Source organism: Bubalus kerabau, chromosome 5 (assembly GCF_029407905.1).
Source record: "Bubalus kerabau isolate K-KA32 ecotype Philippines breed swamp buffalo chromosome 5, PCC_UOA_SB_1v2, whole genome shotgun sequence".
Lineage (NCBI taxonomy): Eukaryota > Metazoa > Chordata > Mammalia > Artiodactyla > Bovidae > Bubalus > Bubalus kerabau.
In genome coordinates, this window is record NC_073628.1 from 42,677,501 (window position 1) to 42,799,759 (window position 122,259).

The 122,259-nt window shown below is 42.2% G+C and overlaps 1 protein-coding gene and 1 long non-coding RNA gene across 2 annotated transcripts; one reads left to right on the plus strand and one right to left on the minus strand.

The window, feature by feature from the left end:
- Nucleotides 1-17,463: 17,463 nt before the first annotated feature.
- LOC129652669 (uncharacterized) lies at nucleotides 17,464-41,251 on the minus strand. Its single transcript, XR_008714673.1, has 3 exons — nucleotides 40,743-41,251; nucleotides 39,247-39,366; nucleotides 17,464-17,841 (listed from the first exon to the last, which is right to left on the minus strand). It is a non-coding gene; the product is annotated as an uncharacterized LOC129652669 (long non-coding RNA).
- A 1,146-nt stretch (nucleotides 41,252-42,397) lies between these two features.
- On the plus strand, nucleotides 42,398-98,184 carry CCDC83 (coiled-coil domain containing 83). Its single transcript, XM_055583504.1, has 13 exons — nucleotides 42,398-42,515; nucleotides 42,794-42,869; nucleotides 48,418-48,492; nucleotides 48,908-49,030; nucleotides 54,444-54,528; nucleotides 60,431-60,593; nucleotides 63,946-64,113; nucleotides 77,530-77,621; nucleotides 83,850-83,918; nucleotides 89,112-89,233; nucleotides 93,192-93,268; nucleotides 93,807-94,015; nucleotides 98,023-98,184. Exons 4-13 carry the CDS (start codon nucleotides 48,936-48,938, stop codon nucleotides 98,182-98,184), a joined length of 1,242 nt encoding a protein of 413 aa, XP_055439479.1. The 5' UTR covers nucleotides 42,398-42,515; nucleotides 42,794-42,869; nucleotides 48,418-48,492; nucleotides 48,908-48,935.
- The last annotated feature ends 24,075 nt before the right edge of the window (nucleotides 98,185-122,259 follow it).

Consider the following 122,259-nt stretch of genomic DNA (forward strand, 5'->3'; position numbering starts at 1 on the left):
CCCGTGAAAATTAAAATGAGAAAGTGCATGGGTGCATAGCAGGGTGCCTTGCACACAGAGTGTGTTGAATAAATCTTAGTTAACATGATCCTAGCAAGTCCGGGGTGGTTTGTTCCTCTTAACCTATGGATTGCCATGCTTCAAAATGGTTTGCTTATAAGTGACAGAGATTTCACAGAATTCTCTGTTGACGAGAAAGAGAAGGGGGGGTAGGGATAATGCAATGCAGTGGTGACAAGAACCATGTCCTGACTCCACTGGACCCCACCACTGAACCAGCCAGGTGACTCTGGACAAATCACATAACCTCTTTAAGCCTTGGTTCCTCTTCTGTGAAATAGAAATAGTAAGATTACCTATCTCATGTAAGGGAGACGCTGTAATACACATAGCACACTGCCTGGCCCAGGTAAGATCTCAATAGCTAATAGTAAGATAGGGCTTCCCAGGTGGCACTTGTGATAAGAACCTGCCTGCTAATGCAGGAGACATAAGAGACGTGAGTTCAATCCCTGGGTTGGGAAGATCCCCTGGAGGAGAAAATGGCAACTCACTCCAGTATTCTTGCCTGGAGAATCCCATAGACAGAGGAGCCTTAAAGAGCTACAGTCTAGGTTCACAAATACAATTGAAGCAGCTTAGTGCACACACGATAATGATAATGGTTAGAAGAGAGGTCTTATACTTTGGAAAGAGGGAAAAGTAATCAGACAGTAAAGCATTGGAAGCTTGATCATAAAGGATGGAGCTGGGTCTGTGAAAAAAATCTGATTGGAATGGGGCAGAAGTTAGCTTAGAAACCCAAAGGTGGAGCTCAAGCCTGGAGAGTTTCCCAGCTGGGCGTGGTTACTTAAATCTGGGGCCTCAGTTCGAACAAAGATAAAATTCTTGCAACTCTACAAACTAAAATAGAATGAAGTGTTGTTTGCAGAGTTGTGTATGACTGCCCTCTGAGCTGGCCTCTTGGGATGGTAGAAAGCCAAAGATCTTGTTTTCAAATAGGAATCTGGGATTTAACCCCTCACACCACCCAGCCGTGACTTTGTAGAGTCACAGGCTCTTTGCCAAACTTAGTTTTATCAGCCAGTTAGTAGGTAACTATTTGTGGGATAGGTTAGGTGTGGTTCCTGCAGGCTTGGAACATCCTCACCTCTATTTCTGTTCCAAGGAATCCTTCTCAGCCATAAGGACCAGGGACAAATGTCACAAGAGTCTACCCTCCTAGGTTGAATGAATCAACCCTTAGAATCTCTCTAACCCCCATGATGTATGATTTAAGCCTTTTCTTGGCATTGATTTCATTGTGTATTTATAGTTAGGGGTCACAGGATATGCCACTCCTCACCAGCTTTAAAGCTGCTCCAATTCAGGGGCTTCCCTGATAGCTCAGTTGGGAAAGAATCTACCTGCAATGCAGGAGACCCCAGTTCGATTCCTGAGTCTGGAAGATCCCTTGAGAAGGGATAGGCTACCCACTCCAGTATTCTGGGGCTTCCCTTGTGGCTCAGCTGGTAAAGAATTTGCCTATAATGCTGGAGACCTGGGTTCGATCCCTGGGTTGGGAAGATCCCCTGGAGAAGAGAAAGGCTACCCACACCAGTATTCTGGCCTGGGGAATTCCATGGACTGTATAGTTCATGGGGTCACAAAGAGTGGGACACGGCGGAATGACTGTCACTTTTCCAATTCAGGGACCCCTTTGCTCTCCTTGTGCTTCTTCACGCTTCTTCACGACCTCCACCCTTCCGCCACCCCCACCTCTACCCCAGATGACTGTACACCATAGGAACTCAATGCTTGTTAAACTGCGTCTCATAGTAAACACGTTACAGAGAACAGCACTGTTGCCACCGTGGAAAAGTGAAACAAAACAGAACAAAATCTTCCAGGGAAGAGATGCGTTTATCTTTAAGCTATGCGGATTTATAACTTCTTACCCACAAAAAATGGAAGATATTGCAAAATGCTGTACAATTACATCTAGTATGGTAATGTGGTTAGGCAACATAGCAAGCAGTAGGGATCAAATGTACAACATTTAGAATATAATTCAGTCATAGTACTGGGTTTTGGAATTTGGTTTCCTAAGCAAATTGCAAATACTGACTATCATTTTAACTTTTGGAAGTACAAACTCTGGCCTTAAATTGTGGTAGCAGTCTCTCCACAGTCTTTAATAATGCCTTGCATTTCTAACAAGGCTTTGTATTTTTCAAAGCTCTTTCACTTTGATTCTCTGGTTTGATCTTCACATCAATGCCACGATGTATGAAGGGCTGCTATTAGTATCTGCATTTTACGGATGAAGTTAGGAGGGATTTGAAAGGATCAGGTCCTAGGCTTAGGCCAAATGGCACACTAGTGACACGGCCAGGGATCTGTAAACCAGAGATTTCTGATATTCATGAACATTTTGGCATCATTAGTTATAAGCTTTATGAGCAACAGTCTTATGCAGACATGTCTTAATTTACATTCACATGTATACTTTTTCACACAGAGTTCCTTTTAAAAAGTAAAGAAAGGGACTTCCCTGGTGGTCCAGTGGTTAAAAAGCTGCATTTCCACTGCGGGGGGTGTGGGTTTGATCTCTGGTCAGGGAACTAAGATACCACATGCCACAAAAAAAAAAAAAAAAAAAAATTAGGAAAAAAAAAGTAAAGAAAAACCTTCATGGTGATCGTCTCTCTCTGATATGTAATAATCATAGCTTGTTACTTCAGTGCTTTTCATCTGTGGGTATCAACATGCATTCTAACATTAATTATTCTTTAAAAACATTTCTAGGTTTACTCTATCAGTGTTTCAGAACAAATTTTCTCAACCTTAATATTCAAAGAAATAACGTTACTTCAAAAATAAAGACCTCCATTTATATCAAATACCTAGAATAGTCAAACACAAAGAGACAGAAAGTAGAAGAGTGTTCCCAGGGACTGGGGAATGGGGGCGAAGGGGGTGGAATGGGAAGTTACTGGACACAGAGTTTAATTGTGGAATGTTGAAAAAGTTCTGGAGATGGATGATGAGGACGCTTGCAGAACAGTATGGATGCACTCAGTGCCACAGAACTGCACAGTTAAAAATGGTTAAAGTGGTAGATCCATTACCTAACACAAGCTTGTGTGCCCAAAACACAGAGGGGTCAAACAAACCAAAATGAGTACACAGCAGAGAAAGGGTCACTGCAGAGCTCACACCCAAAACATCTCCAAACTCCCTGAAGGGCTTCAGCAAAGCATCTTTAAAGGCCGGGTGAGAGCTGGGCATCCTGGACGGCATGTCATCAGCCTGTGCGCAATTCTCTGATTGGTTGACGGAGAACAACCCTCAGTCACCAGCAGGCCTGGGGGCTAGGTGCTGATGAGCATCAGGTAGTTAATTTCTTCCATTTGGTAGTAGTTTTCAGCAAATGAGAAGCTCAGGAGATATGCATTAGATACTATTAACCAGGCACTACAGAGAGGAACTACAGCAGAGGATGGGGAGTGGGGTGGAGGGCTGTCCTGGGAAAGCCCCATAGGGTGCTTCCCAGTTACAGAGTTTTTTGTTATGTATATTTTACCACAATTTTTTAAAAGTAGAAAACCACCTCACTTTATTAATATGATCCCCTCTAATAGAAGAAGTCTAATTATAATGTAACTCCTAATCTTTTTTGTTTACTTTTGTAAAAATTCACCTTGCCTAAAAGCCCCTTTACACTTGATGTGGATGAGAAGATAATAATCTGTAGAGAGCCCTGGGCTTCATGGGTGGCTCAGATGGTAAAGAATCTGCCTGCAGTGTGGGAGCCCCAGCTTTGATCCTTGGGTCAGGAAGATCCCCTGGAGAAGGGAATGGCTACCCACTCTAGTATTCTTACTAAGCTTTTTATAAACTCTAAGATGAGTTTGAGGTTTGTATGAAGAGCTGGGATCCTAGTAGATTTTTTTATTGGGGTACAGTTGCTTTGAGCATTCTCTGGCATTGCCTTTCTTTGGGATTGGAATGAAAACTGACCTTTTCCAGTCCTGTGGCCACTGCTGAGTTTTTCAAATTTTCTGGCATATTGAATGCAGCACTTTCACAGCATCATCTTTTAGAATTTGAAATAGCTCAACTGGAATTCCATCATCTCCACTAGCTTTGTTCATATCGATGCTTCCTAAGGCCCACTTGACTTCACACTCCAGGATGTCTGGCTCTAGGTGAGTGATCATACCACTGTGGTTATCTGGGTCATGAAGATCTTTTATGTTCTGTGTATTCTTGCCACCTCTTCTTAATATCTTCAGCTTCTGTTAGGTCCATACTATTTCTGTCCCTTATTGTGCCCATCTTTGCATGAAATGTTCCCTTGGTAGCTCTAACTTTCTTGAAGAGATCTCTAGTCTTTCCCATTCTATTGTTTTCCTCTATTTCTCTGCATTGATTCTGCTTTATTGACTATGCCAAAGCCTTTGACTATGTCGATCACAACAAATTGTGGAAAATTCTTAAAGATGGGAATACTAAACCACATTAACTGCCTCCTGAGAGATTGTATGCAGGTCAGGAAGCAACAGTTAGAACCGGACATGGAACAACAGACAGGTTCCAAATCGGGAAAGGAGTACGTCAAGGCTGTATATTGTCACCCTGCTTGTTTAACTTCTATGCAGAGTACATCATGCAAAATGCTGGGCTGGATGAAGCACAAACTTGAATCAAGATTGCCGGGAGAAATATCAATAACCTCAGATACGCAGATGACACCACCCTTATGGCAGAAAGTGAAGAACTAAAGAGCCTCTAGATGAAAGTGAAAGAGGAGAGTCAAAAAACTGGCTTAAAACTCAACATTCAAAAAACTAAGATCATGGCATCCAGTCCCATCACTTTATGGCAAATAGATGGAGAAACAATGGAAACAGTGAAAGACTTTCTTTTCTTGGGCTCTAAAATCACTGCAGATGGTGACCGCAGCCATGAAATTAAAAGACACTTGCTCCTTGGAAGAAAAGCTATGACCAACCTAGACAGCATATTAAAAAGCAGGGACATTACTTTGCCAACAAAGGTCCGTCTAGTCAAGGCTATGGTTTTTCCAGTAGTCATGTATGGACGTGAGAGTTGAACTATAAAGAAAACTGAGCACCAAAGAATGGATGCTTTTGAACTGTGGTGTTGGAGAAGACTCTTGAGAGTCCCTTGGACTACAAGGAGATCCAACCAGTCCATCATAAAAGAGATCAGTCCTGGGTGTTCACTGAAAGGACTGATGTTGAAGCTGAAACTCCAATATTTTGGCCACCTGATGCGAAGAGCTGACTCATTTGAAAGACCCTGATGCTGGGGAAAATTGAGGGTAGGAGGAGACGGGGACGACAGAGGATGAGATGATTGGATGGCATCACTGACTCGATGGACATGAGTTTGAGCAACCTCCAGGAGTTGGTGATGCACAGGGAGGCCTGGCGTGCTGCACTCCGTGGGGTCACAAAGAGTCAGACACAACTGAGCAACTGAACTGAACTAACAGTTGCTTAACAATATTTTGTTTTTTCTGCTGTACAATGAAGTGAATCAGCTGTATGTTTACATACATCCCCTCCCTCTTGGACCTCCCTCCTGCCTCCATCCCACCCAATCCAGGTCCCCACAGAGCACTGAGTTGAGCTCCTTGTGCTATACAGCTTCCCACTAGCTAGCTATTTTACACATGGTAGTGTATCCTACTAGATTTTTATAGCTACTACTAATCAAGTGCTTACTATCCGTCAGGTACTGACTAAAGGATTTTACCTTATTATTTTGTGTAATCATCTAAGTAGCTCCAAGTGAAAACAGATGAGAAACTGAGTTATAAGATTAAGTTACTTGCTCAAGCCTAAATAGCCAAACGTCTTTCTGGACTTCTATCAAAACTCTGAGACTGACTCCCCACGAGGCCATAGAATCTCCCTTCAAGAAGGAATGGTCTAAGCATTTGTCACTGGTTTCAAAAGAATTTGCAACAACAAATGCCTGAATTTTGCAAAAATTACACAGTCAACATTGTAGGCAAAAGAATGATGGGGTTTGACCACAAGTTTTTTCAGAATTGGGTGGAGTCCCAAAAGGAAAAGATTGATGTGAAGCTTGGAAATTTTACTTTGGATTACTTCTTAGATCAAATAAGACTCAAAAGTTTTTAAGACCCACGTAAAGTCTACATAAGCCCAAATCATCTACATGCAAACTGCAGGATGCTGTGGTTAGTCAGGTTACAGCTCTGATAACCACCATCATGTTCAGAGTAAACATATAGCGATTCTGGGGCTTGCAGAGAAGCCATGGAAAACCCTGAGAGGGGCTTTAACTTTGAATTAAAGGCAACCATAAGCCACCAAACTGCTGACTATCAACATGTTTACATTTTGTGTGATGGGGGGTGGGGTGAATGCAAAAGAGTTTGAGTGACTCTCAAAGCTGCTGCCTGTGGTGTGGTCAAAGCAGCCTAACAGCGTCCAGGGAAAGCATACTGGGGGAAATGCAATGAAAGGATCCAGCTACACACAGTGAGAGGCTCAGACGGTCCAAGGAGAACTTGAACTTGGGTTGGGCAGGTATTACCATCTGTTGGGCACGTGAGTGGAAGGAAGGGACACTTAAGTCAATAACAGGTCTCACTCAGAGCAACATAGGGTGTACAGAAGATTGCCAAAAGTCTGGTTTATGATCATCAAAATTGTCTGTCTAAATATGGGGAATGGATGACAGAATTCTGTTGAAGATTTCTCACTAAATGTCACACTGAGTGTCTTGGGGTAGAATGGATTGCATTGAGTAACAGAGAAAATGTTATAACCATCAGAGAGAACTTGGAATGATACACTTCAATACCTAACACTTGCTAAATTCTACCATTCTAAGTAAGATAGAGTGTTGAGATAAGCAAATATCCCCTCTCCCCCAGGACTGGGTAATTCAATGGGAGTAAATGAACCAATAGGAAGTAAGCTCCCTGCTTCCTGGGAAGCAGGCTAAGAGGAGCAGGGGGAAGAGAGAGTGAGGAAGACTATAAGAATTCAAAGCTATGCCCACAGACCAGGGCTCCGGTGATTTATGTGACATCCATCCTGGGCACATGACTCCCCTGGAGTTTATCCCACTCTTTCTACACTTCCCAGAGCCTTGACAGAAACTGGAAGAGCTGAGATGAGATCTAGGAGGACAAGTCACATCATAATCACTGCCATCTGCTACATCCATTCATAGGGAAAAGATGCTGGGACCATTAGGTATACTGCCCGGGGTTAAGAGGTCAAAGAAAAAAGTTTTCATAATGAGTGCCATTTCTTTCTTTGTTCACTTTGCCTATTACATAGTTTATTTACTTTTTGAAGTGTCTGATGCTGAGTATGAAACTCAAAAGAACCATGATCGTGAGTTATAGAGGAAAGGTAACATTCCTCTGGCTAGTTCCTAGAAGCTATTTTGCAACATGATGCAATACTTTGTGTTTCCAGTTAATTGGACTGTCTACAGTAGAACCCAAACTGAGAGATGGGTGGGTATGGAGGAAAGAACTGGGTGCATGATTTCTACCCAAATATTCTGGGGTTTGGAGCAAGGATCACCTGAAGCCAGAGCTAAAATATTAGGCAAGAAAACTGAGGCAGGAGTCCAACTGTATGGATTTTGGCAACACAAGAAGATTAAGGAAACAGTGCTCACAGTCAGAGAGCTGAGGATTGAAATTCAGGCTGTCACTTCCATTAGTGTAACCCTTGACAAGTGCCTTAATTTCTCTAAGGCTCTGTGTCTTCATGTGTAAAATGGGCACAATAATAATGTCATAGGTATATGTGAGAATTAAGCTATATAAAGTACATTGTTGTTATTTAGTCGATAAGTCACCTCTGACTCTCTTGCAACCTCATGCACTGTAGTCCACCAGGCTCCTCCATCCATGGGATTTTCCAGGCAAGAATACTGGAGTGGGTTGCCATTTCCTTCTCCAGGGATCTTCCCAACTCAGGGATCAGACCCACAACACCTTTATTGGTTAGCGGATTCTTTACCACTGAGCCACCTGGAAGCCCATAAAGTATATAGGTTGAAAATAAACACTTCTTTCCTTTTATAAGCTCCCTGACAAACCTAAAGTCAACAGAGAGAAGGAAATAATAAAGATCACAGAGGAAATAAATTAAATAGAGATTTTAAAAAAAGAGAAAAAAATCAATAAAACCAAGAGTTGATTTTTTGTAAGGGTACACGAAATTGACAAACCTCTGATCGGGATCACCAAGAATAAAAGAAAGAGGACCCAAATAAACAAAATAAGAAATTAAAGAGGGGAAATAATAACCAATACCACAAAATAAATAAATAAATAAGAGAATACTATGAACAATTATCCAACGAATTGGACAACCTAGAAAAAAAATAAACAAGTTTCTGGAAACAGCCCACCAAAACTGAATCAAGAGGAAACATTTAAGTTAAACAGACCAATTACTACAAGTAAAATAAAATATGTAAAAAAGGGGGAAAGAAAGAAAACAAAAAACAAACAAACAAAAAAATCTCCTTGCAGACAAATGTCTAGGACCAGATGGCTTCACTGGGGAATTCTACCAAATATACAAACAAGAACTTATACTGATCCTTCTCAAACTCCTCCAAGAGACTGAAGTGGAGATAACACTACCAAGGTCATCCTATGAAGCTACTATCAGCCTGATACCAAAACTTGACAGAGACGCTACCAAAGAAGAAAATTACAGGCCAGTTTCTTTGATGAATATATATGCAAAACTTCTCAAAAAATGACTGAATCTAACAACACATGAAAAAGATCATATACCACAATGAAGTTGGATTCATTCACCCCTTGGACCCAGGGTCTTAAGGATGGTTCAATATATATACAAGTCAATCCATGTGCTACATACACCACATCAACAAAAGAAAAAAAAAAAAACACATAATCATTTCAATAAATGCAGAAAAGGTATTTGATAAAATTCAACATCCATTCCAGAGAAGGCAATGGCAACCCACTCCAGTACTCTTGCGTGGGAAATCCCATGGATGGAGGAGCTTGGTAGGCTGCAGTCCATGGGGTTGCTGAGAGTCGGGTATGACTGAGCAACCTCACTTTCACTTTTCACTTTCATGCCTTGGAGAAGGAAATGGCAACCCACTCCAGTGTTCTTGCCTGGAGAATCCCAGGGACGGGGGGAGCCTGGTGGGCTGCCGTCTATGAGGTCGCACAGAGTCGGACACAACTGAAACTGCAGCAGCAGCAACATCCATTCATGATGAAAACTTCTACCATAGTGGCTATAGAAGGGACATATCTCAACATAATAAAAGCTATTTATGACAAACCCACAGCCAACGTAATACTCAATGGTGAAAAGCTGAAAGCCTTCTCATTAAAATCTGGAACAAGACAAGGATGCCCACTCTCATCACTTTTATTCAGCATAGTCTTGGAAGTCCTAGCCAGAACAATTAGAAAATAAACAGAAATAAAAAGTATCCAAATTGGAAAGGATAGATAAAACTGTCATTATATGCAGATGACACGATACTATATATAGAAAACCCTAAAGATACCATGCAAAAGCTATGAGAACTGATAAACGCAGAAAGGTAGCAGCATACAAGATTAACATACAGAAATCAGTTGCATTTCTTTACGCTAACAATGAACTATCAGAAAGGGAAAGTCAAAGAACAATCCTTTTTAAAATTGCATCAAAAAAATAAAATACTTAGGTATAAATCTGACCAAGGAGGTGAAAGGCTTATAGGCTATAACTATAAAACATGATAAAGGAAACTGAAGGTGACTCAAAGAAATGGAAAGATATCCCATGCTCTTATATTGGAAGAGTTAAAATTGTTAAGATGGCCATACTGCCCAAAGCAATCTATAAATTTAATGATACCCCTATCAAATTACCCATCCTAAAATTTATATAAGCCCATTTAAGACTCAGAATTACAAAAGCAATCCTGAGGAAAAAGAACAAAGTTAGAGGCACAGCCTCCCAGACTTCAGACAATACTACAAAGCTACACTAATTTAAACAGTGTGGAATTGGCACAAAAACAGATATATGGATCAACGAACTGAATAAAGAGCCCCAAAATAAGTCCACACACCTACGGTCAATTAATCTTTGACAAAGGAGGCAAGAATATACAATGGAGCAAAGACAGTCTCTTCAGCAAGTGGTGTTGGGAAAGCTGGACAGTTGTATGTAAACGAATGAAGTTAGAACACTCCCTTGCACAATACACAAAAATAAACTCAAAATGGCTTAAAGGTGTAAGTATAAGACGTGATACCATAAAACTCCTAGAAGAGAACATAGGCAAAACATTCTCTGACATAAATTGCACCTATGTTTTCTTAGGTCAGTCTCTCAAGGCAAGAGGAATAAAAGCAAAATAAACAAATGGGACCTAATCAAACTTACAAACTTTTGCACAGCAAGGGAAACCATAAATAAATGAAAAGGCAGTCTATGGACTGGGAGAAAATATTTGCAAACTATGCAACCAACAAGGACGTAACTTCCAAAATATATAAACAGCTCTTACAACTCAATAACAATTAAAAAAAAAAACCCACCCAATCAAAAAATGGGCAGGAGAGCAGAATAGACATTTCTCCAAAGAAGAAATGTCATACAGATGGCCAATAGATACATGAAAGATGCTCAATATTACTAATTATTAGAGAAATGCAAATCAAAACAACAACTGAGATATCATCCCACATCAGTCAGAATGGCCATCCCCAAAAAGTCTACAAATAAGAAATGCTGGAGAGGGTGTGGAGCTAAGAGAACTCTTGCACTATTGATGGGAACATAAATTCTCTCTACAGAGAACAGTATAGAGATTCCTTAAAAAACGAAAATAGAGTTATCATATAATCCAGCAATCCCATTCCTGGACATATATCCAGAGAACAGTCTTAATTTAAAAACATACATGCATCCCAATGTTCATAGCAGGACAATTTACAATAGCCAAGATGTGGAAGCAACCTAAATGTCCATCAACAGGTGAATGGATAAAGAAGATGTGGTACATATATAAAATGGAATACTACTCAGCTATAAAAAATGAGAGTCCCTTGGACTGCAAGGAGATCCAACCAGTTCATCCTAAAGGAGATCAGTCCTGAATGTTCATTGGAAAGACTGATGTTGAAGCTGAAACTCCAATACTTTGGCCACCTGATGTGAAGAGCTGACTCATTTGAAAAGACCCTGATGCTGGGAGGGATTGGGGGCAGGAGGAGAAGGGGATGACAGAGGATGAGATGGCTGGATGGCATCAGCGACTCAATGGACATGAGTATGGGTGAACTCCAAGAGTTGGTGATGGACAGGGAGGCCTGGCATGCTGCGGTTCATGGGGTCGCAAAGAGTGGGACATGACTGAGCAACTGAACTGAACTGAACTGAACTGAAAAAAAAATGAAGGAAAAAAAAAGAGTGAAATAAGGCCATTTGCAGCAACATGAATGGGCCTAGAGATTATCATACTAAGTGAAATAAGTCAGAGAAAGACAAATATCACTTATATGTGGAATCTAAAATATGATACAAATGAACTTATTTACCAAAGAGAAACAGACTCACAGACATGGAAAACAAATTTATGGTTACCAAAGGGGGAAGGTGTGGGGGAGAGATAAGTTAGAAGTTTGAGATTAGCAGATACAAACTACTATATTTAAAATAAACAGCAAGGTCCTACTGTATAGCAAAGGGAACCACATTCAATATCTTGCAATAAACTATAATGGAAGAATCTACACATACACACACACATACACATATATGAATCACTTTGTTGTACACCAGAAACTAACAAAACATTGTAAATTAACTACTTTCATAAGAAAAGAAAAGGACTTAAAAGATTATAAGCTCCTTGAAAGCAAAGAATGAATCTTAGCAGCACAGCAATGGCTGAATAAAAAGAGTGTTAAGTAAATGATTACTAATAAACGAAAGAAGAAAAACCAAATCCAATGTATCCCAAGACCCTTCCCCCAGGTAAGACTAAGGTTGCTAGTCTATACCCATTCTCATTCTTACCACTCAAACTGAAGTTACGAACCCTTGACATCATCTGGGAACTTCTTAGCAACACAGGTTATCTAACCCCAGTCGAGGACTAATGAATCAGAAGATCCACTGTGGCCTGATCCCCAGGAGATTTGTTTACAGGTGACACTTTGAGAAGCACTGCTTAGCCAGGAGTAATGGGAGGAATGAGCAGGCCTGAGTCTCCTGGAAGAGGGCGCCTGTGGCTCCAGCCGGGAGGGAGCGGGAAGACAGACTATGTCAGGTAGTGTCCAGAGTGATTTCTCAAATTGTGACCACTGTCCATCAGGGCCTGGGCTGATGGCAAGATGGCTCTGCATCAGAGGAGCTAGGACCTTGGGCTGGCTGGCTGCAGACTGCAGGAAAGTGTGAGCAGAGGTCGGGGCGGAGGGCGGGGTACTTCCCAGATGGCGCTAGTGGTAAAGAACCTGCCTGCCAATGAAGGGGACACAGGTGATGCAGGTTTGATCCGTGCATCAGAAAGATCCCCTGGAGAAGAAAATGGCAACCCACTCCAGTATTCTTGCTTGGAAAATTCCATGGACAGAGGAGCTTGGGGGTTACAGTCCACGGGGTCACAAAGAGTCAGACACAACTGGGTGACTGAGCATGCATGCCCATGGGCAGAGGTGGAGTTACAGAGCCTCAGCCCGGGCTCCAAGGCAATGTCCAGAGGTCAAGGAAGTAAGAAGTCAAGTCCAGGGGTATCAGGTGAGAGAATCTAAAACCGGTTATGCTGGTGCACAGAGCCAGAGTCTAGAGAACAGAAACAGACACTTCTACTAATACTCAGGGCTTTCCCGGTGGCGCTCATGGTAAAGAACCTGCCTGCCAATGCAGGAGACGTAAGACACACAGGTTTGATTCCTGGGTTGGGAAGATCCCTTGGAGGAGAAAATGGCAACCCACTCCAGTATTCTTGCCCGGAGAGTCCCATGGACAGAGGGGCCTGGCAGGGTACTGTCCATGGGGTCTCAAAGAATCGGACACGACTGAAGTGACTTGGCACGCATGCACTAATACTCACTGAGCAGCTGACGGGTAAGACAGTGAGCTCTCCTTTCAGGAAAGCCTGCTCCTTGTTCTGGGTCTCCCCACTTCAGTGTGTAGGTGGGCGTGCCTTTGCAGCTCTGTTTCTGTAGTCCACGTGACGGGGCTCAACATTACAGTGAGGGCCGGCGGGACACCTGCTAGCAGGTTCCTGTTCTGCTGATTGAGAGACAACAGTGTGGGAAATTGAACATTTCAGAGACTAGCTTTGAAATTTTTGCGAAAAGCTGGGTAGATATTCCCAGGGCCTTTTGCTCACACCCTGCTGCTGCTGCTGCTAAGGCGCTTCAGTCGTGTCCGACTCTGGGTGACCCTATAGACGGCAGCCCACCAGGCTCCTCTGACCCTGGGATTCTCCAGGCAAGAACACTGGAGTGGGTTGCCATTTCCTTCTCCAATGCGGGAAAGTGAAAAGTGAAAGTGAAGTCGCTCAGTCGTGCCCGACTGTTGCTCACACCCTAGCCCTGTGTGTTTTCAGTCAGGAGTGGGCTGCGCTTCAGGAGATAATAACCAACGCCCCCTAGTCACCCAGATACACTGACTGGTATACGACAGTGGAAGTTAAAGATCCAGGTAATGGGGGAAATGTGTTTAGGAAATGCAAAATGAGACACACTTAAAAAATGTTGGTAGGTCCATGGGCTAGCTGCCTACGCAGGGGTCACAGGGATTGGCAGATGTTTCTTATGATGACAGTTTTTTCAGACCTCATCCTGACCTTCTGCCACACTCAGTTCAGTTTAGTTCAGTTCAGTCGCTCAGTTGTGTCCGACTCTTTGCGACCCCATGAATCGCAGCATGCAAGGCCTCCCTGTCCATCACCAACTCCCGGAGTTTACCCAAACTCATGTCCATCTAAGAGTTTAGAAAACATATGGCCACTATGGAGGATAATAGGAAGATCCTTAAAAAACTAAAAATAGAACTACCATTCCGCTCAGTTTAGTCACTCAATCATGTTCGACCCTTGGTAACCACATGGACTGCAGCACGCCAGGCCTCCCTGTCCATCACCAATTGCTGGAGCTTGCTCAAACTCATGTCCATCGAGTTGGTGATGCCATCCAACCATCTCATCCTCTGTCGTCCCCTTCTCCTCCTGCCTTCAATCTTTCCCAGCATCAGGGTCTTTTCCAATGAGTCAGTTCTTCACATCAGGTAGCCAAAGTATTGGAGCTTCAGCTTCAGCATCAGTCCTTCCAATGAATATTCAGGACTGAATTCCTTTAGGACTGAATGGTTTGATCTCCTTGAAATCCAGGGGACTCTCAAGAGTTCTCCACAGTTCAAAAGCACCAATTCTTCAATGTTCAACTTTCTTTATAGTCCAACTCTCACATCCATACATGACTCCTGGCAAAACCATAGCTTTGACTAGATGGACCTTTGTTGACAAAGTAATGTCTTTGTTTTTTAATATGCTGTCTAGGTTGGTCATAGCTTTTCTTCCAAGGAGCAAGTGTCTTTTAATTTCATGGCTGCAGTCAAAATCTGCAGTGATTTTGGAGCCCAAGAAAAGTAAGTCTGTCACTGTTTTCATTGTTTCCCCATCTATTTGCCATGAAGTGATAGGACTGGATGCCATGATCTTAGTTTTTTGAATGTTGAGTTTTAAGCCAGCTTTTTCACTCTCCTCTTTCACTTTCACCAAGAGGCTCCAGTTCTTCACTTTCTGCCATAAGGGTGGTGTCATCTGCATATCTGAGGTTACTGATATTTCTCCCTGCAATCTTGATTCAAGCTAGTGCTTCATCCAGCCTGGCATTTCACATGATGTACTCTGCATAGATGTTAAATAAACAGGGTGACAATATACAGCCTTGACGTACTCCTTTCCAGATTTGAAACCAGTCTGTTGTTCCATGTCCGGTTCTAACTGTTGCTTCTTGACCTGCATACAGATTTCTCAGGAGGCAGGTAAAGTGGTCTGGTATTCCCATCTCTTGAAGAATTTTCCCCAGTTTGTTGTGATGGACACAGTCAAAGGCTTTGGCATAGTCAATGAAGCAGAAGTAGATGTTTTTCTGGAACTCTCTTGCTTTTCCTATGATCCGACAGATGTTGGCAATTTGATCTCTGGTTCCTCTGCCTTTTCCAAGTCCAACATAGAAAAGGAACTTAGATCTGGAAATTCATGGTTCACGTACTATTGAAGCCTGACTTGGAAAATTTTGAGAATTACTTTACTAGTGTGTGAGATGAGTGCAGTTGTGTGGTAGTTTGAACATTCTTTGGCATTGCCCTTCTTTGGGATTGGAATGAAAACTGTCTTTTTCCAGTCCTGTGGCCACTGCTGAGTTTTCCAAATTTTCTGGCATATTGAGTGCAGCACTTTCACAGCATCATCTTTCAGGATTTGAAATAGCTCAACTGGAATTCTATCACCTCCACTAGCTTTGTTGATAGTAATGTTTCCTAAAGCCCATTTGACTTCACATTCCAGGATGTCTGGCTCTAAGTGAGTGATCACACCATCGTGGTTATCTGGGTCATGAAGATCTTTTTTCACATAGTGCTTCTGTGTATTCTTGCCACCTCTTGTTAATATCTTCTGCTTCTGTTAAGTCCATACCATTTATGTTCTTTATTGAGCCCATCTTTGCGTGAAATATTCCCTTGGTATCTCTAGTTACCATCAGAACTATCATAAGACCCAGCAATCCCACTACTGGGCATATGCCCTGAGGAAACCATAACTCAAAAAGACACATGCACCCCAGTGTTCATTGCAGCACTATTAACATTATCCAGGACAACGGAAGTAATTTAACGTTCATGGACAGATGAATGGATAAAGATGGGTTACATATATACAATGGAATGCCACTCGGCCCTTAAAAGAAACAAAATTGGGTCATTTGTAGAGACAAGGACCTAGAGTCTGTCATACAGAGTAAAGTAAGTCAGAAAAACAAATGTCGTATATTAATGCATACATGCAAAATCTAGAAATATGGTACAGATGAACCTATTTGCAAGGCAGGAATAGAGACGCAGAAGTAGAGAACAAACAGATGGACACAGGGTAGGGGGCAAAAGGAGGGTGGGATGAACTGGGAGATTGGGATTGACATACATTCACTACCATGTGTAAAACAGATAGCTAGAGGGAAACTGCTGGATCCAACCGGGAGCTCAGTGGTGCTCTGTGATGGCCTAGGGGGAGGGTGGGGGAGGTGGGAGGAAGGTCCAAGAAGGAGGGACTATATGTGTACGTATACTGTATACAGATACAGCTGATTTGCTTCACCGAACAGCAGAAACCAACACAGCACTGCAGAGCTACTGTACTCCAATAAGAAAGGAAGAGCTCTTAACCCCAGTAACCATGTTTGACATTAACATTAGGCAATCTTCTGACAATGTAACAGGGAATTATTCACAACTTACCTGATGACAAAATACAGCCGTAAAACATAGTGTTTGGTATTTCTAAGGCATCTCTGTGGTGGACGAATAAATCTCTCCCAAAAGACCCATCTAACAGGGGAAAAAAAACACCAAATAAATATGAATTAACATTGTGCTAAAATTTTTCTGAATATGCAAGAATTTAAGTAGACAAGTTCCAAAACTGGCTCTCCTTCTTAGTATGTAGGTAGTAAATTACTAAGGAAAACTCATTATGTCTTGAGATAGTATTACCCCCAAAATTACTTTTACAAGCATTGTAGAATGATTCAGCAGGTTAACTCGACACTCTGCTTAAGTATCATTTTATTTCAAGTAACACTTCCTGGTAAATAGGTTTTTAATTAAAAAGGAAAATTATATTTCCATCCCTGAAAGATAAGAGACTACAGGCTATTTAACTATCTACAGTTTCTGTCTTTACTTATCTTTGGCACCAGTTACAAAGGAAAACTACCTGCAAAGGATAATTTCTCCCACAATAATCCCTTCCAGGACTTAACAATTTATAGTGTTCACACATATGATTTCATTTGATCCTCTCAACAGTCCTGTAGGGCAGGTATAACAAGAATTAGCATTAACTTCATTTTATACGTGAGGATGCTGAGGAAGCTACATGACTTGCTCATGGTCATCCTGCAAGTGGGGTTCATCCAGATCTTGAACCCCAAGTTGCTGACCCCAGGTCTATCTCAGTGTTATTAGCATCAGGTAAGCCATGGCTAAGTCTACCTGATGTCTTAGGTCACACTGCAGAGGGACCTTGAGAGTCTTCTAGAGCAGTGATTCTCAAACTTTATTTCTTAGAAACTTAAAGGTCCACAGTGATACTTGGGAAGCCACTCTAGGAAAGTGAGAAGTCTGGGTCCTGGGCTACTATTCCAAACGAGCTCTGTGTTTATGTCTCCTATACTGGTGTCTCAGGTAAAATTTCTTTGGAAGGAAATATTCCACCGCTTTCAAAAGATGTTTGAAACTCCAGAATACTAATCTAAACTACTCATTTTATAGATTGGAAAAGACCCATAAAGATCACATAATTTATCTTTGTTCACACTCAACTAAGACTAGAAACCAGTCTTTTTGATTGGGATAAAAGTTAATCCTCTCAGTATGGTGCTTTGTCCGCCTCTGAAGTTCTCTGACTTTAGTTTGTAATCAGGAACACCTGCAGGGCTGGTCACAGCATTCTGAGTCCTCTCCCCCGCCTTCCTCCACTGACAGAGCTTCTATTCAATAGGGCTGGGGTCGGGTCTGAGAACTTGCATTCCCGGTGACTCTGATGCTGCTGAACCAGAGAACACATTTTGAGAACGACTTGTCTACAGGATATAAAACAACAGAAAAGTCAACTGCATTGGCCAGCTAATTGTTACATTTCATCCATTTTATTTCAATCTGCTGCTAAGTCACTTCAGTCGTGTCCAACTCTGTGCGACCCCAGAGATGGCAGCCCACCAGGCTCCCCCGTCCCTGGGATTCTCCAGGCAAGAACACTGGAGTGGGTTGCCATTTCCTTCTCCAATGCATGAAAGTGAAAAGTGAAAGTGAAGTCGCTCAGTTGTGTCCGACTCTTCTCAACCCCATGGACTGCAGCCTACCAGGCTCCTCTGTCCATGGGATTTTCCAGGCAAGAACACTTAATGGTAAAAAGGAAGTTCCTCCTTCAGAATTTATAAACCCATTGCTTTCACCATATTACTACACATTCCTCAACAGTTAGCATTGATATTCTATCACATCAAAGATCCTAAATGATCCATGTAGCAGATGGCATTGGTGTTCCAGCCCACAGCCCCTTACCCAGCTTCTGAGTTCATCTGCAATTGCTCTGGGTAGTTTGCATGCTCACTGCCAGCTTCCCACCTCAATGGCTAACATTTCTTTATGTCTCTGCCTGGGGACTTTCTTTAGTCAACAAGACCATGCTCAGTCCACAAGCACTGTGTGTGTGTGTGTGTGTGTGTGTGTGTGTGTGTAATTAATATCCCCACTTTCCAGGGTGACCTTCAAACAACGAGGCCATGACGCTGCAGAAAAATCCTCCAGAGTCACCATCCCTCTGGGAGACAACTGTGAAGCTTGTTCAAATGACTCCTCAGAGGGCCCCTAGTGAGACTGAGTCCCAGTCTCCCACAGCATCAACTTGCTCATTAATGCACCCTTTCTTGGCATTTCTCCCTTTCCATCCACTCCTCCCCCTTCCTTACTTGTGTTTCCAGGGATCACTTCCTACATAAACTATCTGGATCACAAGCTCTTATCTCAGAATCTGCTTTCGGAGAAATACAAGCAAAGACACTCTAAGTTCTTCACGAAATTCATGGAAGCATCACCTGCTGTCAGACCCATATCTGCTTTTTTTCACCTCTCCATTCTATGCCCTAAGGCTTTATTTGCAGGTTTTGGGGCTGGCTAACCCAAGTTCGCAAAGAGTTGGACATGACTGAGCATCTGAACTGACTGAACTGAACCCAAGTTCAACAGTGTGTTGCAAAGCAGAAACATTACTCTGCCTACAAAGGTTCATATAGTCAATGCTATGGTCTTTCCAGTAGTCATGTATGGTTGTAACAGCTGGACTGTAAAGAAGGCAGAAGGCCAAAGAATTGATGCCTTAGAACTATGGTGCTGGAGAAGACTCCTAAAAGTCCCCTGGACACTAAGGAGATCAAACCAGTCAATCGTAAGGAAGATCAACCCTGAATATTCATTGAAAGGACTGATGCTGAAGCTGAAGCTCCAGTATTTGGGTCATCTCATGCAGACAGACAACTCATTGGAAAAGTCCCTGATGCTGGGAAAGACTGAGGACAGAAGGAGAAGAGGGCAGCAGAGGATGAGATTGGATGGCATCACCGATGCAAGGAGCATGAACTCTGGGTGATGGTGAGGGACAGGGAGGCCTGGCAAGCTGCAGTCCATGGGGTCGCAAAGAGTCGGATACGACTGGGAAACTGAAGAACAACAACAACAAACCGAAGTTCAGTGCACTCAATGGGTGTTAAATAATACAACAGTTGTTGCTGCCATAACAGTAGCAAAAATACAGACTGTTGAATCACATGCAGATACTCATGGCTCATTAATTGTACACTTAAGTAGTCACTCTTTAGAAAGAGGCCCAAGTTCATGTAGTACCAGATCTGTGAAGGATGACAGCTGAAAAAACCTGGCATTATGAATATTTTTCAGGCGTGACTATAAAAAGCAACCATCAATTCTGAAATGGAGATAAGTTTCCTTTTGTGCTGTTAAAGCAAGATTAACCTTCAGCAAATATTTACATTTAAGGAGTGGAGTTTCAGCAGTGATGACATCAACATTTGTCAAACTGCAGTTTGAATCTCAATTTAAAAAAAGAACTATCTCAGAAACAATTAAACTGTCCTCAAATTGGACCCAAATAGTGGAGACAGATCCCTTTGGTTTAAAACATAATTAAATTAATCAAATATTATCCTAAATAATAAAGCTATTTCATCTATTTAATTCCACTTATTGTTGGTGGCTTAATTTTTTAAAGAAAACAGCCTCATTGTGGCATAACTGACATATAATAACAGTACAAATTTTGACATATGCATGCACCCAAGAAACCAATGTACCGGCTTGGTTTTGAAAGCAAGTCTACCTAATTTTAAGTGTATATCATTTTAAAACCCAATTTCTGGAATAATCTATTAATTATACTTATATAGTGACCATTATGAACTAAAGCTCTTTACATTACTCCCTATTTTAAATGGCTATGTGAGTATGCTCCAAAGTACATAGGTGTAAAACAATAAATAAATTCTAATCCCCAGAATTTAGAGGCATATTTCACAAATAGTATTAATTATAAGAGCTACCACTTACTTGAGTTAGACAAGGCTGTGGTCCTTGTGATCAGATTGGCTAGTTTTCTGTGATTATGGTTTCAGTGTGTCTGCCCTCTGATGCCCTCTTGCAACACCTACCATCTTACTCAGGTTTCTCTTACCTGCGACGTTGGATATTTTTTCATAGCTGCTCCAGCAAAGTGCAGCTGCTGCTCCTTACCTTGGACGAGGTTGCCCCTCCTGACCTTGAACGTGGAGTAGCTCCTCTCGGCCCTCCTGCGCCCATGTAGCCACCGCTCCTTTGACATGGGGTAGCTCCTCTTGGCCACCGCCCCTGACCTCAGACCTGGGATAGCTCCTGCGCCATTGCACCCTGGTGCTCTCAGTCGCCTGCCCTGACTTTGGGCGTGGGGTAGCTCCTCTCAGCCGCGCTTCTGTGTGGTCCGTTGCAGCCGCGCGCTTCAGAAAACTAGCCAATCTGATCACACAGACCACAGCCTTGTCTAACTCAATGAAACTAAGCCATGCTGTGTAGGGTCACCCAAGATAGAAGGGTCATGGTGGAGAGGTCTGACAGAATGTGGTCCATTGGAGAAGGGAATGAAAAACTACTTCAGTATTCCTGCCTTGAGAACCCCATGAACAGTATGAAAAGACAAAATGATAGGATACTGAAAGAGGAACTCCCCAGGTCAGTAGATGCCCAATACACTACTGGAGATCAGTGGAGAAATAACGCCAGAAAGAATGAAGGGATGGAGCCAAAGCAAAAACAATACCAAGCTGTTGTTGTGACTGGTGATAGAAGCAAGGTCCGATGCTGTAAAGAGCAATATTGCATAGGAACCTGGAGTGTTAGGTCCATGAATCAAGGCAAATTGTAAGTGGAGTGAATGTCGACATTCTAGGAATCAGCGAACTGAAATGGACTGGAATGAGTGAATTTAACTCAGATGACCATTATATCTACTATTGCAGGCAGGAATCCCTCAGAAGAAATGGAGTAGGTATCATGGTCAACAAAAGAGTCCAAAATGCAGTACCTGGATGCAATCTTAAAAACGACAGAATGATCTCTGTTCGTTTCCAAGGCAAACCATTCAATATCACAGTAATCCAAGCCTATGCCCCAACCAGTAACACTGAAGAAGCTGAATTTGAACGGATCTATGAAGACCTATAAGACCTTTTAGAACTAACACCCAAAAAAGATGTCCTCTTCATTATAGGGAACAGAATGCAAAAGCAGGAAGTCAAGAAACACCTGGAGTAACAGGCAAATTTGGCCTTGGAGTACAGAATGAAGCAGGGCAAAGGCTAATAGAGTTTTGCCAAGAGAACACACTGGTCATAGCAAACACCCTCTTCCAACAACACAAGAGAAGACTCTACACATGGACATCACCAGATGGTCAACACTGAAATCAGATTGATTATATTCATTGCAGCCAAAGATGGAGAGGCTCTATACACTCAGCAAAAACAAGACCGGGAGCTGACTGTAGCTCAGATCATGAACTTCTTATTGCCAAATTCAGACTTAAATTGAAGAAAATTTAAGGGAAAACCACTAGATCATTCAGTTCAGTTCAGTCGCTCAGTTGTGTCTGACTCTTTGTGACCCCATGAATCACAGCACGTCAGGCTTCTCTGTCCATCACCAACTCCTGGAGTGCACTCAAACTCACGCCCATTGAGTCGGTGATACCATCCAACCATCTCATCCTCTGTCATCCCCTTCTCCTCCTGCCCCAAATCCCTCCCAGCATCAGGGTCTTTTCCAATGAGTCAACTCTTCACATGAGGTGGCCAAAGTATTGGAGTTTCAGCTTCAGCATCAGTCCTTCCAATGACTTCCAGGACTGATCTCCTTTAGGATGGACTGGTTGAATCTCCCTGCAGTCCAAGGGACTCTCAAGAGTCTTCTCCAACACCATAGTTCAAAAGCATCAATTCTTCAGCGCTCAGCTTTCTTCACAGTCCAACTCTCACATCCATACATGACCACTGGAAAAACCATAGCCCTAAATCAAATCCCTTATGGTTATACAGTGGAAGTGAGAAATAGACTTAAGGGACTACATCTGATAGACAAAGTGCCTGATGAACTATGGATGGAGGTTCATGACATTGTACAGGAGACAGGCTCAAGACCATCCCCATGGAAAGAAATGCAAAAAGCAAAATGGCTGTCTGGGGAGGCCTTACAAATATCTGCAAAAAGAAGAGAAGCGAAAAGCAAAGGAGAAAAGGAAAGATATAAGCATCTGAATGCAGAGTTCCAAAGAACACCAAGGAGAGATAAGAAACCCTTCCTCAGCAATCAATGCAAAGAAATAGAGGAAAACAACAGAATGGGAAAGACTAGGGATCTCTTCAAGAAAATTAGAGATACCAAGGGAACATTTCATGCAAAGATGGGCTCGATAAAGGACAGAAATGGTATGGACCTAACAGAAGCAGAAGATATTAAGAAGAGGTGGCAAGAATACGCAGAAGAACTGTACAAAAAAGATCCTCATGACCAAGATAATCACAACGGTGTGATCACTGACCTAGAGCCAGACATCCTGGAATGTGAAGTCAAGTGGGCCTTAGAAAGCATCACTATGAACAAAGCTAGTGGAGGTGATGGAATTCCAGTTGAGCTATTCCAAATCCTGAAAGATGATGCTGTGAAAGTGCTGCACTCAATATGCCAGAAAATCTGGAAAATTCAGCAGTGGCCACAGGACTGGAAAAGGTCAGTTTTCATTCCAATCCCAAAGAAAGGCAATGCCAAAGAATGCTCAAACTACCGCACAATTGCACTCATCTCACACGCTAGTAAAGTAATGCTCAAAATTCTCCAAGCCAGGCTTCAGCAATATGTGAACCGTGAACTTCCAGATGTTCAAGCTGGTTTTAGAAAAGGCAGAGGAACCAGAGATCAAATTGCCAACATCTGCTGGATCATCGAAAAAGCAAGAAAGTTCCAGAAAAACATCTATTTCTGCTTTATTGACTATGCCAAAGCCTTTAACTGTGTGGATCACAATAAACTGTGGAAAATTCTGAAAGAGATGGGAATACCAGACCACCTGACCTGCCTCTTGAGAAACCTATATGCAGGTCAGGAAGCAACAGTTAGAACTGGGCATGGAACAACAGACTGGTTCCAAATAGGGAAAGGAGTACATCAAGGCTGTATATTGTCACCCTGCTTATTTAACTTACATGCAGAGTACATCATGAGAAACGCTGGACTGGAAGAAACACCAGCTGGAATCAAGATTGCCGGGAGAAATATCAATAACCTCAGATATGCAGATGACACCACCCTTATGGCAGAAAGTGAAGAGGAACTCAAAAGCCTCTTGATGAAAGTGAAAGTGGAGAGTGAAAAAGTTGGCTTAAAGCTCAATATTCAGAAAATGAAGATGATGGCATCTGGTCCCATCACTTCATGAGAAATAGATGGGGAAACAGTGGAAACAGTGTCAGACTTTATTTTTTTGGGCTCCAAAATCACTGCAGATGGTGATTGCAGCCATGAAATTAAAAGATGCTTACTCTTGGAAGAAAAGTTATGACCAACCTAGATAGCATATTCAAAAGCAGAGACATTACTTTGCCAACAAAGATCTGTCTAGTCAAGGCTATGGTTTTTCCAGTGGTCACGTATGGATGTGGGAGTTGGACTATGAAGAAAGCTGAGTGCCGAAGAATTGATGCTTTTGAACTGTGGTGTTGGAGAAGACTCTTGAGAGTCCCTTGGACTGCAAGACATCCAACCAGTCCATTCTAAAGGAGATCAGCCCTGGGATTTCTTTGGAAGGAATGATGCTAAAGCTGAAACTCCAGTACTTTGGCCACCTCATGCGAAGAGTTGACTCATTGGAAAAGACTCTGATGCTGGGAGGGATTGGGGGCAGGAGGAGAAGGGGACGACAGAGGATGAGATGGCTGGATGGCATCACTGACTCGATGGACGTGAGTTTCAGTGAACCTTGGGCGTTGGTGATAGACAGGGAGGCCTGGTGTGCTGCAGTTCATGGGGTCACAAAGAGTTGGACATGACTGAGCAACTAAAGTGAACTTGCCTCCTTTTTAAACCTCCACCATTTTGGGAACTTGCATTCTTTTTGTTTGTGGGAAACCTTTGTTACTGCAATTCCCAGGTGGTGCCAGTGGTAAAGAAACCACCTCTCAATGTAAGGGATGCAAGAGATGCAGGTTCAATCCCTGGGTCAGAAAGATCCCCTGGAGTAGGAAATGGCAACCCACTCCAGTATTCTTGCCTGGAAAATTCCATGGACAGAGGAGCTCGGTGGGCTACAGTCCATGTGGTCGCAAAGAGTTGGACACGACTGAGCGACTGAACACATGCACACATCTTACTCTTCTTTGAAACACCCCTTCGGTGCTTTAGGAAACAACTTCAAAGAGAACGTAACAGGAAGGGGCAGACTTTGATTCATTCACCGCAGTGATTTCTCAGTCGCCAGCCAGCCCAGTCAACTGCAGTGGAAAGCTTCACACGGCCCCAGCGTCCATCAGTCACACCATCTCAGTCTCTTTCCTCTCTCTCTGTTCCCCAGCCTCCAGCCTCTTCCCACGCCATTCCGTCTAAACATCAGCGTTCCACGTCTCTCTCTGCAATCGGGCTTTCAGCTTGCTGGGAAGTCTCTCCTCATGGCTCGACAGTGGCCGCAGGAGAAAGTCCACGCTCCGGGAGGCCGCCTTCGTAGGCTCCACCTGCTCGTCCTGCTGCTGAGGAGCAGCTGGGAGCCATCTTCCAGGGCAGAGCCCAGCTCTGCCCGCGTGGACTTTGGGCATTTCAGGTTCCCTGGCCCGGGCACAATGTGTGGAGTGACTGGGGACTAGATGAAAGACATTGGGACCATATTGGTCGCAAAGGGATAAAAATGCACACCCTAAGCTTTGTCTGTTGCTGTTGTTTAGTCACTCAGTCGTGTTTGACTCTTTTGCACCCCCACGGACTATAGCCCACCAGGCTCCTCTGTCCATGGAATTTTCCAGGCCAGAGTACTGGAGTGGGTTGCTGTTTCTTTACTCTAGGGGATCTTTCTGACCCAGGGATCAAACCTGCATCTCCTGTTTGGCAGGCAGATTTCTTACCACCTGGGAAGTTTTACTTAGGAAGTCTAATTAGGCCTTTTGTTGGCATTATTAAGAAATGTCAGTGATTTATGTGAGTGTGGGGATTCAAACTTAACAATAGTTAGAGCTTTTGTTGCTGGCTGTGTTAATTTTTTTTTTTTTTTTTTTTTTTTTTTTGTCAAATACAAAGCATGACGTGACTGGGTTCCTTTCTGAAAGGATCACATTTCATTTATCCAAACATTCACTAAATATCTCTTGAGCACCTATCATATATCTGGCTCTGTGCTAAGCCCTGGTGGTACCCTGGGGAAGCAGAGCGGTGCCACCCTTACAGAGCTAACAGATGAGTCGATGACTCAGGCCAGGGCAAGGAGAGCCACGAGGAGATGAGACGCCTTCCGGGAGCCGTGGGGACACGGCTAGCCCGCCCGCGTCCGCTCAGCACCCACCAGGCAGACGGAAGGCTCCTTCCCCGCAGGAGCGCCTCTGACCACAGTGAACAGGAGCTCGGCCCTCGCCTGGCGCAGGCTTAACCGCGGGGGAGTCAGGACCCCCTGGGGCCGCCCTGAACCAACGGCAAAAGAGGACTGAGAACTAATCACCCCGCTCCCCCCGGGGGCGCCCTCCGACAACTCTGAGGCTCTTCTCTGCCGCCTTAGCTGGAGCTGCCAGTAACAAAATGCCAAAAACAGCAGCATTTTTTCTCTCAGTTCTGAGAGGCTGGGTGGCTGAGATTAGGCTGCCAGCATGGCTGGTTTCCGGTGAAGCCTCTCTTCCTGACTTGTGGGCAGCCACCAGATCTCTGTGTGCACACGTGGTCTCTTGTGCGACCCCAGAGGAGACAGAGAGAGAGGTCTCCAGCGTCTTCCTTGTATTTTTTAAGTATAGTTGCTTTACAATGTTGTATTACTTTCTTCTGTAAAGTGAATTGGCCACATGTATATATATATATATATATATATATATATATATATATATAAAACTTCCCCAGTGGCTCAGACGGTAAAAGCGTCTGCCTACAATGGAGGAGGACCCAGGTTCGATCCCTGGGTAGGGAAGATCCCCTGGAGAAGGAAATGGCTTCCCTGGTGGCTCAGCTGGTATCCGCCTGCAATGTGGGAGACCTGGGTTCAATTCCTGGGTTGGGAAGATCCCCTGGAGAAGGGAAAGGCTACTCAGTATTCTGGCCTGGAGAATTTCATGGACTGTATATAGTCCATGGGGTCATAAAGAGTCATACACGACTGAGCAACTTTCACCTCATATATATATAAAATATTTATTTAAATATAAAATATATTTATTATATTGATTTTTTATATATTTATATACATATATCGCCTCTTCCTTGGAATTTCCTTCCCATTTAGTCACCACAGAGCAATGAGTGGAGTTAGGTTCTCATTAGTTATCTATTTTATGCATAGCAGTGTGTATATGTCAGGGGCTTCCCTGGTGGCTCCGTGGTAAGGAATCTGCCTGCAAAGAAGGAGACCTAGGTTCGATCTTTGGGTCGAGAAGATGCCCTGGAGGAGGGCACAGCAGCCCACTCCAGTACGCTTGCCTGGAGAATCCCATGGACAAAGGCGCTGCAGTCCATAGGGTCGCACAGAGTCAGACACAACTGAGTGACTAAGCAGCAGCAGCAGCAGTTAGTAAAGGTCAATCCCAATCTCCCAGCTCACCCAGCTCTCCCTTCCCGCCTTGATAACTAGCCATACGTTTGTTCTCTACCTCTGTCTCTATTTATGCTTTGCAAATAAGTTCATCTATACTATTTTTATAAATTCCACACATTCTATTTATGCTTTGCAAATAAGTTCATCTATACTATTTTTATAAATTCCACACATATGCATTAATAGATGATATTTGGTTTTCTCTGACTTACTTCACTCTCAATGACATCTCTAGGTCCATCCACATCTCTGCAAATATGGTGCTTCTTTTCATAAAGACACTAATCCTACTATATCTAGGCCCCACCTTTACCATCCCACTGTAGGACCTTCTTGATTTTTAATTACCTCCTTATATGCCCTATCTCGGAGAAGGACCAACAACAACCCACTCCAGTATTCTTGCCTGGAGAATCCCATGCACAGAGAAGCCTGGCAGGCTACAATCCATGGGGTCGAAATAGTCAGACACAACTTAGCGACTAAACCACAACCACCACCACGCCCTATCTCCAGACACAGTCACAGTTGAGGTCAGGGCTCCAACATACACATTCTAGGGGAACACAATTCAGCCCATAGCATATACCATCTTCCAGAGTTCTCCAGTGAGCCTGAGCCCCAGTTACCCATCTCCCAGTAACCTGCTCACTAATGCACGCTGAATTGGTTTCTTTTCCTTCTCTCTTCATTTTCCTGTCTTCCCACCAGAGTGTCCTGAGACTACCTCCCAAATGGGCAGTTTGCACTCAAATTTCAATCTCAAGGTATCCTTCTAGGAGAACCCAACCAATGACACAATGGTGGACCTGCCCTAGACCTGATGGGATTTTAGAAAGCCTTACCAACTGTGTCAGGAATTCTTTCCTAAGGGCTCTGTAGGAAGCCACTTAAGGTCTTAAGCAAAGGACTGAATCTCTGGAAGGATGTAGAGAAAGGATTAGAGGAGGTGAAAAGTCAATTCAGGCAAATAGTTGGGAATCTATTTCTTCAGTCAAATTAGGACTAAATTGTGAGCCATATTAGAAAGGAGGCAGTGAAGACAGAGACTGGCTTGGTGCCTGGTCCATAGTGAGCCACTCAACAAATATTTTTGGATGAAAATTAATGAATGGGCTCAATCTACCCAATCTCAGGGTAGACTGACAGAAGTAAAAGACTGATTAGATCTGGGGCTGGGGGGAAAGGAAGGAATTGAAAATGCTCCCCGTCTGCAGAATTAAACAGCTAAGTGGATTCTGGTTCTATTTGCTGAATATGGATATAGCCTCGAGGAGCAGGGGCAGACTACAGGGGGTAGGAGATGAGTTTGATGCATGATATACATGTGAGATATCTAACTGATGTTGAGTAGGCAGTTGACTATACAGGTTTGGAGCTGGGTAGGAAATCAACCTGAATATTCATTGAAGGACTGTTGCCGAAGCTGACGTTCCAATACTTAATACCACCCAATGCGAAGAGCTGACTCGTTGGAAAAGACCCTGATGCTGGGAAAGACTAAAGGCAAAATGAGAAGGAGGTGGCAGAGGATGAGATGGTTGGATAGCATCATGGACTCAATGGACGTGAATCTGAGCAAACTCCAGGAGATAGTGAAGGACAGAGAAGCCTGGCATGCTGCAGACCATGGGGTTGCAAAGAGTCAGACATGACTCAGCGATAACATCAGAGATGCCTATTTGGGTCCCACCAGATCAGCCAAATATGACCCAGAAGATCTCCACTTCCCTGACTTTCTGGAATTCTCTTTAAAGTAGTATTTTAGAAGGACTATGATGGAGTGTGAAGGAGTATTCCTGGGTTGGGAAGATCCTCTGGAGAAGGAAATGGCAACCCACTCCAGTATTCTTGCCTGGGAAATCCCACGGACAGAGGAGCCTGCACTCAATGAGTCGGACACAACTTAGTGACTAAACCACCACCATGATGGAGAAGCTACTATGTGCCAGGAATTGTACCAGGTGTCTATTTAATCATCAGAAGAGTATGAAACATTATCTCCACTTATAGATGGGGAATTGAGGTGCAGAAAAATGAAGTAACTTACTCAAGGTCACACAGCTGGTAAGCAGCTTCAGAAAAATCCTGGACTATCTTACTTCAAATTTCATGGTCTTAAAGAAAATAAGCATCAACAAAGAGTGGTTCTGTATCCTACGTCTCTCAGCCTCACTGCACCCAACAATGAGCAATTTCCAAAGTCAGGTGCATTCACTAGAAGGATCTTTCCATTTCAGGGCCCAAAGGCTCTCTGCAGTGCCCTGTTGAGCGACTCAGCAGTCATCTGGACAGTTCTCTCTCCAAGTGGTCCCCCTGCTGGTGACCCTACTGTGTACAATTCAAACTGAGGCCTCAATGTCTGTCTGTATGTAGATTTGCTTTTTCTGGACATAGCATCTAAAAGAAATCACATCATGTGGTTTTTTGCAAGGTTTTCTTAGTGCGCTGTATAAAAGGTAAAATATTTAGTATTTCTTCAACACCCTATGAAATGTAGGGAATAATCCAAAGCCTCATTGTTTCACTTTACTTAAAAATAGAGCACACTACCTTGGATTTGCTAATATTAATATATAGTCCTGAAAATGCCCCAACTATTTTCTCTTCTGCAAATAAATGTTTTTTTGTAGATCTGCATTAAACTTAAACATTTATTTGGAAAGGACTGACATTGACATTCTTCAATGTTATATATTTTCTCTTTAGGTACATAGTATTTCCTTTCCAATGAAGTATGCTAAGTCAAAAGTTTTAAGAGCTTTAATATATATATATATTATTTAGGTTTTGAATATATATTATCAGTATTATAAACTCTGTGATATTTTTATATGGCATATTTTCCCATAGTCTGTTCTAAATCATTGTTTCTGATAGGAAAGCTATTGAATTGTGAATTAAAATTTTGGAAAACAGTATAGAGGTTCTTCAAAAAATTCAAAATAGAACTACCATATGATCCAGCAATCCCATTTCTGAGTATTTATCCAAAAGAACTGAAATTAGGATCTCAAAGAGACATCCGCACTTGTAAGTTCACTGGAGTATTACTCACAATAACCAAAATATGGAAACAGCGTCAATGTCCATTGATAGATGAATGGATAAACAAAACATGGTATATTCATTCAATGGACTGTTCAGATCAGATCAGATCAGTTGCTCAGTCGTGTCCGACTCTTTGCAACCCCATGAATCACAGCACACCAGGCCTCCCTGTCCATCACCAACTCCCGGAGTTCACTCAGACTCACGTCCATCAAGTCAGTGATGCCATCCAGCCATCTCATCCTCTGTCGTCCCCTTCTCCTCCTGCCCCCAATCCCTCCCAGCATCACAGTCTTTTCCAATGAGTCAACTCTTCGCATGAGGTGGCCAAAGTACTGGAGTTTCAGCTTTAGCATCATTCCTTCCAAAGAAATCCCAGGGCTGATCTCCTTCAGAATGGACTGGTTGGATCTCCTTGCAGTCCAAGGGACTCTCAAGAGTCTTCTCCAACACCACAGTTCAAAAGCATCAATTCTTCGGCGCTCAGCCTTCTTCACAGTCCAACTCTCACATCTATACATGACCACAGGAAAAACCATAGCCTTGACTAGGCGGACCTTTGTTGGCAAAGTAATGTCTCTGCTTTTGAATATGCTATCTAGGTTTGTTATAACTCTCCTTCCAAGGAGTAAGCATCTTTTAATTGCATGGCTGCAGTCACCATCTGTAGTGATCTTGGAGCCCAGAAAAATAAAGTCTGACACTGTTTCCACTGTTTCCCCATCTATTTCCCATGAAGTGGTGGGACTGGATGCCATGATCTTTGTTTTCTGAATGTTGAGCTTTAAGCCAACTTTTTCACTCTCCACTTTCACTTTCATCAAGAGGCTTTTGAGTTCCTCTTCACTTTCTGCCATAAGGGTGGTGTCATCTGCATATCTGAGGTTATTGATATTTCTCCCGGCAATCTTGATTCCAGCTTTTGCTTCTTCCAGCCCAGCTTTTCTCATGATGTACTTTGCATAGAAGTTAAATAAACAGGGTGACAATATACAGCCTTGACGAACTCCTTTTCCTATTTGGAACCAGTCTGTTGTTCCATGTCCAGTTCTAACTGTTGCTTCCTGACCTGCATACAGGTTTCTCAAGAGGCAGGTCAGGTGGTCTGGTGTTCCCATCTCTTTCAGAATTTTCCACAGTTTCTTGTGATCCACACAGTCAAAGGCTTTGGCATAGTCAATAAAGCAGAAATAGATGCTTTTCTGGAACTCTCTTGCTTTTTCGATGATCCAGCAGATGTTGGCAATTTGATCTCTGGTTCCTCTGCCTTTTCTAAAACCAGCTTGCACATCAGGAAGTTCACGGTTCACGTATTGCTGAAGCCTGGCTTGGAGAATTTTGAGCATTACTTTACTAGCGTGTGAGATGAGTGCAATAATGGACTGTTATGTACCTTTAATAGAAGGAGGAAATACTACTGCTTGCAACAACATGAATGAACCAGAAGGACATTATGCTAAGTGAAATAAGCCAGTCACAGACGGACAAATACTCTATGATTCCACTTATAGGAAATACCTAAAATACTCAGACTCATAGGAAGGGAAAATAGGGAGCTGCTGTTCAACAGGAATGAAGTTTCAGTTATGCAGCTGCATAAATGTTAGAGATCTGCTGTTAAACAGAGTGCCTATTGTTAACAATATTGTTATTATACACCTGAGATTTTAAAAGGGCATATCTCACGTGTTCTTACCTCAGTAAGAAAACCAAGTGAAAACCAATTATACAAATACAGCTTCTAAAAGATGGAAGCTATTATCTGTAAGGCCCCATTCTCCATATGGAGGCAGTGTCACTCCACATGTTCTGATTCCTTTAATATGTTTGTTAGAGGCAGAGTTTCATAGATGACTTTCTGGTGCGGGGGTGGGCATCCCACCTGAGGCTCAGAGAAGGCTCCAGAGATTGGACAAGCTGATAACTTGAGCCCAGGAGATGAGCTCATTCTTTCTGCCAGTCACTGCCCTCTGGCAAAAGGCAGAGCCTGAGAAACTAGACCTTAGGTGAGAGGCGCTGAGGCAGAAAAAGACGTGGTCAGTGGAGTTCATCCTGGAAACTGTCTCCATCTGACTTCCCCCACCCTCCTCCACACTGGAGCCAGCGTGAACGCTTCTGATCGTACAAGGGTGTCTCTGCTGGCTCACCCAGCCTCCCCTCTCGCTCCGTTCCTCTCTCTGAGACCCTAACCATTTCTCTCAGCTCCATAAGGAGCTGACTCATCATGCTCATTTCCACCTCTAGGCCCTGGGACACGCCCGTGTCTCTGTCCCAGCCCCTCTCACGCCCTAGCCTCCAAAACGACTCATTCCTGCTCACTGTCAAGTCTGGGTTTAGACCTCACTTCCTCTGGGAATTTTTTCCCTGAGTCTCAAGACTGGGCTGGGTTTTCCCTTAACTCTCTGCTTTCACCCCTGTTCCAGGGGTTACCCAACCCTGCTTCTATTGCCCCTTCCTCTCTCTAGACTGAAACCTCCTCCAGGCAAGAGTCAGAATCTGTCCAACATCTGACCTCATGAGATACCCCAAGTTAGAACTGCCCAGTCAACTTGCTCCTAAATTCCTGAGCCATAAAAAAACTGTGAGATAGTAAGTGATTATTGTTGTCTGAATCATTAAATGTGGGGTAATCTGTTATGTAGTGGACCATTAATGCACTATCAAAACTCGATGGTTTTAAACAACCATATCCCAGACTCTGTAGGTTAGTAACTGATGATCCCCTTGTGGCATCAACTGAAATCAACTCAGCAATACTCAGCTGATAGATGGGCTGGTTGGGAAGATCCAAGTTGGTTTCACTCACATGCCTGGCACTTTTCGGGCTGGAAGGCAGAACTCAGCTTGTTGACCACAGAGCATACACTTGGTCTATCTAGTATGGTCATCTCAGAGTGGACTTTCTACAGGTAGCTGACCTCCCCCACAGCAAGTATCCCGAAAGAACCTGGAAGAAGCTGCCAGCGTGTTTATGATCCAGCTTTGGAAGCAACATAGAGTCATTTTTGCCATATTCTGTTGGTTGAAGCAGGCATAAGACCACCCAGATTCAAGGAGAGGAAACAGATCCCATTTCTTGATGAGAGGAGTCATGAAATAACGTGTAGCCATTTTTAAATTAACTTTAAACACGTAATCTATATACGATAGAACGCACCCATTTAAAGATAATTTGATGAGTTTTAACAAATACATACACCCTTGTAACCACCACCACAATCGAGCTCTAGAACATTTCCTTCCTCCTGAAAAGTTCCCTCCTGTCCTGTTATAGTCAATCCCTTCATCCCCCCCCCCGCCCCCACCCCCATCAGCATTCAGTAACCAGTGATCTGCTTTCAGAATTTTCTAGAATTTTCTGTGATATGGTATATAACTTTTCACGTTTGACTTTTTCACTTAGCTAAATGCTTTTGTGACCATCATGCTGTTGGATGTATGGATAATTAATTTCTTTGTTTATTACTAAGTAGATTCTATTGTATGAATGTAAACTTTTTGCTTATGCAATTACTTACTGATGGACATCTGAGTTGTTTCCAGATTTACATTATCATGATAAAGCTGCTTGGACATTCATTTTCATTTCTTCTGGATAAATATCTACAGGTATGGTGGTGGTTTAGTTGCTAAATTGTGTCCAGCTCTTGAGAGCTCATGGACTATAGTCCACCAGGCTCCTCTGTCCATGGGATTTCCCACGCAGCACTGGAGTGGGTTGCCATTTCCTTCTCCAGCAGATCTTCTGGACCCAGAAATCAAGCCTGGGTTTCCTGCATTGCAGGCAGATTCCTGCACTGCAGGTGGATTCTTTACCGACTGAGCTACGAGGGAAAACAAGGGTGTGGTAGCTGGGTCATACAGTAGATATGCTTAACTTTATAAGAGATTGCCAAATTGTTTTCCAAAATGGTTGTGTCATCTTCCTCTTCCACCAGTAATACAAGAAAGTTCTAACCGCTCCACATCCTTGTCAACACATAGTATTATCAGTCTTTTTAAGTTTAGCCATTCTAATGGGTAAATAGTGATATCTCATTGGGGTTTATTTTGTATTTCCCTTATGACTAATGATGTTGAGCATGTTTTTATATACCAGTTGGCCAATGATATATTTTCTTTTGCAGAGTATCTGTTCAGATCGTTTGGCATTTATATCCAACTATTCTATTTTCTCATTACTGAGCTTTAGAAGTTATTTATAAATTATGGATACCAGCCTTTAGTCAAGTATATAAATTGAAAATATTTTTCCAGATTGTGGTTTGCCTTTTCATCTTCTTAAAACTAATTAAAGACTAAATACCTGGGAATTTTACTGCTAAACATAAAGTCGCTCATATTTGGTAACAGAACAATTTTGCAAAATCCAGTAAATAAGTATGTCGTCCCTAAACTAAGGTTCCTAAAGTCTTTCTCAGTCTGGGCAGCAGTGATCATACAGTCTTCAGGCATGCAGATCCATCTCCAAATGAAACCTCGAGCAGGAAGGAGCCTGACACCTAAAACTGAGCTTGTGTGATTGACAATGGGCTGCAGCAACGTAGGTGAAAGAGGGAGCTCGTCTGAACTCTTCCCAGAATAATGCACTGAGCGCTGAAAACCCCTCCGCTCTCACTTCCCCTTCATCCCTAAGGACTGTGCTCAAAGTTCTTTTCTTCCCTAGTCCCCTTCTCTCAAATTTATATTCCTCTTCTGCCATAAAATTTATTCTTTTTCAATGTATGGGGGCCCCAAGATACTTCTGGACACAAACATCGGGGATTTTTTTACAGTGCCAATGAAATGTTCCACGATCGCCTAGAACATTCTTGAATTTGACTTGACTTTAAGGAACCAGAAGACAAAATACTGTGCATGATGACTCTTTGTTTTGAAACTCATGTAACTATTTCTTAAGAATTCCTGCCTGTTGACCTTAAAAACATACCACGTGAGTGATTAAAATTCCATTTTCTTTTTAAAGAAACTATCTAAAGAGCAGAAATATTTAATTTTGATTAAGTCCAAACTATTATTCTATTTTTTTAATTTAATTTTATTTTATAAACTTTATATAATTGTATTAGTTTTGCCAAATATCAAAATGAATCTGCCACAGGTATACATGTGTTCCCCATCCTGAACCCTCCTCCCTCCTCCCTCCCCATTCCATCCCTCTGGGTCGTCCCAGTACACCAGCCCCAAGCATCCAGTATCATGCATCGAACCTGGACTGGCAACTCGTTTCATACATGATATTTTACATGTTTCAATGCCATTCTCCCAAATCTTCCCACCCTCTCCCTCTCTTTCAGAGTCCATAAGACTGTTCTATACATCAGTGTCTCTTTTGCTGTCTCGTACACAGGGTTATTGTTACCATCTTTCTAAATTCCATATATATGTGTTAGTATACTGTACTGGTGTTTTTCTTTCTGGCTTACTTCACTCTGTATAATAGGCTCCAGTTTCATCCACCTCAATAGAACTGATTCAAATGTATTCTTCTTAATGGCTGAGTAATACTCCATTGTGTATATGTACCACTGCTTTCTTATCCATTCATCTGCTGATGGACATCTAGGTTGCTTCCATGTCCTGGCTATTATAAACAGTGCTGCGATGAACATTGGGGTACACGTGTCTCTTTCCCTTCTGGTTTCCTCAGTGTGTATGCCCAGCAGTGGGATTGCTGGATCATAAGGCAGGTCTATTTCCAGTTTTTTAAGGAATCTCCACACTGTTCTCCATAGTGGCTGTACTAGTTTGCATTCCCACCAACAGTGTAAGAGGGTTCCCTTTTCTCCACACCCTCTCCAGCATTTATTACTTGTAGACTTTTGGATCACAGCCATTCTGACTGGTGTGAAATGGTACCTCATAGTGGTTTTGATTTGCATTTCTCTGATAATGAGTGATGTTGAGCATCTTTTCATGTGTTTGTTAGCCATCTGTATGTCTTCTTTGGAGAAATGTCTATTTAGTTCTTTGGCCCATTTTTTGATTGGGTCATTTATTTTTCTGGAGTTGAGCTGTAGGAGTTGCTTGTATATTCTCGAGATTAGTTGTTTGTCAGTTGCTTCATTTGCTATTATCTTCTCCCATTCTGAAGGCTGTCTTTTTACCTTGCTAATAGTTTCCTTTGATGTGCAGAAGCTTTTAAGGTTAATTAGGTCCCATTTGTTTATTTTTGCTTTTATTTCCAATATTCTGGGAGGTGGGTCATAGAGGATCCTGCTGTGATGTATGTCAGAGAGTGTTTTGCCTATGTTCTCCTCTAGGAGTTTTATAGTTTCTGGTCTTACGTTTAGATCTTTAATCCATTTTGAGTTTATTTTTGTGTATGGTGTTAGAAAATGTTCTAGTTTCATTCTTTTACAAGTGGTTGACCAGTTTTCCCAGCACCACTTGTTAAAGAGATTGTCTTTAATCCATTGTATATTCTTGACTCCTTTGTCAAAGATAAGATGTCCATATGTGCGTGGATTAATCTCTGGGCTTTCTATTTTGTTCCATTGATCTATATTTCTGTCTTTGTGCCAGTACCATACTCTCTTGATAACTGTGGCTTTGTAGTAGAGCCTGAAGTCAGGCAGGTTGATTCCTCCAGTTCCATTCTTCTTTCTCAAGATCGCTTTGGCTATTTGAGGTTTTTTGTATTTCCATACAAATTGTGAAATTATTTGTTCTAGCTCTGTGAAGAATACTGTTGGTAGCTTGATAGGGATTGCATTGAATCTATAGATTGCTTTGGGTAGTATACTCATTTTCACTATATTGATTCTTCCAATCCATGAACATGGTATATTTCTCCATCTGTTAGTGTCCTCTTTGATTTCTTTCACCAGTGTTTTATAGTTTTCTATATATAGGTCTTTAGTTTCTTTAGGTAGATATATTCCTAAGTATTTTATTCTTTCCATTGCAATGGTGAATGGAATTGTTTCCTTAATTTCTCTTTCTGTTTTCTCATTATTAGTGTATAGGAATGCAAGGGATTTCTGGGTGTTGATTTTATATCCTGCAACTTTACTATAGTCATTGATTAGTTCTAGTAATTTTCTGGTGGAGTCTTTAGGGTTTTCTATGTAGAGGATCATGTCATCTGCAAACAGTGAGAGCTTTACTTCTTCTTTTCCAATTTGGATTCCTTTTCTTTCTTTTTCTGCTCTGATTGCTGTGGCCAAAACTTCCAAAACTATGTTGAATAGTAATGGTGAAAGTGGGCACCCTTGTCTTGTTCCTGACTTTAGAGGAAATGCTTTCAATTTTTCACCATTGAGGATAATGTTTGCTGTGGGTTTGTCATATATAGCTTTTATGATGTTGAGGTATGTTCCTTCTATTCCTGCTTTCTGGAGAGTTTTGATCATAAATGGATGTTGAATTTTGTCAAAGGCTTTCTCTGCATCTATTGAGATAATCATATGGTTTTTATTTTTCAATTTGTTAATGTGGTGTATTACATTGATTGATTTGCGGATATTGAAGAATCCTTGCATCCCTGGGATAAAGCCCACTTGGGCATGGTGTATGATCTTTTTAATGTGTTGTTGGATTCTGATTGCTAGAATTTTGTTAAGGATGTTTGCATCTATGTTCATCAGTGATATTGGCCTGTAGTTTTCTTTTTTTGTGGGATCTTTGTCAGGTTTTGGTATTAGGGTGATGGTGGCCTCATAGAATGAGTTTGGAAGTTTACCATCCTCTGCAATTTTCTGGAAGAGTTTGAGCAGGATAGGTGTTAGCTCTTCTCTAAATTTTTGGTAGAATTCAGCTGTGAAACCGTCTGGACCTGGGCTTTTGTTTGCTGGAAGATTTTTGATTACAGTTTCAATTTCCATGCTTGTGATGGGTCTGTTAAGATTTTCTATTTCTTCTTGATCGAGTTTTGGAAAGTTGTACTTTTCTAAGAATTTGTCCATTTCTTCCACGTTGTCCATTTTATTGGCATATAATTGTTGATAGTACTCTCTTATGATCCTTTGTATTTCTGTGTTGTCTGTTGTTATCTCTCCATTTTCATTTCTAATTTTATTGATTTGATTTTTCTCCCTTTGTTTCTTGATGAGTCTGGCTAATGGTTTGTCAATTTTATTTATCCTTTCAAAAAACCAGCTTTTGGTTTTGTTGATTTTTGCTATGATCTTTTTTGTTTCTTTTGCATTTATTTCTGCTCTAAGTTTTAAGATTTCTTTCCTTCTACTAACCCTGGGGTTCTTCATTTCTTCCTTTTCTAGTTGCTTTAGGTGTAGAGTTAGGTTATTTATTTGACTTTTTTCTTGTTTCTTGAGGTGTGCCTGTATTGCTATGAACTTTCTCTCTCTCTTTAGATTCAAGCTCTTTGCCTACCTAAGGTCACAAAGATTTTCTTCTATGATTTACTCTAAAAGTTCTATAGCTTCAGCTTTTATGTTCAGATCTATGATTCATTTTAATTTTCTTGTGTATGGTCAAGGTAAGTCTAATTTTTTTCTCCCCAGATATGTAATTGCTACAGTAGCATTTGTTGAAAATAGTATCCTTTTGTTAATTACCTTGGCATTTTTGTCTGAAGCAACTGGCTATATGTATTTCCAGATTTTTTTGTCATGTTCTATTTACTTGAATGGTGTTTCCCAGGCAGCACTAGTGTTAAAGGACCCACTTGCTAATACAGGAGACACAAGAAACAAGGGTGTGATCCCTGGGTAGGGAAGATCCCCTGGAGGAAGGCATGGCAACCCACTCCAGTATTCTTGCCTGGAGAAAATCCCATGGACAAAAGAGCCTGACCAGCTATGGTTTACAGGGCTGCAAAGAGTCGGACATGACTGAAGTGACTTAGCACGCATGCATACATTTACTTGAATGTTTATCTTATGTGGTCATGTTTGAAAATGGCCTGAAAGCTAAAATGCTCTCGTGTCACCACACACTGAAGCCTTCAAGCACCATGCGCAGCACCTGGTTCAAGCTCCTGGGACATGACCTTCTGTCTCCAACTTTTAGCATCTTGGGCTCCTCTTCCCCAGAGAGAACAGAGATCACACAATTCATTTCCAAACTTACCCAGAGGAGATCAGTGGGAGAGAAGAGAAGTGACTTCTTTTTTGCCAGAGCACTCTTCATTCAACTTAAACTTGGTTTGAAGAGATGAAGAGACATAGGCTGAAGAGCCATACCTCCAGCCTGAAGGGAAAAAAAAAAAATATGGAACTTTTATCCCCTGGAGGAGGAAATGGCAACCCCCTCCAGTATTCGTGTCTGAAAAATCCCATGGACAGAGGTGCCTGGCGGACTACAGTCCAAAGGGTAGCAAAGAATCAGACATGACTGAGCAGCTAAGCATGCATAAATAAAGTGGAAACAACCCCATTTTATAATCATACCAGTGGATGACAGGTCAAAACATTATCCCTTCAATGAGCTTGTCACCATGACTGCTTAAAGGTGATGTAAACTTTTCCTCAAGAGAGCATTTTACTTCATGACTTTTTTGCAAAACACCAATTTAACTGCTTCCAATTTTTGGAGAACCAAGTTTTTGGATAAGAAGTTACACCAGGGCTTTTCCAGTGCTTAAAAGTAATTTTGTTGTCAGTTAAAACTCTGATTTACCAGAAGTCTGAACTGTTTTACAAAATCAGTGGGTTAATCACTAGCTCATATTTCTAAAAATTATTGTGAGACTTAATACATTTCGTTGACTGCCTTATGGTTTATTTGCAGAGGTAATGAAAATAAGTTTAAAAGTATAAAATGTTTAGCCACCGAAATACCAAACAAATTCTTTGTGTTTCTGCCAAAATCAGACAACATTTGGCTTTTTCTACCACAGACACTCTCCTACCTCTATTTCTGCACCATTCAACATGGGGAGGCTAACAGAAAATCAAGGCCAAATGAAGAAACTCAGCAAATGGTTTTTATCTGGCTTCACTGTTTGACCACCAACTGGCAAACACCATAAGAAAAACTGCACAGGAGATAAATGATAGGGTAAAAATACATTTTGACCATAGGCCCAGACTCTAGCAAAAGAAGCTGGCCTAGGATTTGGGAAGGAATTCAAAGTCCTGAAGAATCACAAAATTGTTTTTCCGTTTAACAACAACAACAAAAAATCCCCATGCTTTAAAAATTGGGATGGTGGTAACTTTTTTCCTCTTATACCTGTACTCTATTCAATCATTTTACTCCCCAACTTCTTGCTGCTCTTCTAGAGAAGACCAAGGAACTAAAAACACTTTATCAGATGTGTAGAACACAGCAAATTAACACTGAACAAATATAAAACCCTAGAAGAATAAATAAAGGGCAGTTTGAACAAGGTAGAAGACATAAATGACCTCAAAGAAGCTAGGTTTCAGGTGACTTTTTACTTAGAAAAATTACCTTAACCAAAGGTAATTAATATTTGTATTTGCTGCTTCAGTTCTCCTCCATAAGCTCTTAATATGTATTCATGTAACAGCATTAATCATGAAATACATGAAAATGTATTTTTAAAAAATCAAATTCAAGGATGCCAAATGTTAGACTTACAAGACAAAAAGGATACCTACTTGACTCAAATGTAACTAAGTGCTCTCAGAATATAAGAAATTGTCTTCAGGCAGGAAATGAGAATGAACCCAGGTGAGGAAACAGGGAAATTCACGAGTTGTAGGTGTATATTTTTCCCCCTTGAAATTAGGAGTTCAGTTCAGTCGCTCAGTTGTCAGAATCAGGTTCTTTTCCAGTGAGTCGGTTCTTCACATCAGGTGGACAAAGTATTGGAGTTTCAGCTTCAGCATCAGTCCTTCCAATGAATATTCAGGACTGATCTCCTTTAGGATGGACTGGTTGGATCTCCTTGCAGTCCAAGGGGCTCTCAAGACTCTTCTCCAAAACCAGAGCTGCCAAAAGTGGAAAGAGAGGGAAAGACGAAATCTATACGGGTTTTCTTGAGGTTTTGGAGCCAAAAAAAAAAAAAAGATACAACGAGAAGGAACATAAGCAGGATCAAGGGCTTTTAGAGCTGTGCTGCTGCTAAGTGGCTTCAGTTGTGTCCGACTCTGTGCGACCCCATAGATGGAAGCCCACCAGGCCCCTCCGTCCCTGGGATTCTCCAGGCAAGAATACTGGAGTGGGTTGCCATTTACAGTTAACTTAAAAGCATTTAGTCCAGGGGTCTGCAGTTCTTCTTGGAGTTAAACCCGAGAAAATGCTTACACAAAACGAAAGCAGGCAGGAGAGAGGCCTCCGTGGAGGAAGGGGCGGGGTGCGGAGAGGCGGGCAGAACGCACATCCCTTTCCCATCCTACAAGCTGTCGGAAAACCACGGTCCAATCCTGATGTCTAACTTTACAACGGAAGAAACAGGGAGTAGCTTGCAGTCACAACACAGAGCCTAGATCTCAAGCCTCTGCACCACTTGCGGCCTCCCAGTTCGCCTCGCGAGGGAGTTAAAAGTGGGCGAGTGAGTCTTGGAAGAAAAGTTATGACCAACCTAGACCTAGACCAACCTAGGTTAGTTATGACCAACCTAATATGCTAGACAGCATATTAAAAAGCAGAGACATTACTTTGCCAACAAAGTTACGTCTAGTCAAGGCTATGGTTTTTCCAGTGGTCATGTATGGATGTGAGAGTTGGACTGTGAAGAAAGATGAGCGCCAAACAACTGATGCTTTTGAACTGTGGTGTTGGGAGAAGACTGTGGAGAGTCCCCTGAACTGCAAGGAGATCCAACAGTCCATCCTAAAGGAGAGATCAGTCCTGGGTGTTCATTGGAAGGACTGATATTGAAGCTGAAACTCCAATACTTTGGCCACCTGATGCGAAGAGCTGACTCATTGGAAAATAGCCTGATGCTGGGAAAGATTGAAGGCAGGAGGAGAAGGGGACGACAGAGGATGCGACGGCTGGATGGCATCACCGACTCAATGGACATGAGCTTGAGTAAACTCCAGGAGTTGGTGATGGACAGGGAAGCCTGGCGTGCTGCATCCCATGGGGTTGCAAAGAGTTGGACACGATTGAGCGACTGAACTGAACTGAACTGAGGGAGTCTCGGTGCAGCTTCGCGAGTTGAGACGGTGAGAACCGGATAGGGAGACAACTGGAGCGCGGACCCTCGACCTGACTGTTCCCCGCTGCGGCCACCAGGGGGCGGGCCTGGCCCGCCGCTCGCGGCTTGCGGTGGTGGAAGGGGGAGGCCCGCGCGCGCCGGTCGCCTTGGAAACGGAGGGCGCGGCGGCTGCCCTGGAGTGAACTGGCCGGGTCCGCCCGCCGGCCGTGCGCGCTGCCTTCGGGTCCACTGCTGTGTATCCGCACCCGGAAGCCGTCCAGGGGAGGTCAGTACACTGCCTAGCCTCCTTGCTCGGCCCCGGCTCCTTCCAGTCTGACTCTGAAGACTTTTTTGAGCATCTCCGCCCGGTACCCACTGGCCCTGCAGCTGGCTCCGCACAAAACGGGCCTGCGGTTCCGACTTTCCGGGGGTCCAACATCGAGTGAAGTGCTGGGCGGTTAGGAGCCGCTAACCTCCTAACCTTTTCACTCAAAAGACACAAAGGGAGGAAGAACTTTTTGGATCCGATCAGAATACTAACGCATCTCTCTTTCCGCCTCACAGTAGAACCCCTGGATACGTTGCTCATTTGCCTTTCTGAGATCTCAGTTCCGGAGAGCAGGATCTGACTTTGACTCAGGTTTGTAACCTTCGTGATGCCCTCAGCCTCTGGCACACAACGGATGCTCAGTAGATTAATCATGCCTTCTGTTCGTATGGGGCTTTATCGCTTGGCAGTTTTCCCAAAGCATTTGAGCCTCATTAATAATCATGACAGGTAGGAAAGATGGAAGAGAAAGCGAGGGTCAGAGAGGTCTAGAGACCTGTCCGAGGTTATAAAACTCCTTCATGGAGGAGCTAGGTCTAGACTCCAATCTCCTTAATGCTCTTCTCGCTGAATCCGCAGTCTGGTGAAAGGCTTTAGATAACAGACGCCGCAAATCTTTGCGCCCTTAGTACCAGCATGGAGCCCTCCCGCTGCAGGAGCTTTATAAGCTCTGGGTGTGGCGTTGATGCCTCTTCACCCTCAGCTTCTTGCCCTGGCTGCTGGCAGCATCCTTCTAAATAGGACGCTTGGCTTCTTTCTTTTATTAATCTGTTAGATTTGTATCGCAGCTTGTTTGTCTCCTCATTCCCCTTCTTACCCCATAATTCTCTGCTGGGTGGAGAGAGTTGAGAAAGCAGTTGGGAGGTGAGAGAACATGTCACATCTGATGACAAAAAAAGAGAGAAAGCTTCCTGTGAAGGCAGAGAAGGAAAAGAATAAGACTAGGTATTTATCAACATGTGTAATAATTGCTCATTGTTTTCTTTCCACCACCCCCAAGACCCAGCCCCAGTTGGCACGCTTTATTCACTGTTAAAGGAGAGAGGTCTTTTCATTCTCCTTCACCATCAGAGTGTGGAAAGTCCTGCATGTATATATGTCCATTATTCTCACCATATTCTCTTCATGGTTATGTTTCTTTTCCAAATTGGCTGTATCTTACATTTTAAAGTTGTTTGAGGCTATATGTATATGATCTATACAAATGAGGTGGGTCTGAAATTTTGTGAGACTAAATTTAGGTGATATTATCACTACTAAGAGCCTTTAAATGCATTCAGGTGTTTTGTTTTTTTTTTTTTTTAAATATATGCTGGAGAGCATTTCCACAACATTTTAGATTGTATTAAAAATAGTATCCTAGCCTAACTGAGAATTTGAATTTAAAAGTCATTTTACTTTCCAATCAGGGTATATACAATATTATGAGCAAATAAATAGGACCATCAGGAAAGAAAGTGACTGTGCATATTATTTGCCAGTCAGGCATTTGAATCAGATCTGAACACCCAGTTTGTGCCTATGGGAGATGGTGACCTATATGTTAATATCTGTTTTTGAATTCCCAAAATGAGTTGCTGAAGTAGTTACCTTTCAGTATTTGGGGAGTTATACTTTGTTGAAGATGAGTGCCTTAATGGTTAGATGTCAGATTGTTCGTTAACAAAGGCTTTTGGAAGTACTGCATTATTACAGCTGTTGTTAGACTGACATTTTATAGCTTGTTAATGGCAAAGCCATGTCTAGACTTCAAGACTTCCAATACTCATAGAGGGATCTTTTCTTAACTAAATCATGTTCTCAACCCCTGATGGAATCTTATTCAGAACTTTTATCATTACTGATGCTATTAAGTAAATATCCACTATTTCAATCTATATATGAAACATTAGCTAGCAAACATCAGGATCCACTTCAAATGTCTAGAAAGGCATTAGGGCAGAACTGCCACTCCCAGCCTCCATAGAACTAAGAAAGGAGTCATTAGGAAGCTTCTGGATATTCATGGCTCCACAAAGTCATGAGGAACTTTCTAGGTATTGAGCCAGGACCCTGAGACCGTGCAGGAAAGGACAGACTCCTTGTTTGGGGGATAATGCAGAAGGTAAAGAATCCTTGCAGTGCAGGAGACCTGGGTTTGATCCCTGGGTCAGGAAGATTCCCTGGAGAAGAGAATGGCTGCCAGCTCCAGTAGTTCTGCCTGGGAAATCCCATGCACAGAGGAGCCTGGTGGGCTACAGCCCATGGGGCCGCAAAGAGTTGGACGCAACTGAATGACTAACACACTTTACAGAGTCAAAGCATTATGGGATAAGAGGATATTTGAAGAAGATGGCTTATTATATACTAAATAGACTTCTTACTTTTCACTGAGAAGCATTTGGGGAATACTTTTTGAAACATTTCCTGATAGAAAATGATTATGGAATAGTCTCTGAAAATGCTGGATACCCAAGTCCTTCAAACCCAGCCTCTTCACCTGCCCTCACTGGGTGTGTGTATTTGTGTGTGGGTGTGCACGTGCATGCACTCAGTACTGTCCAACTCTTTGTGACCCCATAGACTGTGGCCCACAAGGCTCCTGTTTCCATGGAAATTTCCAGGCAAGAATACTGCAGTAGGTTCCCATTTCCTCCTCCTGATCCACTGATAGAACTGGTGTCTCTTACATCTCCTGAACTGGCAGGTGGGTTCTTTCCACTAGTGCCACCCATAATGTGTTATTGATGCCCCAACAGAGTTGGGAGAGGAAAAACAAGCACAAAAGATCATGCCCTGGGGAAGTAGCTCTCTAGCATTTATTACTTGTATGGTTTTCTAAAGCCTTTTAGAGTTGCTCTCTCTCTCTCTCTTTTCTTTTTTTAAGTTCTATTGGAGTATGCTTCTTTCTTCCTATCAGCCTAAGTAGAAGTCTCACCCCTTTTATATTTTATAACTACAGGCCAGAAAAATTGCCACAGACGAACAGGCCCTTAATAGATGTTTGAAGTTACTGACTAATCCGGGCAAGTATTCGTTTGTCAGGAATTATTTTAAGTGAAATCTTCTTGGAGGATAGTTATTTTATAGCTGTTTTTTCTAGAATTCTCACCTTTTCCCGAGGAATCCTCTAGGTGGTCAGGAACTGTAAATCCTTGTCAATGTTTATTAAAATCCCCATTGTTTGTAGGACATTATCTAATGCAAAAGTACATTTTGATGGAATGTCATTAGGTCACTGCAAAAAAGCAACTGTTAAGCAGGTGACCCAAATGGCTTTCTAATTTTCTGTAAAGTATGTGAAACAATGAATCTTAATATAGTTTATGCACAAACCACTTATGCTTAATGGATCCACATTTTCACTCATATTTTATTAAAATCTTTTGCCTTGAGCTGCAGTTAAGTAAGTAACTGTACATTGGTCAGAGAGTCATAAACATAAGAGCCAGGTAACTGAAGAAATTGAGCAAAATGAGGTCATTTTTCCTCCAGCACCAGATGGGTACCACAGGTGGGAACTATAACACTTGATCTCTTCCATATGACTCAGAAAAAAAATTAGAGATTAATGTTATTTGTTTCAGCTTTTAAATAAAATATTTTATAGTAAAAGTTTTTGTTAAACACTAAGTTCTTATAAAAAGCAACCCTTGACAGCATGCTATGGTTTTGTGTAGCTGTTAAGTTAAAAATCCTAAAATAGAAAGTAATATAAAAATACAGTTTTCCTGAAACAAAAGATAGCAATTTTGTTTTCCTAGTGCTGTTTCTGTGAACTGTGCCAGTATGCGGCCTATGGAATCATTCTCAATACTTCCACATCTGAGACGATAACACAATATATTAACCTGTCTTAATGAATTTAATCTTTTTGATATGTCACCTTTGTGGTTTTCAGTTAAAAAGTATTGTAGTATATTTGCATTCACAAACCCTAGAATCTATTAGGATACAGAGATGAACACACTTGGCTAGAAAAGTCTTAGGCACCAAGACTGAACCTCGCTAGAGGTCTGGTTATGCAAACAGCAAGTCTGTAGGGGAAAAGTGTGTTTTTATTTCAGAGAGTGTTTCACATTGTGGATCTGAATGATTTGTGTAGATTGCGTATTCGGTGATCCAAATCAGTGATGAAGGCTGATGGTCAAAAACCACATGGATTCGTCTTTACACCTCACCTCATACTTGGCAGCAGGCAGACATTCTTCTGCTTTAGTTACCTGAAATTTACCAGATTATGCTTCTGGAGCCATAACTAAAGGGGCAGAAATACTTACTAAGTTCTTTCTATATGGCAGACACTATGCCAGGTGCTTTAAATATTAACCTGTTTCATCCTTACCAGTGTTTAAAATAAGAATTTTGTTCTCACTTTACAGATGATGGAACTGAAGCTCAAAAAGATTAAGTAGCCTACTCAAGGTCACCTAGATAGTAGGTGGTAGATCTAGGATTAAAATATGTCTACCTGATTCATCCATCTAATTGTTCACTTGACAAGAACCACATCTACTGTGCTAGGTGGGGAAATACAGTAATGTACAAGAATTACATCACTCCCACTCTCATGGAGTTTCCAGCCATTTAAACAAATAACTACAAAGGTTATGTTTTTCCTACCACACCCACCTAGTAATACATTGAATGCAGGTTAGGTACTTACCTTCTTGAGATCTGTTGTTGTTGTTCAGCTGCCAAGTCGTGTCCAGCTCTCTGCAACCCCATGAATTGCAGCACGCCAGGCTTCCCTGTCCTTCATTATCTCCTTACATTTGCTCAAATTCATGTCCATTGAGTCAGTGATGCCATCCAACCATCTCATCCTCTGTCATCCCCTTCTTCTCTTGCCCTCAGTCTTGCCCAGCATCAGGGTCTTTTTCAATGAGTCAGAACTTCGCATCAGGTGGCCAAAGTATTGGAGCTTCAGCTTCAGCATCAGACCTTCCAATGAACACCCAGGATTGATCTCCTTTAGGATGGACTGGTTTGATCTCGTTGCAGTCCAAGGGACTCTCAAGAGTTCAGCACCACAGTTGAAAAGCATCAATTCTTCAATCAGCCTTCTTTATAGTCCAAATCTCCCATCCATACATGACTACTGGAAAAACCATAGCTTTGACTATATGGACCTTTTTTGTAAAGTGATGTCTCTGCTTTTATAATACACTGTCTAGGTCTGTCGTAGCTTTTCTTCCAAGGAGCAAGCATCTTTTAATTCTATGGCCGCAGTCACCATCCACAGTGATTTTGGAGCCCAGGAAAATAAAGTCTGTCACTGTTTCCATTGTTTCCCCATCTATTTGCCATGAAGTGCTAGGACCAGATGCCTTGATCTTAGTTTTTTCAATGTTGAGTTTTAAGCCAACTTTTTCACTCTCCTCTTTCACTTTCATCAAGAGGCTCTTTAGTTCCTCTTCACTTTCTGCCATTAAAGGGGTATCATTTTCATATCTGAGGTTGCTGTTATTTCTCCCAGGATTTTGATTCCAGCTTGTGAGTCATCCAGCCCAATATTTCACATGATATACTCTGCATATAAGTTAATAAGCAGAGTGACAATATACATTAATAAAAATCCAAAGATAAAAATCTGTCAAGAAAAACTATGATCTTAAAAGATGTGCATTAGTACTTATACCAAATTCTCCAAGTGTTCCTCTTTACCATAAAAACTAAAAACAGTGGGTCTGATTTTCCCTTTTAAAAAATATTATTTTTGATGTTTCTTATTATAACATACAAAAGCAATTAATAGCTGATAAACAGTCACTGGTAATGAGAATACATTATTTTTATCACCCTTATTATTTTGCATTTATAAACCTCTTAACCATTTAAAAAACATTTTTATTAAAGTCCTTATATTTGCTCTTTATAGCAACCCTGGCCAAACCTAGTTTCTTTGGATCCCTGTTCTGACTCTCGAATCCAAGTTTCCTGGTCCTCATAAAAGGTTGTGCTTTTGTTTCATCTTAATTTTTAATAACTAAAAGACATTTATTGAGCTGCTGTTATAGGCAGGGCACTCTGCCAAACACTGTGGAGACATGAAATGATTGAAAAAGTTAAGTTCTTGCTCTTAAAGAAGCTCAATGGGGGCAACAGTTGTTGATGGATCGTTGAAGAGAGTGAATCTCAGAAAGTTTGGGGTCCTGGTCTGGACCTGCTCTAAGCATGGAACTCAGACTCAAGAATCCAGTTGATTCCTGATGACTCAGCATTATGGATGATGTCAGCTCTGGGGATACGGGAGCAATCTGGATGGAAGAGCCAGTTTAAAGTTAAGTCCCAGTAGTGCTTTATATGATAAACACAAGTAAAGGAACAAAGGATTTATTTATTTTTCCTGTGTCTCTTTTTTCAAACAGGTGTTCTTCTTACTAGCTAAGCAACACAATGGAAACCACGGCGAAAACAAATAAAAGGGATATTCAAGATGGGCCGCCAAAAGAAGTCAAATTGCCTATCAGTGAAGCACTTTTAGACTATCAGTAAGTTTAGATTATGGAATCCAAAAGTTCTCATACATAAGTGGCAAGCACTGCTAACACTCACATAACTCCAGCGGAACATGAAGCACTCCAAAGCTGTCACGGAAGCTGGATTAGAGGCATAATTTCACTCTCGTGCTACGTGCATTTTTTTTTTTTAGGTTTTGGCACGTTGGCAGTAACACAAGCCAAGCTATGAAACAGCATTCGTGAATGGGTCTTGGCTCCCTCGCCCCCTCCATTGAATTATTGGTCACCCTCCCTCAAATACACAGCAACTTGCTGGCTTACCTCTTCAAATAGAGCACACCTCAGTTAGTGTCCATTTACAAAAGAGTGAATGTACACACACTTCTCTTCTTCATTTAACTTTTTATTTCTAGACATTCCAATTTGCATTGTCCTCAAATGCCTACAAATGAAAACCAAATGATTTATAATTATTTTTAATAAAAACAGGCTTCCCTGGTGACTCAGCTGGTAAAGAATCTGCCTGCAATGCAGGAGACCTGGATTCCATCCCTGGGTTGGGAAGATCCCCTGGAGAAGGGAAAGGCTACCCACTCCAGTATTCTGGCCTGGAGAATTCCATGGACTGGATAGTCCATGAGGTCGCAAAGAGTCGGACATGATTGAGCGACTTTCACTTTCACCTTAATAAGAATATCTTAATCTTTCTATCCCAGGAGCTGGAGACGAGACTAGAGGTGATACCTGTTGTTTGTGTGTGTTTTATCTAACTGATGGAGAGTAAGCCCTTTGATAGCTTTTGAACTTCAACTTTGGGTCCCGGGTAGGTGTTTTAATGTGTAACACTTAGGAAGTGAATGAATGCATGTCAGGTTTTTTTGTTTTGTTTTTTTTTCCTAATAAGAAGGCACTTCATGCCTATTGAGCAAGTATTTGAATGTTAACCAAATACATGCAGGCAAGTCCTGATCACTAGAGGGCAACAGTGAACAGGCCCACACGGTCCATTCCTAAGGAAGCACGGGAGATGGACGTTAAACACACAGTCCGGTCTTTCCTGAAAAATTGCATACCTCGAAAGAAGATGCTACGGAAGAACAGTGTAGGGTGCTCCGCAACAGCATAACTGAAGGACTGAACAGACTCAGTGCGTGCATGCCCGGTCATTTCAGTCGCAGGGATCAGGAAGAGCTCGTCTGAGGGGGCGATGTGGGAGCTGATCTCGGAAAGAGGAGGAACAGATGCATGTTACAGAGCCAGAGAGTGAGGGCGGGAAAGGCTCATGGAAAAGAGGGCGGGTGAGGAAGGGCGTGTCGCAGTCCAGGAACAGAGAGAAGGCAGAGGGAGTGAGAGAGGGCAAGGGCAGGGTCAGATTAGCAGATCCCCATGGACACATGGGTCTTGGGAGTAGGAGGCCATCTATTGGAGGGGGACAAGGTTGAAACTGGGGAGCAATGCTGGAGACCAGGTCTCAACGACATTCAGGGAAAATCCAATGTCCTTCTTGTGAGACTCCGAGTCTGTATGTTCTTTTTAGAAGATGGTGAGCAAGAGGGTCAGAACACTGACAGCACCCACGGGAAGGGACTTTTCACCAAGTGCCCTTTTATTTAACACTGGAGGTAATATTAAGCGATGGCCAGATTCTCCCTGCGCTCGTTTCGCAGCGTAACTGAAGACTTGGCGCACTTGGCTTCTGAGAGGTGGGCAGAAAGTCCAGCTCCGTGACTGCAGTCTGGTCTCTCACCTTTTCCCCACGGCCCACAAGGATGGCATCCAGCTACAGCTCCTTCTCTCTCCTCTGGGTCAACCAGAGGCCAGTCTTTCTCCTCTTCAACAGAGGTTTCCAAACAGGCAAACATTTAAAAATTCTCATGATCTAGTACAAGGCCTAAGTTGAGCATTCCCAATAAACAGCCTCATGGACTGAACAGCCTGGGCCTTCCCGTGCCCTTCTGGCGACACTTCAGCTGTTCCCTGAGGTCCCAGGTGACGGGACTTTTGTCACATGATGAATAGTCCAGATGCCCCCCTCACCATCTGAGGAAGGATCATCCAAGGGTGCCCGGCAGCATCTTACATTTCTCTTATACAACCTCAGCCCCTAACAAAGAGCTCAGGGCCCAGAGTAGGTTGTCGATGACTTCAGAACAACTGAACTTTTCTTAATCTCTCTCAAGAAAATAAGGCCATAGACCTCTGTGGTTGTTGGCGAAGAACTGAGACTGCCATTGTTGAATCTGCAGAGTGATCACGTCTTAGTCACCCTTTTTCCTCAGGGAATTTGTTCCAAGACTCCCAAGGGATGCCTGAAATTATGGATAGTACCGAACCCTTTATATACTATGTCTTTTCTTCACATATATACCTATGATAGAGTTTAATTTCTAAATTAGGCACAGTAACAGATTAACAATAAATAATAATAAAATAGAACAGTTCTAACAATATACTATATTAAAGTTATGTGAATGTGGTCTTCCTCTCTCTTTCCCTTTAGCAAAATATCTTATTGCATAATACTAAATCTCTAGGTGACGGTGGTTTTTATTTTTTGCTTTATATTTATTCCCCGCTCCCAACCCAGTTTTCTACAAGTATGGACATAGGTATAGCAATAGGTACAGATATAGTTACGGGTTTTAAAAGTATAATAAGTAAGAGTATAGATTCTTTTTTGGAACCCACATTTGTGTTCCTTCTCAGAATTTTTAACAAAATTGCATGGAGGAAGGAAGTTGACACATTACTATGTTAATACTCAATAAACAACCTATAATAAAAATAGGAAAGAGTTTTATTCAAGCCAAACTGAGGGCTGTAGCCCAGGAGACACAGATGGAAGAAGCAGTTGAACTGTGTTCCACTGACTGCAGAATGGGGAGGCTTATGTAGGCAAAAGGGCTTCCTTGGTGCCTCGGTGGTAAAGAATCCACCTGCCAATGCAGGAGATGCAGATTCGATTCCTGGGTTGGGAAGATCCTCTGGAGAAGGAAATGGCAACCCAGTCCAGGGTTCTTGCCTGGAAAATCCCAGGGACAGAGGAGTCTGGTGAGACACAGTCCATGGGCCCAAGAGTAGGACACGAATTAGTGACTTAACAACGACAGCAACATACAGGCCCAAACCACAGTTACGTGTTTGTCAAGAATTAGGGTTGGAATCGGTGAGAAGTAAGGGCTCAAAGTAAGGACTTTGAGGCCATAAAATTGCAGCTGGCTGCCCCTGGCAAAAATATTATTTTGAAAATGGCCAGTGGCATCTTTGAGTTTGATCCAGTTCAAAACAGAGTTCTCAGTGATACAGAAGTGTGTCTGAAACCACATCCAGTGTGGCCACCCAGCTCCTTTTTGAATGCCTGAACCACGGTCACTCCATTTTCATGTTTAAATGCATTCTTTTCTGTCACGGTTAAAGCAGATGAACAATAGATGTTTGACAGGCCACAGGTTGTTCTAGTCAGCATAAAGTTCAAGCCAAATCAGGAGTAAGCCAGGATGACTTCCTCATACCTCAATATGTGAAAATTCCTTCCATCAACTAACATTTTAATAAGGAGGGAAGGGACAAGGTGCCAGACGCACTGCATTAGTGTTAATTCCGTATCACTGTGCTTCAAAACAGCACAATACTCTTTTCAAAGCACTTCAGTGTATATTAAGTGCTCAGTATAAACCTTATTGGTTTATTTTCCCACTTGCTTCAGCATTTAGTGTAACATGTGGGTTACTAGGGCACTGAGTAGATAAGGGACATGGGAAAAGGAAGAAGTGTTCAGAGAACAGGGAGGCTTGAATTCCCACAGTGGCTAATGGTGGGGCGCCCTGAGGCTTAGCTTCCTCTGAAAGCATTAGTCATTCAGTCCTACTCTGTGACCCCATGGACGGTAGCCCACACCAGGCTCCTCTGTCCGTGGAATTCTCCAGGCCAGAACACTGGAGCGGGTAGCCTTTCCCTTTTCCAGGGGATCTTCCCGACCCAGGGATCAAACCCAGGTCTCCTGCATTACAGGCGGATTCTTTACCGTCTGAGCCACCAAGGAAGCCCTGCTTCCTGATAAATTCATCATCTCTGAGGCCCGCGGAGGCTGAAGTGAATTCCCAGGAGAGGCTAGGTGACGTTAAGCCTGCAACTACTGAACGCTCCACAAGGGGGCCGTTGAAGCAGCCAAACATTCAGGGCTCTTAGAATCCACCCCGCCCCCAGGCTTGCTGATGCCTCTCAGACCTCTCCCAACTGCCCTCTGCAGAAGCAACTCAAGGCAAAGCCTAAAGGATTTGCTCATTTTAAAAATGCTTTTTCTCTTCATTTGGAAAGAAAGAGCTTTATTTTTCTCTCTACTTAGTTTCAATTCAGTTCAGTTCAGTCGCTCAGTCGTGTCCGACTCTTTGCGACCCCATGAATCACAGCACGCCAGGCCTCCCTGTCCATCACCAACTCCCGGAGTTCACCCAGACTCACGTCCATCAAGTCGGTGATGCCATCCAGCCATCTCATCCTCTGTCCCCTTCTCCTCCTGCCCCCAATCCGTCCCAGCATCAGAGACTTTTCCAATGAGTCAACTCTTCAAATACATAGAGCTGGGTGGGTGTTGTTATCTCTCTCTTGACAGCTTGGAAACTGAAGTTCAGAGAATTGACTTGTTGAGGTCATGTAGGTAAGAAGTGGAAGAGACAAGATTGAAAAGCAGAGTTTCTCATTCTGTAAATACTCCTCTGTTCACTACACCACAAAGATGCTATATATATATATATATATTTAATAGAGGCAAGGGATTTACATGGGGCTAGTTCTGTTCCTTTATTTTGGTCTCAGATTTAAAGTGGTAAGATTTATGAGGTAATAGAGATACCCTTAACTCTTCAAATAGATATCAAATTGCCTATACCAGAGTCTTTCCATGCTTTCTATATTTTATACCTAACAGACATTCAACAAATACTTGTTTGGTATTTAAAAAATATACTTGTGTCAAGAAAGAAACCTTTTACAGTCTATAGACAAGATGGTATCCTAATGAACTTGACCAATAGGTCAGCCTGGCTTACCCTACTGTTTCAAGAAGCTGTGCTTGCCCCTGTAAAGTCTTTGTCTTGTCATTTTTGTCTGAATGTTTTTGGATTTCCAGGAAGCATGTTTTCTGTATGCCCTTTCCTGGGTTCTTTTTATGCTGAATTATTTATAGATAATGAGAAAGTACAAAAGTTATGACTATGAAATAAAAATGGGGATTGATATTTTTTAAAACTTAAAGTTATCTCTCTAATACATATTTTAGTAAGTAAAATATACTCTTTACAACATCAGTAAAGATTATTATCCCTAAACAGGGTTTTATAGTATATTTAATACTTTATTTCAATTCAAATAGTATAATTTAAAAATTTTCTTTCATTAATTTTTCCTAAAGGAAATAATTGTAACACATTATTTCTGTTATTAGCTGTCAAATAAAGGAAAACGCACTGGAACGATTTATGGCTCAAATAAAGAAACTTAGAGAAAAGAATCAAAAGTATCATGAAAGAGTGAGTATAAAATATAAAGCCAATATCTAATCATTAAACATTTATGCAAATGCTTAAAAATTTTTTGAGTTATAATGAAATGAACTCTAGGAAATTATCTTCTTTAGTGCTTAGACCTGATTAATTTACAATATATTTAAATGTATTTTTGTACATGGGAGGCAAGAGGGAACTGCTGTTTCTATTTATTAATTATAATGTCAAAGGAAGTCACCTTGAATTGTGTTATTTAGATCATGAGGACACTGAATCTTATGTTTAAAAATGTAAAGCTCTGCAACCCCATTTATCTTTTAATTTCTTATTTAACCAAACTATAATCCTGAAAGATGATGCTGTGAAAGTGCTGCACTCAATATGCCAGCAAATTTGGAAGACTCAGCAGTGGCCACAGGACTGGAAAAGGTCAGTTTTCATTCCAATCCCAAAGAAAGGCAATGCCAAAGAATGCTCAAACTATCACACAATTGCACTCATCTCACACGCTAGTGTAGTAATGCTCAAAATTCTCCAAGCCAGGCTTCAGCAGTACGTGAACTGTGAACTTCCAGATGTTCAAGCTGGTTTTAGGAAAGGCAGAGGAACCAGAGATCACATTGCCAACATCCACTGGATCATGGAAAAAGGAAGAGAGTTCCAAAAAAACATCTACTTCTGCTTTATTGACTATGCCAAAGCCTTTGACTGTGTGGATCACAAGAAACTGTGGAAAATTCTTCAAGAGATGGGAACACCAGACCACCTGACCTGCCTCTTGAGAAACCTGTATGCAGGTCAGGAAGCAACAGTTAGAACTGGACATGGAACAACAGACTGGTTCCAAATAGGAAAAGGAGTTTGTCTCTTTCTTGAATTTCCTTCTACTTCTCTGATCATTTCTTCTTTTTCTTTTTTTTTCATTGTTTTTTTTCCCTGGAATAGGAAAAGAAACTACCCTTAATTGAGAGTCCACTCACCAACAAGCAATTCTCAGGCTCTAGCGGGGTGTCTGAGAGTTCACCTCAATTCTGACACTTACCTACCTGGAGATAGAATCACATTCCACAGGTAAAGGGCTCAGTCCCACAAGACCACCCTGCACTTCGGACGCCAGTTACCAGTCCAGGGTGTTACTTGTACATCTGGTTGACTGGCTATAAATCAGGGGCTCGCACAACCCCATCCTCCTCAGGTTCAATTAACTTGCTAGAATGGCTCACAGAACCAAGAAAACCCATTTACTCACTAGATCATTAAAAAGGTATTAAAGGCTATGAATCGACAGTCAGATGAAGAGATACAGAGACCAGAGTGAAAGTGAAAGTTGCTCAGTTGTGTGTGACTCTTTGCAACTCTGTGGAGTTCTCCAGGCCAGAATACTGGAGTGGGTAGCTATTCCTTTCTCCAGGGGAAATTCCCAACCCAGGAATCAAACCCAGGTCTCTGACATTGCAGGCAGATTCTTTACCGGCTGAGCCATCAGGAAGCCCCTAGAGAGCAAAGTACCAAACAAAGGAGCTTCTGCCCTTGTGGAGCTTGGGGCCTGGCACAGCAGCACATGGAAGCTGTCTGGGAAAGGACCAAAAGATGCTCCTTTTCCAGGTTTTAATGGAGGCTTCATCACATAATCGTGATTGACTAAATCCTTGGCCAGTAGCAGTTGATTCCACCTCAAGTCCCTCTCCTGTCCCTAGAAATCAACATGAGGGACTGCAATCCTCTAATAACTTGATCAGTTCTCCTGGCAATCAGGCCCCCTCCCTTTCTCTCTCCCAGATTCAAATGTCACTTTCATTAACATAAACCCAATTATGATGGCAGAAAATTCCATGGGTTTTGGTTACTGTGGGCCAGGAACTATGGTTGAAAATCATTTAAAAAAAATACCATAAGAATATATCTAAGAAATACAGATATATATTTATCTATATATATATATTTATATCATAAACTTATCATATCTATTTATGGTCTTTGGAAGGGAAGCTATGACAAACCTAGACAGTGTATTAAAAAGCAGAGACATCACTTTGCAACAAAGGTCTGTCTAGTCAAAGCTATGGTTTTTCCAGTAGTCATGTACAGATGTGAGAGCTGGACCATAAAGAAGGCTGAGTGCCAAGAAATTGATGCTTTCAAATTGTGGTGCTGGAGAAGACTCTTGAGAGTCCCTTGGACAGCAAGGAGATAAAACCAGTCAATCGTAAAGTAAACCAACCCTGAATGTTCATTGGAAGGACTGATGCTGAAGCTCCAATACTTTGACCACCTGATGCAAACATCTGACTCACTGGGAAAGACACCGATGCTGGGAAAGATTGAGGGCAGGAGGAGAAAGTGGACAACAGAGGATGAGATGGTTGGGTGGCATCACTGACTCAATGGACACGAGTTTGACTATCAGGAGACAGTGAAAGACAGAGGAGCCTGGCGTGCTGCAGTCCTTGGAGCCGCAAAGAGTTGGACCCAACTTAGTGACTGAACAACAAAGAAATACATTTTGGTCACCTGAGTGACCAAAGATATACATACATATATTTCTTATAAATGACAGTATCACAACCACACACTAAAAAGAAAAAAATGTAAAAACTGGTGAAATAGAAATAAAATCTCTAGTTCAATTAATGACATTGTACCAATGTCAACTTCCTGGTTTTGATGCTGTGCTCTCATTAGATAAGATGTTACCATTTGGGAAAGCTGGGTGGACAGTAGACGGGAACTGTGTGTCCTATTTTGGCAGCTTCTATTCTTGTGAGTCTAAAAAAGTTTTTAAAAGGCCATGAGATGGCCTTATAACAAAAATAATCCTTCCTTTGTAGCTCAGATACTAAATCTCCTTTCTTCTATTTATAATATGATAATTAGTCTTACCTCAAATAATAAATTTACTTCACAAGGTAAATGTCTTTTTTTAAGCATATTGGTGGATATATTTAAATTTATTTTTCAGTATATCACTCAAAATAATTTTTCAGATATAGTGAACTTTGTAACACTGTCAGACACATTTCTTTTCTATTTGAAATTCATACAGGATTTGAAAGTTTAACATAGATGTTATTAAATGCATATGGCCTTTTAGATTCTTAGGAATACATAAGAGCTGTCAAAACTCCCTATGGACATCTCATCTCCAGTTTTCTTCTGAAGTTTTTTGTTTTGTTTTTTTTTTTTTTGGTCAGCTTGTTGTTTACCTCAACTTTTATTAACACCTCAGGGAGCTGTGGGCTTCCCAGGTGGCAGAGTGGTAAAGAATCCCCCTGCCAATGCAGGAGACACAAGAGATGCGGGTTCAATCCCTGGGTCAGGAAGATCCTCTGGAGGAGGAAATGGCTAGCTACTCCAGTATTCATGTCTAGAAAAGTCCATGGACAGAGGAGCCTGGCAGGCTACAGTCCATAGGGCTTCAAAGAGCTGGACACAACTGAGTGCACACACATACACATACACACATGCACACACACACACACACACACACACACACACACGGAGCTGTAATGTTCAACAACTGTTGATTGTTTTTGACAAGCCAATCTGGAAAAAGGCTGTTAAGATACTGGGTAAGCTCTGAGTCAGGGCAAATAAAGACAAGGCTTGCCAATGGGATTTTCCAGGGAATTACCAGATAAGTCAACTAATGGCCCTTATTTAGGAACTTGGCTTTGCAAGAGTTCTGCCTCTCTTACTTCTCTCCCCAACCCTCAGCCACAGGCTGCTAGATTGCTGGATTTTGCCATAATTGTGGGGCTACTGGTTTTTAGGGTAAGTTTGAAATGCCACAAAACTCACTGTTCTTACTAAGATTCAACCATTTTTCTTGCGTAAACACTCCCTGGAAGTTACTGCAAAGCCTTTAATTTCCAGAGTTCTGAAAAGTTGATTTTGCCAATTTTTGCCAATTTTTTCTCATTGCCTTTATGAAGAAGCGGATTTTCAGCAGTCTTACTCCACCACTTCTGTTTATGTCATTCTCTACAAGATTTTACAAAATTAGAAGGAAAGAAATTCAGTTTTCAGATATATATCATATCATGAATTCTTTGGTACTAAAAATTCTTCAGAGACAGAATTCAGATACTTTAGAATATTGCAAACAAAAGATCAGAGACGTTAAACTGTGGGATTTTGAATATCATATTTTTTTCATGTTTATTTCTATTTTTTTAAATCACTCAAAGCCTGTCCAGTCTGTCTTTTTGTTTTTTGGCTGTATTTATCATTACTGAGCATCATAAAGTTAATTGTTTGTTGCTTTTGTTCAGTTTATCAAAGTTTTACATTAAAATTCTAAAGCACTGATATGACAATCATGTCATACAGCCTGTGGAATGACTTAAAGAGCATTAAGTTTACATTAAAATCCTCTCAGGAGTTTATTAAACTAGTGTCTATTTTGCTAAACAATTTTAAGAAATCAAATTTTTCAGCCATCAGCTTTAAAGTTTGTTGATTCAATATTAAAGACCTGAGTTTTAGTAGGCTGCAGCACTATCAATAAATCACAAATATTTAGATTATCAGAAAAAATTTGGCTACCCAAAGTGTGGGTTGTGGGCCAGCAGGTTCGGCATCACCTGGAATATATGAGAAATGCAGAATTATAGGCATCGTACCAAACTTAATCAGAATCTGCATTTTTAACAAGGTTCCCAAGTGCTAGGTATACACATTGAAGTTTCAGAAGTATTGGCTTAGAGAATCAATTTTGAGAAAGAAAATATTATTACAGTAGAGTATCTATGAAGGTTGCTGCTGCTGCTGCTAAGTCACTTCAGTCGTGTCCAACTCTGTGCGACCCTATAGACGGCAGCCCACGAGGCTCCCCCCATCCCTGGGATTCTCCAGGCAAGAACACTGGAGTGAGGTGCCATTTCCTTCTCCAATGCATGAAAGTGAAAAGTGAAAGGGAAGTCGCTCAGTTGTGTCCGACTCTTAGCAACCCCATAGACTGTAGCCCACCAGGCTCCTCTGTCCATGGGATTTTCCAGGCAAGAGTACTGGAGTGGATTGCCATAGCCTATGAAGGTTAAGAGAATAAAAACATGAATATCAGAAATAAAATACAATATTGAAAAACTTATAGTAAAGAGAATGTTAAATTATAGGAAAATAAGTAATTTTTTAAAGTAGTATTAGAATATTTTAAGTATATACATTTTGTTAGGTTTAAGAAATTGAAGGAAAGACCCCAGGGAAGTGGGTATTAAAACTTAAAGGGAGAAAAAAAAAAGGAAGGCTAAGAAAAGTACAAGAAATATGTATTAAGTTCACACACAATAAAATATTTCTACATATACATAATAAACTAGCAAGGGCAAAAATAAACTCTAAGTTGATTAAATAAGAAACATGGAAACATGGACGGGATATTCACAAGAAGAACACAGTTCATGTTTCAAGTGTGGAGTATTGGAATGGTGAGTGATCATCACCCCAGAAGAGAATTAGGGTCACTTGTGAGAAAAGCAAAAAATAATGTAAATCCCACAAGAGCAGTACTTTTGTCTGTTTTGTTCATGGATATATGCCTAGTGTCTAGATGACTCCTGGCATATGGTAGATAACTCCATAAATATTGAATAAATGAATGATGTTTCCTAGAAAAGAAAGATATTGGTGGGAGTTGAAGAAAGTGACCTCTGAAGTCTAATTTTAATGTTCATTGATCCTATGATAGGGCGATAGGCTGGCAGATTATTAACACAGGTTTTAAAATGGACTGTCTCTTCAGTGATTACTGCATTGATGGATTTAATTTTGAGTCTTCCATCTTCTACATGCTCTTTGGAGATACTATTGAATAAATTATTTCATTAACTATTTATTTTTCAAGCCTCAGTGTGTGATCCTGTTTTGAGGGAAAACAATGGAGATACTTCAGCAGAGGTAATTAACAACTCTTTGATATTCACGACAGAATAAACGCTTAAAGGATGAACAGATTTGGCACATACGGAACCTACTAAAGGAACTCAGTGAAGAGAAGTCAGAGGGATCCGTAGTTGTAACAAGAGAGGAGGTTGAAAACGCAATGAAGGAAAAATGGAAGTTTGACAGAGACCAGGAACAAAACTTGAAAGGTGATTTAGGAACTTAGAAAATTATCATAAAGCCATATCAAGTTATTTCTTGAATGTATCAATACTTTTGTCTCCTAATATGTTCAAAATGCCATGGACATACTTCAAAGGGCATCATTACTGCCACAACCACAAACCCACAAATGTAGGTAAGTGGGCGAGAGAAGGAAATAGCAAAGTGGGTGGAGATAATGAAGCCAAGTGAGGAGGAGGACGAGCAGTGGTCAGAAACACAGACCAAAGCCCTCTGGCCTTTAACACCAGCCCGCATCCTGTGAGGCGCCACCCCGAACTCCAGGCAGTGGTGATCTGCTCTTTTGCGGGGAAATTGTCTTGTTTGGTGTCTTCAATGGCTTCAGCCTCCGTTCAGGCTTGGGAATGGTAAGGGGAGTATAACACTTCCTCCCCAGCCCCAGTATCTCTAAGGAAGCTAAGCCCCCTATTTAGATGGGGAAAGAGGGATTGGATTTGGAAAAGGGGACGTTTACAGGACGTGGATAGAAATGATGCTGGTACAGAAGGTGAAAGACGCAGGACATAGTCTTGCCACGGGCTCAGGAGGTTCCAGGGTCCTGAGAGCTGGACCCTCAGTGTTGACACACGCACTGAAAAAAAATTCCTATTCCTTCATCTTGAGCTTGCTGTTCAGATTTCTAGATTTTTTTTTTTTTTTTTTTCGCCAGAACCTCTATAAATACCATCCCTGCCAGGAACCTGGAAAACAGGGGAGAGACTGGAGTGCTACCAGAAAGCAGTGTGAGAACCTGAGAGGCAAAAACGAGGGGCTAGATATTCTTGGATTTCCCCAAGCACTCTAGAGAGCCTACGTACTCAAGCACTTGGCCGGGGGCAAGCGCTCCATTCATAGCAAGTTGTCGTTTTGGGTGAAATAGTTACCAAGGCCCCAGGTCAATCAGCAAGCTTCATTTTTAGGGGCTCTCCACCACTGCTCCATAAGCCTGCTCCGGCTGAGCCCCTGCAGAAACAGCAGTGACGTGGCGGCACGAGGTGGTGGATGCGTTTCCTGGCCAGGCCCGTCTCCAGGAGAATCCTGCTTCTGTGTGCAAGGGATGCTTTACAAACTCTCTTGAGATGGGTGTGAGACCTCAGCCGATGCTCAGACGTGCTCACTAAGCTGCCTTTGCAGGGAATGGTCCGGTTACTGGAGGCGTGCCTGTCTGCGGTCTGGGCTGGGGCTGGGGTGTGTGTCACCCAAGACCGGGGACGTGCTGGGTGACTAAGAACGGGAGGGCTGGGCGTGTGCAGTGGTCCAAGGGAGAAAGAAGCCCATGGATGCTGATGAAGAGAGGGAGAGGGAGGGAACAGACGTGTCTACAAGGGGTCTCTGAGGCTGTCACGGTCGGCACCAGGCAGTCACCTGCAACTCAGTTGAGTTCATGGAACAGCGGCCGCAGCTCCGCCAGCAGCCTGGGACAGTGCAGAGCCTCTGAGCCGCGTCTGGACCTGCTGAGTCAGAGTCTGCATTTGGACAAGGTCACAGGGGGTTTCTGTGCACAGTCAAGTTTGAGAAGTGCTGACGAAACTCCCCTCTTCCAACGTTTACCTGGGATGCTTTCAGTTGCAAGGACAAAAATCCAACCCAGACTAGTCCAAGCATAAAGAAGATCAAGTAACCAGACAGAAAAGGCAGGGCGCTACTGAGCTGAATCCAGAGCCTCACATGCTGTCAGAGCTCAGCTTCCTTTTATTCGTCTCCCTCTCTTGCTCCTCCCCCCCATCACCCCCTCTTTCTAGCCCACCCTCTCCTTCCACACATGCCTCTCTCATCCCTCTTCTCTCTCTGTCTTCCCCTGGAAAGCTGGCTCCTTTTCCTGAGAACGTTCTCCCTGTGAGTCTAGAACTCTGACCACAGACACCTCTGAACGTACATCCTTATAACCTCAAAGTGGAGTGGAGACCAAAAAAGATATGTTTTCTACCAGTTTCAGTGAAAGCATTTCTAGGGAAGGACTCTGAGCCGAGGCCTAGCTTGGGGTGCACCCTCAGCCTTGGACCAATCTCTCTGGCCAGGAAAAGGGGCATCTGTAGTCAGTGTATTTACATGACGAGGGATAGGAGACATGTGTTACTAGATGAGAAGGGAGAGAGGGGTGCTAAGAAAGCAGAACAGCAGCTGCTACCCCCATCTGTCTTTCAAAAGCTTCAGTGACATCAACCAACCCTCCCCGCAAAGACTGAATGTGGTGCAGGGCTGAGTCTGGGGCAGTCTGCTCACAGAGGACAGCTGATCACTGGCGTCTAGTGTTCTTAATTGTTTAATAACAAGGACCACTTGTTAAGGGAATTAAAAAATGTATAATCTTATATTTTGAATATTAATATGTTAAGTATGTATTAAAAATGTATTATTATCATGGCTTCGACAAAGACATGTCTGGAGTCCTTCTGGATGTTTGAGCTGAAGAGCATCTCTCTGGCCTGAAAGAATGCTTTATTCATTTTGTAAATACTTACTGAGCCTCAACTAATGGCCAGATTCTCTGCCAAGTGCTGGGTTGACCGAGATGAATAAAATGTGGTCTTGTCCTCAGGAGCTCTCAAACAAGATGGAGCAGGGCAGTGAGTCAAACAGCCATTAAGTTCATTGTACCTGGTTTTGGTGATGCTTCCTTTTCCAGAATATTCAGCAGCTTGATACTCAGCCTAAAGACTGATACTCAGCCTGAAGCCTAAGTACACTGGGGCAGATTGGAAGTTTATATGATGAGACAGCTCCAAATTTGTACACATTTAACTGAGGAACTTAGCTTTCACTCTGAAGTCTTAACTCGGTGGCGACTGGGAAGAGCGGTGATTATGACTATCATATGCTATCATTTCACACAAGGAAAGCTCAAAGAGTTGATCTGTAAATGATGGAATCAAACAGTGTACTTAACAAAAAAAGGTCACCAAGGACAGAAGAAGGATGTAAGTTGGAATTACTTTGCCCAGAGACATAATGACCAGAAAAATGACAATTTACAATAAAAAGTCTATGTGAAATAATACATTGTACAAAACAGGATGCTTATCAAGCTATCACAGGCATAATTTAAACTTGTGGGTCCCTAGGCATATAGGTTGATTGCATATTGTCATTCTCGGTCACAGCCCCAAACCACACCATCTACTTTAAAATTGGAAGTTTATTTTCACCGAGATTTTGAATCATGAGGGACAGATAAACAATAGTTTGAATAGTTTAGATTTCCCTAAATTGTAGATATAAAATTGTATTTAAGAGTTGATATTTTCATATCAGACTTTAACTTCACTAAATCAGAGTGCCACATAATGACGGTTGCAAGGACAACAGAAATGACCCCAGATCTTGATGTTCTTTCAACAGATATGCGCATCCAAATAAGTAATGCTGAGAAGCTATTTCTTGAGAAACTCAGTGAGAAAGAATATTGGGAGGAATACAAGAATGTAGGGAGTGAACAGCATGGTAAACTCATTACCTCCTTACAGAACGACATCAACAGAGTTAAGGAGAATGCCGAGAAAATGTCAGGTCAGTTGCAAGAAAACTGGTTCAGATTCAATTAAAAAACAATCTTTAGGGGGCAGACATTTGGTGAAAGGAGGAAAGAGGTGCTCTGGGGTCACCCATCATGCTGTGCTGTCAGCATGAGCACATGAGTAAGGACACAGTGGAGCAAGTAAAGAGGCTGTCCCAGAACTACCTGTTGAACTGAGGAGGGGAAGTGAAGGCATGGGTGTGTGGGCAGAAACCCTGCCACTGACTTTGAGAAAGAAGCTGCATTCAGTGGGTGGGGTCTGCATGCTCTCATACCTGGCTCTGGGTCAACTCCACTGCGGAAGGAGGGTCCGGAAAGGGGTCATATTAGAGAAGAAATTCACCTGAGGCCAGCTAGGGCAACCTACCCAGGCTGGACAACCAGAATCATCATAGAAACATGGCCAAGTAAATGCTAAGTTGTAGTCGGGAGAAAACCGGAGCACAAACATGGGACAGGAAAGGAAGAGGCTGGAGCAGGAAGGCATCAGGGATGACAGACCTTACTGGAGGCCACCCGTCTGTCCCTGAGGCCAAGCAGAGTGCCTTCAAAGAACACCAGAGACCCAGAGACACAGAGGTCATAGGGTAGGACAAACGGGAGAAATCTGGCCTCAAAGAGCAGTGTGGGTGGATGGCAGTTCTAAACCCAGCTGGTCCTGGAGGCTTGTTCTGTGGGAGGAGGGTTTATGTGGGTATCCCAAAATGCCCTCTGAGGCTCTGCCTGGTCACCCCGCTTCTGGACCAATTTTCAACTGTGTTTCTCAATTCAGGGCCTCTGCACCACATCGGTGGTATAAATTTGGCCCTAAATCAGTCTGCGATTGGAGTTAAAATGTTTCAAAAGGTTCTTCTCCCCCAAAAGAAGAGACACCCTCCAACGCTTGTCTGTTCCCCCAGCCACTGAGATCCCCTTTCTAGATAGAAACGCCATTGCTAGTTCCTTATGTAACCTTTCAGAAAGATCCTGTTCATGTCTCAGAATATACATGTATATTACAAAACAGCATGCTACAGATGCAGTTTTTCACTTATTCATTCAAGGAACAATATGGACATCCTTACAGACCGGTACATGTTAATACTGCCTCATCCTCCCAATGTCTCCTTTGTTTTATTGTACTATAATTTTTTTAACTACTCCCCTACTCATAAGCATTTAGGTTATTTCCTGTCTTACTGTTACAAAGAATTCTGCCATGACTGTCCTTACACAATCTCATTTTACTGCGACAAATATCCTTGTATATATGTAATTTCATTTATGTGTATCTCTAAAGGGAAATGGCTGGCCCAAACAGCCCATTCATTTTTATTTTGATAGGCATGGCCCCCTGTAGATGCTGTCCCAAGTGTATTCCTGCTGGTGTGGTGAGGGTGTCTGTTTTCCTGCTTCAACAACAAGAGACGTGATCCGCCTTTCTGTTCTTTGACAGTCTTATAGGTAGAAAGTGGTAACTCAGTGGAGCTTTAATTTCCATTTCTTTTCCTATAAGCGACAGCGAATATCTTTTCATAAATTCAAGAACCATATGGATTTCCTTTCTGTTCTCATCCTTTGTTCATTTTTCTATTGTGTGTGGAGCTCTTTACTTTTCAAGGAAATTAGCTCTTTAACTGTGATTTAAGGTGAAAATATTTTCCCCTTTCATTATTAGTCTTCTGTCTGTGTGGTGTTTGTATGAGGAAAATTTGCAGCTTTATAGTGCCCAATTTATCAGTCTTTGATTTTATGATTTGTGATTACAAATACATTCTCTAATATTTTCTTCTAGAATTTATTATGTCTTCATCTTTATATTTAAATCTCTGATTTTTTTGTGTGAAGTAGGACACCGACTTTCTTTTTCGCCAGATGGCTTTCCAGTTGTCTCAACATCATCTATTAAATGAGCCATTTTTACCCTATGATCCACAATGATGACTTTATCACACTTTCATTTCCCATGTGTGTTTGGCTCTCTTTCTACATTTTCTATTCTGTTCCATGGATGTATGTATTTGTACAACAGTGCCATAGAGGGAAGTCCCTGCCAGTCCAGTGGTTAAGACTTGGTGCTTTCACTGCGTGGGCCCAGGTTCAATCCCCAGTTGGGGAACTAAGATCCCACAAGCCTTGCAGCATGGCCAAAAGAAAATGTTCCTGTTCTGTATTTTTAGAAATTTTAATAGTTTTCCAGCAGTCATTTAATAATTTCCTAGCATTCCTCATATAAACTTAATCCATTATCCTTATCAAAAATTTGGATGATTTCTTTGAGCTGAAAATCTTCATGCTGTTGTATCTAATTGGGGGTGGTGGTAATAAAATTTTTATGCTGCTGGTTGGACCTTGGTGTATAGCCAATTTTAGGTATCATGAGAAAATGGCTGTTATAGGCTGACCTTATTTAGGCACTTCTGAGAGACCTCTTAAGAAATCTATATGCAGGTCAGGAAGCAACAGTTAGAACTGGACATTGAACAACAGACTGGTTCCAAATAGGAAAAGGAGTTCGTCAAGGCTGTATATTGTCACCCTGCTTATTTAACTTCTATGCAGAGTACATCATGAGAAACACTGGGTTAGAAGAAGCACAAGCTGGAATCAAGATTGCTGGAAGAACTATCAATAACCTCAGATATGCAGATGATACCACCCTTATGGCAGAAAGTGAAGAGGAACTCAAAAGCCTCTTGATGAAAGTGAAAGTGGAGAGTGAAAAAGTTGGCTTAAAGCTCAACATTCAGAAAACGAAGATCATGGCATCCGGTCCCATCACTTCATGGGAAATAGATAGGGAAACAGTGGAAACAGTGTCAGACTTTATTTTTTGGGGGGCTCCAAAATCACTGCAGATGGTGACTGCAGCCATGAAATTAAAAGATGCTTACTCCTTGGAAGGAAAGTTATGATCACCCTAGATAGCATATTAAAGAGCAGAGACATTACTTTGCCAACAAAGGTTCATCTAGTCAGATCAGATCAGATCAGATCAGTCGCTCAGTTGTGTCCGACTCTTTGCGACCCCATGAATCGCAGCACACCAGGCCTGCCTGTCCATCACCAACTCCCAGAATTCACTGAGACTCACGTCCATCGAGTCAGTGATGCCATCCAGCCATCTCATCCTCTGTCGTCCCCTTCTCCTCCTGCCCCCAATCCCTCCCAGCATCAGAGTCTTTTCCAATGAGTCAACACTGCATGAGGTGGCCAAAGTACTGGAGTTTCAGCTTCAGCATCATTCCTTCCAAAGAAATTCAGAATGGACTGGTTGGATCTCCTTGCAGTCCAAGGGACTCTCAAGAGTCTTCTCCAACACCACAGTTCAAAAACATCAATTCTTCGGGGCTCAGCCTTCTTCACAGTCCAACTCTCACATCCATACACGACCACAGGAAAAACCATAGCCTTGACTAGACGAACCTTTGTTGGCAAAGTAATGTCTCTGCTTTTGAATATGCTATCTAGGTTGGTCATAACTCTCCTTCTAAGAAGTAAGCATCTTTTAATTTCATGGCTGCAGTCACCATCTGCAGTGATTTTTGAGCCCAGAAAAATAAAGTCAGACACTGTTTCCACTGTTTTCCCATCTATTTGCCATGAAGTGATGGGACCAGATGCCATGATCTTCGTTTTCTGAATGTTGAGCTTTAAGCCAACTTTTTCACTCTCCACTTTCACTTTCATCAAGAGGCTTTTGAGTTCCTCTTCACTTTCTGCCATAAGGGTGGTGTCATCTGCATATCTGAGGTTATTGATATTTCTCCCAGCAATCTTGATTCCAGCTTGTGTTTCTTCCAGTCCAGCGTTTCTCATGATGTACTCTGCATAGAAGTTAAATAAGCAGGGTGACAATATACAGCCTTGACGAACTCCTTTTCCTATTTGGAACCAGTCTGTTGTTCCATGTCCAGTTCTAACTGTTGCTTCCTGACCTGCATACAAATTTCTCAAGAGGCAGATCAGGTGGTCTGATATTCCCATCTCTTGAAGAATTTTCCACAGTTTCTTGTGATCCACACAGTCAAAGGCTTTGGCATAGTCAATAAAGCAGAAATAGATGTTTTTCTGGAACTCTCTTGCCTTTTCAATGATCCAGCGGATGTTGGCAATTTGATCTCTGGTTCCTCTGACCTTTCTAAAGCCAGCTTGCACATCAGGAAGTTCATGGTTCACATATTGCTGAAGCCTGGCTTGGAGAATTTTGAGCATTACTTTACTAGCGTGTGAGATGAGTGCAATTGTGCGGTAGTTTGAGCATTCTTTGGCATTGCCTTTCTTTGGGATTGGAATGAAAACTGACCTCTTCCAGTCCTGTGGCCACTGCTGAGTTTTCCAAATTTGCTGGCATATTGAGTGCAGCACTTTCACAGCATCATCTTTCAGGATTTGAAATAGCTCAACTGGAATTCCATAACCTCCACTAGCTGTGTTCATAGTGATGCTTTCTAAGGCCCACTTGACTCCACATTCCAGGATGTCTGGCTCTAGGTCAGTGATCACATCATCATGGTTATCTGGGTTGTGAAGATCTTTTTTGTACAGTCCTTCAGTGTATTCTTGCCACCTCTTCTTAATATCTTCTGATTCTGTTAGGTCCATACCATTTCTGTCCTTTATCAAGCCCATCTTTGCACTAAATATCTCTGATTTTCTTGAAGAGATTCCTAGTCTTTCCCATTCTGTTGTTTTCCTCTATTTCTTTGCATTGATCGCTGAAGAAGGCTTTCTTATCTCTTCTTGCTATTCTTTGGAACTCTGCATTCAGATGCTTATATCTTTCCTTTTCTCCTTTGCTTTTTGCTTTTCTTGTTTTCACAGCTATTTGTAAGGCCTCCCCAGATAGCCATTTTGCTGTTTTGCATTTCTTTTCTATGGGAATGGTCTTGATCCCTGTCTCCTGTACAATGTCACGAACCTCATTCCATAGTTCACAGGCACTCTATCTATCAGATCTAGGCCCTTAAATCTATTTCTCACTTCCACTGTATAATCATAAGGGATTTGATTTAGGTCATACCTGAATGGTCTAGTGGTTTTCCCTACTTTCTTCAATTTAAGTCTGAATTTGGCAATAAGGAGTTCATGGTCTGAGCCACAGTCAGCTCCTGGTCTTGTTTTTGCTGACTGTATAGAGCTTCTCCATCTTTGGCTGCAAAGAATATAATCAATCTGATTTCGGTGTTGACCATCTGGTGATGTCCATGTGTAGAGTCTTCTCTTGTGTTGTTGGAAGAGGGTGTTTGTTATGACCAGTGCATTTTCTTGGCAACACTCTATTAGTCTTTGCCCTGCTTCATTCCGTATTCCAAGGCCAAATTTGCCTGTTACACCAGGTGTTTCTTGACTTCCTACTTTTGCATTCCAGTCCCCTATAATGAAAAGGAGATCTTTTTTGGGTGTTAGTTCTAAAAGGTCTTGTAGGTCTTCATAGAACCGTTCAACTTCAGCTTCTTCAGCGTTACTGGTTGGGACATAGACTTGGATTACTGTGATACTGAATGGTTTGCCTTGGAAATGAACAGAGATCATTCTGTCTTTTTTGAGATTGCATCCAAGTACTGCATCGGACTCTTGTTGACCATGATGGCCACTCCATTTCTTCTGAGAGATTCCTGCCTGCAGTAGTAGATATAATGGTCATCTGAGTTAAATTCACCCACTCCAGTCCATTTCAGTTTGCTGATTCCTAGAATGTCTACGTTCACTCTTGCCATCTCCTGTTTGACCACTTCCAATTTGCCTTGATTCATGGACCTGACATTCCAGGTTCCTATGCAATATTGCTCTTTACAGCATTGGACCTTGCTTCTATCACCAGTCACATCCACAAATGGGTATTGTTTTTGCTTTGGCTCCATCCCTTCATTCTTTCTGGAGTTATTTCTCTACTGATCTCAAGTAGCATATTGGGCCCCTACTGACCTGGGGAGTTCCTCTTTCAGTATCCTATCATTTTGCCTTTTCATACTGTTCATGGGATTCTCAAGGCAAAAATACTGAAGTGGTTTGCCATTCCCTTCTCCAGTGGACCACATTCTTTCAGATCTCTCCATCATGACCCGCCCATCTTGGGTTGCCCCATGGACATGGCTTAGTTTCATTGAGTTAGACAAGGCTGTGGTTCTAGTGTGAATAGATTGACTAGATTTCTGTGAGTATGGTTTCAGTGTGTTTGCCCTCTGATGCCCTCTTGCAACACCTACCGTCTTACTTGGGTTTCTCTTACCTTGGGCGTGGGGTATCTCTTCACGGCTGCTCCAGCAAAGCGCAGCCATTGCTCCTTACCTTGGACAAGGGGTATCTCCTCACCACCGCCCTTCCTGACCTTCAACGTGAGATAGCTTCTCTAGGCCCTCCTGTGCCTGCACAGCCACGGCTCCTTGGATGTGGGGTTGGTCCTCCCAGCCACCGCCCCTGGCCTCGGGCGTGGGGTTGGTCCTCCCGGCCGCCCTTGGCCTCAGGCTTAGGGGCGTGGGGTAGCTCCTCTCACCCGTGGCCCCTGGCCTCAGGCTTGGGGCGTGGGGTATCTCCTTCCGCCGCAGCCCCTGACCTCGGACGCCGGGTAACTCCTCTCGTCGCCGCCCCTGACCTCATCTAGTCAAGGCTATGGTTTTTCCAGTGGTCATGTATGGATGTGAGAGTTGGACTGTGAAGAAAGCTGAGCGCCGAAGAATTGATGCTTTTGAACTGTGGTGTTGGAGAAGACTCTTGAGAGTCCCTTGGACTGCAAGGAGGTCCAACCAGTCCATCCTAAAGGAGATCAGTCCTGGGTGTTGGAAGGACTGATGCTAAAGCTGAAACTCCAATACTTGGGCCACCTCATGCGAAGAGTTGACTCATTGGAAAAGACCCTGATGCTGGGAGGGATTGGGGGCAGGAGGAGAAGGGGACGACAGAGGATGAGATGGCTGGATGGCATCACTGACTCAATGGACATGAGTCTGAGTGAACTCCAGGAGTTGGTGATAGACAGGGAGGCCTGGCGTGCTGCAATTGATGGGGTCACAAAGAGTTGGACATGACTGAGCAACTGAACTGAACTGAACTGAGAGACCTGGGTTCGATCTCTGGGTTGGGAAGATCCTCTGGATAAGGCAGTGGCAACCCACTCCAGTACTCTTGCCTGGAAAATCCCGTGGACAGAGGAGCCTGGTAATCTACAATCCATGGGGTCACAAAGAGTCGGACACGACTGAGTGACTAAACTTTCACTTTCACTTTCAAGCATGCAGCAGCCATTCTGCCTGGGGACAATTAAACCACTTTGGGGGCCACTCGTTGGACAGAATGAATATGAACAGAATGCCTAAATCAATTTGTCTAAAGTCTTACTCCTACCATCCCCTTTTTTCCCCACCTTCCCCCTTCTTCCATGACTTCTCTGAAATTCTCCTCCCACACCCATGACCATGGAGTTCGTGTTAGCTAGACAGCTTTAATTGCAAGGAGTTAATACTTTAGAAGAAAGGGTTTTTACTTTAGGTGAAATGGGATATTAAAATGAAACTTTTAAAATCTGTTTAAACCTGGGTGTCTATACAATGGGTGGTGGTTGTTGTTTAGTCACTAAGTAGTGTCCAGTTCTTTTGTGACCCCATGGACTATCTGCCAGGCTCCTCTGTCCGTGGAATTCTCCAGGCAAGAATACTGGAGTGAGTTGCCATTTCCTTCTCCAAGGGATCTTCCTGACCCAGGAATCGAACCCATGTCTCCTGCTTGGCAGGTGGATTTTTTTAATCCTTGAGCCACCTGGGAAGCCCCCTATATAATGGATATCACATTCCAAAATAAAGTGAGAATGTGCTAAGCAGACTGCCAGTATGATGAGGCAGAAAACAGGTTTCATACCTTCAAGCACTGAATTCCAGTTTATAAAAGACATTGAGGAGACCATGAAAAGACTTAAAAATTAGGGGACAATTTTTGGAAAGAGCTCGTGGGTGCAGCAGGTTGTACACTATCCCCCAAAGGGCAGGTAAAGTGTAATTCTTCCTTCACCTCAAATCTAAATGGAAGGTCTTTAAGGAAATTCTTCATACTGTTCAACATGTATCCCCCACAGTTTGGGGGACACTGAGATCTAGTTTATGACTCACCCTGTAAAATCTACAGGATAAGCGACTGACTAGGTAACTGTTCTAAGAGCAGACTGTGTAAGAGGCATGTAGCTGCCCCCTGGGCTGGGCCTGTGTCTCAGTCTATTCGGGCCCCTATAGTGAAATACCATAGACTAGGCAGCCTGTATAGAACACAAGTTGGTTTTTCACAGCTCTGGAGGCTGTGAAGTTCAAGGTCAAGGGACTGACAAATGGGGTGCCTAGGGAGAGCTTGCTTCTTGGTTCAGAGACACTGTCTCTTTGCTGTAACCTGACACAGTGGAAGGGGCAAGAAAGCTCTCTGTTATAAGGGGTCTCTGTTATAAGGGCACTAATCCCACTCATGAGGGCTCTAGCCTCCTGACCTAATGACCTGCCAAATATGAGTACCAGGAGTTCAGGCTGCAATCTAACAATTTGAGCAAGGGGGTGGGGTCACAGACATTCAGTCTGTAGCAGCGTGCACTCCCGGAGTAGGTTGTGGCAAAGAGTGGGGTGTTTCCTGTGGACCTGTTATCTGAGAGAGCGCTGGTACACAGTCCTGTTAAAGTTTATCTGCGGGTTGACTAGAGGGGTCAACCCACTCCAAAGAGAAATAGGCGCCTGTACATGTGGGAGGGAGGAGGAGACAGAACCAGAGGCCAAAGGGGCAGTCATCAGCCAACCTCCAGTAACAGCACATCCTCTGCACAAGGGCGTGCGATGAAATATAACCAGCGATGGGGAGGGTGGTCCTCCGGGGAACCTGCACAAACACCCCCGAGAGAGGAGCCTCAGTCTCGAATGCCAGCTGGACCCAGAAAGTGAGGCCTTAGCTTGAGATAGTGAGTCAAGTGAGATAGTCAAAGCCAAAGCTTGAGATCAGTCAGGTGAGGGCTATCTTGTCCTTCCAAGGCTCCCCTCCAGCCCTGAGGGGGGAGGAGGCATGCCAGCTCAAGGCAGAGGAAACAGTAGTAGGTTCAAGCTAGGAAGGGAACAGCCATAACTTTGAATGAAGCTTAAAGTTTTGATTATTACAAAGACTAGATATCTTAATTTCAGATTGGAAGATCTTCAGTTATCACAAAAGAACCAGAAAAAATCATAGGATTGCCATGCATGTTGTTGAGAGAGGGCTAATAGCCTCACAGTATAAATTTTAAAGGGAAGAGAGAAGGGATGACCCTGGGTGGTCCCATGGTTAAGGATTTGCCTTCCAGTATGGAGGACACAGGTTCGATCCCTAGTCAGGGAACTAAAATCCCACATGCTGTACCATGTGCCACACCTAGAGAAAGCCCGCATGCTGCAATGAAGACCCAGTGTGGCCAAAGCAAAAACAAACACACACAAAAAATGAGGGGGAAGAGAAAAACAAGGTTTGTCGGTGCCCCGTGGTCACGTTTGTTGGACACAAGACTTTCTGTGAAGGGCGGGAGGACAGAGGATGGAGACAGATGGCCGTCAGATCAGTGCTGGCTCCAGGGACGGGGTTCCTCCCTGTGCTTGTCGCCCGTGGTCTGTGACTGTCCCCTCAGGGCACCTCTACTCTGCTCTCTCAGCCTGTCCCCACTCCGTCCTTGCTTCCTGTAGACTAATTCTGAAGAGTGTCATCATGATCACTACCTAGTCAAGGATGACCAAAGACCTCCGCCCGTGGCTCCTCGTGGGCCATCAGCTGGCCCCAGCACAAACCGCATTCTGGTTGGCTATCCAGCATCCCTGATTCAGCAGCTGCCCTGAGCCCTGGGGGCCTGGGGAGGGGGCACTTGGACCTGCCTCCCTGGACTTCAGTTTGAAGGAGATGTCACGACACTGGGTGCAGAGAACACACTCGCTGACATATCCAGGACCGGACTCTTGCTCTCAGTAAAAGGAAATTTTAGATTTTTTTAAACTTCTTTTTAAATTGTTTTAATTTAAAATTTTAATTAAAATTTTTTTTAATGTTTTAATTTATTTAAAAAGTTTTGGGGTTTTATTAAACCCTTAGATGAGTCCCAGGAATAGAGAAAGTATGGAGTTATTACAAAACAGCAGATACTAAAGTCACAGAGTTTTTCCTTTCATCCTTGACTGGGTGCATGGGACAGGGATCCTTAAAAGTCTCTCTGGGCACTAACTGAGTTAAAAGGTGAGGCTTCAAGTCCACCTCTTTGAATGCCAGTTCTTCATCTGATCACCTCAGGGACCTCCACGAGAACTCATGGCCCCAGGACCTGCTTTCTTTCACCTTGTCTCATCTTACAAGTCCCTTTGAGTTAGATACCACTGTGCCCAGTTTAAAGATGAGGGAACAGAGGCCAGGAGAGTTCACAGCTTTAGACTCACAGATGTATGAGGTAGTGGAAATGGGAGGTGAACCCAGGTGTGTCAGACCCAAGCCTATAAGCTTCCAGTAGTCCTCCCCACTCCGTGACTCACCTAACACCCACTCTGCCTGAAGGAAGTGCTGCGTGGCCAGTGTTACCATCTGCCCCTGCTCAGTCCTGTCCAGAGAGGGGTCACAGGAAGCCAGAAGTGGGTCAAGAGCACACAACCGACTCCCCAAAGCTTGTGGGGTGGAGCTGACGCAGAGCCAGACATGACAAGGAAAGGCGAGCAATGGAAGGCAAATTTCAGCTTCTGAGAAGCGACCATGTTGGACCAGGCATCTGAGCAGCCAGGAGTCTAAAAGCACAAAGTCGTAATCTCCCATTTGCAGGGTCCCAGACTTTTCTGGGGAGGAGACTTTTACATACTCTCAGTTTCTCTGGGGGGTATTCAACAATTGTAGGGTTAATCAGTTCAGTTCAGTAGCTCAGTCATGTTCAACTCTTTGTGGCCCCATGGACTGCAGCACGCCAGGCCTCCCTGCCCATCACCAACTCCCTGAGCTTGCTCAAACTCATGTCCATTGAGTCGGTGATGCCATCTAACCATCTCATCCTCTGTTGTCTTTTTCTCCTCCTGCCCTCAATCTTTCCCAGCATTGGTATCTTTTCCAATGAGTCAGCTCTTCACATCAGGTAGCCAAAGTATTGGAGTTTCAGCTTCAGCATCAGTCCTTCCAATGAATATTCAGGACTGATTTCCTTTAGAATGGACTGGTTGGATCTCTATGAAGTCCAAGGAGCTCTCAAGAGTCTTCTCTGACACCACAGTTCAAAAGCATCAATTCTTCGGCATTTAGCTTTCTTTATGGTCCAACTCTCACATCTATACATGACCATTGGAAAAACCATAGCTTTGACTAGATGGGCCTTTGTCAGCAAAGTCATGTCTCTGCTTTTTAATATGCAGTCTAGGTTGGTCATAGCTTTTCTTCCAAGGAGCAAGCATCTTTTAATTTCATGGCTACAGTCACCCAGGATTGCAATAATAGAAGGATATGGAACAGAAATCTTTACTCTCTGCTCTCAGAGTTTTCCTTGAATAGGGGAAGCGGTTATGCCAGTATGAAACACAATGAGGGCTGAGTGGCTCTAGCCTAGCCCCCTGTGCCCATTTCCAGAGCCTTAGTTTGCCTCCAAACAATTGAAAGACCAGACCTGCACATCTTCTTCCCTGTAGCCTAAGACCCCCAAGAGTTCTTAGAGTCAGCTTTGGCTGACTTGGTCTGTGGGGAAATTTTTCCCTTTGAAATAATGTCCTAAATAGATGCTATGTCCCACAACAGTCTCAATACAATAGTATTGTTTCATTACAGAATAAGTTAAATGAGTCGCTGTGGACCAGCCTAGAAATCTAGGGCTCTCCTTGTGGCTCAGCTGGTAAAGAATCCGCCTGCAATTCAGGAGACCTGGGTTCAATCCCTGGGTTGGGAAGATCCCCTGGAGGAGGGAAAGGCTACAACCATAACTGTCAACATCATTTGTAGGAGACAATACTCTCTGACTTCCAAATAATTATCTTCCAAGGGTTATAAATAAAACACATCTAATGGGGACGTGTAACACTGATGTCATCATAGAGCACAACTCCGACAATTCTGATTTGGAGGGTACACTGCCCTCCTGTTGCACACGGCTAACTACATCACTGTATTCAGTCCTTACTCAGATATTACCGCATCAAAAAAGCTTTCTCTGCTCACTCTATCTAAAATAGAAAATCTTAGTTTTTCGATTGTTTTTCCCTTTTTACTTTTGGCTGTGCTGGGTCTTCATTGCTTTGCGTGGCATTCTCTAGTTGCAGCAAGCTGGGGCTACTCTTTCTTGCAGTGGTCAGGCTTCTCATTGCGGTGGCTTCTCTAGTTGTGGAGCACAGACTCCAGGCACTTGGGCGTGAGTAGTTGCAGCACGTGGGCTTTGTATCTGTGGTCCCCGTAGTCTAGAGCACAGGCTGAGTGGGTGTGGCACACACACTTAGCTGCTCCGTGGCATGTGGAATTTTCCCAGACCAGGGGTCAAACGTGTGTCCCCTACAATGGCAGGCAGATTCTTATCTACTGCATCACCAGGGAAGTCTGAGAATTTTTGTTTTTCTTCATCACATGCCTCACCACCTAAAATATTATTCACTGGCTTCCCCACTAGGATGTATGTGTCATAAGGGCAGGAGTTTTGTCTCTCATTTGGTAATATTCCCAGTGTCTTAAATAGTGTCATGCACAGCAAAAGAACTCGATGATGATTTGTTGAATAAAAGAATGAACAAACGAGACTCATTTATCCAGATTCATTTCTCTCCGCTCCCTAAAGCAACCCTCATGTCACTTTATCTTGCTTTCCTTAAACAAAAGTGTTGATTATATGATCTCTCAGCATCCTTCAAGACCCAAAATTTTGTGATCCTTTGCTCTCTCAGTTCTGACATTTATAATGTAAGAAAATCTGCAGAGGACAGTGCATCCTGCTCTTTGCATCTCTGTTCTCCCCTCTTGCTCTGAGCCCAACTCAGATCAGGTCTGCTGACTTTCCCAGCCCCTTTCCACCTCCCTCTCCTCTCCTCATTCTGTCTTTCCTGTCCCAGGAAACATGTGCCAAGAATATTGGAAATTTAGTTAGCTGACATTAGATGTACAGGATGCTACTTGAGTGTATAATCAACTCTTCATATTTATGTTGTGGAATCAGAAGTTGTCTCATATGAAGGGTAGATGGCTTCAGAGGTACTAAAGCATTGGAAATCCTTTAAAAATACAGACATTCATGAGAGATACCATCTCCAATGAATTCCCATTAAGGCATTAGTAAATTATTGGAGCATTTTGGCTAATTAGAGGTATTAGATTCTTCAGTAAGACGGTACTTTGAAAATTCAGGGGGGAAAAACATGAAGAAAGGAGAGGTGGGGATCATGGAACATAAAGTTTACAACTTAATAGTTTTACCCTGGATCTCAAGCTTTCTAATTTTCTGTTTAAAGAACAGTATAAAATCACCCTGGAAGATGCTAGAAAGAGAATAATCAGAGAAACTTTGTTGCAACTGGACCAAAAGAAGGAATGGGCCACAGAGGTATATGTCAATTTTCTTTTCTTTTTATAGTAGATTTTTATTCTTCTCGCACAGAACTTCAAAATTTTAAGTGAAATATAGTTGATGTATACTATTATGTTATTAATTTAAAGTATATTAAAAGACGCTTGCTCCTTGGAAGAAAAGTTATGACCAACCTAGATGGCATATTCAAAAGCAGAGACATTACTTTGCCAACAAAGGTCCGTCTAGTCAAAGCTATGGTTTTTCCAGTAGTCATGTATGGATGTGAGAGTTGAACTATAGAGAAAGCTGAGTGCTGAAGAATTGATGCTTTTGAACTGTGGTGTTGGAGAAGATTCTTGAGAGTCCCTTGGACTGCAAGGAGATCCAACCAGTCCATCCTAAAGGAAATCGGTCCTGAATATTCATTGGAAGGACTGATGCTGAAGCTGAAACTCCAATATGCTGGCCACCTGATGCGAAGAACTGACTCATTGGAAAAGACCCTGATGCTGGAAAATATTGAGGGCAGGAGAAGAAGGGGATGACAGAGGATGAGATGGCTGGATGATATCACTGACTCAGTGGACAGGAGTTTGAGTAAGCTCCAGGAGTTGGTGATGGACAGGGAAGCCTGGCATGCTGCAGTCCTTGGGGTTGCAAGGAGTTGGACACAACTAAGCAACTGAACTGACTGAACTGAATTATGTTAGTTTCAGGTGTACTACATAGAGACTTGACATCTGCATAAATTCTGAAATGATTACCATGATATATCTAGTAACCATCTATCCCCATACAAAGTTATTATTGATCACATCCCTTATGCTGTACATTAAATTCTTATGGCTTATCTTATAATTGGAGGCTTGGACATCTTAATACCCTTCACTTATTTCACCCTGGTGGCTCAGAGGGTAAAGTGTCTGCTTGCAATGCAGGAGACCTGGGTTCGATCCCTGGATCGGGAAGATCCCCTGGAGAAGGAAAATGCAACCCACTCCAGTACTCTTGCCTGGAAAATCCCATGGACAGAGAAGCCTGGTAGGCTATAGTCCATGGGGTCGCAAAGAGTCGGACATAACTGAATGACTTCACTTTATTTATTTATATCACCCACTCCAAGACCCCTTCTCTCTGTATTTCAATTTCCTTAAAAAACAAAATCCTCCCCCTCCTCATACCCATTTCTTTCTTTGTGGTGTATTATGATCAAGAACGTGGGTTTTGAACTTAGGCATGCATGCTAAGTCTCTTCAGTCGTGTCCGACTCTTTGCAACCCTTTGGACTGTAGCCCACCAGACTCCTCTATCCGTGGGATTCTCCAGGCAAGAATACTGGAGTGGGCTGTGATGCCCTTCTCCAGAGGATCTTTTCAACCCAGGGATCAAATCCAGGTCTCAGTCTTCTGCATTGGCAGGTGGGTTCTTTACTGCTAGTGCCACCTGGGAAACCTCTGAAGTTAGTTTAGTTTAAATCACAGTTCCACCACTTGAAAGTTTGAAAGTGCAAGTGAAAGTCTCATCTGACTCTTTGCAACCCCATGGACTACACAGTCCACGGAATTCTTCAGGCCAGAATACTGGAGTGGGTAGCGTTTCCTGTCTCCAGAAGATCTTCCCAACCCAGGGATCGAACCAAGGTCTCCCACATAGCAGGCGGATTCTTTACCAATTGAACTATCAGGGAAGCCCAGTGTATAAATTGAATTTATACTTGACTTTTCTGGGCTTTGGTTTCCCAGTCTATAAAAAGGGGACAATAATAATACTAATATTTACCCTTAATGAATAGTATGAGGACTGAGATGATTTAAGTAGCATGGTGCCTCATAAGAGCAAGAGCTCTGGAAATTAATATTCAGTTATTTTTAAGTATAATGACTATACAAATTGTGAAATTTTGGATGATCTATAGGATGAAACATAATTTGTCTAAAAAGTACTTTCTTATATGTGCAAACCTAAGAGAGGACACTTTACATTGCTGGAGCTTTAAAAATTGAGGATATAAAAAAATGTTTGAGATATAATTTCCAATTCATCTTTTCTAGTCTTTGTTTCATCCAAAATATCTGACTCTCTTTCCTTTCCACTGTCCTTCATCTTGCTCTTGGGCTTCCCTGGTGTTGGAGGAGTGGTGTTGGAGAAGATTCTTGAGAGTCCCTTGGACTGCAAGGAGATCCAACCAGTCCATCCTAAAGGAAATAGGTCCTGAATACTCATTGGAAGGACTGATGCTGAAGCTGAAACTCCAATATGCCGGCCACCTGATGTGAAGAACTGACTCATTGGAAAAGACCCTGATGCTGGGAAATATTGAGGGCAGGAGAAGATGGGGACGACAGAAGATGAGATAGCTGGATGATATCACTGACTCAATAGACAGGAGTTTGAGTAATGGATGCCCTTCTCCAGAGGATCTTTTCAACCCAGGAATCCGCCTGCAATGCAGGAGACCTGGGTTTGATCCCTGGGTTGGGAAGATCACCTGGAGAAGGGAAAGGATACCCCACTCCAGTACTCTGGTCTGGAGAATTCCATGGACTGGATAGTGCATGGGGTCGCAAAGAGTCGGACATGACTCAGCACCTTTCACTCTCATTATCATCTTGCTCCAGACTGTGTCCTAAATCTGTGAGATCCCAGCTGGGATTGTCTCTCTGGAACATCCTTTCTTTGGAGTGATAAGCATCTGGCCTTTTCTAGAGTTCTTCACTGAATTTCAGTTGCTATTGTTATTTGCTTCCCCTTTTGTTCAATTGTTCTTTCAGTATTCCTATGCCATTGCACAGTTTTTACTGATTTTCACAAATACAGAGGATGTGGAGGGGAACTGGTCAATGGTTTTGCTTGCCCATGCAATTCAGCTCCTTTGTGACTGAATATGATTAAATGGTGAAATCAATAAGTGATCTGATCATAGTTAAGATGGTTAAAAATGCATATGTCAGTCAAATATCCTTTCAGGATGTACATTCAGTATGTAATGAAGACTGCCCCCAATACCGTTCCTATTATTTTACATTAAAATCTCTCAACAATCCTATAAGGGGGAGACTTGCTAATAAGAAGACAGAGACACAGAGAAAACTTGTGACTTGCCCAGAGCATGTGGCGGAATTGACATTTAAGAAGTCTTTTTCAGATCACTACTCTTAATCATTACACTGTACATTTTCTTTTCTCCACATAATGCCAAACACCCGCATAAGTGAATGAATTTTTCTCATTTTTTTTTCTGGCCATCTTATGTGGATGGTGGTGGTGGTGTATTCACTAAGTCGTGTCCAACTCTTTGCATCCCCATAGACTGTACCCCACCAGGCCCCTCTGTTCATGGGATTTCACAGGCAAGAATACCAGAGTGGGTTGCCATTTCCTTCTCCAGGGCACCGCCCCAACTCAGGGATTGAACCTCCATCTCCTGCACTGTGGGCGGATTCTTTACCGTTGAGCCACCAGGGAAGGCCATACTTCATCATGTAGTTAACTTCTAAAATCTACTTTTGTGCAACCTTAGCTGCTTATTTGGAGAAGGAAATGGCAACCCACTCCAGTGCTCTTGCCTGGAGAAATCCATGGGTAGGGAATCCTGGCAAGCTACAGTCCATGAGATCGAAAAGAGTCAGACACGATTGAGCAATTAACACACAGCTGCTTATTAGAGTCACTTGGAAAATTTGTTTAACCCATGTGGGTCCTGGGTCCCACCCAGGAAGATGCTCTTGTAATTGGCCTGAGATTTTGCCTGGGCTTTTGAATTTTTCAAAATATCCAGGAGATTCTAATATGTAGTCAAAGCTGAAAACACTACTCCATTGTTAGTGAAGTAAGTCATTAGCTAACTAAATTCATTTATGAGCTACTTCCTACTTTTGTTCAAAGAAAATTCTATGTCTAAAATAAACTTTGGTCTTACCATTTGGAGCTGAACCTTTATATGGTTCCTGGGAAATGAAGGTTCACTCTTGTTTGATTAACATGATTTAAAAAAAGGAATTTATTGCAAATCTTCCTACTCAAAACACTTACTAAAATTTACCTTTAATATAGTTTGCCAACAAAGGTTCATCTAGTCAAGGCTATCGTTTTTCCTGTGGTCATGTATGGATGTGAGAGTTGGACTGTGAAGAAGGGTGAGTGCCCAAGAATTGATGCTTTTGAACTGTGGTGTTGGAGAAGACTCTTGAGAGTCCCTTGGACTGCAAGGAGATCCAACCAGTCCATTCTGGAGGAGATCAGCCCTGGGATTTCTTTGGAAGGAATGATGCTAAAGCTGAAACTCCAGTACTTTGGCCACCTCATGCGAAGAGTTGACTCATTGGAAAAGACTCTGATGCTGGGAGGTATTGGGGGCAGGAGGAGAAGGGGACAACAGAGGATGAGATGGCTGGATGGCATCACTGACTTGATGGACGTGAGTCTGAGTGAACTCCGGGAGTTGGTGATGGACAGGGAGGCCTGGCGTGCTGCGATTCATGGGGCCGCAGAGTCCGACACAACTGAGTGACTGATCTGATCTGATAGTTTTAAATTCTTTCAATCCATGTTTATGAGACAGAATATTTTTCTCAATGTCTCTTCTTTTGGTTGTATCCTTCAGTTACTTTGTCGTGTGGTATCCTGGTGGCTCAGACGGTAAAGAATCTGCCTGCAATGTGGGAGAGACTGGGGTTCGATCCCTGGGTCAGAAAGATCCCCTGGAGAAGGGAATGGCAACCCATTCCAGTATTCTTGCCTGGAGAATCCCATGGACAGAGGAGCCTGGTGGGCTATAGTCCATGGGGTCGCAAAGAGTCAGACACGACTGAGCAACTAACACTTTCACTTTCATCCGTATAAAAGTACCTCACATATAAACATGAACTGTTGTCCACTATAAAATTCCTTTGGGTGAAATTGTAAGTATTTTAGTAACTGAAATGAAGTTACATCTTATGATCCTACTGATAAAGTAAGGCTTTCCCTGTTTGCTTCATTTAAAATGGTTTTCTTCAGGAGATGACCTAGCTACAGCCTGCTGCTAATGCTGCTAAGTTGCTTCAGTCATGACTCTGTGTGACCCCACAGACGAGAGCCCACCAGGCTCCCCTGTCCCTGGGATTCTCTAGACCAGAACACTGGAGTGGGTTGCCATTTCCTTCTCCAGTGCATGAAAGTGAAAAGTGAAAGTGAAGTCACTCAAGTCACTCAGTCGTATCGGACTTTCAGCAACCCCATGGACTGCAGCCCACCAGGCTCCTCCGTCCATGGGACTCTCCAGGCAAGAGTACTGGAGTGGGGTGCTATTGCCTGCTAACCTGCAACTATTTGCTATTAGGTTTATAAATAGGTAAATTGTTGTTATTGACCTGCAGAAATGTTTCAGATTTAAAAGGCAGTTATATCATCTATCTTTGCTCCTGCTACATGTTAAATTATGCCTGTGACCATAAACTTGAAGAAAGTTTGATCACTGCAGTTTGGCCATCTTAATGGTGGAACAGGGCTTCCCTGTTGGTGAAAAGTCCACCCGCCAGTGCAGGAAACGTGGGTTCGATCCTTGATCTGAGAAGATCCCATGTGCGGTGGAGCAACTATGCCTGAGCCTGTGCTCCACAGCCCGGCGCTGCTGCTACTGAAGTCGGCACATTCTGGAGCCCGTCTCCATGACCAGAGAAGGCACCACAGTGAGAAGCCTGCAGGCCACAACCAGAGGAGAGCCCCAGCAGCGACGAAGACCCGGCACAGCCAAAATGAATACACAAAATTAATTCAAACATTTTAACAGTGAAGCAGGTCACTTCATGATTGATTTCATCACGGCAGTCAGATTCAGTCACACTAGCGGCCAAATTGATTGGACAACCGCCATCCAGTTCTTTCAATCATCTATGTTACTACTACTACTAAGTCACTTCAGTCGTGTCCGACTCTGTGCAACCCCATAGACGGAAGCCCACCAGGCTCCCCTGTCCCTGGGATTCTCCAGGCAAGAACACTGGAGTAGGTTGCCATTTCCTTCAGTGCCTGGAAGTGGAAAGTGAAAGTGAAGTCGCTCAGTCGTGTTAGGCAATCTAAATCAGGAAAACTAGCACGATAGGATCATAAACAACAATGGGACCCAATGTTTTTAGGCATATTTCCAAAGTTACTGGAAACCATGATTTTAAATGCTCAGATGAGTTGATTGCATATCATCATTGCTAAAAAAAAATGTGAAATGCTTTGTGGCAGCACTTCCTTAATACAGGGGAAAAAATTCTTTTTTTTTTTTTTTAGAATGCTCTTAGGTTCATTGACAAGGGCAGCTATCGAGAGATCTGGGAGAATGACTGGCTCAAAAAAGAGGTAAGTGGAATTTTAAAAAAGGAAAACAATTTCTTCTTTCTCATTTTTCTGAACCGGAAATGACTTTTATTTATGAGCTGAAGTCATGGGGAAAGCATGGATATGTGACTCACCAAGGTAAAATGAAATTCAAGTGGAGTCCTCATCTTATTACAAGCTGTTACTCAATGAACACCTTAAATTTTTTCAATAACCAGAAGTCATTTTTGGTGTCACACTTTTCACTCAAGTGTCTAAAACTTCTTGACATTCTAAACCTGACCCAGCCTTCCTCTGAACCCTATTTGCTCCCAACTGATGGAAGAAGGCTGAAGGATCATTCTAACCTCATTCTCTCCGGTTTTAAATTGTCTCTTCAGGTATTCAGATTGGTATGGAAGAGGTAAAACTGTCATTATATGCAGATGACATGACACTGTATATAGAAAACCCTAAAGACTACACACAAAAACTACTAGAACTGATAGACTAATTCAACAAGGTAGCAGGATACAAGAATTAACACACAGAAATTTCTTTACACTAACAATGTTGTATTTCTTTATAACAAAGTTGTATTTCTTTACACTAACAATGAAATATAAGAAAGGGGATGCAAACAGTCAATCTCTTTTAGAATCACATTTTTAAAATAGCTCATAGGAATAAACTTCATAAAGGAGGTGAAAGACATGCTGAGAACTACAAAACATTGATAAATGAAACTGAAGATGATTCAGAGAAATGGAAAGATGTCCTATATGCTCTTGGATTAGAAGAATTAATATTGTTAAAATGGCCATAGTACCCAAAGCAATCTACAAATGTAATGCCATCCCTATCAACTTACCCATGACATTTTTCACAAAACTGGAACAAATAATCCTAAAATTATATAAAAGACCCAGACTTGCCAAAACAGTTCTGAGGAAAAAGAGCAAAGCAGGAGGCATAACCCTCCCAGACTTCAGAGAATTCTACAAAGCTACAGTAATCAAAATAGCATGGCTAGGGCAAAATCAGACATGTGAATTGATGCAACAGAGTAGAGAGCCCAGAAATAAACCTGCATACCTATGGTCAATTAATCTTCAACAATGGCAAGATATACATTGGGGAAAAGAGAGTCTCTTCAAGCGGTGTTGTAAAAGCTGGACAGCTGCCTGTGAATCAATGAAGTTAGAACACTCCCTCATACCACACACAAAATTAAACTCAAAATAGCTAAATGTAAAACTCAATATGATGCCCTAAAACTCCTAGGAGAGAACACAGGTGAAATGTTCTGTGACATAAATCATAGCAATATTTTCTTAGGTCAGTCTCCCAAGACAATAAAAATTAAAGCAAAAATGAACAAATGAGATCTAATCAAACCTAAAAACTTTCACACAGTAAAGAAAACCACAAACAAAATGAAAGAACAACCTATGGACTGAGAGAAAAATATTTGCAAATGATACAAACAACAAGGACTTAATTTCCAAAATATACAAATAGTTCATACAATTCAATAACTGAGTATTTCCACATGGATGTCACATAGGTACTTCAAACTCAACATACCTGAAATTTATTAAATTTCTTCTTAGAGCGTCTTTTCCTTCATTTCCTTTTCACCATCTGCTCAGACACCCAAGGTAAAATTGTCACCACCAGCTTCATTTCTATTTTCCTTGCTCTCATTTGACCGAATAGAGTTGGTGAGTCTAACAAACAAAAAGTTTTTAAATAAATATGCTTTCTGTGATATTGACAATTATCTTAAAGTTGCCTTTATAAAGTCATGGTGAGTAGGAATTCATACTATTTCCAAAACTAATCAAGATGAATCCTCAATTTTAAAAAATAAGTATTAATTTAAACAAACTCAAGGTGAGCTCAACAGTTAAAGAATATTATAGAGGAACCTAGTTCTTATACTTTTATTAAATATAGCAGTATGATCCCAGTAATAATAATTTAACAATTCAGATCTTAAATTCTGTTAAGATATCATAGACATTAGGTTCAGAGAAAATGACTACAAAAATTTATATCTGACTGATAAGAAAGACTGTTTGGTGCCTTGGTCCTTCCTACTAAAGCCACAAATTACATTTTGTTTTGTTTTATTTTTTAATTTTCATAATTCAGTGGAAATAAAAGACAGAAAGATGTCAAGTTTAATTTAATCATGAGCAAAAAGAGCTCATTAATCAAGAACAAAATCATTTTAAAGAAATTCAATATATTTAATTTCTCCTTATTTCAATAAATATTCATTATACTGTTATTAAATTTACTCACAAAATTAATTAAAACCATTTCTGGTTATAAGTACTATCACAGGAATTGAAAATTGCCTGGAAATAGAACAATGTATGCTAATTACTTTGAAGAAAGTTAAGAATGAATAACAAGGGATATTTAACACTGGAACTCCCCCAAATATTTCTCCATTTAACTATTCTTCAACAATAACCAAAAAGCTTAGATCTCTGGGAGGGATATTAGGTCTTATTAAATGGCTTTTATTATCTGAGTTTATTTAGCATGCTTATTAGAAAAATGAAGAAAATTCAAATTTCCAAATAACTTGAACTAACTTAACAAATGGAAAGCTGGAAACACTAGACAGAGATTCAAAGAGGTTAGCAATCGAAGTTTCAAATGTGAGGAGGCGTAAAGCTAACTTGGTTCTTGCAGGGGAAAATTTTAAGAGCATACATTTTAATCAGGATCCTAGGCACCTGAGTTATTCCTTTCCGATTTCTTAAGTACATTTCTTGGGTATCTGGGGAGAAGCAGGGGCTGGGAGGGAAAAGAGGTCTTCCATTTCTTTCTTTATACTTTCTTACCCCAGAAAAAGTGTGATAGTGTTAGTCGTTCAGTTGTGTCCTACTCTTTGCCACCCCATGGACTGTAGCCCACCAGGCTCCTCCATCCATGGGATTCTGCAGGCAAGAGTACTGGAGTGGGTTGCCATTTCCTTCTCCAGAGAATCTTTCCAACCCAGGGATGAAACCTGGGTCTCCTGCTTTGCAGGTGGATTCTTTACCATCTGAGCCACCAGTTAAGACCCTTACTGCAGAATCTAAAGGTATTGACATGGCTGTAAAAAGGGAATTTGTTTTCATTTCCCTAACATTTCAGAAGATTGAGAGGGAGACAACAATTGAGAACCTTACTTAGTACTCTAAAGGCATAAGGGATGTCACAGGTTATCTGTAGCTTGAAAGATTGGACTTAACTCCCCCAAAGGGCCCTCATTCCCTGCTTGCCAGAAGACAGAGAACTGCATGCTGCCTCCCAGCTATGCCAAGCCCTGAGGTCAAATTTTTCCGAACATTCTATTCATTCCTTCTTTTACAACCTCTAATTTCTTTCTCATCCTTTGACATTTGAAAATTATAAATTTTTCCTTAAGGCATTCAGGCTTGTAATCAAGCTGATAATCTCATAAAATATGAGATCCTAAAACACCAACCGCTAACTTGGTAATGTAGAGTTATGGACTTAAATTGTCTCGTGAAATTGGTCAGGATGCTGTTCTTTTCACTTTAAGCCTTTTCTATGACACTGGTATTGTTTTATAATTGTTTATGTATTTGTTCACTGGATTTGTAGAGGGAAGAAACCATGCTTTATTGAATTTTGTATCCGTCTACCTCAAGCAAGAACTTACCCTTAGTAAGAATTCAGGCATTTAATAAATGACTTATGTGAAAGAGATATGCATGTGGTAATATACTGAATGCTTCCAAAATACAGTAACTTCAACTGCAAATCAATAATGTGTTAGTCATCTCTTTCTAAGTATTCATCTCAGTTACACTCTTGGCAACTCCTAATAAGAGATAATGCATACCCCTCCCCTGTGCCTTTCTTATTTCATCATGTTCCCTCAAGAGACACAGTACCTTTCCCAGCTATCTTTCTATCATTCTCACCAGCTGATCACTTTATATTTTATACTCTTAATTCTGCTATTACCCTGACTTCTACCCATTAGCAGCACTCAATCCAGCACCTGCATAGCTCATGAAGTTTTTGGGGGCAGAGAGGTAAGTTGGGGGTTCTATCTAGTAACATTCTTCTATGTATTCTCCCCATGATCAAGCCTTCTTTAGACAAAAAATTATCAAAATACAATTCTTAAAGATTGATGGGAACTCTATCAACAGAACCAGCAAGTTGTGTTCGTGTTTGAGTTGGCCACATTTCTGCAGTTAGAGTTAATTAACCCTGCTATGTCTATGAATGGACCTACTGTCTAACTGGCAAGATAAAAATCAGACCTCTTCGCATTATTTGGCTCCCATATTTGTGCAGTTCCTCTACTACTTGTCCCCACACCCATTTTGTTTCTATCCGCAGCAAAATAGTGGTGCCTAATAAGCATGGTTCCTTCTGCCTAGAATATATCCTCTCTCGTCTGGCTAGAGAATCCCTTCTTTGCCTTCGAGATCCAGAATGGAGGTCATCTCTTCCATTAATTCTCCTTCACCCCCCACACCTGGCAGACATAGGGTGAAACTTGCCCTCCTCCCACCGCACCTGGATGCTCTGTTACTATATTTCATCATGCTGTCTTCTGTTGCTGTCACTCACCTTCCCATTAAGCTAAGAGACCCCTGAAGGTTATTGTGTCTTGTTGATCCTTTGTTCCCAAAGTGCACTATAGTTTTTGATGCATTGTAGGTATACAGTACAATTTCATGAGTGAATGATTAACATCTCAGCTATCTCATATTTCTCAGAATGACTCCAGCACACTCAGAGAGAATATAGTTGTCATATAGAGGTTGATAGAAAGGACTCCTAGGCTTGTACTTCTCTTTTTTAAATGCCATAATACAGATTTTTTTCCAGTGCTATTAATTTTCATTCTGTTGTTTATCAATAACGTTTGATAGAACCTCATTTAAGTACTAATGCCAGACTGATAAATTAGTCTTATTTTCTTATTTATCTCTGCCTCCAGCGCACATAAATCCAGTGATGTTCCTGAAGAGTAGGAAAGGAAATTCTTGCCATTCAGTAATAACTGCCTAACCAGGAAACCAAGTTCTGCCTAAAATGACTTGGAATGAAGTCCGTCCCATCCCTTCCTTCTTAGAGCAAACACAGTAATAAATAATACAGGATAGATCTCCCTCTCCATCAAATGCATTTTTTAAAGTTAAATTTCTTGTGGAAAACTAACATCCATTCTCCTTTTCCTGAGGATAGATTGCAAATCACAGGAAGGAAGTGGAAGAACTGGAAAATGCTATTCATGAGCTGGAAGAAGAAAATTTGGTGCTTATTGATCAGCTATTCAACTGCAGACTTGTGGATCTCAAGATACCCAGGTGAGAGTCATTACGTAGCTAGAAATATTTTTTTAAACATCTGGGTCTGTAAAAAGTTATTTTTTTAAGATGACAATTCTTTAATAGTTGAAAAGAAAGACACTCACAAAATGGCCATGGGGAAACTGTAAGTTTATCACAATTGACCGTTGCTACAAGGCAAACTTTGACTTGCTTTTTCTAACATTGTGCTGTATTCATAATAGCAAACACTTAATATGAATATCACAACTGCTGTCCTTCAGAAACCTCTGGGCCAGCAGGGGAATTGGACATAGAAATAAATGAATAATAATACAGCAGAAGAAGTATGGGTGCAAAGCCGGAGCACAGGAGGAGGGAGCGATCAAGCTTGTGGGCGCTTTCTGGAGGTGTCTGGGACTTCAGGTTACCTTGTAGACTATAGAACGGTTTCCTCTGACAGTTAATTAAAGAGCCAAACTACTTTCTAGGTGTAGAAAATAGGCTGGCATTCCAAGTCACATTTATTCCTGCATAAGTAAAATCAAGTGTGTATATATATGACTTTGCATTTTAGATTACCACTTTTTCTTATCTGACAAAATAAGTCTTAATATACCAATCTTGATGGAAAATCAGAGCCCTGGAATATGGAATTGGACTTCCCAGGTGGTGTTTGTGGTCAAGACTCCACCTGCCAATGCAGGAGACGCAAGAGATGTGGGTTCAGTCCCTGAATTGGGAAGATCCCCTGGAGGAGGAAATGGCAATACACTCCAGTATTCTTGCCTGAAAAATTCCATGGGCAGAGGAGCCTGGCAGTCTACAGCCTGTGGGGCCTCAAGGAGTCAGACACAACTGAGTGACTGAGCACACATACAATATGGAATAAAAGCAAAGTGGCATTCATAATTTGAACAAAAACATGCTTAGAAAGATAGAGGAATTAAACCACTCAAATGTCAGGTGTACATGTGCAAGATGGGAGAAAAATATCTGGGTCTGGGCAGAGAAGTTCAACATGGTGGAAGGCCCAGGAAAACATGTGGTTTTCCAGAAAAAATGGTTCTGTTGTTTGTGTGGCATGGAAAAAGTACTGTTTGAGACCCAGTAAATTATTTATTGATGGCAAACTTCCTAATGTGTTCCAGGAAGGGTGGATATGGGTAAGTTGTGGGTTTTGGTTTTGTTTTTGCTGAGCTAAATGATGGGTGTCAAGATACAAGACTGGAGAAGCTGGGAGACAGTAGGCTGACTTTATAGCCTGAACTCTGGGTGGGCAGGACAGAGGAAGAGTCACCTGCTCCCTTCCACAATCTGTGTGCTGCCCTGGGGCGGCAGGTACCAGTAGGCGAAGGGGGCGATCGGGCTGAATGAACTGGCTTCCTACAGGACTCCTGCACGTCCATCTCTTGAGCTGATGCCCTTAAGGGTCCCTAGGGGCAGGGGCCTCACTGTCCCCCCAAGGGCAATGCTGTCTTTTGCCAGCCTCCCTCGCTATGACACCTCTCCAGTTCCACACCCAGAGAGCCTCTGCCGCGCAGCACCTGCTGCCCGCATCTCTTTGTAATCACGCATCTCTGCCAGCCAGGCCTTCTAACCACCGCTCCACCTGTGCTCTTTTTCTCTCGTCCAAATCACCCAAACCTCCATAAAGAGCTACCCTGTAAACTGCAGACCTCACTTCCTGCTTCGGTCAGCTTGGTCTGTTGTTCCCGATTCGGTGCTGATGTGCAGGTGAAATGCTCATTATAATAAATGGGAATTCCTTCCCAGGATACAGAGTTTGGCAAGGACAGGAAGGGAGATGAGAAAGTTGTAAAGAGGGCTTTCATGGAGTTGTGTGCTTTGCTGTGATGTCATTTAGCCGTGTCCTCTAGCTCCCCTCACGGAAATCTTCAGTAAAACCCACATCGTTCATCTGCGCTTTGTGGGCTGGCTTTCTTTAGTGGGAGACATGAACGCTTAGTCTTGCTTCAGAGTTGGGAGAGATGAAATCAAAATCCATCTGAGGGGAAAGAAACAACACAGACTGTGTTTTTAAAAGGTGCCTGGTGTATGCCTCCAGGACACCCTGAACTTTTCCTTTGTAACTAGCATTTATCACACTAGTGATTACTTACTTAACACCTGCTTCCCTCCTAGACTGTAAATTCCTTCGAGACAAGTGTTTAGGACATTTTAGAATGACCACATACAGAAACAGAGATATGTGCAAACCCTTAGTTATCTGTTACACTGCTAATCCAGAAGGAAAATGTTGAGTGTCCTCAGGAACTTTTACTGTACCCGTTTTCAAGTCAAAATGATAAATAGCATGTAATTTATGACAACTGTCCATTCCACCTCTTTGTTGAGAGTTTAGTCCTGTCTATTCTAGTTGAGAAATAAACGTGAACTGTACCCAGTGAAGGTGTAAAAAGTTGTCTTCTTTCCTATTTGGATGAAGAATCGGGTATTCTAGCTAATAGAGTTATTAATCCTCTATTTCCCATCAGACCTCCCTCAACGCTTTCCTTCATGACTCCAATAAAGCATTGCAGGATTTGTTTGAAACATTAGATGAGATGAGTAAGCTAGAGGTGACTGCCCAGGGACCTCAGTGCCACAGAGCTGAGTCTAGGGGAACCAGTACCTCAAATCTATCTAACACTAGTCTCATATGATGGCGTTCTTTAAAATGTTTTCCGCACCATCAAATACCAAGCACTGCTGCACTGTGGTGGTCAAAGGTGACAAGAAACTCGTGATTAAGAGAGAAGCCAGACTCGTGAAGGTCACAGTGTTTAGTAAGATCTTAGTCATTCGAGAGGCCAAAACCAGGAAAGAAGAGAACTCTGTGGCCTCAGACTTGACCACCTGCAGGCCAGAGCTTCACTGAGACACACCTTCACCAAGGCTTAAGAAGGTTTTGAGAGATAACTATTATATGTAGTGACATGATTTGTTGGAGCTGTAAGCATCTCGGATGGCACTTTGTGTGCTTTAAGAAACTAACAGCCTGTAATCCAGGGGATTCGCTCAGGATGCTGGCTGGCTGAGCATGAAGGGTTGTTAGCGTATCCGCAAGGGTCATTTGGTTCATGCTGTCTTCAGGCACACTTCATGGAAATGCCACACACAGCTTTCAAGGTATTGTGTCTTCTGACGGAAAACTCCACGGGCCTCTGCAGCACGGAGAGCTGCAGCTGCACACGCATAACTCACCGGCTTGTAGCTGGAACACGCCACTCAGTGAAAGCCAGAACCGTGATGTCATCTTGGATTCCTACTGCTCGCTGTCGTGTCTTTTTCTCTCTCTTTTTTTTTTTCAAATCCATCCCATGCTGGCCACTGTCATTCCTCATCTGGATTCCTGCAACAGTGATGTAACTGGTATTATGATCACTCTCATTTCTCAGACTTTGTCTGTTATTCCCTTATCATGGGACGCACCCCCTACCCCAAGCTCTTCCTTGGCAAATATCTCTTGGTGTTTCAGGACTCAACTCAGATGTCATCTCCTCCTGGAAACCTTTCCTTACCTCCTAAGACTAAATCTGGTGCTTCTTCTCTCACTTCTTGTGTGTGTGGGTGTGCACATGCATGCACATGCACGGGTGCTCAGTCTTGCTTTTTTGACCCCATGGACTGTAGCCCACCGGGTTCCTCTGTCCATGGAATTCCCAGGCAAGAGTACTGGAGTCAGTAGCCATTTCTTCCTCCAGGGGATCTTCCCGACCCAGGGATCGAGCCCACATCTCTTGCATCTCCTGCATCTGTAGGCAGATTCTTCACTTCTGTACCACGTGGGAAGACCACAGCACTCCTGACACTGTGCTAATCACCCATCCTGGTACAAACCATCGTCATAAAACGCTGTCATCTTGTCTGCCACCCGACTGGGCCCAATGCCCCTTTTTCATCTGTGCATCTCCAGCTCCCAGCAGATAGACACTCCTGAGCAGGGGCTACAACATTTGTTGGCTGATAGACTACTTTTCTGATTTGTTTTTAGGCAACTGTATCTCACCCAGGCTGTTGGGCAGGAAGTACCACCTGAAGTGCCTTTGGAGTTGTCAGAAACACATAAAGGTATTATTTTATTGTAATGGTGATTTTTTTTTTAATTTGGCAAACACTTATTGAGCTTCTTATTATGGACAGGCACCTCATAGCTGAGAGTGATTCAGGGGGTAGATACCTGCCAGCTCCTCCATTTTCCTCTTGTCCTTGCAGAGCTGACCCAACCCGTCTCCTTTCCCTAGCCCTGTTTTCAAATCGAAGTCACCATGTGTCACAGTGAATGAACTGGAAGCTGGTGAAGAGGGACAGGATGATGTCTATACCAGCATGGTTTGCAGTTCAGTTCAGCCAACCAACCAAAACGCCAACATACCCACAGACCCCCGTACGATTATGTTAACTTATTAGCTGGCGCAGGGAAATGCACCTTAGACATGGTTGCAAACAATGGGATTCACTCTCACTCTGATACCTCGATTCTACATTTCTAATTCTCAAATTCATCTCCTCCTGGAGATTCTCAAAGGACTTTCAAATTCAAAATGTCACAAAGTATATGCCATATTTTTATCTGTCCAAAAGCTGTACATAATTAATTTCTTGGCAGTCATCCCAGAAAAGTCAGACTCACAACCTGTAGACATAAAAAGCAAAGACGTGTCAAGCATCTCATTTGGGAGCAGTGGTTTTCGTCTTAGTCACAAGGACAGCAGATTCGGCCAGCTCCTGAAGATAGATGAAGAAGAGAGTTCAAGCATAGAGTTTGGAGCCTCTGATATGAAATACTTACTGTATGAGGATGAGCAGGATTTCAAGGTAAGATTCATGAGAAGACATCTTGACTGCTAGAGAAAATGTTGTTTTATTAATTAGTGGAGAAAATTAACCGAAAATACGGATAGTGAAAAATTCTATTTGTAAGTTATTAGTTAAAGCGGCCCGCCATCCACGCCGGTCTCTAGATACTATTTTCACTCTTTGCCCAGCTTGCTACATCTATGTATTGATAGAACTCCATCTCTAGTATATGGTATAAGGCAGTACATCTAGGGCCACGTGATAAACTACCTCAAGACTTAGTGGCTTACAACAATAACCATTTATTCTCTTTCAAGGCTTCTGTTGGTTAGGAATTTGGCCAGGTCTTCTGCGGACCGTCTTCACTTGAGTTCCGTAGCAGGCACACCCGCATGTCGCCTGAAGGCTGGGTTTGGGCAGGGAGACCCACCTCTGAGGAGGCTCACCAACCTGGCTGGCCAGGTGATGTTGGTGGAGCTTGGGCCTCAGTTCCTCTCCACACAGGTGTCCTCACAGACGCAGGTCTCCTTGATTGTCCCTTTGTTCTGGTATCTGGCTTCCCCCAAGCCATCAGTCCCAGAGACCAGATGTTTCCTATGACGTGGAATCTTACGCCAGCACGTCCATCATTTTCTATCTGTTGGTGTAGCTACAAATTTCCACCCAAAGGGAAATAACATAGCTCCTGCATCTTGAAAGAAGGTGGTCAGCATCATATTTTAAGAAAAGCATGGGACAGGATGTATATCAGTGTGACCATTTGGAAAGTACAAATGGCCATATAAAACCATTAGGCAAAACCTGGATTATCAAGCCTTTTAATTTTAAAACCTTCTTGGTACCTTCCAGTCACTTTCATATCCACCTCTTGCTGTTTTCCTTCTTGGTACTACCGATAACCTTAAAAGTTCTCCTAGAACTTAAAGTCTGATAGAAAGAGTGAATAAGAAAGCAGCGGAAACTGAATAAGTCAATAAAAACCATTGTGACTAAGTACAACTCAGTCCTGCCATCGAGTGACAATTTCAAGACTAAGGTCCCAGACTCTATAGCACACAAACCCATGTGCGTATCTTGGTATCAGGACACCTGGCATGCTACAGTGACCTCATGCTAGGGGACAACTGTCTACAAAGTCCCAAAATTCCACACCATTTGGTTGAGTGAAAGACCTTTTTACTTTTATTTTTGCCTTTATCCATTGAATTTATTTATTTTTCTAAATTCATGTTTTATTTAAGCAAAGCTGAATTACAACATTGCGTTCACTGCTGCTATACAATAATATGACTGATATAGATATGTTCTTTTCCATATTCTTTTCCATTATGGCTTATCACAGGATATTAATATAGTTCCCTTTGCTATACAGTAGGACCTTGTTCTTTATTCATTCTATATATACATACCCGTTGGCATGTGCTAACCCCAAACTCCCCTTCCTACCCTCTCTGCCACCCCTCACCTGCTTGGCAGCCACCGGTCTATTCTCTGCGTCCCTGATTTTGTTTTGTTTCTGTTTCACAGGCAGGTTCATTTGGGTCCTATTTTAGATTCCATGTATAAGTGACATCCTATGCTACTTGTCTTTCTCTTTCTGACTTACTTCACTTAGCATTAATATGATAATCTCTAGTTGCATCCATGTTGCTGCAAATGGTATTATTTTGTTCTTTTTCATGGCTGAGTAGTATTCCATTTATACATGTACCACATCTTCTATATCTCTTTCTCTGTTGATGGACATTTAGGATGATTCCATGTCTTCCACTATTGTGAATATTGCTGCTATGAACATAGGGGTGCCTGTATTTTTCTGAATTATAGTTTTGTCTGGATATATGCCCAGGAGTGAGATTTGCTGGATCATATGATAATTCTATTTTTAGTTTTCTGGGGAACCTCCATACTGTTTTCCACATTGGCTGCACCAATTTGCATTCCTACCAACAGTGTAGGAGGGTTCTCTTTTCTCCACACCTTCTCCAGCATTTGCTATTTGTAGACTTTTTAACGATGGCCATTCTGACTGGTGTGAGGTGGTACCTTGTTATAGTTTTGATTTGCATTTCTCTAATAATTCACATTGTTGGGTATCTTTTCATGTGTCTATTGACCATCTGTATTTTTTCTTTGGAGAAATGTCTCTTTAGGTCTTCTGCCCACTTTTTGATTGGGTTGTTTCATTTTTTTGTTGTCGTGCTGTATGAGCTGTTTGTATATTTTGGAAATTAAGCCCCTGTCAGTCACATCATTTGCAAGTATTTTCTCCCATTCTGCAGGCTCTTTGTTTTGTTTATGGCTTCCTTTGCTGTACAGAAGCTTGTAAGTTGAAGTCCCATTTGTTTATTTTCATCTTTATTTCTATTGCCTTGGGAGACTGACCTAAGAAAACACTGGCACAATCTATGTCAGGGAATGCTTTGCTTATGTTCTCTTTTAAGACCTTCTTACTTTCCATGGAAGTTTTTGATGTCATGGAAATGGTATTGTATTGCTATGGACTCAACTGTGTTCCTGCCTCCCACTCCAATTCATATGTTGAAAGCCCTAACTCCTATTGTTACTGTTTCTGGAGATACGGGCTTTAGGAGGTAATTAAGGTTATGTGAGGTCATAAAGGTCCTAATTTGATAGGACTGTGACCTTATAAGAAGAGGTTTTGCTCTGTGAGACACTGTGAGAAGGCAGATGTCTGCAAAGGGGCTCTCACCAGAACCCAATCATGCTGGCCCCCTGACCTTGGACTTCCAGCCTCCAGGACTGTGAGAAATAAAGTCCTGCTGTTTCAGCCGGTCAGCCTATGGTATTTTGCTGTGGCAGCTCAGGCAGACTAATACAGGGTTTCACTTCAGAATCCTTCTCTAGATGGTTCTGAAATATATGGTACATTTCCATTAATTTGCTTTTCTTCTCTCATGCATTTATTGCAGCTCTAGAATTGTGTATTTTAAAAGTTAAATACAGTTATATGCATTTTTGAGAAGTAAAACATCGCCTTCCTTTTCCATTCTTTGATTCTCCTAAATTCTTATAAATGTCTACTGATAACCTCACAACATGCCAAGTACTTGTTAGATGCTTGAGAGTTTAAAGGGGAGAACAGGAAGAAGTATAGTCTCAAGATGCCCACGTGGCAGGCCCTACTCGAAATCACATGTTGCTAGTAGAAAGCAGGTAAGACAATCACTGACTACTGTTCAGGAGGAATGTATACCTGTATCTGTCTCTGTGACCAGTCTTGTGCCCCAACACTTGGTACACATCCTGGCACATAGTGGGCACTTGGGAAAGGTTTGCTGAAGTGTTGAAGGAGTTCAAAAGGAGGAGGTATGACTTGGAGAAGCTTTCAAAAGGAAGGTGTGCACTGAACAGGGCTGGAGCTGTTTCAACCCAGTTTGGGGTTAGCTGTGGGATTTCATATCAATTAGACTTCCCATTCTGTTTGTTGATATGTTAAACTATATTTAGTTTGGCAGAATGTGGTAAGCTTTATACCTGCAGTAGATTCTGTGAAATGTGTAAAACTCATGTGGATTTGCTCAGTATTAAGATATTCGTTGTCAAAGATGTGAGCAGATTTTTCCCTTTGATCGTGAATAATATAGAAAACTCTGCTGTGGTTATATCCTGGCCAGCAGAGGGCTATATAAATGCAGGCAATACTTTATTTTACCGATTAAAGAGCTTGCAGAGGATATATCTCCCTACTCTATCGATGCCTCCCAACTCCACCCAACCCTGCCACCCCGACCTACTGCCCAAGTCCCCAAGACCCAAGCCTGCTAGCCTTGCTGCCTGCTCTTTGGGGGATCTTGCCTACCATGACCCAGTGGGTGTATGCGTTTACTGAGTTTTTTATTTACAGTAGCTCCTATTTTTCACGTGTTATACAGCATTCAGACAATTAGGACACAGTGTAATCTGCCAGATAAAGGCCAACTATAATAAATAAAACCTGACCTCCAGAGGCTGGTAACTTGCTAACTAACCGCTCCTGTCTGCCCTGTGTCTGTTCACCGCAGGATTATGTAAACCTGGGCCCCCTGGAAGTGAAGCTCATGACGGTGGAGAGCAAGAAAATGCCCATCCACTTCCAAGAGAAGGAAACTCCAGTCAAATTCTATGAAGATGTCAGGAGCCCAGAAAGCCACATCACGTATAAAATGATGAAGTCTTTTCTCTAAAACTGAAAAGTGAAAACAACTTCCTGTACTTTTCTTTGGGGAACTGAGATGTATCAGTTGCCCATTTTATTTACACTTTGGTCCATTTTTAAAGCAGTGAATATTTCTAAAGGTCATAATTACAGCTAAAATCAAAATTCTGAGTATTCAGCTATGCATTTACTTGCATGGCCCGAGAGACAAAAATGAAAGTGCACTTCATATTTCAAGTGTCAGGAGCACAACAGTGGTCCCCCAGGGTGCTTACCATTTAGACATTTACCGATTGATCTAGGATACCCATATGAAATAGTTCGTTTAGAAATTTTCTGAGGAAAATTCAGAGGTTTGCATAGCGCTGACTATACATCTTTCCCTTTGAGGGTGCTGGATGATAGCCAGTCCACAATTCAAGTCCACTCTTCTTTACCCTGACACAATTTATAATGAATATCAGACATTTTAGAAACCCATTTGAGGGTGGTAGTTTGTTTTGTAGAAACAGTCCATCAGTAGGGAGGTCCAGGGCTTCTCTGGTAGTCCAGTGGTTAGGAATCCGCCTCACAATGCAGGGGACACAAGTTCGATCCTTGGCCGGGGAGGATCCCACAGGCTGCGGAGCCACTGGGCCCGTGTGCCACAACCACTGAGCTTGCGCTCTCGAGTCCTGGACCAGAGCTACTGAAGCCCGTGTGCCTGAGCCGGTGCTCTGCAATGAGAAGACACTGCAGCGAGAAGCCCAACACACCGCCACAAGAGAGCAGCCCCCAGCCAAGAAAAGCCAGCAACCAAGACCAATGCAGCCAAAAATAAACAGAAAGAGAAAAAAGGATTAAAAAAATAGGGAGGTCCATCTCCCATCAGCAATATCAAATCTAAACTTCTGAGTCCCCTTCCAAGGCCATCATTACTTCCCTGTTACTGGTACCACAAAGCAAGGACACTCTGACTGTACCTGGATTTGACCCTGGCATTTCATTTTCAAGCTAGTTCTACTTGTACAGCTTTTTACAAGAAACACATTTTAAATATAAGGCCACAGATAGATTGACCAAACATTAACCAAAAGGAAGGTGGTATGACTAAACTATTAAAGTAGACTTTAAGGTAAGAAGTGTTAAGAAAAAGAGAAAATGAAGCAAAATATGTCATGATAATAAGCAGATTAATTCATAACAATTCTAAATAATAACATAATCTCAAAATATATAAAGCCAAATTAACCAAACTAAAAAGCAATATGGTAAACCTTATGCTATGTATATTTTACCAAAATAAAAAAACAAAAAAGGCAGAAACAAATTCCAAGTCAGGCTTGAAGATCTTACCACACCTCTCTCAGTAACTAATAGACAAAAACAAGACAAAATAAAAAAAACCCAAATCATGAAGGATTTAAAAAGGTGAACAACTGTAGAATACACATATTTTTCAAATGTGCATAAAATATTTACAAAAATAGACTGTATCCTGGGAAATAAAGTAAGTGGCAACAAATATTCAAAAAGTTGAAATGTGTGAACAGTTCTCTGACCACGGTAGAAAATAACTAACACAACAACAATAACAAAACACTATAATTTTCAAGTAAGCAAGATACTTCTGAAAAAGCTATAGGTGAAAGAAGAAATCACAAGGAAAAATACTTTTCATTATAATGAAAAATATGACATCAAAACTTGTAATACCAGGTAAGTGTTGTTTAAAGGGAAATTTATAACCTTAGTTCAGTTCAGTCGCTCGGTCATGTCTGACTCTTTGCAACTCCATGGACTGCAGCTCGCCAGGCTTCCCTGTCTATCACCAACTCCTGGAGCTCAAGTTTATATATTAAAAATAAGAAAGGTTGAAAGTTCAATCATCTAATCCTTTATTTCAAAAATCTTAAAAAAAAAGCAGCAACAATTAAACTTAAGGAAAGTAGAAGAATGGAAATAAAGGGCAGAAATTAATTATATAGAAATTGGATGTATAAAAGAGAAAATAAACAAAGCCAAAAGGGTTAATTAAAATTGATAACCACCAGTAAGACTAACCAAAAAATAGAGAAAATAAATGAAAAAAAAAGAGACATCACTACAGGATTACAGACATTATTAAAAAGTCAAGAAGAATTTAAGGGAAAAAAAAAAGCTTTCCCAATAAATTTGACAATTTACATTAAATGAAAACATTTCTTGAAAAACAGGATGAAATAAAAATTCTGAGTAGGCCTTGATCTGTTTTAACAAATCAAATCTATATTTTAAATTTTTTCAGAGCCAGCTGGCTTGCTTTACTGGTGAATTTTCCCAAACATTTCAGAAAGACATAATATCAAACATACATAAAATCTTTCAGAGAATGGAAAAAAAAAGAAACACTTCCAAAGTACTCTATGGGGTCACTATAATCCTAATATCAAAAGCTGGCAATATCATTTCAGGAAAAGAAAATTAAAGGCCAATATCTCTCATAAATATAGATGTAAAATCATTCACAAATTATTAGTTTATTGAATCTAGCAATATATAATAATTAATATTTCATGAATAAAGAAAGCAAGGTTGATTTAATATTCAAAAATCGGAGTGGAAACATGAACAAGATCAATGTCAGTCCCTTGGTTGTGACATTGAACTAAATTTTGAAAAAAATGCTTATTTTGAGGGAAAATGGAGAAAGAGCCTGTGTGATCTGTTTGTATTATTTTCTACAATTGCATGTGACTCTACAGTTGTCTCAAAACAAAAAAATTAAGGGTATAATGAACAGAACATAGGTGGTAGCTCATACGATCATCTTAGTAGGTACAGCATTTGCTAAAACTCAATACTGAGATAAAAATTTACAGCAATATGATAAAGCTCTTAGCAAACAAGGAGTATCTTTTAAAATAAACACCTATAGCTAATATTGTACTTTATAGTGAAATATTAAACATTTTCCTACTGAGGTCAGGAACAGGACATATATATCCATCATCATGCTTGTATTCAACAGTGTTGACTAGAACACTGAAGTGTTCTAACCCATCCGATAAAAGGCAAGAAAAAGAAATTTAAAACATAGAGATTAGAAATAAAGAAGCAAATTATCTTACTTATAGATATCAAGTTTTGTATGTAGATAATGCAAAGTATTTTACAAACTATTAGAATTTACAACTGAGTTTAGCAAGGTCACAGAGTACAAGGTCAGTAGAGATCTAATGTATTTACTAGCAACAAACAATTGGCAACAATAAAATATTTATAATAGCATGAAAACATCAAATATCAAGGAATTCTTATAATGAAAAATAAGCCAAATTTCTATACTGAAGACAAACATTGTTGAGATAAAAGACTTAAATGGAATAAATATATACACGATTCTCATGAAGTGGAAGATTCAAAATAGTGAAGAAGCCTGTTCTTTCCAACTTGATCTGTAGACTCAGTGAATCCAGATCAAAATTAAAGCATTTTTTATAGAAGTTAACAAGTTGTTTCTGACATTATTATGGAAATTTATAACATGGCAAAAGACCTACATTAGCCAAGACAATCTTGAAGAAAAGCAACAATCTGCAGCACTTAACAGTACCAAATTGCAAGGCCTCATATAACATTTCATTGGTTAAAACAGCGCCCCATGGGTCCAAGCATGAAGAATAAGTCCAGTGGAACGGAATAAAGAGTCTAGAAACAAATCCACACATCTACAGTCACTTGATTTCTGCAAAGATACCACTATAATTCAGTTAGGGGTGTGGTCTTTTTAATATTAATAATAAATGATGCTTAGGCAACTGTATGGCAAAAAATAAACCTTAACTCTTACCTCCTGCTGTAAGTAAAAATCAGCTCAAAGTGGACCAGAGACCTAAATATGGAAGGTAAAACAATGAAGCTTTTAGTAGAAAATAAAACAATATCTTCATGTCCCCCATGCATATCCAATAGATCCACAAAACCTATGCTTGAAATTTTAAATGACATTGGTACATGGGTAAATGTGGATTTAGCAATGTTCCACAAGGTCCCACCAAGCCTACTGCTCCCTAAATTAACCACCTTCCTGGGGAAAATAGAAATCATAATAGAAAATAACTCTTCATAAAAGGATTAATAAATTGCATTTTATTATGCAATTTTTACCTATGGCTGATTCATGCTGATGTTTGACAGGAAACAACAAAATTCTGTAAAGCAATTATCCTTCAATTAAAAATAAATTTAAAAAAATAACTTTTTTCATTAAATGGCACTGTTAAAAGTCAAAAGGCAAGCCACATACTGGGAGAATATATTTCCTATACATATATCTAACAAAAGTTCATATCCAAAATATATGAACTTGAACAAATAATAGATATTATAAAATAATATCTATTTTATAGATAATAATAATAGATTATAATCTATTATTATTATCTAAAATATTATCTACTATTATTATTATCTTAAAAAAATAAAGAACTTGAACAAATCAATAGAAAAAAAGACTTGAACAGACACTTCATAGATGAGCATATCTAAATAACTAAAAAGGAGATTAATACTATTAGTAATGAGGGAAAAGCAAATTAAAACCACAATATATTACACACCCACTAGAATGGCTAAAATTGTCAAGTTGAAACTAGTAAATATTGATAAGGGTACAGATTTGAACTCCTCATGGTTGTTGATGCTTCCCAGGTGGCTCAGTGGTAAAGAATCCACCTGCCAATGCAGGAGATGCAGAAGATGTGCGTCTGATCCCTGGGTTGGGAAGATCCCCTGGAGAAGGAAGTGGCAGCCCACTCCAGTATTCTGGGCTGCAGAATCCCATGGACAGAGGAGCCGGGTGGGCCACAGTCCATGGGGTGGCAGAGACAGACACGACTGAGCACCTACCACCACACAGTCTGTGACAGGAGGATAAACTGGCACAAACACTTTGGAATACGTTTGGCAATAATTATTGAAGCTGAACATATATGTGTGTGTGTGTATATATGCATACACACATACATACACATACACACACATTACAATCCAGCAATTTCACTCTTACCATAACATGGAACAGAAACAAGTGCTTATGCTTACCAGAAGACATGAATAAGAACATTCCTAACAGCTTTACTGATAATTGCCCAAAACTTGAAACAACCCAAAAGACTATCAGCAGTAGGAGATGTAAGTAAATTGTGTGATATTCACTCAGTTGAGTAAATAGCAGTGCAAGAATAAACAACTTCCATATGTAGCTATTAATATAGAGATCAGTCTTGACATAACATTGAGGTGAAAGAAGGCGGATAGAAAAGAGCATATCCAGTATGACTTCATTTACACAACGTTCAAAAACAGGACAAGCATGCTAACCCTGATGACAGAAGAGTGGTTACTTCTGTGGTGAGGAATGATGAGAAGGGTGCATAAAGGAGTTTTCTGCTCATTTCATTAGAATGTCAGTTAACATGGATGTGTTCACTTTGCAAACATTCATCACTTAAGATTTGTGTGCTAGACTGATATGTTGTATAATTCAGAAAGATTTAAAAAAAAAAAGGTATCCCGCTAAATAACCATATTCCAATCTATTTCATGAACTTGACAGAGTGAATGGCAGGAAGAGCTTCCTGACAGGAAGACAGAATACTTTGTTAGGACAATCTTTCAAAAGTCAAGAGAAACAGAAATGTCCTTGAAAAAGTTAATAACAATATGGAGTGAACTGGCCAATTTTCTTTTTGTGAAAAAAAGGTAAACTTTTTATAGATAAGATTTATCTTTACATTTCTCGAGTAGGGAAAAAAAAAAAAAAACCTGACTGACTTTCCCCTGGGACAAACCAAAGAACTTCCAGTAACTAACAAATATAGCCTGTATGACAGCTTGCTGGTTTCAGTAGGTCAGCAGAAACTGACATTGTTTTTCTCTCACACTTGGAAAGTTCAGAACATGAGATTATTAAAACAAGCCAGGCATAACATGGTAGGATTCCAGCATTAATTTGTTAGTTGTGGCAGTTTCTCCTTCACAATGTGAATTTGAATCAGAAGAAAATATCAAATGACTAAAACTCCTGTTTGCTGCCAAGATGCCAGAGTGGAAAAGGCATTCTTTGGAAAAAGAAAAGGAAGAATGTTCTTTTATTCTGTTAATATCATTTGTGTGTGTGTGTTTAGACTTTGCAGATAGTGGTATCTCTAAAACACATCTGGATCTTCCTAACAACCCAGATTCTTAACAGCTTGCTGCTGCTGCTGCTGCTAAGTCACTTCAGTCGTGTCCGACTCTGTGCAACCCCACGGACTGCAGCCTACCAGGCTTCTCCGTCCATGGGATTCTCCAGGCAAGAACACTGGAGTGGGTTGCCATTTCCTTCTCCAATGCATTAAAGTGGAAGGTGAAAGTGAAGTTGCTCAATCGTGTCTGACTCTTAGCGACCCCATGGACTGCAGCCTACCAGGCTCCCCCATCCATGGGATTTTCCAGGCAAGAGTACTGGAGTGGGGTGCCATAGCCTTCTCCCTCTTAACAGCTTAGTGTGGTAGCTTTCTTAGATGACTACATTACAAAGAAAATCTCAATAAAGTTGTACCCCCTGTGAATTCCTATCACTCTTAACTATTCAACAAGACATTTATGAAATGAGCCCTTGCATCCAGGCACTGTGTATATAGGACATTAGTAAAAGAAAGTGAAATGTTAGTCGCTCAGTCATGTCTGACTCTTTGCAACCCCATGGATTGTAGCCCGCCAGGCTCCTCTGTCCTTGGAATTCTCCAGGCAGGAATACTGGAATGGGTTGCCATTCCCTTCTCCAAGGGATCTTCCCGACTCAGGGATCAAACCCGTGTCTCCCTCATTGCAGGCAGATACTTTACCACTGAGCCACCAAGAAAGTTCCTGCATAGGACATTAGGGAGGCAAAATAAAATTGCCCCTTTCCTCAAGTTATTCATCATCCAGGAAAAGTGCCTCATGGGCAAAGGAGCCTCTCTGGGTTGGTACAACCTGCTCTCACTCTTGAACTCTAAAAGCAGAGAAAGAAGAAAGGAAAGTGGAAGATGGCAGAACAGGATATTGTAGGTGGTTGGGTGCTTGTGTTTAACTCAAAATATTCAATTTTTAACACCTACAGCAGTAGGTTTGGAAAAGAAACAACATGAGTTTTGGAGAATTTTTTGTAGGTTTCAGAGTAAACAAGCATGTGAGTTTTCTACATTGCCTTTCAAGATTGGGGAAGTAGCGACTGGGTGGTGGCAGCTTTAGCAACAGGCTGAGAAGCTACTTCTTGTGGCCCAGGAATGAGGTAAGTTTGAAGAAATTAAGAAGGTGTGAAGAGACAGTGGAGTATGGGGAAACACTCTGGAACCAGGCTGGCTGCCTTGAACCTTGGGTAGTTATCTTCACTTCTTTCAAGCCTGGTTTCCTCATCGTATTACATGGAACCTAATTCCTGTATTACAGGATTGTTTCAAGGACTACAGAGAGTGCCTGTAACCTGCACACAGTAAAAATGCAATGCATGGCAGGTGAAATGATAACTGACATTTAATAGCAGTCTCTGGGAGGAAGGCCCAAGATGCCTGCCACTTGCAGTATATCCACCCAAGGTGCATAGAGAGTGCCTGTGTCTGATCCATCACATGCTGTAACGCACCGACAAAGCTCTGATGACAGCTGGGCCCTGAACGCTTGTAGCAAGGGGCTCACTCTGTCCTGAGGTTGTTACTAAACCAAATTTGGGTCCACTCACCTGGGTGGGTGCAGTAAAGCCAATCTGCTAACACTAGGCTGTGACAAAGTGAAGTACAGTGTTAGTTGCAGGGCCAAACACGGAAGATGGGCGGCTAACGCTCAAGAGACTCAAATTCCCTGATAGCTTTCAGGAAAGGTTTTAAAAGAGAGGGTGAGGGACAGGGTTGCAGGGTTTGTGACCAGCTTGTGGACATTCTTCTGATGGGTTGTTGGGATGGTGATTGGGAATCAACGTTATCAACCTTCTGGTTCCAGTCTGTCTGGGTTCTACATGCTTGTGGTCAACATGCAGTTAACTTCTTCCATCTGGGAGGACTTTCAGTATCTGCCAAACAGCTCAAAGATGTGGCTCAGAATATTATCTATAGCCCTTGAAGAGGAGCTAAAGTTCCTTGACTTTGTTTAATGCCTGACCAAGTTATTATTTTGTCTTGCTTGACTGTTTCCTTTGTTTCTGCATTTTCTCACTTCCCTGTACTCTTTGGGACTCTGGGAGAGCCTAGGAGTCTAGTTTTTCTACAAACAAGATGTAGGTGGAAGACATAGGAAGGGTCTGTCGTGGGAAGGCCTCATAGGATCCTGCTCAGTTACAGTCTCCCCTTTCCTTTGAAACTCCTCTGTCTTGAGGGAGAGCAAGTACAGAATGAGAAAGGGAATATACAATAGTTTTGGACAGAATGGGTAACTAGAAATTGAGCAGACGAACTCAGTTTTAGCAGGGGACTTGTTTCAGGGTGTCTGGAGAGAGAGACTCCCTGATGTGAGGGTTCCAAGAAGTCATACCCTGGATCTGCTGATTTAATCAGGCTTGTAGGGACAAATAGTAAACCCAGTTCCAAAATTCTGAGTACAGGGTAGGGAGGGCATTCCGCATTGTGGATCAGTGGTAACATTTTTGTTTCTGAGTCCTAGAGTTGGACACTGGAGCAATTCAGGGTCAGGGAGATCAGGGGATTTTTGTGGCAATAAAGGGCTGTTTGTTAAAGGCCTGCTTGATCCATGCTTGCTTTACTAGATCTCAACACAACAGCTCTCTGTATTTTTCTTGGAATAAAACTGGCTTTTGCACTAGACGCAAGGAACCGTGCCCTTGAGCAGCGGAGGCTTTCTAAACATTAGTGACTTTAACTCGATTAAGTATTTCCATTTCCTACTCCTGTGACTTTGCGAGGCTCAAGTTCCCAGAAAAGCTGCTTTTTGGACCGTGACTCTTTAGGTTGGTTACGTTTTAGTTCATTCTGTTCTTACAATCTGCATAAGGGCAAAAACCCGTCAAGATGCTCAAAAATTCTTCATATGGAAATGTTCTCAGATTTCCAGCCAGCAAACAAGTTTCAAAGGACTGCAGATTCAGATATCCTCAAAGATTCTTAGTAAAAGCTTTTGTCAGCATTTCCTTCCTCAAATCCTGTGCTCAGCTCACTGACCTCTTGCCTTCTTGGGTTAGGGCCATATTTTTGTATAGTCTCAGCTATAAAAATATGCTAGGCCTTGCAACATTCCCTTCCTAAGAGGAATGGAAATGAACTCTGTTGGATTCCCCTCGGCATGACTAAGAGGCCAGCAAGGCACTTTTACCTTCAAGCTCTCAGATACCAAATCAGAGGCATGGCGGGCTCTGGCCTCACTTGAGCTTCTGGTTTCAAGTGTGCAATTAACTTCAGATCTCTGATATTCTTTGACTGTTCCATGTCATTTTGCATGGGTCATTTTCTCCTAGCCACTTGAAAAGTGTCCTCTGTGGCTTTTGTGCTATTTATGTAACAATGTCAACGTGGGATACAGCTGGGCCTAAAATCTGGTGAGAAGGTACACATTTCAACATGCCTTGTAACATTGGCTGAGCACAAGCAGTTTGGATCAGCTTATTTTTCCTTTTATAAGCTTTTAACTTTTTTTTTTTTTGCATTTAACTCCTTTGAAATATTTAAATTCTAAAGCTAGAAGCTATAATTCTCTTGAAGATATCTCAGATCTCAAGTTACAACATGTGACATGGTAGGGTTTTAAAGTCATTGAGCAGAAAAGGTTCAAGAAATTGGCGGTTCTTTTAATAGCTAATGTGTGACTATGATAGCTGCTGCTGGTTTTCCTTCAAATCTATTATCCCCATGCTCCTATAATAATACATTTAGCGTTTGAGTTGAGAATATGGTCACTCCAATTAAAGTCTTATTTGAATCACTGTCAGTGTGAACTTTTTATTACATACAGCCAAACCTAATCCAAAAACAGAGACTGACATGAATATTCACCTCACTGAAGTCAATGTTTTCGATAGTACAGTGTAGTTTCCAGGACACTAAATAAGGCTTCAAGGTATCTATTCTTATAAATTTTATAAATTTGTTGTTACAAATTGTATAAATGTCACAAATTTTTAAAAGGGCTCAACCTACTTTAAGGCTTCCCTGGTGACTCAGTAGTAAAAAAATCCACTTGCCAGTGCAGGAGATGCAGGCTTGATCTCTGGGTTAGGAAGATTCCCTGGATGTCAGGAAGAGACACATCAGGAAGATTCCTGGCATGGCAACCCACTCCAGTGTTCTTGCCTGGAGAATCCCAAGGACAGAGGAGCCTGGCAGGCCACAGTCCATGGGATCACAAAGAGTCAGACATGACTGAAGCAATTGAACACACATGCACACAAATTACTGTAGAAAGTATTCTGCTTTATCTGAGGGCATCTGAAACTGCCAACCTAAGTAAACTTAGATTTGTGGGGCTCGCAGTTTTCAAAACAGTGTTGCCACCCCCAAAGTATAGTATTATTGAAGCTGCCTCAGAAAACATTCAGAAAACTAAGATCATGGCACCTGATCCCATAAGTTCAGTTCAGTTCAGTTCAGTTCAGTTGCTCAGTCATGTCCAACTCTTTGCGACCCCATGAAACACAGCAGGCCAGGCCTCCCTGTCCATCACCAACTCCTGGAGTTCACCCAAACTCATGTGCATCAAGTGGGTGATGCCATCCAGCCATCTCATCCTCTGTTGTCCCGTTCTCCTCCTGCCCCCAATCCCTCCCAGCATCAGAGTCTTTTCCAGTGAGTCAACTCTTTGCATGAGGTGGCCAAAGTATTGGAGTTTCAGCCTCAGCATAAATCCTTCCAATGAACACCCAGGGCTGGTCTACTTTAGGATGGACTGGTTGGATCTCCTTTCAGTCCAAGGGACTCTCAAGAGTCTTCTCCAACACCACAGTTCAAAAGCATCAATTCTTCAGTGCTCAGCTTTCTTCACAGTCCAACTCTCACATCCATACATGACCACTGGAAAAACCATAGCCTTGACTAGATGGACCTTTGTTGGCAAAGTAATATCTCTGCTTTTTAATATCACTTCATGGCAGATAGATGGGGAAACAATGGAAACAGTGACACTTTATTTTGGGGGGGCTCCAAAACCACTGCAGATGGTGACTGCAGCCATGAAATTAAAAGATGCTTACTCCTTGGAAGAAAAGCTATGACCAACCTAGACAGCATATTAAAAAGCAGAGACATTACTTTGCCATCAAAGGTCCATCTAGTCAAGGCTATGGTTTTTCCACTTTTGGATGTGAGAGTTGAACTATAGAGAAAGCTGAGTGCTGAAGAATTGATGCTTTTGAACTGTGGTGTTGGAGAAGACTCTTGAGAGTCCCTTGGACTGAAAGGAGATCCAACCAGTCCATCCTAAGGGAAATCAGTCCTGAATATTCATTGGAAGTGCTGAAGCTGAAACTCCAATACCTTGGCCACCTGATGTGAAGAACTGACTCCTTGGAAAAGACCCTGATGCTGGGAAATATTGAGGGCAGGAGGAGAAGGGGACAACAGAGGGTGAGATAGTTGGATGGCATCACTGATTCAATGGGCATAAGTTTGAGTAAACTCTGGGAGTTGGTGATGGACAGGGAGGCCTGGCATGCTACAGTCGATGGGGTTGCAAAGAGTTGGACACGACTGAGTGACTGAACTGAACTGAAGCTGCCTCAGCACCAAAGTCTCCTTGCTTGAGATCATGAGGAGTAAGGCGGTCGGGGTTCCACTCCAGAAGCAGCTCATGAGACCTCCACCAGCACTGGGCTGATATCAACTACTCAAACAAAGCAGGGTAGATAGATACAAACACTGATAGTTTCAAAGTTCTTTGGTAACACTAATAATAGCAAACTCTTAAATGCATTTACGGAGAAGGCAATGGCACCCCACTCCAGTACTCTTGCTTGGAAAATCCCATGGATGGAGGAGCCTGTTAGGCTGCAATCCATGGGGTCGCTAAGAGTTGGACACGACTGAGCGACTTCACTTTCACTATTCACTTTCATGCATTGGAGAAGGAAATGGCAACCCACTCCAGTGTTCTTGCCTGGAGAATCCCAGGGACGGGGGAGCCTGGTGGGCTGCCGTCTATGGGGTCACACAGAGTCGGACACGACTGAAGTGACTTAGCATAGCATAAATGCATTTAAATGCACTTTGCTTATATTAACCTAGTTGATCCTTCACATAATCCTATGAGGAAGGATCTTTAATCATTTTCACTTCACACATAAACAAAGAGGCAGAGAGAAGTTTAGTAACTTTCCCAAATTTCCCCAGCGAGTAGAAGTCAGAATCGGGATTTGGCAAGGATTTTGTCTCCAGAATCTAGCCTCTTAATCAGTCACAAGCTATTCTGCATCCCAGTAAGAATAGTACTTATGCACTAAACCTTTATCATGTGCCAGGCTATTTTTAAATGATTCCATTTATTAATTCATTAAATACAACAGTCCTATGAGGTAGGCACCATTATACCACCTGGTGGCTCAGTGGTCAAGAATCCATCCCAATCCATTCTATTGGGTTTGATCCCTGGGTTGGGAAGATCCCCTGCAGAAGGAAATGGCAATCCACTCCAGTATTCTTGCCTGGGAAATCCCATGGACCGAGGAGCCTGGCAGGCTACAGTTCACAGTGTCACAAGAGTTGGACACGACCTAGGAACTAAACACCACCACCACAGATGAAGAAACTCAGGCACAGGGAGAGTATATAACTTGTCCAAAGTTGAAAAAGGTTGAAAGTGTTAGTCGCTCACTCAAGTCCGACTCTGTGACCCCATGGACTGTAGCCCACTGGGCTCCTCTGTCGATGGAATTCTCTACTTGTGTAAAGTAGAGAGCCACAGCAAGGCTGCAGAGTCCATAGCTACTACTATGCTTCATTTTCTCAAGTGGCCAGTGCTTCCCTCAATGATGGAGATGCTTTCAGAAAGGAAAGATGCTTTTCGAAAAAGACATTTTCTGCAAAGTGCCCTCTGTATGTGCCTGTATTCCAGGCTCTCCATTTGCCTTTCTTCCACCTCCACTCCTGACCACTCAATTCTTCCCTTCCTCCTGTTGATTTTGCAGTTTATTTCCTCTTTTTTTAAACTTTCTTAACTCCTACTCTAAGTAATTAATGCTATTAGCACATTCTTTTAACTTTATTGACATATAATTGACAAATAAAATTATAAGGTAATTACAGTGTATAGTATGATGATTTGATATATTACACATTGTGAAATTATTCCTACCATAAAGTTAACATACCCATCACCTCACATTCGTACCTTTTGGGAGGGGCAGGGTGAAAACATTTAGGTTCTACATTCTTAGTAAATTTCAATTATACAATACAATGTCATCAACTCTAGTTACCAGGTTACTCATTAGATCTGCAGACCTTATCCTTCTTATAACTAAAACTTTGAACCCTTTTATTAACCTCTCCCGACTTCCCCCACCCTTCAGCCCCTACAAATCAATTTTCTACTTCTCTGTTCCTATTTTTTTTTTATTTCACATATAAGGGATAGTATACAGTAATTTTCTTTTTCTAGCTTATTTCACTTAGCAGAATGACCTAACCGTCTCATCTATATTGTCACAAATGACAGGATCTCCTTCTTTTTAAAGATAGAGTAATATTTTATTGTGTGTATACATTTATCACAGTTCTTTTCTTGGTCAGTTCATCTGTTGACAGACACTGAGGTGGTTTCTATACCTTGGCTATAGAGAAGAATACAGCAGTAAACATGAGAAGTTAGCTGTCTCTTGAAGATAATGGTTCTGTTTCCTTTGGAGACACACCCAGAAGAACTGCTGGACCATGTTCTATTTTTAACCTCCTGAGGAGCTTCCACACTGCTTCCCAGAGTGGCTGCACTAGTTTACATTCCAGCCAACAGTGCACAAGGGTTTCCTTCTCTGCACATTCTCACCACTGTTTGTCATCTTTTGTCTTGTTGATAATAGCCATCCTAAGAGGTGTGAGGTGATGTCATTGTGATTTTGAGTTTTGTTTCCCTGATGATTAGTGATGCTGAGCACATTTTCATGTACCTGTCAGCCATTTGTATTTCTTCTTTGAAAATAGAATTATTCAGGTCTTCTGCCCATTTTTAAATTGCTTTTTTTTGGATGTTTAGTGCATGGATTCTTTATATATTTTGGATATTAACCATCATCTAGTATCCGGAGAAGGCAATGGCACCCCACTCCAGTACTCTTGCCTGGAAAATCCCATGGATGGAGGAGCCTGGTAGGCTGCAGTCCATGGGGTCACTAGGGGTCAGACACAACTGAGCGACTTCACTTTCACTTTTCCCTTTCATGCATTGGAGAAGGAAATGGCAACCCACTCCAGTGTTCTTGCCTGGAGAATCCCAGGGACGGGGAAGCCTGGTGGGCTGCCGTCTATGGGGTCACACAGAGTCGGACACGACTGAAGTGACTTAGCAGTTTTAGTATCAGGATAATGATAGCCTCAAAAAAAAAAAATGAGTTTGGAAGTATTTTCTACTCTTTTATTTTGGGGAAGTTTGAGAAGTGTTGGTATTCATTCTTTAAATGTTTGGCAGAATTCACCAGTGAAGCCATCTCTTGCACAGGAATCTTATACGTCGAGGTGCTAAATGTGGGATGCAAACCCTTTGCTCCTCAGAGAAAATTTCGATTGTATGGTACTGTGCTGGCCAGGGTGGAGTTTATGGTGAAACTGTGTCTCAGCCTTACCTGTTTGATGTGGGTATTTCCTCATTTACCTGATGTGTAAAGTTGTTCAGACGGCTTCTATGGTATCTCAGTGGTAAAGAATCCGCTAATGCAGGGGATGCAGGAGATGCAGGTTTGACCCCTGGGTTAGGGAGATCCTCTGAAGGAGGAAACGGTAACCCACTCTAGTATTCTTGCTTAGAAAATTCCATGGACAGAGGAGCCTGGTGGGCTATAGTCCATGGGATCGCAGAGTCAGACACGACTCAGCATACAAGCGTTGCTCAGCTGTATCTAGATTTCCTGTAGAGGTGCTTGCCCCGTGTGTTGCTGCACGTTCACCGTGCCGGCAGGAGGAGGGGTGTTCAGAAGTCTCCTGTCACCAGGGTCAACTTCCAGGACATTCTCCTTCTGCTGTTTGTGTCCTATCTTTGGCCAGCTTTTCCAGCCATACTATACAGTGCCTAAGTTTTGTTCATACTTTAGAGACTATTACGATTGTCTCCTAACGATTTGCCATTCCTTCTTTTCTCTCTCAATACACAACCACAGTGATCTTTTTGCCAACAAACAGTCTTAAAGAATCCTCTGCTCAACGTTTGCAGCAGCAGCATCCCATCTCGGAATGAAGTCTAACCCTCAGGGTGACCTAGAAAGCCATGGTCTGCTGCCATCTCCCTGACCTCAGCTTCCACCACATTCCCTCTCACCCACTCTGCTCAAGCCTTCCTGGTATCATTGATGCTGCTCCGAGAAGCCCAGCACCGTCTCCTTTAGATCTTCGGTCTTTCCCTTTGCCTGTGTACGTGGAGAAGGCAGCCAGTCTCCACATCTTACCATCTTGCTTCCTCATGTCATATATCTTGGTTCAAACGTCATCTCATCCAAGGTTTTCCTTGATACCTTATAGAAAAGTATTACCATACTCTGTGCTACCTGTGAGAGAAGGCAATGGCACCCCACTCCAGTACTCTTGCTTGGAAAATCCCATGGATGGAGGAGCCTGGTAGGCTGCAGTCCATGGAGTCGCTAAGAGTTGGACACGACTGAGCGACTTCACTTTCACTTTCCACTTTCATGCATTGGAGAAGGAAATGGCAACCCACTCCAGTGTTCTTGCCTGGAGAATCCCAGGGACGGAGAAGCCTGGTAGGCTGCAGGGTCGTACAGAGTCGGACACGACTGAAGTGACTTAGCAGCAGCAGCAGCAGCAGCAGCGCTACCTGTGGTGCTGGAAAAGACTCCTGAGAGTCCCTTGCACAGCAAGATCAAACCAGTCAATCCTAATGAAAATCAACCCTAAGTAATCATTGGAAGGACTGATACAAAAACTGAAGCTCCAGTCCTTTGGCCACCTGATGCGAAGAGCCAACTCACCGGAAAAGACTCTGAGGCTGGGAAAGATTGAGGGCAGAACGAAAAGGGGGTGACAGAGGATGAGATGGTTGGATGGCATCACCGACTCAATGGACATGAGTCTGAACAAGTTCCGGGAGATAGTGAAGGACGGAGGAGACTGGCGTGCTGCGGTCCATGGGGTTGCAAAGAGTTGGACACAACTTAGTGACTGAATGCCAACCATACTATGATCACATCACTTATCTCGTCACCTTTTTTCCTATAGTACTCATCACGTCATAAAATTTGTCTATTCACTATTCTCACAGGAAAATACATTCCATAAAAGCAAAACTCTTTTTTCCCCTGCTGCAGGCACACTGTTTATTTGAATGACAGGCAGGAAGTGGTGGCAAGTGGGGGCTGGGCAGGTCAGCACTGCTCCCCGCGATCCTGCTTTGATGGCCACCCAAGCTGTTGGCATCTAGGTCAGAAATCCTTTCCCTCCTCTCCCAAAGTAAATAAAGAACATTCTTCTCCCCACAAGACCTGGGGAGACTTGTGTGCTGAGCTGAGTGCCCCATCACAGCCCACAAACCCCACTTTGATAGTTTCTCACACTTCGAACTACATGCTCATAGAAGGCACTCAAAGTGTCAAGTGTATGAACAAAGTAAATTTACCTTCATCTTAAAAGAAAACTCTTCCTCTGCCTGTATGCCCTGTTTATTGTCCTCGACCTCTTTAAGTTCGTAACTGAGCTTCTTAATGCCTCTGCACTTTTCCCATCTCCTCAGTTCCATGCACTCTGGCTTTTGTCCCTGCCAAAGCCTGGGTGTAGCTAGGGTAAGATTTATACTCCTACCTGCTCAGTCCAATGGGTAGGGTTGAGCTTTGTTTCACTTGAGTGGATCACTCTTGACTTCTTCATCTATATCCTTGACATCTCTTCCCTGGTTACTTTCTAGTTGACTGGTTTTTCCTGGTCTCCATGAACTCTTTCAGTTCAGCTCAGTTCAGTCACTCAGTCGTGTCAGACTCTTTGTGACCCCATGAAATTGCAGTACGCCAGGCCTCCCTGTCCATCACCAGCTCCCGGAGTTCACTCAAACTCACGTCCATTGAGTCGGTGATGCCATCCAGCCATCTCATTCTGTCGTCCCCTTCTCTTGCCCCCAATCCCTCCCAGCATCAGAGTCTTTTCCAATGAGTCAACTCTTTGCATGAAGTGGTCAAAGTACTGGAGTTTCAGCTTTAGCATCATTCCTTCCAAACAACACCCAGGGCTGATCTCCTTTAGAATGGACTGGTTGGATCTCCTTGTAGTCCAAGGGACTCTCAAGAGTCTTCTCTAACACCACAGTTCAAAAGCATCAATTCTTCAGCGCTCAGCTTTCTTCACAGTCCAACTCTCACATCCATACATGACTACTGGAAAAACCATAGCCTTGACTAGACGGACCTTTGTTGGCAAAGTAATGTCTCTGCTTTTGAATACACTATCTAGGTTGGTCATGACTTTCCTTCCAAGGAGTAAGCATCTTTTAATTTCATGGCTGCAATCACCATCTGCAGTGATTCTGCAGCCCCCCAAAATAAAGTCTGACACTGTTTCCACTGTCTCCCCATCTATTTCCCATGAAGTGATGGGACCAGATGCCATGATCTTCGTTTTCTGAATGTTGAGCTTTAAGACAACTTTTTCACTCTCCTCTTTCAATCAAGAGGCTTTTTAGTTCCTCTTCACTTTCTGCCATAGGGGTGGTGTCATCTGCATATCTGAGGTTATTGATATTTCTCCCGGCAATCTTGATTCCAGCTTCTGCTTCTTCCAGCCCAGCGTTTCTCATGATGTACTCTGCATATAAGTTAAATAAGCAGGGGGACAATATACAGCCTTGACGTACTCCTTTTCTTATTTGGAACCAGTCTGTTGTTCCATGTCCAGTTCTAACTGTTGCTTCCTGACCTGCATATAGGTTTCTCAAGAGGCAGGTCAGGTGGTCTGGCATTCCCATCTCTTGAAGAATTTTCCACAATTTATTGTGATCCACACAGTCAAAGGCTTTGGCATAGTCAATAAAGCAGAAATAGATATTTTTCTGGAACTCTCTTGCTTTTTTCATGATCCAGTGGATATTGGCAATTTGATCTCTGGTTCCTCTGCCTTTTCTAAAACCAGCTTGAACATCTGGAAGTTCACAGTTCATGTATTGCTGAAGCCTGGCTTGGAGAATTTTGAGCATTACTTTACTAGCGTGTGAGATGAGTGCAAATGTGCGGTAGTTTGAGCATTCTTTGGTATTGCTTTTCTTTGGGATTGGAATGAAAACTGACCTTTTCCAGTCCTGTGGCCACTGCTGAGTTTTCCAAATTTGCTGGCATATTGAGTGCAGCACTTTCACAGCATCATCTTTCAGGATTTGAAATAGCTCAACTGGAATTCCATCTCCTCCACTAGCTTTGTTCATAGTGATGCTTTCTAAGGCCCACTTGACTTCACATTCCAGGATGTCTGGCTCTAGGTCAGTGATCACACCATCCTGATTATCTGGGTCGTGAAGACCTTTTTTGTACAGTCCTTCAGTGTATTCTTGCCACCTCTTCTTAGTATCTTCTGCTTCTGTTAGGTCCATACCATTTCTGTCCTTTATCGAGCCCATCTTTGCATGAAATATTCCCTTGGTATCTCTAATTTTCTTGAAGAGATCTCTAGTCTTTCCCATTCTGTTGTTTTTCTCTATTTCTTTGCCTTGATCGCTGAGGAGTTTCTTATCTCTCCCTGCTATTCTTTGGAACTCTGCATTCAGATGCTTTTATCTTTCCTTTTCTCCTTTGCTTTTTGCTTCTCTTCTTTTCACAGCTATTTGTAAGGCCTCCTCAGACAGCCATTTTGCTTTATTGCATTTCTTTTCCATGGGGGTGGTCTCGATCCCTGTCTCCTGTACAATGTCACAAACCTCCCTCTATAGTTCATCAGGCACTCTATCAGATCTAGTCCCTTAAATCTATTTCTCACTTCCAGTGTATAATCATAAGGGATTTGATTTAGGTCATACCTGAATCGTCTAGTGGTTTTCCCTGCCACTGCTACTGCTAAGTCACTTCAGTCGTGTCCGACTCTATGCGACCCCATAGACGGCAGCCCACCAGGCTCCCCCATCCCTGGGATTCTCCAGGCAAGAACATTGGAGTGGCTTGCCATTTCCTTCTCCAGTGGTTTTCCCTACTTTCTTCAATTTAAGTCTGAATTTGGCAATAAGGAGTTCATGATCTGAACCACAGTCAGCTCCCGGTCTTGTTTTTGCTGACCGTATAGAGCTTCTCCATCTTTGGCTGCAAAGAATATAATCCATCTGATTTCAGTGTTGACCATCTGATGATGAATTCTTTACTAACCTCTAATGGAAATATTCTTCAGGATTTGTCACTGACTTTATTCTTACTTGACTCAGTTGTTTCTTTGGTAATCTCAATCACTGTAATATATTCATTTGCATAAAGTTTTTTCCACACTCTGGGTTAATTTCTTTAGATTTCCAGAAGAGGGATAACAGGGCAAACAACACAAATACTTTCATGGCTTTCTGAAAGGGCTGCCTAATTTATAGAGCCCCTAAAAATGATCAGAGTTGCTAGTTTTTCCTCCCAGGAGTGACAGAATTTGAACAGTCAAAATCGGTTAACCATATAAACGCAAAGGGGCAGAAAGCTCAAGTTCTATTCAGTGGAAAATCCTGAGCAGAAACATCAAGAATGGAAGCGTGAGAAAGGTGGAAACTGACGTAGACTTTAAAGCTTGGTGAGCAGAGAGCCACAGAGGCAGACTGAAGGATTCCAGCAGTTAACACATGCAGGATTGACGGGGAGAGGCTGGCCAACTGGACAGATGAATCCAGCAAGTACTGGGTAAACTCCACCCATCTCTGGAAGCTACACATTGAGGAGAAAATTGTCAAGTGTGGAAACTTTATGAAACATGTACACCAAGGCTTGCAATCTAGAGACTATGCCTGAGAAGCTACTTGTCAAGTGTGAAACTAAAAATGCCTTGTGGGCCCTCTAGTTGCCCCTAACATAGGACAAGTTTCCTGGGGGGTTCCACTTACCTTCTAAATTTCTCATGAAAGTAGAACCCATGCTGATGAACGGAAGCCCCTCTTCTCTACTGGGTGATGGGTAAGGAATCTTGTTCTCCTAAGCACATCAGACCAATATTCCTCCTGTCTTCAGTGGAGACACCTTCCCTCCGCCTTGTTATCAGCAGTCCAAACCTCCCCTGAGGGTTGAAACCATCTCTTACCTTTGGTTGGTGGGCCTGGGAATTGGCAGCACTTAGTAGTGTACACTGGCTTCTAATCTGGAACTCTTAACAGTTAAGGTCTGAGTCACTAATTGTCCACTGTCTGCTGATGTGAACCATGAGACTCAGGTTGCTGTGTGTTGCAGGGGCGGTCTGGGGTGGTGGGGTGGCTTCCGGGAGGAACACAATTCATTAATCTGACCTCTTAGTCTGTGATATGGACAATTCCTATTTTTAAACTTACGTTTTAAACTTACTACACAATTGAGCACTTCCCAGATGGCGCTACTGGTAAAGAACCCACCTGCCAATGCAGAAGACTTAAGAAACAAGGGCTCAATCCCTGGATCGGGAAGATCCCCTGGAGAAGGGAATGGCAACCCACTCCAGTATTCTTGCCTGGAGAATGCCATGGAGAGTCTGGCGGGCTATAGTCCATGGGGTCACAAAGAGTTGGACATGACTGAAGCGACTTAGCACACACCCACAATTGAAGTCACCCAGCTAAAATCCCACCCCCAAATGATTTACCCAGATATATTTTCTGAAAGTATAATTACTGGGTAGAGGGTAAGATCTCAAGTGTTCTGACAACTTATCACCAATTTAAAAAAAAAAGGCTGTACTGGTTTATAGATACTCACTTCAGCTTTAGATTAGCAATCAAACTCTGTACTCCTGCCCATGGTGTTACACAGCAGTCTGATAGGCAGGCATCCGCTATGAATGGGTCCACTACCGCAGTATATGGCACAGTGGTTACGGCAGCTCTGGAGCCAGACTCTATAGGCCAAGGACTGTGCCCAACCCCTGAGATGTTAATGATCATTTTTTCATTGGTCATTAGATCTTTGGTGAACTGTTTATCATATCCTTCCCTTTTTCTACTTGACTGAGGTAAGTCACCTTACCTCCTTACATGTCTACTTTTTAACTCATTTGGAATTTATGTTGGTACTAGGTTGGAGGCAATTCCACCCTCCTTACCCAAATAGATACATGCTAGTAAAACTGACATATATTTTGAAATGCTCTCTCAATCACATAAACACCTTAGTTATTAGGCATATTATTTGTAAAAGAAAAACTCTGAGTGTCTCCTGTACTCTCACACAGTATGACACCAGATGTATGGGTTTTCCACACCAGTTAAGACACTGGTCAGGGCTCCTACGATTCTCATACTAACTACAGTTAGCACAGACACCATGGGTTCCAGGCTCAGTCCCGCAAGACTGCCTCTCCCTACCCTCGCTTACAGGCCAATTCTAAGTCCAGGTAGTCACCTGTACTTCCGCTGAACTATAAATCAGGGCTTCTGTGACCCCCTATGTGGTCCTGACAATTTGTCAGAACAGCTCACAAAAATGCAAGGAAACACTTAAATTTTACCAATTTATTATATTAAAAGGATATGATAAAGGACACAGAAAAGACAGATGAGGACTCAGAGGGTAAAGCCTTCTGGATGCGTCACAAGTGCAGGAGCGTGTGCCTCCATGCAGTTGGGGTGCACCAGCTTCCTGGCACAGGGATGTATGTGTTCACCACCTGGAAGCTCTAAACTCCTTCAGATTAGCATTTCTATGGAAGCTTCATGGCATGGACAAGATTGACCCTTCAGTCTCTAGCCCCCTCCCCTCCCCTTTCCTGGAGGATGAGGTTGGGGCTGAAATTTCCAAACTTCTAAACATGGCTTTGTCTTTCTGATGACTAGCTCCATCTTGAAGCTATCTGGGAATCTACCAAGAGTTGCCCCATTAGAACAGAAGGCACTCCCATCACCCAGGAAATGCCAAGGGATTTATAAACTTTGAGTCAGGAACTAGGCCAAAGACCAACTATTAGAACAAAAGACACTCTTAGTGCTCTCCTATGACCTGGGAAATAACAGAGTTTTAGAAGCTCTGTGCCAGGAACCAGGGGCACAGACTATTATTGCTGCATATATTTTCTGTCATTTCACATTATCCTATTCTGTTTGGCTTGCTTTTAAGTCAATATGACACTAATCTAGGTTACTGCTTTCAGATGCGGCTGTCATGCCTTCTTTGCACCTTGGACCCACAGTGCTGTCAATTCTGTCCATCGTGAATTCCAAGTCCTACCTATCAGTCAGCTGTCAGAAGACTGGCTCCTCCCAAGGGCTGCTGTGAGCACCAGTGGTGCGGCCGTTCCTCACCTGCCTCTGACAACCCTGTGGTTGGGCTCCTGGGGAATCTCTCACGGAGTCTTATCCCTCCTACTGCGGTGCTTCTGCCTCATCTGGGTACTTCAAGTCTGCCACCGATGAGTAATTACATGGGAGTAAAGAGCTTTTCAGTTCCTACCCTACGTCAAGACAAAACACATGTTACACCCATGGCTGATTCATGTCAATGTATGGCAAAAACTACTACAATATTGTAAAGTAATTAGCCTCCAATTAAATAATTTAAAATTTAAAACAAGATGATGAGAAAAGCAGATTTCACTGTGCCTTTTAAGATAGCCACTAGGCTAGGTGACAGCGCCAGTGCAGCGAGCCTGACGCTTCCATTTCAAGTGTTCTTGAAACGTCAGGTACACTAACTGCAAGCTCTGCACACCAGTGCAGACCCTGGAGGCCCAGTGTGTGAAGGAGAGGGGGCTGCTTCCTTCCCTTTGGACATCTCTTTGCCTACAGTCCCAGGAGCGGCACAATAGCCTGCTGCTCACTCATGGGGAGTGTACAAGACAGCTGCCAAGTGCCTGTGACCACGGCAGGCAGACAGGCGCCCGACTGAAGGAGCTCAGACAGGGTGACGTTTAGCTCCCCAGGTGACTCTCATGCAGAGGTTTCTATTTCAAAACCAACTTTGAAATCAGCTTTTATAGTAAAGGAAAAGTTCTTCTGAATGAGAACTTATTAGGAAGCAAAGTTTCCATAAAACATTCTCTGCTTTTTGCTCCTTCTAGCTGAATGCCTACAACCAGCCTACCCTACTCTGCCACAAAACCATCACCTCTGCCCCAAAAATAACCACAGAAAGACCTTAACTTTTGACAATGTGGGGAGTTCCATATAGCATAAAAACGACACCTGCCTGCTACATCAGTAACAAATGGGGCATTTCCTAAGTGCTTTTAGCAAAACTAGACCAAAACACTAGCTAGAGACTTAGAAAACCCGATTGGTGACACACTAAACAGAATGCCACTGCTTAGTAAAAAGCAAGGAGTAAGCTTGCGGTCTTCTGAGAGAGACTGCATGTTAGATAACACAGCAGCCTTTCCACTCAAGAGTCTATTCAGACTGCAGAATTCTAGGTCTAGTCAGATCTATGCAAGGTAGCAAATGCGACAGAACAAAAGATCGAAGATAGATGCAAAGGACTCATGGAAGTTGTGAAGTCATCTTTTCTCAAGGAAAAAGATTATTCACCTAGATGACTGCTGGGGCCTCTCCACAGACTGTGAGCCAACCACTGCTGCACACACTGCAGCCACCCTCACCTTGACAAGACACCCTGGTTTCCTCCATGCAGTGCTGGAGAACAGGCATGACAACAGTAATCTGAATTCTTAAGAATTTGGAAACATGCTTATTAGTGACGGTAAGCAAGAGAATGGGGGGGGGGGGGTGAAAGTCATTCAGTCGTGTCTGACTCTTTGCAACCCCATGAACTGTAGCCTGCCAGGCTCCTCTGTCCATGGAATTCTCCAAGCCAGAATACTGCAGTGGGTAGCCAATCCCTTCTCCAGGGGAT

What these genes read in the sequence shown, in the direction of transcription:
- CCDC83 (XM_055583504.1), top strand. Translation starts at nt 48,936, where the DNA reads ATGGAAACCACGGCGAAAACAAATAAAAGGGATATTCAAGATGGGCCG. An exon ending in AGAAGGAATGGGCCACAGAG is followed by an intron (nt 77,622 to 83,849) that starts GTATATGTCAAT and finishes TTTTTTTTTTAG; the next exon opens with AATGCTCTTAGGTTCATTGA. An exon ending in ATGACTGGCTCAAAAAAGAG is followed by an intron (nt 83,919 to 89,111) that starts GTAAGTGGAATT and finishes TCCTGAGGATAG; the next exon opens with ATTGCAAATCACAGGAAGGA.